Source organism: Castor canadensis, chromosome 6 (genome assembly GCF_047511655.1).
Source record: "Castor canadensis chromosome 6, mCasCan1.hap1v2, whole genome shotgun sequence".
NCBI classification, from domain to species: domain Eukaryota; kingdom Metazoa; phylum Chordata; class Mammalia; order Rodentia; family Castoridae; genus Castor; species Castor canadensis.
In genome coordinates this window covers 148,567,988-148,712,166 of record NC_133391.1, presented here as the reverse complement: position 1 = coordinate 148,712,166, position 144,179 = coordinate 148,567,988, and the positions used below count along the sequence as shown (strand labels likewise).

The window sequence follows — 144,179 nt, the reverse complement described above, 5'->3', positions numbered from 1 at the left end:
CAGCTGATAAAGTGTATAGTCACAGCTATCATTGGGGACTACTGACATCAATCCTGGAGGAGAAAACTGAGGGGATATGTTTTGGCTGAGTTCTCACCCAAGTGGAGTGGGTACTGGGGTGTTTATGTATCAACCTCTGTTAGTGCTAGGCTGTGGGCTACCCTGGGGTTGCATGTTGTATGCTCTTCTGGCTGCCATTAGCACAGGCAAGGCATCCCTCTGCTTTGAGGAAAGCCCCCATTTAGAGATGCAGATTCTGGCAGTTGACCCTGGATTGAGACACAGAAGTGGTAAGGCTCAGTTGGCATGGGTAGTATGGTGACATTGTCTTTTTATTTTTTGAATTAGTGTGTTACTGTGGGTACATTGTGACATTTATAAAAGTTCTTACAATATATCATAGTTGAATTCACCTCCTCCATTATTCTCCTTTATCTCCCTTCCCCCAATTCTTAGAATACTTTCAACAGGTCTCATTTTTCCATTTACATATACAAGTGCATAATATTCCACCATATTCACTTTCATGTCTTTTCTTATGTCCTCCCCGCTCCCACTGGTACCAACTGCCCAGACAGGACCTGTTTTGCCTTCCTGTTCTCTGTTTTGACAGCAACTTTTTTTGTGCCCAGAACCAGTTACAGTTGCTTGAGAGTCAGAACCAGGGTGAGGTATGTCATAGCAGAACTGCCATCAAGCCAGTCACTCCCAGGTCAGTGATGCTAACACCACACTACCTCCCTGATTATCTTCTCGATAGTCTCAGCCATGCAAGTGCTCCTCCTTCCAGATTACTGGTTCCCAGGTGCATTGTTCATTCAACTACAAATGCACTCACCCTTTACCCTAAGGAAGAATATCCAAACTCATACAGTTTATGGTAATTAGAATTTCTTGGTAGGGCCCATGATTTCTTTAATTCTGTGATGATTCTATCCCAGTATTCGACAACTGATGGACTATATTGCAAAGTTATCAACAAAACCCACCTTATATATAATAGTGGAATAAACACAGACATAATGGAAAATTAATTAAACTATATAAGTATATGTTGGATGAGGAAGGATGGAAACATGAATAGAAAATTGACTCTTCATATCTGTACCAAATCAGCAGGCCGTCATTGGGCTTAAGTGATGTTATCTTAACAGGTACTTAGAAACTGATTTTGCTAAAAGCATTGCATCCTCACTTGGACTTAAAAATATCCAAAAGGTAACTAAAAGCAGGAGAAAAGCTTGGTATCCCTGCCTCTATTTTGTGTCTGTGTTTTTTGCTCTAAGCTGTTCTCTTTGAAATTCTAACCTTGTAGCCCCTTGGAATCCAGGAAGGGCAAGACTGATTTTTATGATAAGGGATGGAGGAAACTGCCTCCAAAGAAAGCATCCAACCACCCAAAGGCCAGACCACCCACCAGGTAACAAGGACTTGCTTATCCTGAACAGATTGCTCCTCTCAAGTGATAATAGCAATAACAACTTCTTCAGAACCCCTTAATAATTTTCCAGCAGGCCATATTTTGAACAGGACTATTTAATAATTATGCATATTTTTTTCATCCCCTACCCCAGTTCTTTCTCTATTTAAACCAAAATCTCTATCTGTATCCTGGAAGATGGGCCAAAGTACTTACTTTGCGTCTTCCTGTGGTATGAGTGTGCTGCCACAACTCCTCTCTTTATTTGGTGTATTGGGGTGCATAGCTGCATCTGATATGTAGAACCCCTGGAATCTGGGTCTGGGGCCTCAAGCTCCAGTTACATTATCATTCCATGGCAGCTTTGTCTCTAACCAGAGTTTCAGCTTGCTTGTGGCCTAAAGCATTGATTTGTCACAAAACCTTTAATCCTTGGGAATATGAGCCCTTGGAGATACTGCTGTGTTTCAGACATTCTGGTAGTTTCCATTGTTTTCTCATTTCTGGTATTGTCATGTGAGAAGGATACTCATGGTAACCTCTGGACTCCACATTTCTTCTTGTTCCTGTTTCCTCTTGATAGTTAGGATCACCCTTCTTGACAAATTAGGACCGACTCCGATTCTGCTGCTTGTTAGACGTGATAGTAGCAGAGTTGCTCTATAGGAACTGCACTCGGCCAAAGAAAGTACCTTATCCCAAATCATGCCATTCCCAGGAGTCAGCCTTCAATGTGAAACTGTAAAGGTACGAACACTTTTTTTCTTTATTCATTTATTCATATGTGCATACATTGTTTGGGCCATTTCTTCCCCCTGCCCCTACCCTCTGCCTCCCACCCCCTTCTCTTCCAGGCAGAAACTGTTCTGACCTCTTCTCAAATTTTGTTGAAGAGAAGACATAAGCAATAATAAGAAAGACAGCATTTTTGCTAGTTGAAATAAGGATAGTTATACAGAGAGATTCCTAACATTGCTTCCATGCACAAGTGTATTACAACCTGAACTGATTCATCTTTACCTGACCTCTTCACTACTTCCTGGTCACCTTCCTATATTGACCACTGTCATTTTAAGGTTACTGTATTAGCTCCTCTGTGGTGGGGACATCAGACACTTTCAAGTTTTGGGTTTCCAACCTATCCCCATTCCTCCTGTATATGCTCTTCCCTTAGTGTGTGACCCAAGTCCAACAACATTGCTGCATTTGCCCTAGATCTAAAGTCTGCATATGGGGGAGAACATAAAATTTTGGGTCTTCTGAGCCTGGCTAATCTCACTCAGGATGATGTTCTCCAGTTCTGTCCATTTACTTGCGAATGATAAGATCTCATTCTTCTTCAGGACTGAGTAGAATTCCATTGTGTATAAATACCACATTTTCTTAATCCATTCCTCAGTAGTGGGGCATCTTGGCTATTTCCATAACTTGGCTATTATGAATAGTGCTGCAATAAACATGGGTGTGCAGGTGCCTATGGTATAACCTGAGTCGCATTCCTTTGGGTATATCCCCAGGAGTGGGATTGCTGGATCATATGGCAGATCTATGTTTAGATTTTTAAGTAGCCTCCATATTGTTTTCCAGAGTGGTTGTATTATCTTGCATTCCCACCAACAGTGTACAAGGGTTCCTTTTTCCCCACATCCTCACCAACACCTGTTGTTGGTGGTGTTTTTGATGATGGCTATTCTAGCAAGGGGGAGGTGGAATCTTAGTGTGGTTTTGATTTGCATTTCCTTTACGGCCAGAGATGGTGAGCATTTTTTCAGGTGTTTTTTGGTCATTTGAATTTCTTCTTTTGATAAAGCTCTGTTTAGTTCAGTTGCCCATTTATTTATTGGTTCATTGATTTTGGGAGAGTTTAGTTTCTTAAGTTCCTTGTATGTTTTGGTTATCAGTCCTTTGTCTGATGTATAGCTTGCAAATATTTTCTCCCACAATGTGGGTGGTCTGTTCAGTTTAGAGACCATTTCTTTTGTTGTGTAGAAGCTTTTAAATTTTATGTAATCCCATTTGTCCATCCTTTCTCTTAGTTGCTGGGCTGCTGGGGTTCTATTGAGGAAGTCCTTGCCTAACCTATTGCTTCTAGACTATTCCCTGTTGAACCACCCCTGCATCCCTGGGATGAAGCCTACTTGGTCATGGTGAATGATCTTTTTGATGTATTGTTGGATTTGGTTTGCCATTATTTTATAGAGGATTTTTGCATCAATGTTCATTTAGGAGATTGGCCTTTAGTTCTCCTTTTTGGAGGTGTCTTTGCCTGGTTTTAGGCTGAGTGTAATAGTGGCTTCATAAAATGAGTTAGGCAGTATTCCTTCCCTTTCTATTTTGTGGAACAGTTTAAGGAGGGTTGGTATTAGTTGTTCTTTAAAGGTCTGATAGAATTCAGCACAGAATCCATCAGGTCCTGGACTTTTCTTTTGTGGGAGACTCTTGATTGCTGCTGCAATTTCATTTTGTGCTATAGATCTACTCAGGTGATTATATTCTCTTGGTTCAGTTTTGGATGGTCATAAGTATCTAGAAGTCTGTCTATTTCTTCAAGTTTTTCAAATTTATTATAATATAGTTTCTCAAAGTAGTCTCTAATGATTTCCTGGATTTCCACGGTGTTTGTTATTATCTCCCCTTTTGTTTTTCTGATTTTACTGATTTAGGTTTTTTTCTCTCTTCATTTTAGTCAGGTTGCCAGGGGTCTGTCAATCATGTTTATTTTTTCAAAGAACCAGCTTTTGTCTAGTTGATTCTTTGTATTTTTTTTTTTGTTGTTTCTATTTCATTAATTTCAGCCCTTCTTTTTATTATTTCTCTCCTTTTGCTTGTTTTGGGATTTGCTTGTTCTTGTTTTTTTAGGAGTTTGAGATCTCATTGATTTGAGATCTTTCTGTCCTTTTAATATATGCATTCATGGCTATAAACTTTCCTCTTAAGACTGCCTTTGCTGTGTCCCATAGGTTCCAGTAGGTCATGTTTTCATTTTCATTAACTTCCAGGAAACTTTTAATTACCTATTTATTTCTTCAATGACACATTGATCATTGAGCAATGTGTTTTCATCTCTTGTTTTTGTTGTTAGTTCTAGTTTTAATGCATTGTGGTCATATAGAATACATGGGATTATTTCTATTTTCTTATATTTGCTGAGGCTTGCTTTGTGCCTTAAGATATGATCAGTTTTGGAGAAGGTTCCTTGGGCTGCTGAGAAGAATGTATATTGTGTAGAAGTTGGATGAAATATTCTGTAGACATCAGCTAGGTCCATCTGATCTATGGTGTGATTTAGTTCTAGAAATTCTTTATTGATTTTTTGTTTGGATGAACTATCTGTTGGTGATAGAGGGGTATTAAAGTCTCCAACTACCACTGTGTTGGAGTCTATATATGTTTTTAGGTCCTTCAGAGTATGTTTGATGAAATTGGGTGCACTGATGTTGGGTGCATATAGGTTGATAATTGTTATTTCATTTTGGTGTATTTCCCCTTTTATTAGTATGGAGTGTCCTTCTTTATCTCATTTTTCAATGTCTTTTTGAAGTCTTCTTTTGTCAAGATAAGTATTGCTACTCCTGCCTGTTTTGGGAGGCCATTGGCTTGGTAAATCTTCTTCCAGCCTTTTACCCTAAGTCAGTGTTTGTTTTTGTTGATGAGATGGGTCTCCTATAAACAACAGATTGTTGGATCTTCCTTCTTAATCCAGTTTGCTGATTGGTGTCTATTGATGGGGGAATTAAGTCTCCTAACATTCAGTGTTAGTATTGATAGGTATGTGGTGATTCCTGTCATTTAGATGTTTTTGTTGTTTAAGGATTTGATTGTGTGCACTGAATTAATGTTACTCTCTGATTCCTTGCCTTTTCTTCTCCTGTGGTTTGGTACTGGCTGTCCTTTCTTGGTTTTGTTTGCTTTCATTTTCTGTGTGCAGAATTCCTTGAAGAATCTTTTGTAGTGGTAGCTTGATGGTCATATGTTGTTTTATTTTTTAATGTATGCACTTTTATTTTTTTTTCTTTTATTATTCATATGTGCATACAAGGCTTGGGTCATTTCTCCCCCCTGCCCCCACCCCTTCCCTTACCACCCACTCCACCCCCTCCCTCTCGCCCCCACCCCCTCAATTCCCAGCAGAAACTATTTTGCCCTTATTTCTAATTTTGTTGTAGAAAGAGTATAAGCAATAATAGGAAGGAACAAGGGTTTTTGCTGGTTGAGATAAGGATAGCTATACATGGAGTTGACTCATTAATTTCCTGAGTGTGTGTGTTACCTTCTAGGTTAATTCTTTTTGATCTCACCTTTTCTCTAGTTCCTGGTCCCTTTCTCCTATTGGCCTCAGTTGCTTTTAAGGTATCTGCCTTAGTTTCTCTGCATTAAGGGCAACAAATGCTAGCTAATTTTTTAGGTGTCTTACCTATCCTCACCCCTCCCTTGTGTGCTCTCGCTTTTATCATGTGCTCAAAGTCTAATCCCATTGTGTGTTTGCCCTTGATCTAATGTCCACATATGAGGGAGAACATATGATTTTTGGTCTTTTGGGCCAGGCTAACCTCACTCAGAATGATGTTCTCCAATTCCATCCATTTACCAGCAAATGATAACATTTTGTTCTTCTTCATGGCTGCATAAAATTCCATTGTGTATAGATACCACATTTTCTTAATCCATTCGTCAGTAGTGGGGCATCTTGGCTGTTTCCATAACTTGGCTATTGTGAATAGTGCTACAATAAACATGGGTGTGCAGGTGCCTCTGGAGTAACCTGTGTCACAGTCTTTTGGGTATATCCCCAAGAGTGGTATTGCTGGATCAAATGGTAGATCAATGTCTAGCTTTTTAAGTAGCCTCCAAATATTTTTCTAGAGTGGTTGTACTAGTTTACAGTCCCACCAACAGTGTAAGAGGGTTCCTTTTTCCCCAAACCTCGCCAACACCTGTTGTTGTTGGTGTTGCTAATGATGGCTATTGTAACAGGGGTGAGGTGGAATCTTAGTGTGGTTTTAATTTGCATTTCCTTTATTGCTAGAGATGGGGAGCATTTTTTCATGTGTTTTTTGGCCATTTGAATTTCTTCTTTTTTGAAAGTTCTGTTTAGTTCACTTGCCCATTTCTTTATTGGTTCATTAGTTTTGGGAGAATTTAGTTTATTAAGTTCCCTATATATTCTGGTTATCAGTCCTTTGTCTGATGTGTAGCTGGCAAATATTTTCTCCCACTCTGTGGGTGTTCTCTTCAGTTTAGAGACCATTTCTTTTGATGAACAGAAGCTTTTTAGCTTTATGAAGTCCCATTTATCTATGCTATCTCTTAGTTGCTGTGCTGCTGGGGCTCCACTGAGAAAGTTCTTACCTATACCTACTAACTCCAGAGTATTTCCTACTCTTTCCTGTGTCAACTTTAGAGTTTGGGGTCCGATATTAAGATCGTTGATCCATTTTGAGTTAATATTGGTATAGGGTGATATACATGGATTTAGTTTCAGTTTTTTGCAGACTGCTAACCAGTTTTCCCAGCAGTTTTTGTTGAAGAGGCTGCTATTTCTCCATCGTATATTTTTAGCTCCTTTGTCAAAGATAAGTTGCTTATAGTTGTGTGGCTTCATATCTGGGTCCTCTATTCTGTTCCACTGGTCTTCACGTCTGTTTTTGTGCCAGTACCATGCTGTTTTTATTCTTATTGCTTTGTAATATAGTTTGAAGTCAGGTATTGTGATACCTCCTGCATTGTTCTTTTGACTGAGTATTGCCTTGGCTATTCATGGCCTCTTGTGTTTCCATATAAATTTCACGGTAGATTTTTCAATCTCTTTAATGAATGTCATTGGAATTTTGATGGGAATTGCATTAAACATGTAGATTACTTTTGGGAGTATCGACATTTTTACTATGTTGAGTCTACCAATCCATGAGCATGGGAGATCTCTCCACTTTCTATAGTCTTCCTCAATCTCTTTCTTCAGAAGTGTATAGTTTTCCTTGTAGAGGTCGTTCACATCTTTTGTTAGGTTTACACGTAGGTATTTGATTTTTTTTGAGGCTATTGTAAATGGAATTGTTTTCATACATTCTTTTTCAGTTTGCTCATTGTTAGTGTATAGAAATGCTAATGATTTTTCTATGTTGATTTTATATCCTGCTACCTTGCTATAGCTATTGATGATGTCTAGAAGCTTCTGAGTAGAGTTTTTTGGGTCTTTAAGGTATAGGATCATGTCATCTGCAAATAGGGATATTTTGACAGTTTCTTTACCTATTTGTATTCCTTTTATTCCTTCTTCTTGCCTAATTGCTCTGGCTAGGAATTTCAGTACTATGTTGAATAGGAGTGGAGATAGTGGGCATCCTTATCTGTTCCTGATTTTAGAGGGAATGGTTTCAGTTTTTCTCCATTAAGTATAATGCTGGCTGTAGGTTTGTCATAGATAGCTTTTATAATGTTGAGGAACTTTCCTTCTATTCCTAGTTTTCTTAGAGCTTTTATCATGAAATGATGTTGGATCTTATCAAAGGCTTTTTCTGCATCTATTGAGATGATCAAGTGGTTTTTGTCTTTGCTTTTGTTAATGTGGTTTATTAAGTTTATTGATTTTCATATGTTGAACCACCCCTGCATCCCTGGGATGAAGCCTACTTGGTCGTGGTGAATAATCTTTTTGATGTGTTGCTGAATTCGGTTTGCCATTATTTTGTTGAGGATTTTTGCATCAATGTTCATTAAGGAGATTGGCCTATAGTTCTCCTTTTTGGATGTGTCTTTGCCTGGTTTTGGGATAAGTGTAATACTGGCTTCATAAAATGTGTTTGGCAGTTTTCCTTCCCTTTCTATTTTGTGGAACAGTTTAAGGAGGGTTGGTATCAGTTCTTTTCATATGTTATTTTAGTTTCTGCTTATCATGGAAGGCTTTTGTTGCTCCATCTATTTTGAATGATAGTTTTGCTGGGTAGAGTATACTAGGGTTGAAGTTGTTTTCATTCAGTGCCCAGAATACCTCACTCCATGTCCTTTTTTCTTTTAATGTTTCCATTGAGAAATCTGCTGTGATTTTGATGGGTTTACCTTTATATGTTATTTGTTTTTTCTCTCTTATAGCCTTCAATATACTTTCTCTATTCTCTGTGCTTGTTGTTTTAATGATAATATGTCATGGGGAAGTTCTATTTTGGTCAAGTCTGTTTGGTGTCCTGGAGGCTTCCTGTACCTGAATGGGAATAGATTTCTCTAGATTTGGGAAATTCGCTGTTTTATTTTGTTGAATATATTATGAATCCCTTTTGTTTGGACTTCTCCTTCTTCAATGCCCCTGATTCTCAGGTTTGGTCTTTTGATGGAGTTGGTGAGTTCTTTCATATTCCTTTCATAGGTCTTGAGTTGTTTGACTAATAGCTCTTCAGTTTTTCCTTTTATTTCCATTTTATCTTCAGGTTTTGAGATTCTGCGTTCCACTTGTTCTAATCTGCTGGAGTGGCCTTCCATTGTGTTTTTTATTTCTGTTTCATTCTTTTTTCTGAGGCTGTCCATATTATAGGTTACTTCTTTTTTAATATTTTCATCTTTAATTCATTTATTTCTCTATTTATAGTGTTCTCTGTTTCAGTTTGGTGTTTATTTAGGGCTGCTATGAGTTCACTCATTTGTTTCTGTGTCTTTTCATATTCTTGATTCTTGGTGTCTTGGAATTTCTTGAGTGTCTCTTGCACATTTTGGTTGACCATGTCTAGTAACATCTCCATGAAATTCTCAGTGATTATTTGCAGGATTTCTTTTTTGAGGGTGTTCTTGTGGGTATCATTGGGTTCCTTGGTGTCATTTATCTTTGTTTTTTTGGAGTCTGGAACTGGGTGTCTATTTTCTTCATTTCCCTCTGAATACTGTATTAAATTATTTTTTTGGGGAGAATGATTTCCATCCCTCTGTCATCTTCCCATTGTTCCATTTGGTATTGTGTAACTATGTTCTTGATAGGCTATTTGTGGTTTCAGTCACCTGTTTTCCTTCCCTTGGTTTGATTTTGTTTTGTGGGTGTATTGGGTTTTTAACTTAATGTATGTATGCTATTTCTGTCCCTGGTCTGTGTGTAATTTAGTATTAACTAACTCACAATAGTAAAACTAACAAAACAAAACAAAAACCAAAGTAATCAACAGGAAGAGATGAACAAACAAACATAAACAAACAAACAAGAGAGAAAAGAAACCAACAAACACACAAAAAAACTTCAGTTTCAGGAACAATAGAATTTCAGTCTTAGTAGTTCTGGTGTTACTCCTTCAGCATCCAGTCCTGGTGTTGGTAATTTAGAAGAAGCCCTGTCTTAGTCTCACCAGGTGGTTGGGGAGTATAGCCAGTTTTTCTTCTGTCTTTCAGCAGCAGCTGCTTAGTCAGCTTCTCTCTCAGTGAGTTGTGGCAGTTTAAATTTGTATGTTGTCCTCAGGTTCTGGAGATCAGCTCTGTAGCCCAACAGCTGTCCTGCTTTGGAGTTGGGTTTTCACTGTGTTGGTTTACTGGAGGCTTGTTTCTTTTCCTTGCCACCTTTGCCTGGGGCAAGGTCAGTAATCTGTCAGCCGGCCCCCTACTGTCAGTATGTTGTGATTGTTTGCTGATTGTTTTTCAATGCAGGGTTTGACTTTGGATGTTGCTAACTGGCTCAGGAAATGAGCTTTGTGGACCGCTATCTGTCCTATTTCAGGCAGCAGCTTATCACTGGCTCGCTGTTGGCCCTTCTGCCTTTCCAGTCTTTGTTTACTGAAAGTTCACATGGAGATCAGCATCCCGCCCCCTCTGCTGTGTGTTAGTTTTCAGTTCCTTGTTTATTGTTCAGTTTTTTTTTTTGTGGGGTGGGAGGTCAGTCTGCCCAAGGGGCTATGCTGGTTTGTCCCAGGGGTGGCTGGGGGAATACTGTGTGACACTTGGCGCTCACCTGTTTGGTATGCCAGATGTCTACCAAGCAAGTTTGGAGCTGGTGTCTGGCAGCGTGGGAGGCCTCCTGTTTTCTCAATGTAATGTGGCATGGAGAAGCTTTGTACGGACTAGGAGTTCAGGGTGTCTAAGTTTTGATTCTTGGTGCTTTATTTCTGCCAAGTGTAGCTCCAGTGTCTCAGCAAGATTTTTGATTTACAGAGCTCATGCTGTCTGCTTCTGCACCCTAGTCACCATCTTGGATCCCTTTGGTATGAACACCTTGAAGCAAAGTTAGCATTCCAGCTTCAGAGCTCCTGGGGAAATTTCAGTCCATTTCAGTCTCTCCCTCTGCCCTCTGCTCAGTCCTCCTGTTTTCACTCTTCCATAGGTGGTGATCAGGAGAGGATTCACCAATAAACTTCCAGTGTGTAAGCCTCCGCTAAAATTGTGTTTCTTGGTATACCATATTTAAGAGCTAGGTGTGGTATAGGAACCAGAGCATACAATGAGATTTTAGAGTCAGGTACATGTCAGCTCACTGACATTGAGGACATCATCCCTGGTGGCAGGTGGAACATGATAGCCCCTGGAAAGCTCTAGTGGTGCATTTGATACAATTTTCACTTCTGGTGTGTGGAAAGGAATGTAAAGGTAGGAGTAATGTAATAGGTGCATGAGAAGTTTGGTGGAAGTAGTGATTATAAGTAGTATGGAATTAAATGACTATTCCTGGGGGCAATGAATGAAAAGCAGTAGGATAATGAAAAAGCAAGAGATATTAATCACTAATTAAAGGCTAAGTTTGAAAGAGAGAGGACCTCTTGGTGGCATATAAAGAGACTCCTCCTGAAGCTGGAGGGCAGAAAAATGTGAGGATCAGGCCCAGGGCATAATCATAAGAGCAACAATATCCCAGAGGAGGTTGAATTCCCAACATTAGAAAGACTGCGACACTAAGGTTAGGGCCCTGATTGGGAGAGTGATACCCTATGACATAGGATGAGGAAAGCTAGGTCAGTGCATTAGAAAATCTTAAATCTCCTGATCCCTCTTAACCCTTTAAACCTGCAGAAAGAGGCCAGTACTTCCTGTCAAAGGATGGTGCTTTCATCCTTTGAAGCCTCTGCCATGCAATACAACATTACAACCCTTCAGAATTGACACTCCCATCATATATCCTGGTCACCAGACCTTTAATTACAGTTAAATCATAACATAACTTGGCTGTGGAGGTGCTGGACCCTGTATGGAAGGACAGGGGCTCCATTTAGGAAAACTGCATGTCCTACATGCCTAGCAGAAGCTGGGAGAATGCACGTGGAACTGGACCATGAGTGTTTGCAGGTAAGGGAAGTTAGACTATAAGAAAGGAGCTTATCAACATGGTAGCATTCTTCTATGATGCATGATTTAACACCTTTAGCAATCACCTTGGACAATGATGAATCTTGAAATTTGAAGAAAATTAAGGCTTATACCAAGTGAAGTAGAACTCATGAGGCAGACAGTAGAAAAATAGATCAAAAGTCTGAGAGCAGAAGGGGAGCTAGAAAGAACATACAATCTAAGGACAGAAAATCTGCCAGTGACTATGTTCCTAGGACATGCCCTGAATACAGCCTATTTATCAACATATTAAAGAGTGCTCTGGTATAGCAATCTTCAAGAAAACAAACACCAATAAATGTTGAAGTGGATGCTGGGGAAAAATGAATCTTTATACATTGTTGTTGAGAATGTAAATTAGTGCAGCCACTATGGATATCAGTATGGAGGTTCCTCAAAAACTAAATAATGGAGCTACCATATGATCTTGCCATACCATTTTTGTGAAGGAATGTAAGTCAGTATACAATACCTGTATGCTCATGTTTTTAGCAGCACTATTCACTTTAGCTAAATTATGGAATCAGCCTAGATGTCCATCGATTGATGAATGGATAAAGAAAATGTAATACATACAATGGTGTATTAACAGCCAAAAAGATTGAAATGATGTCATTTGTAGGAAAATGGATGGGACTGGAAATCATGTTAAGTGAAAAAAAGCCAGACTGAGAAAGACAAATATTGCAGTGCTCTCTCATATTTGGAATCTAGACCTAAAAAAATGGTACAGTATAAAATGGAGGGGGGCATGTTTGGAGGTGAGAACCAGCAGGAATAGGAAAGGTGAATGGAAAGGACAAAGAGGGGTGAATATGATCAAAGTACTTCATATGCCTGTATGGAAATAGATTAACCCATTAAAATTATTTATAAAGAGAGGAAAGGGGGGATAAGAAAGAGAATTGCAGGAGGTGAATTCATTCAAAGTACATTGTATGCATGTATGGAAATATCACAAGGAGCTGTGATGTTTTAATTGATTATTAATTGTATAATTAATTTAAAAAGTGTTCTGGTGAGAAGGCACCAGATTTATTGAGATTCCCCTTGGTGGCTGTCCTGTAGGGCAAACATGGTGACAGCAGATGCTGATACAGAACTGGGCTTCCTGATAAGAAAGGGATAATGAGATTCCAGAATAACAAGGACCAGAAAGTGACACTTCACAATCAGAAGAAATGAAGCTATGGAATCAGAGTGGCTGTAGGTGAGAAGGGATGGGCCTGACCTGTAAGAAGGCTACCAAGTTGACTAACAGAAAATGTACTTCTTAGCAATAGGATAGATATGTAGGCAATAAGAATATTGCTTAATTTTTGCAATCCAGAGTAATCAGTAATAGAGAATAAAAAAGCTGAGTGTAACTAACCCAATAAATGGTCATGATCCCTTGGTAAACTTCCAGACCCCTAACTAGTGAATTGAGGAGAGACCATGCCTTCAGGAGGAAAGACCCTGCAACACCATGGCAAGTGTTCATTGTGATGGTTTCCCCATCCCTTTCCCACAGATTACTATGGCCATTTACTTAGATAACCAGTTCACTGGGGAAAGGGGAATATTTAAACATTTCAAGGACTGTTGGGCACAGAGTACAAATTGACATTGGAATCTGAGAGACCCAAAACATTTTTGTGACTTACTGTTATAGTGGGGAGAAATGGATAGCCAGGTAATAAATGGAGTCACAGTGGTTCTTCTGGGTCCATAGACCCACCAGTGATCATTTCCTTGGTTCCTAAATTGGTATGTGGAAGATCGTCCATATAGAATCCTTAACCGAGGGGCCAGAAACCTTAGTGGGACAGTTTCAGAAGCTCCACATCCCCTGCCCTCTGCTGCAGCCTAAACCATATTATGTCCTTGGAAATAGCATAGTTTAGCATCTTAAAGGCTGTAGGGGCAATAGTCCTCTTATTACTAGGTAATTCACCAATTTGGTCACTAAGCAAACTAGATCATATAGAGGATCACAGATGTCCAAAAGTCATCCAAGCAGCATCTCCGCATGCAAGTGCTGTGCTAGATATGAGTATCTTTCCTAGTGCAATCAAACATGGCCTTAAGTACGTGGACTGTCATCATTGACCTGATGAGTGCCTAGCTCCCATTCCTGCCAGGATGGAGGATCAGAAACAGTTTAAATTCACTCAGCAGAGGTGGACAACAGTATATATTCTTACCTTGAGCCACTTTGGTTTCTATATAAAGGGATGACCAGGTGTATGGTCCAAAGCTTGGCTCGTTATGAATATTTACCTCACTGTTGTGTTTCAGGACCATCTTGAAATATGCAGCAGGAGTATATTTTTAGCTTTGCACACCTCTGTATTAGCTGGTTATTTGGGACCTTACCACATGCAAGTATAGGTATGAGCTAAAGGAGAGGGAAGGATAAATTCATTTAGAGTGTATTCTGCATTATACCAATGGATTTCTGTCACCTCAATTTTGTTCAATGTTGATTACCACAGTTTCATAGTGGAGCAAACTATTAGGGCCACTCAGAGATGTGTGAGCTGCCACATTGAAGCAAGTCTCTTGGGGGAAGTGAGGATCTTGTATCAGTCAAATCTCAACTAGAGAAACAAAACCAGCAGGAGATACATATTGAGATTTATTGTATGGAATTGGCCGATGTGAATTGTGCAGGTTTGCAAGATAAGTCCAGAATTCATAGGGTCGGCCATCAAAATTGACAGATTAGTGTTCTTGGGTAAGAAACTTTGTTGCTAAACACAAGTGCAATTTCTTCTTCCTCAGGAAAGTCTCCTTCCTTCTTTTAAACCTTTTAACTGACTTAGATCCATCTCAATTACTCAGAATTATATAATCTAGGATAACGTCCCTTACTTAAAATCAACTGATTATGGACTTTAATCCACATCACAAGATAACATCATTCACAGCATCACTTAGATGGGTGTTTGAATGAATAATTTGGAATTTATATCCCAGCCAAGCTGACATATAAAATTAACCATCACAAAAAATGTGATATATATATGTAACATCATTAAACTATAAAGAATGAAATCCTATCATTTGTGGCAATATTGATGGATTTAGAAGACAGTATGTTAAGTGAAATAAGCCAGATACTGAAAGATGACTTCTGTTTGCTCTCACTGATATATGGAATCTAGAAATAAATTGAAGTAGACAGTAAATAGTGTTCACTAAAGGCTAAGAGGGCAAGGAGGAGATAGGGAGAAGTTAAAAAATGGGTACTGAAATATAGTTAGATAGGGGAAATAAATTCTGTTGTTCTATAGCACAGCAGAGTGGCTATAGTTTACAATTCATTATATACCCCAAAATGACTGGAAGAAAGGCGTTTGAAGGTTCCCAACACAAAGAAATGCACAATATATTGCATATATGTGAAGAATTCATTGCATTGCACTAGGCAGTTATTAGGTGTCAATTAACAGAACTGACCATCACTGTAACACATTATTTTACATTTGTAACATTAAATTCAACTTGAAAATGGAACCTAAATGTGTTCCTTACTTGACTGAAAATCTTCAGAATGAATACTCCTACATTCCCTATATTTTTTGCTAATATGAATTAGCAAGTTACCGTAATTCTTTTGTGTGTAAGTCATCATCTTCAAAATCTGGCTTTTTCATTGAGCCTTGTTAGAAATCCAGGACGTGTTTCTAAATATAGGAAGAAGAAGCCCTCAGTCCAGGAAGCTTAAGGGGGGTGGGGAATTTGAGGAGCTCCGGGCATTCCAAGGCCTTTCCTATATCCTTCTTCCTATTCTCAGAGTGCCACTCTCAGTTCATTTATTTTTCAGCTTTCAAATAAGAGTCCTAAAAAAGCTTTATGCTCAACTGAAGCTGAAAATCAGGAACCAGTGTGTCCAAGCTCTGTTTACTTTTTATCTTCTTTCTGTAGCCCAAAGAAAGAATACTCGGATTTCAATTCATGTTTCAAGTGAAGAAGACAAGGGTTTGAGCTTGTCATTCTATTTATTTTCTTTCTTTCTTTTTTTGGTGGGGTTGGTGTTTGAACCCAAGACTTTGCACTTGCAAAAATGGGCACTCTATCACTTGATCCACACCTCTAGTCTTTGCCATTCTAGTTTTGGAGAGATGCTTGGTGCTATTAGGAACAGCAGCCATATTCTGACATCTCTGAATTTCTCCAGTGTTTTATTTTTTTTTTCAGATTCTTTGCCCATTTTCTTCCTTTTTAAAAAATTTTATTTTATCATTTACTTACATGTGTATACATTATCTGGGCCACCTCCTCTTTTTTCCCCTCAAGTGTTTTATATTCTACTTTGGCTTATTTATCTTTTTGTTTTGTTTTGGTGGGACTGGGGTTTGAACTCAGGGCTTCAAGCTTACAAAGCAGGTGCTCTACTGGTTGAGCCACACCTCTATATTCTACTTTGGAAGCAACAAGGCAGTAACAAAAATTTTTCTTCCCATGAGCATGTTGTTCTAGGTGACCACAGGTAATAATTTATTAAGCTGCTTTGCTACTATATACCATGATTCCCATCCTTTGATATTAATGAGACTATGATTCATCTCACCCAGTTAATCTAGATTATCCCAGATTTCTCATATTTTCTTTAGTTTCTGTTGCCTATAACTCATCTACTGGTGCCAATTTCTTTTTTTGAAATTATTCCTAGTCAGGCAAGAAAAAAACAACTCAGGCTGTCTTAGGCAGAAAAGGAATATTGAGGACTCACAGAAAATACAAGGTATTAGAGAACAGAAATGGAAACATAAACCAAGGCAGCTTTGAAAAGTCAGGAGATAGGAAATGAAATTGTTTCTTAAAGGAGCAGTCTTCTCAGAATTCATCTGCTGGGGTTGTCACCACATAAATGACTCCCAACCTATGTCACTCAAATCAAAGATGAAAGTGGAAGGTATGCTTGGTCAAGCTCAGGTTGAGTGAGCTTGATGCTTCGCACTAAAAACAAAAAGAATGACTGTCTACGCAGAGAGAGACGGGGTGCAGTTCAAGAATAGCATGGTGATAGGAGATTAAGTGATACTCAGGGAAGCGGTGAAGGTCAAGGATTGGGAGAAACTCAGAGGACAGGTGAGTGTTTAAGAGTAGAGTGAATATGTGGTCAAGGAGAGGCAAGGGTCATAAATGGGGTGAGAGTCAGAAATAGGAAAAGGGGTAGAAACTGTATAAGGTCAACAATAGAGTAAGGGCCAGGGAAGAGGCAAATTATTTGTATCAATGGCATCCTATCATGGTGCATGTCAAAAGGTCCATAGCATCTGAAGAGCTTTATCAAATTGTGAAACACAAGCCAAGTGGCACCTACAATCCTAGCTACTCAGAAGGTAGAGATAAGAAGGATCAAGGTTCAAAGCTAGCCCAGGCAAATAGTTTGTGAGACCCTATCTCAAAATTACAAAAAAGGGCTAGTGGAGTGGCTCAAGCAGTAGAGCCCCTGTCTAGCAAGCATGAGGCCCTGAGTTTAAACTCCAGTACTGCCAAAAAGAAAAAAAAAAAACGAAATACAAAAACCCTAGCTGAGATCAATTCTATTTATTCAGTTTCCAAAACCTTTATTATTATTATTTTTTGACAGTACTGGAGTTTGAACTCAGGGCTTTGTGCTTGCCAGACAGGTACTCTACTACTTGAGCCCTTTTTGCTTTACTTATTTTTTTGAATTGTATCTTGCTTTTATGTCAGGGCCAGCCTGGACCACAATTCTCCTATTTATACCTCCTGAGAAGTTGGGATGACAGGTGTGTATCACAGCACCCAGTTTTTTTATTGGTTGAGATGGGAGTCTCGTGAACTTTTTGTGTGGGCGGGCCTTGAACCTCCAAATCTTCACTTCCTGAGTTGCTAGTGAGTCACTGTACCCAGTCCCAATAAATTTTTAGTTTATTTTAAACAGTATAATTATCCTTTAACATACATTTCTGTATCCTTAAACTGGTATGCATCTACAATTATAATTAGGTAAATTTAGTGCATAATGAGAACTACAACTAAAATTAAATTTGTTCTGTAGGGCTGGTACAATACCAGTCATAGACATTTGGCTTCTCTCTCTACCTGCAATAATTCTATCTCCTGGCACAATGCCTGATGCCAAACGGGCTCAACAAACAAACAGATAAACAAAATACTGAACAAAAAAATTACTGGTGGAGTTACAAACAGATTTCTACCAAAAGAATGTATAAAAGTGAACTTTCAAAAGAATAAGAGTGGTATAGGCATAGAGGGAGTTTTATATATGAATACAGAGCAACTTCCATAGTTTTATAAGCATCTAAATCTCTGTATTAAAGCCCTTTCTGTGTGACATACTTATAGTGTTACCATTTCCTGTAGTAAAATCTGACTGACACAGAGATGAAGAAAATTAATCTGAAGGAAGGAAAGATAGAAAGGAAGATACATTTATTAGGTTTTATGGCTTTTGATTTGTGAAGTCTGCTCAGCCCTCAAAAGGGCTGATCCAGGATATTACAACAGCTTTGATGTCTGCGTGGGTGGAAGGTGGGGCTTTCCATAAATACTGTTTTCCATTCAGGATAGGGTTGGCTATAGAACCTATGGACTTCTAGGCTTGATTTTCACATTGGAAGTGGGGGTGGGATGGGGGCCTTGGAAAAGAATTAGGAGATCAATTTGCAAATTCCTCATGGAAAGTGGATAAATTTAGCTTGAGTGTACAATAGAGCAAGCATGTTGGGTTGCTATAGGGACTGAACAGGGAGGAAAGTTAATGTCCAGCTGATGCTGAAGTCCTTACAGATATGAAGAGGGATTCCAGAAGAATATTTCCTATTGTTCCTTTTTGTTGCTTCTTGATGAATTGTTATTAATTGAAGGTGTTTTATAGAACCTAAGCCTAAAGACTATAGGGAGAAGAAATGGGATGATTTAAACTTGCCTTGAAAGACTATACTGTTTGTTTTTAATTTTTCATAATTACGTGAGCCTTCAGTCACATTTCTTGTACCCTCAGTCACATTCCTGAAGAAAACTTCTGTCTCATTTAACTCTTTACATGGTTTTTGAATTAGATTAATGATCAGCTGTAGGTGTCCCCAGGTAAACATTTATAAGCAATCAGCTTTCTGATCTGTGGGGGCATTGCCACTGTTTATCCTTGGTTTGTCTGATGGTTGATGTCAGTCAAAATACACATTTTCTTAGGTTCTGCTAAAAGATGGTGGAGCACCCTTCCTTTAGAGTAACAGGTATGAAATCAGGAAAGGGAAAAAACATCATTTTATCTCTTGATGAATTTAAATCAGTTGGAATAGAAAACTTAATCTTGCTAAATTAAAGTGACATGGTTGTTTCCAAATTTTGTGACACAGTTTTTCTAGGATTTAAATTCAGCAGTTAATGACTCTGTCCCTTCCTGTTGTTTTCTTCCTTTTTCCAAAGGATGGCTGTCCTTTGTGGAGGGAGCACCATAGTGGGGCGTGTTGTCTATGGGATTTGACATTGAGCAGGGGCAACCCAGCCTTCCCTGGTCTGCTCCCTTGCTGGTCTCTGCTCCACAGAATCCTGTACTCATGCAACCTCTCACAGTCCTAGTATCGTCTCTCACTTATGCAGTTCTTTCTCAGTTGCTGCCAGTCCTTCCAGGTGTTTCCACTTTTCTCTATGAGCAGAGAACACTTACTTTTAGCATCAGCCACAACTCACAGTGCTGGGTCGGCGCCCTTGTGCCTATATTCACGAACCCCTTCCTTGTCATTATCGCTCTGCTCCTTAGACAACCGTGTGGCCATTAAGGCTTCTCTTTAAGTGTGTAGTCTCTGTGAATATAACTCAGGAAGCAATGACCATGTGATCTTTGGGTTTTCCAAAACCTGTATGTAGTTTTCATGTGAGCCATCTTCTGATCCCAGGACTCAGGCTCAGGAAGCATCTACATAAATGCTCATGTTCCCTCTTACTCTTTTTTTTTTTTTTGGCAGTGCTGGGGTTTGAGTTCAGGGCCTTGCACTTGCTAGGTAGGTATTGTATGACTTGAGCCATGCCCCCCGTCCTTTTATTCCCTTTGGATGTAAACATACTCTAAGATCTTCAGCATTCTTTCCCCAATTTGTTTGTGGATAAACTTCTTCCTTCCAGCATTTTCCCTTGACATGGAAATCCAGAAATGTAGAATAAAAACATTTTTTCTCTGTTAGGATTCTGGTGTTCAGAAATTAAAAGCATTTTGGTTTTCAGATTATTGACTGCAAAGGATCTACAAATGTCTACTTAGATTCTCAAAAGCCAAGGACATGGCACTGTTTTCTTGGTTTCAGTTTCAGAGCAGAAAATTGTTGTTATTAGATCATTTTGAAGAGTAGAATAGAGCTTAATATGAAAATATTATTCTGTTATATGAGGTGACCCTTCTTACTTTGAGGTATTGTCCTTTATTTTAGAGAATGATAGAGAAAAATGACAACTGAGGTACATTTAATGCTTGTTTAGGGGCAGGGGGTGAGTGGAAAGCAGTCAACCATTTGTCATCTTCCTTCTTTTCTTCCTTCCTTCCTTCCTTCCTTCATGTTTTACTGGTCCTTGGATTCCAAATGACTGGCAATCTGTAGTATAATGGAGTAAAATAGAGCACTAATGATCTGGATATCAGGATTTCTGTCCCTATTCTGCCACTAACAATGACATCCTATGACTTTGGGAAGGTCATGTCTTTCCCTGCTCTTCAGTTTCCTAGTATGAAATGGGTGTTACAGGATGACCCTGTTTTTTTTTTTCCTATACTAGAATGCAAACAGATAATAATAATAATAATAACAATAATAATAATAATAATAATAAGTGATGTTTATTATATATTTGCTCTTTGGCAGTTCCTGGGTTAAGTCTTTTTCATGGTGTATAAGTTTACTTATTAAGGAACAGGATGAGTCATGGCTTCCCCTGCGGGGCTCACTCTTCAATCAAATGGGAAAAAGAAGACTGAACGCTCTTACTTGAAGATGTCTTCATCTGAAGCAGTTAGGTCTGGCACTTAGCCTCATTTTCCCTTTTTCAAATCTCCTAAATCCTCTCATAAACATCAAGTTCAGCTAGAAGATTTGTAAGGATGCTTTGTGGCATCTCAGTGTGTCTTCTGAGCAGCATGGTTCCTCTTCAACATTCCAGATCAGCTCTCTATGTCCAGCAGTATATAACCCTGAAAAAAGAATTTTCTGGTTTGCAGCATGAGATAAGTAGTCAAAACCAGTTCCACTGGATTTTTCAGCAGATGTTCTGCCACCAGTTGCAAAGATAGGTTTCCCAAAGTGGAAAGCCTGTCTCCCTTAGAGTTTATGATGAAAAAAGCTAGGCTTTTATGACTGTTCAAGGCAACTTCCTGGCCCCAGTGGTGACATGTAATCCCACCAGAGATGTTGACTGAACTCCAAATTTGTTGCTTAAACTCTCAGGAAAATTTCTATTTTATCAACATTTTCTTGGCTTCCTGTGCCATGGAAGACTGCCAACTCATGAGATAATTTGCAATGAGGGGTTAACAAAGGATTAATTTGTTACTGTTCCAGAGAGTTTCATTTTCAAGGGAGAAGTTAGAGAATTTTGGGTTTTAGGCCTTCTCACCAGGCCTAAACATTTTCAGCAATGAAATATTCTTACTTCAGACCCTACCTAGACCAGAAGTTCCTGAAGTCTCCTTAATTGTGTGTCTCTAGCCAGTTGTTGACTTCAGAGAAGATCACTTGACTTGATGTGTGTGTTTTAGGAAATTTTAGGATTGTAGCTTTTCTGACTTGGAGAGAAATTCAAAGGTCATCCAACACAAATTTTGCCAAAGTAGATGTGTCCTCTGGGGCACTATGTGACAGTGTCTCTGTGAATCATATACATGGCTCTACCTCTAGCTGTTACTGAGGGTAACCTCCTTCAATTGATCAGGGACTTTAACTACATCTGTTGACTTACTCCATAGCAGAGAAAACACAATAAGTTTACCATGGAGAAACCTGTCAAACATGGATTAGCTGGGTGTTCAGGTTAACATTATCAGTGATAAGTCACATTAATTGAATATACCTTTGATAGGATACGATGAGGGCCTGCCTCCCTTAAACACACAACTCCAACCTAGTTCTGGGAAAGGCATCAGAAAACCTTAAATCAGGAGATTCCAAGATGGTGGCTAGAGGTAGGAAGCAGAAAGCGACCCTCCTATAGTGAAATCTTGGAGAGACGCTGGAGACACACTTTGCAGGCATAATCACTGAGAAAAGGTATAACTTTGACCCCTCTACATCTCCAGCCGGTGCAGAGAATCTCCACTTCACGTTAAACGGAGAACCGAGGAGGGCCCCCGGGGCCGCCAGTGGCCGGCGCCCATACTGCTTGGGAAGACGCGGACCAGGTGAGCTTCGGTACTGCGGTACCCCCTCAGACAAGCCTGGGCCAGAGCAGCATAGCCCCCTGGACAGACTGACCTCCACCTGGGAAAAAAAGAGAAACTGAGTAATAAGCAATAAGAACAGTTAAGACACGCTGGAAAGAGGGTGGGGCACCCTGAGCACTGAAGATTGGAGGAAAGGAATCCTTCCTGGGACTGTAAATAAACAAGCCGGGCGGGCCGGAGAGCCTCTGGCGGGAGCGGGCGCGCCCAGCAACCAGGAGCAGGGAAGCTTGTGAGAGGAGAAAAGACCCACTTCCCAAGTGAACTGTAAACAAACATGGTGGCCGGCAGCACCGCCCAGTAAGCAGGAGCAGGAAAGCTTCTGAAAGTGGCAGTGGGAGGAAAACTTCAGAGGAGAGGCTTCTGAAAGTGGCAGTGGGAGGAAAACTTCAGAGGAGAGGGGGGAAGACCCACCTCCCACATGAACTGTAAATAAACACGCAGGCCTGACAACGCGGGGGCAGTGTCACCTTTCCCAGTGCTTGGAAAGGGGAAAGCCTGTAGCAGAGGCTCCCGCACAGGAGAACTCTGAGCAAACAAAGCCTGTGGGACCAGGTGAGTGCTAGCTCACCCCAGAGACCTGCATAAATAATGCCGCCAGCTACAGGCTGAGAGCAGCAGGCAGGCAAGCCACAGTTGCAGATACCACTCTCAGAACTGTCTCCAGACGCCTTTTTTTCTTTTTCTCCCTACCTTTGATGAGAGAACAACCGAATTACACCTGCAAGCTGAAAAACTTACTGAAACTGTATTGCATTTGAACTTGGGACACTTGGTGGGGCTTTGTGTGTGTGTGTGTGTGTGTGTGTGTGTGTGAGAGAGAGAGAGAGAGAGAGAGTGTAGTTTTGTTCTGCTTTATGCATCCCCTTTGATGAGACAACTACAGAACAACATGTGAGGCACCAACTCCAGGACTGGAGATTGAGACGGACACTCAAATTATTAAGACTGAAACTGCATTGCATATAAACTTGGAAGTTTTTTGGTTTTTTTTTTTTTTTAATTCTCTATTTTCCATTTTATTTTAATTCAATTTTATATATAGATATTTCTTTCATTTACTTATTTTTTATTTTTTTATCTTTGATTTTCAATCCTCTCTCTGTTTCTCTAATGTCTGTTCAGCTTACTGTCGATTAGTACACTAACACTCCCTGTTTATACCTTTGAAACTCTCTTGTCTGATACCTTGTTCTGCTTTCTCCCTCTTGTCTGTATATTTGTTTTCCCCTTTTCTTTAACTTCTTGCTTTCCATCTCAGCTCACCCTTCCATTCTAAATATTACCATTGTTATTATTACAAGCTAGAAAATACTTAATTACACACAGTACAGGGACAGTAACAACACCAAGGACAATGACGGGAAGACAGAAAAAACAGGGAAACCAGTTTCCCCACAGCAAAAAATTAGTACAGGAACCAGAGGGGAATGAAGAGAACAGAAACTCAGATCCAGACTCCAACAAAATGAAGATAAACTATGCCAAAGGACCCAATGAAGCCCACAAGAATAATTTAAAAGAAGACATACTACAAGTACTCGATGAGAATTTTATAGAGATGATACCGGGTAGGGTCAATCAAAATGTACAGGAGACACTCAAGAAATTCCAAGACAATAAAAATAGAGAATTTGAAAAAGCAAAAGAAGAAATAAAGGAAACCATAGAAGCACTGTATAAACACCAAAGTGAAAGAGAGAACACAATGAATAAACGGATAAATGAACTCAGGACAAAAATAGACAACATTAAAGAAGAAAACTGCCAGGATATGGAAAACCTCAGAAAAAAGAACGAAACAGAACTGCAAAACAAAACGGAAGGCCAATCCAGCAGAATAGAACAAACAGAAGACAGAATCTCAGAACTTGAAGATGAAATGGTAATTAAAGGAAAAACCGAAGAACTATTAATTAAACAACTCAAGACCTGTGAAAAGAAAATGCAAGAACTCACTGACTCCATCAAAAGAGCAAACTTGAGAATCATGGGCATCGAAGAAGGAGAAGAGGTGCAAGCGAAGGGAATGCGTAATCTATTCAACAAAATAATAACGGAAAATTTCCCAAATCTAGAGAAAGATATTCCCATACAAATGCAAGAGGCCTCCAGGACACCAAACAGACCAGATCAAAATAGAACTACTCCACGACATATCATCATTAAAACAACAAGTTCAGAAACTAAGGAAAGAATATTGAAGGCTGTAAGAGAGAAAAAACAAGTAACATACAAAGGTAAACCCATCAAAATCACAGCAGACTTCTCAACAGAAACATTAAAAGCAAGAAGAGCGTGGGGTGAGATCTTCTGGGCACTGAATGAAAATAACTTCAACCCCAGGATACTCTACCCAGCAAAACTATCATTCAAAATAGATGGAGCAATAAAAGTCTTCCATGATAAGCAGAAACTAAAACAATATGTGAACACAAAGCCACCACTACAAAAGATTCTGCAAGGGATCCTGCACACAGAAAGTGACACCCAACTTAACCATGAAAAGACAGGCAGCACCAAACCACAGGATAAGAAAAAGCAAGACAGTAGAGAGTAACATCAAGTTAGGTACACACAATCAAACCTTCAAACAACTAAGACAACTAAATGACAGGAATCACCACATACCTATCAGTACTAATGCTTAATGTTAATGGACTTAATTCACCCATCAAAAGACACCATTTGACAAAATGGATTAAAAAAGAAGATCCAACAATTTGTTGCTTACAGGAGACCCATCTCACCAACAGAAATAAGCATATACTTAGGATGAAAGGCTGGAAGAAGATTTACCAAGCCAATGGCCCCCGAAAACAGGCAGGAGTAGCAATACTTATCTCTGACAAAGTAGACTTCAAACCTACATTGATCAAACGAGATAAAGAAGGACATTCCATACTAATAAAAGGGGAAATAGACCAAAAGGAAATAATAATCATCAATCTGTATGCACCCAATGTCAACGCACCCAATTTCATCAAACATACCCTGAAAGAACTAAAAGCATATATGAATGCCAACACAGTGGTTGTGGGAGACTTTAACACCCCATTATCATCAATAGACAGGTCATCCAAACAAAAACTCAATAAAGAAATCCAAGATCTAAAATATACAATAGATCAAGTGGACCTAGTGGATGTCTACAGAACATTTCATCCAACCTCTAAACAATATACATTCTTCTCAGCAGCCCATGGAACCTTCTCCAAAATAGATCATATCCTAGGGCACAAAGCAAGTCTCAGCAAATATAAGAAAATAGAAATAATACCGTGCATACTATCTGATCACAATGCAGTAAGAGTAGAACTCAACAACAAAAGTAAAGACAAAAAACATGCAAACAGCTGGAAACTAAATAACTCATTACTTAATGAAGAGTGGATCATCGATGCAATAAAAGAGGAAATTAAAAAGTTCCTGGAATTCAATGAAAATGAAAACACAATCTACCGGAACCTATTGGACACAGCTAAGGCAGTCTTGAGAGGAAAGTTTATAGCCATGAGTGCATATATTAAAAAGACTGAAAGATCCCAAATCAATGACCTAATGATACATCTCAAACTCCTAGAAACACAAGAACAAGCAAATCCCAAAACAAATAGAAGGAGAGAAATAATAAAAATAAGAGTTGAAATCAACGAAATAGAAACCAAAAAAACCATACAAAGAATTAATGCAACAAAAAGTTGGTTCTTTGAAAAACTAAACAAGATCGATAGACCCCTGGCAAACCTGACTAAAATGAGGAGAGAAATAACCTAAATTAGTAGAATTAGGAATGCAAAAGGGGAGATAACAACAAACACCATGGAAGTCCAGGAAATCATCAGAGACTACTTTGAGAACCTATATTCAAATAAATTTGAAAACCTTAAGGAAATGGACAGATTTCTAGATACATATGATCATCCAAACTGAACCAAGAGGAAATTAATCACCTGAATAGACCTATAACACAAAATGAAATTGAAGCAGCAATCAAGAGTTTCCCCAAAAAGAAAAGTCCAGGACCTGATGGATTCTCTGCTGAATTCTATCAGACCTTTAAAGAAGAACTGATATCAACCCTCCTTAAACTGTTCCACAAAATAGAAAGGGAAGGAAAACTGCCAAACACATTTTATGAAGCCAGTATTACACTTATCCCAAAACCAGGCAAAGACACATCCAAAAAGGAGAACTATAGGCCAATCTCCTTAATGAACATTGATGCAAAAATCCTCAACAAAATAATGGCAAACCGAATTCAGCAACACATCAAAAAGATTATTCACCACGACCACGTAGGCTTCATCCCAGGGATGCAGGGGTGGTTCAACATATGAAAATCAATAAACATAATAAACCACATTAACAGAAGCAAAGACAAAAACCACTTGATCATCTCAATAGATGCAGAAAAAGCCTTTGATAAGATCCAACATCATTTCATGATAAAAGCTCTAAGAAAACTAGGAATAGAAGGAAAGTTCCTCAACATTATAAAAGCTATCTATGACAAACCTACAGCCAGCATTATACTTAATGGAGAAAAACTGAAACCATTCCCTCTAAAATCAGGAACCAGACAAGGATGCCCACTATCTCCACTCCTATTCAACATAGTACTGGAATTCCTAGCCAGAGCAATTAGGCAAGAAGAAGGAATAAAAGGAATACAAATAGGTAAAGAAACTGTCAAAATATCCCTATTTACAGATGACATGATCCTATACCTTAAAGACCCAAAAAACTCTACTCAGAAGCTTCTAGACATCATCAATAGCTATAGCAAGGTAGCAGGATATAAAATCAACATAGAAAAATCATTAGCATTTCTATACACTAACAATGAGCAAACTGAAAAAGAATGTATGAAAACAATTCCATTTACAATAGCCTCAAAAAAAATCAAATACCTACGTGTAAACCTAACAAAAGATGTGAACGACCTCTACAAGGAAAACTATACACTTCTGAAGAAAGAGATTGAGGAAGACTATAGAAAGTGGAGAGATCTCCCATGCTCATGGATTGGTAGACTCAACATAGTAAAAATGTCGATACTCCCAAAAGTAATCTACATGTTTAATGCAATTCCCATCAAAATTCCAATGACATTCATTAAAGAGATTGAAAAATCTACCGTGAAATTTATATGGAAACACAAGAGGCCATGAATAGCCAAGGCAATACTCAGTCAAAAGAACAATGCAGGAGGTATCACAATACCTGACTTCAAACTATATTACAAAGCAATAAGAATAAAAACAGCATGGTACTGGCACAAAAACAGATGTGAAGACCAGTGGAACAGAATAGAGGACCCAGATATGAAGCCACACAACTATAAGCAACTTATCTTTGACAAAGGAGCTAAAAATATATGATGGAGAAATAGCAGCCTCTTCAACAAAAACTGCTGGGAAAACTGGTTAGCAGCCTGCAAAAAACTGAAACTAGATCCATGTATATCACCCTACACCAAGATTAACTCAAAATGGATCAAGGATCTTAATATTAGACCCCAAACTCTTAAGTTGATACAAGAAAGAGTAGGAAATACTCTGGAGTTAGTAGGTATAGGTAAGAACTTTCTCAATGAAACCCCAGCAGCACAGCAACTAAGAGATAGCATAGATAAATGGGACTTCATAAAACTAAAAAGCTTCTGTTCATCAAAAGAAATGGTCTCTAAACTGAAGAGAACACCCACAGAGTGGGAGAAAATATTTGCCAGCTACACATCAGACAAAGGACTGATAACCAGAATATACAGGGAACTTAATAAACTAAATTCTCCCAAAACTAATGAACCAATAAAGAAATGGGCACGTGAACTAAACAGAACTTTCTCAAAAGAAGAAATTCAAATGGCCAGAAAACACATGAAAAAATGCTCCCCATCTCTAGCAATAAAGGAAATGGAAATTAAAATCACGCTAAGATTCCACCTCACCCCTGTTAGAATAGCCATCATCAGCAACACCACCAACAACAGGCGTTGGGGAGAATGTGGGGAAAAAGGAACCCTCTTACACTGTTGGTGGGAATGTAAACTAGTACAACCACTCTGGAAAAAATTTGGAGGCTACTTAAAAAGCTGGACATCGATCTACCATTTGATCCAGCAATACCACTCTTGGGGATATACCCAAAAGACTGTTACTCCAGAGGCACCTGCACATCCATGTTTATTGCGGCACTATTCACAATAGCCAAGTTATGGAAACAGCCAAGATGCCCCAGCACCAACGAATGGATTAAGAAAATGTGGTATCTATATACAATGGAATTTTATGCAGCCATGAAGAAGAACGAAATGTTATCATTCGCTGGTAAATGGATGGAATTGGAGAACATCATTCTGAGTGAGGTTAGCCTGGCCCAAAAGATCAAAAATTGTATGTTCTCCCTCATATGTGGACATTAGATCAAGGGCAAACACAACAATGGTATTGGACTATGAGCACATGATAAAAGCGAGAGCACACAAGGGAGATATGAGGATAGGTAAGACACCTAAAAAACTAGCTAGCATTTGTTGCCCTTAACGCAGAGAAACTAAAGCAGATACCTTAAAGCAACTGAGGCCAATAGGAAAAGGGGACCAGGAACTAGAGAAAAGATTAGATCAAAAAGAATTAACCTAGAAGGTAACACCCACGCACAGGAAATCAATGTGAGTCAATGCCCTGTATAGCTATCCTTATCTCAACCAGCAAAACCCCTTGTTCCTTCCTATTATTGCTTATACTCTCTCTACAACAAAATTAGAAATAAGGGCAAAATAGTTTCTGCTGGGTATTGGTGGGGGGAGAGGGAGGGAGGGAGTGTGTGGTAAGGGAGGGGGTGGGGGCAGGGGGGAGAAATGACCCAAGCCTTGTATGCACATATGAATAATAAAAAAAAAATGAAAAAAAAAAAAAGAAAACCTCAAATCAAGGAGCATTCTACAAAATACATGACCACCACTCCTTAAAACTATTGAGGTTATCAAAAACAAGGAAGTCTGAGAAACTGTCACAACCAAGGAGACATGAGGACTAAATGTAATATGTTAACCTGGATGAATTCTTGGAACAGGAAAAGGACATTAGGTAACAAATAAGAAAATCTACATAAATATGGACTTTGGTAAATAATAATGTATCAATATTGATTATATTAACTTGTACTGTAGCAATGAAAAATGTTATTTACAGAGGATGTAGGCTCTACAAAATCTCTCTGTAATATCCTTGCAATTTGTAAATCTACAAATATGCTAAAATTTAAGAAGTTTATTTAAAAAATAAGTGTGTTCACTTAGACAACAGACTGAATCATATTTCAAACTAACTGAATCCTCCTGATATATTCAAGTTGCTATCTATGAATCATTTTTTGACTAGGACATGTTTAGGTCTTTCTATTAACTTGTAAGTTACTTGAGAACTCTTTTGAATAAAAAAGTTCACTAACATCACAAGAAACAAAGCTGTGTCACTGAGTGTTTCTTGGTACCAGGGAAAGCACTGGATACTTTCTCTATATCATCTTATGCAATGGCAGCACTCATTGTTTATTTTTGGGGAATGTGAGGCTTTGAACAAACCCAAAGTTCATTTCCCTGAAGTTCAATCTAGATTTAATTGACTTCAAGGCGTATTATTTTAAAAAATGATTTTTAATTTTGCTGGCCTAGAACTCACTATCTACATAGCCCAGGCTGGCCTCAAACTCAATATCTTCCTGCCTCTGCTTCCTGAGTGCTGGAATTGCAGGCATGCACCTGTGTGGCAGGCCTCAGAACAGTTTTGGATATGTAGAAAAGCTGCCAAGATAATACAGATAGTTCTTGTACATTTGTTTTCCCCTAATGTAGTATTCTATTAGAATTGGACAAATCTAAACATTTGTCAAAATTATTAGACTAGCATTGGTACATTACTACTAACTACTCTCTGCACTTTATTCAGACTTCATGAGTTTTCCCTACTAATGTCCTTTTTGTATCTCAGGACCCAGTCTAAGCCAACTGGATTTATCAAAGCTTATGTTTTGTAACCATTTTACTTGGTTTGCTCTAGAGAGCACCTTATAAATCTGTAAAATGCGATAAAATACTATGATTGTTCTATGAGTCTGGGTGACATTTGATAATAATAGGATTGCTCTAGTTGAAAAACTCTTTTTTTTCTTAGAATAACTATTGGATATATTTGATTGTGGCGTCTGTCCTAAGCACTCAGAAACTTTTCCTTAAAATTTTTGTAAAGCTTTCCATAGTACTTTTTTTCAAAACTCCCAAGAAGTCAGCCTCTTCTTGTCCAAGTTACTCGATGCCCATTCTCCATTCCTTAGCCATCTTGTCTTGATAGTTTCCTTCAGTATGTCTTTAGCGCCCCTCTCTTTCTTTGAGCCATTCCTGTTGCTGCCACCACCTTAGACTATCCAGGAAATGATTATTTCATAAAAACTCTCCTTCCTTTTAGATTCCTTCAGCTTCAACTCCGTCAATCTCAGAGCGATCTTTAAAAATTACTAGTTTCATCACATTATCCTCTCACTCAAAAATTCTCTGGCTCTTCTCAGTGGTTTCAGAAGAAAGAGTCAAGCTCCAAAATGCTCTTAAATGTTTTCCCTTTTCTCCTCCCATTCTATCTATCCAAACCAACTTCTTGAAACTCTCTAACATGAATCGTTTCTCCCAGGGAGTCCTGTTTCTCAGGGTCCAGCCATCACAGCACACTGATGCAAAGCTCATGCTTATGCTAAAACTCCTATTTGGAAATTCTTTGTCCTCTCCTTTCTGTGTCCAAGGGTTTTCCACCTTGTAAAGAATGGTTCAAGGCTTGTCTCATGGCTCCCCAAGATCTATAAAGAGAACTTATTTTTTAGTAATGAAGAACACCTAATGTTGAAGTCTGACAGTGTGTCCAACTGAAAAGGGGAGGCCACTTTGTGGTCCTAACTATGTTCCCTCATGCGTCTTCTCATTTTGTTATTATTACCACCACCATCCCCCCCACCCTGGTGACCCCTTGGCAAGCCACATTCAGTCTGTGTCTAGGCAAAATCCTCTCTCCTTGCATTCTCTGGGTCTAGCTGAAACAATGACAGAACTTCAAAAGACTTTTCTATATAACAGGAAAGAACAAAAGAAAATAAATACCAAGTTCCCAGAAGCCACAACAACTCTATTTGTACAATACAAGTAACTCAACTTATCTTGATTATTAGTTAAGATTCAGAAGATTACTCCAAGAATGGCATAAAGACATATGGGTTTATTCATTCTTATAAAAGAAGCAGGTTTATCACCAGGAACACACACTCTGATTCTTCTAAAGGCTCTGCCCTTAGTATGAGGGCTACATGTTCAAGGTCATTTCAGGATATAACATGACTGTTGGAGTTCCAGCATTATGTACATATTCAAGGAAGGAAGAAGAGAAAGAGTCAAAGGGATGTGTTACTTTAAAGTGCCCTCTTAACCACTCTTAGATTCAAAGGAGGCAAGTCAGTATTTTGGAGCAGATTATTATCTTGAAAAAGTAGGGTTTTGAAGGGCTTCTGGAGTGGTTCAAGCAGTTGAGTGCCTGCCTAGCAAGTGTGAGCCTCTGAGTTCAAACCCCAGTGCTGCCAAAAAGAAAAAAAAAAAAAAGAGAAAAAGTAAGGTTTTGTTAACAAGGACAAAAAGAAGAGTGAATATTGGATAAACAAGTAGCCATTTCTGCTATAGATAAATCACTTTCATGGCTCAGAAGCCCTATTCCAGCTCCATAAACTGTCCTAAGCTCAAAGCCCCATTGCCTTTTAATCTGTGCTTTTGAACTTCACTCTCTATCTTAGAACCCATTACTTTGGTATTCCATCTTTATACTGAAACAATTTTCTGGCTGACTAAAAGGTAGATATTTCTCTGGGCTTGTCATACTTGGTTTCAGTTATTGGCCTAATAGCCATACCTCTTTGCAGGTGACTTTTAGTGGAACTCACCATTTCTATGTCAGAGGCTGTGGAACGGTCACCTAGCATGATAGGTCGTTATTTTAATGGTCTCCAGTGTATCACATTCCTGGGACTCATTTCCCCTAGTCTTAGTGATGTGACATGCTGTGGCAATGGGACTTCAACCAGTGCCATGCTAGAGGTTTGAGCAGTGCTTATGCACTGAAACTTGACTTCCTGGAACCCTGCAACTGCTCTGCAAGAAACCCAGGGTGTTCTGTTGGAGAAGCTGTATGGCAGAGAACTGAGCCTGTCCAATTGAGAGCCCGGCTAGTGTCCAAGCATGTGACTGGGGCTCTCTTGCACCTACTTGCTCCGATGGCTGTAGCCATTTGGACAATCTTAGGCAAGATATCAGAAGAACTGACCAGCTGAACTAACCTGCAGAATCATAAATAAATGGTTGCTGTTTTAAGACACTAAATCTTGGGGTGGTTTATTATAAAGAAATAAAAAACTGAGACATCTTGGATATTGTTCAGAGAAGTTATGGCTTGGGTTAGGTTATGAGTTGGTCTTACTCCTAACCACAAGGTTGTGTTTTTAAAAATACACAGTCAGTTCTCCACATCTGTCTATTACAACAACTACAGATCAAAATATTGAGGAAAGAATCACATCTGTACCAACCATGTACAGCTCTTTTTTCCTTTGTCTTATTTCCTAAACAGTATGCTATAAAACATTTATATCTTTATGGATTGAGTAATCTAGAGATGGTTTAAAGTAGAGGGATGTCTGTAGGTTCTATGCAAATATTACAATACTATATGTAAAGGACTTGAACAACACAGAAGTGGGTTTTAGTATCTGTAGGGAGTCCTAGAACCAATACTCCATGGATATGAGGGACACTTGTACTCTCTAATAAGCGTTTACTTTCAGTCATTCATCATCAGTTTCTCCCTTCTTTGGTAAAAACACTAGGATTTTACTAATTACACTAATTATAATCAATTATATAATGATCCTTTGGGCCACTTGCAATTCCTTTGACCGCAGTGTTTGAATGGAAAGAGGTAAGTGACGTAATTTACCAGGATAAACAAAGGGCAGATCCAGGACTTGTGCACAAATTCTCTTTTCATCTAGAATACAGACTCTGAAGTTAGGAAGGTTCTCAGGAAATCATTTCAATCTTCCTCTTTGGTAGGAAAACAATGAATTTGTACTGAAGAAAACCCTCATGTAGAGCTGATGGAGTGTACTCTGTCATTCTGCAGAGTAATTTAGCTACACTAAGTAAAATAAAATCATATCCATCTATCCTTGAGCCAGAGACATGAGCACAGGGAAATGTTCTTATAAATATCTCAGGGAACACAGATGAGGCTCTTTATCAGGCAATTTCTGAGCAGTGAGTTACATGTGTGTTGAGAGTTGGGGGAATGAATAAGTAAAATATGGCAGAGTATTATACAACATGCAAAAGTCTTTAAGTACATTTTATACTTAATATTATCATGAAGATCTGTCCACATGACTCTCTGCAAAAATACGAAATAACACAGTATGACTGTTATATAATAATGCATGCACAAGAAACACTCCTTTTCAAAAATATAGATTTATTTTTGGCATATATTAAGCTCATTTAAAAGGACCTTAAGTGAAAGGAATGTGAAGAAAGCAAATGAAGGGGAGAAATAAAAAGGCAAGAAACTTGCAGACTGATAATGATGGACTAAGAATTGAGGACTGGAGGGGATGAACCAATTTGGGATATAATACATATTACATGGAAATGTCGTAATGAAACTCTTAAACAAGCAAAAATGTCTTTTTTTTCCCCTTAAAAATGGAGGACAAGAATGCAAATCAGGTTCTGTCTGGGGATTGGTACCATTGGGAGGAGGGAGGATATATGGAAAGGGTGTAGGAGATCTGTACTATTCCAGGAATGGGGGGAAGTAGAGATAAAGGAGAATGACGGAGGAGGTGAATTCAACTATGATATATTGTAAGAACTTTTGCAAATGTCACAATGAACCTCCAGTACAACAATATAATAAAAAAAAGAAAAGAGAAACAACAGAAAACAAGGAAATAACAGCAAAAAAAAGAATTAAGAATATGGAAGTTCACAGAGAACCCAAAGGATTCACTAGAAACATGAACAATTTACAATTTGAGATGTGTTGTACACTTACATACACTTAAATATCAGAAATCGCCAAAGTAGAAAGTCATTTCCATGTCAGATATCGAGGCAACCAGGAATCTGCAGTGCAGTAGGATTCAGGTTAAAATAGTGCTTACTACATGCATGCAGAAGGCAAAGGGAAAGAGAACAACAACAACAACCAAAAAACTGAAAGGAGAAATTTTTTGTAGGTTGGATATAGAGAAAAGAATGTTTAATGTTACAGAGGTAGTTACCAACAACTGACTCGAAACAATGTAAATTTGATAAATCAATTTTTTCCATTAATGTGAAGCCAAAATTTGATGTCACAACATAATTACTGAAAATATGAGACAGCAAATGTCAAGAATTTTCCTGATGTTTTCCTCATGGCATTCTGTTCTATTTTAGTCTCATGCATCAGCTATCCAAGATTTAATACCAAGTGGAATGTACTTGCTGAAAGAAATAAAAAACTGTATCTCACAACATTGCACATGATGCTAATAGAAAATTTCCTCATCACCTTCGATTCCTGTGCAGAGCATGGTAAAAGAAAATGCACTGATTTCCTTTTTCAGAATATGTGTACTGCATTTTCATCATTAGCAAGAAAGGTGCTGGTGAATCAGTATGCTAAGATTACTTAAGATTGGCATTTGGGATCTTTGGCCTCTTACATATTTTGCCTAATCAGAAATCCAACATGATCCTATGTGAATGTTCTGAAAAATATGATTTAAAAACTTTATATATATATATATATATATATATACACATATGAATTTATAGATATGAGTTAATTTCTTTTTGAATTAACTCTTTTCCTTTTTTATTCCTTCCTTATTTTCTTCTGAATTGTGGCCTAGTAATCTCTGCACTCTTTGGATTTATCATTGATAAAGTAAAAATTTGAATGCCTACCTACAGTTCTTGAAGAAGGAAGTGCAGGATTGAAGAAAAGAAATTTCATCTCTTATCAAGATTATTGTAATGGTTAATGTTGATTAGAGTACAAAATCTTCAATATTATGATTAATCAGATCAGAAAAGTTATTTTTATAAGATGTTTTTGGAATTTGGTGTTTTTGTCTTGATAATGTGCTCTTGAATTTAGCACTTGTCACTGTTCTAACATAATTGGCTATCACACAGATTTAAATATAACCTGGGTCAAATCATACAACCATCTTTATAGCCTGGGTATTTAGTACATTGAGATACATTTAGACATTTGTTCTCTTTCTTTTTTTTTTTTTCCTTTTTGTTTTTGGCGGTACTGGGGTTTGAACTCAGGGCCTCACATTTGCTAAGACAGGTGCTCTGCCACTTGAGCCACTCTGCCTTTTCTCATTATTTAAAGTAACATCCATGATCTATGAATTAAACCTATTCTCAATCCAGTGTTTTGTGTTTTCATACAATCTGTTTCTGCTCTTATGTTCATTGCTCCTTGATTGTTCTGGCCCCCCTTGTTATGTTTGGTTCCTTCAGCCTGAATTTCTAGAGGAGCCTCATAGGATTATGGGCAGAGGTAGCATACAAAAGGGTTGGGGGGGAGCATGGGCTCCTTCTCTCTTTGTCCCGTATGGAGGACAAAGACTATTGGATGAATTCCTGTCTCAGGCTTCCCAGGAACTATCTGGGGTTGGGAGCTCAGGGCTAATATCAAGGTGATTGCAAAAGGTTTCACCCAGGGAAGCCACTGCTAATGAGTGAATATTATAAAACAAAGCCTGCTGTAATCAAGCAGTACATGATTCCAACAAGTTATACAAAACCCACACTTTTTTTTAGTTTTGAATTCATTTTTTCCATTCATTCCATGAATATTGATTGAAAGCTTACTGGGTGTAATTCTTTATCAGGTGGGCACTGAAGAGAGTGTCATAACAAGTGTTACCATTGATTGATTTCCTATTGTATATCAGACATTTAACTTCTGCTTTTTCTCAACCTTACTTTCATAACACTTGGATAATATCTCCATTTTAAAAATAGGAAAATTGAGAAATGTGAGAAAACTGAAGGTCAAATAGATCAGATGACAAGCTTTTTTTGGTGAGGTTTCTAAATGTGAAACTGTGCACCACCCTGGAGACTGGATCTGAATCCAGACAGGCCTCTATGTATGAAATTGAGGCACGTGCACCTTGTTTTTGATGTTTTGTTTTGCTATGTAATCATCTACACTTGTCTACAAACTAATGATACCATGTGACTTGCAGGCCAAGTCGAAAACTAGAGTGCATTTTTCAGAAGTCTTTCTACGGTCTCTTTGTCTCAGAACATCTTCAAAGACATGAAAAAAAGGTTGGAGTTGATGGATATGTAATAGGATTGTAATCTAAAAACTATATTTTCAAAAGAAACCCTTTCAAGGTCACATTCAACTATGTGATAAAATTGAAATATAAATTTAAGTAGGAAAATATGTAATTACTACTATTTATACTGCTGGAAAAAAATCATAGATTGTGTAATAGAAGATAAGGGGTCAATGACTAGAGTCCCTGTAAGAAAAAAGAACTAGAGGAAAACTTTTAATTTATTTTCTTGGTATCTCCTGATTTTTCTCCCACTTTTTGAATGGTGTCTTCTAAACCATCAACTCTATGTTAAAAATGAAAATCTCAACACTCATTACATTACAGAAATGTTCGTGAGTTATGTGTCATGTCCTTTCATCTTTTCTGCCTCTAGGGGGAGGTATGTTTTCAACAATTCTGTCTCCAGAAGGTATTTTCTTGTGGGCTCCAGGCTTCACTGGGGTGTTCTTTAGTGTGACCTCAGGGCTGACTGGACAAGGGCGAAGAGGTTTTTTGAAACTCTGGATAGGTGTTTACTTTAGAGGTTACGTCAGGATTTGGAGGGAGGTTTAAAGATTTACAAATGGTGGAGAGAAACATCCCTCCAGTAGCATTTCTACTACATTTCAAAGAATCATATGTTAGGGCCCCCATTTGGTACCACCTCTCTTAGTAGTAGCAGAAAAACATGGACACACATTTTATTTTCCAGAGCTGGAAACAAAACAGTAGAATACATTATAGAAAACTTGCCTTCTTATGTTAATAGTTTAAAGTTTAAAAAAAAATCATGGTTTGTGAACATTGATGAATACATTTCTACATCCTATAAATAGTCTATTAATCTCTGTAATATCACATTTAGGACTAACATTGTCTTTAGGCTTTCAATTGGCTAATTTTATTTTATTTTGTAACATTTCCCCATTATTTTCCTTTGTTTTCATTCAACAATTCAAGCCAGAAAGGATACACAGAGTACAAAGGTTAGTGTTCTTTTGAATGTGAAAAAACCAGTTCTTTTATTCCCATTTCAGTATTTTACAGAATTGAAAGAAACAATATTTAAAAACTGACTATGAGGGATGAGATGAGTTTTTGCTATTTGTTTTCACTCTGCTTATTTTCTTGTTTTGCTTATTTCTTACAATTAAAATGTTACAAAAGTTCTATTCTAAAATGATGTTATTTTCAGCTTTACTGTGCTGGATAGCCTGAAAACTTAGCTAAATGTATTTTTTGTCTTTTTGAGACAGGGTTTTGTTATGTAGGCCAGGCTGGCCTGGCACTTGTGATCCCTCTGCCTTGGCCTCTCCAAATGGTAGGACTATAGACGTGCATCACCACTCCTGATACAAGGCAAAATTTCGGTAAAAAGAATGTTGCTACTTAAAGTGGGAGCCAGCTTTCTCCTCAAGTCTCTTTAACATGGTTTAATAGGAGATAACAGTTTATTTCTATTCCAATCCTATTAAAATAGTCTCAGGGGATGTGGGAATAAGTGTACCATACACACTCTTTGGGCCTCAATTCTTGAACTAGAGAATGAGACATCAGGCAGGGGGACTTCTTCAGTCTTTTGGGCCCTCAGAGTGCAGAACTCCACTTTCAGCTAACTGCAAAAAGTCTCGTTTGATGTAAAGTACACAAACCCATGCCATTAAAACGCATATGCTTATATCATTTGGTGAGCCCCCCCCATAATCTTGTGCCTGTTTGCATTTGAAAAGCTTTCTTTAAAAACCGAATTTCTGCTCATTGTTATTTTAAAGGGGTGTTTTGAGCTCGGTGAGGACAGCAGCACTGGCTCTCTCCTTCTGCTCTCTAGTTCGGGTGGTCTTCTCTTCCACAGTCTCTCTTCCATGCTCTTTAGCAGCAAGCTGGAAGTTGAGCGCTCCTGTCCAAAGGCCACCGGCAGTGTCTGGTAGTCGCCCTAACGTAATCGCACTGCCCTGTTGCTGACCCTCGGGCGAGGCTGGGCAGCGACTAGGATGGATAGGCGTTCACATCCAGAGCCACTGAAACCCCAGACTCGCCGAGTAAGCCCACATCACACACTACAGAATCACATAACCGTTGGCTGGTGTTCCCCAGACACAGGGCATACCGGGGAGTAACAGGAAACCTCCGTCCTTCACGTCTCCTGGCAACCAGCTGAAATCCACTAAGACCCTTGGAATTCGGAGTTTAGCTGTTGTCCCGTTGTCTTCTCCCCGCCCCCCACCCCCTTAAACAACTATGATACTATAAACAAATGCTTGCTCTCCCAGAAGTTCAGGAAGGATGTAATTGCTGGGAAGTACTAAATCTGTTTCCAGTGTGTAGATTACTCTCTAGAGTTTAATTTTATGTAGATGCCTCTTTTGCTCCTGGTTAGCTCTAATTAAATAAATCAAAGTTCTCTCAGAAGTTAGACTCTCCTACTTACACTGAGGATTTAGGGATTACAGTGCCTAAGTTTAAATTTAAATGACCCCAGAGGATGAAAATTTACCCATAATTACATTTACCAAGCCAGAAAGGGCGATAAGGAAAGTGCTGTTAACGGCCAATGAGGCTGATGCCTGAAGTTGCTACATTCCAGCAAACCTCCATTTGCCTTTTCTTAGTCACAAATGGGAGCAAAGGCGTTTTAGGGCTTCAGAGCGGGAAAAAGAAAGAAAGAAAGAAAGAAAAAGAAAGGAAGTAAAGAAAGAAAAGAAAAGAAAGAAAAGGAAAAAGCGCCAGGGATGGTGGCACCGGGTTGAGTCGGGGACAGGTTTCTGCCGACAGAGGGCGTAGATTTAAGACTAATAGAAATTGTGGACATGGACTCCCAGTCAATGATACTTTAAAACATTTTCAATTAATTTTAATTTGTGGGCTTTAGGTGTCAGAATTCTCTCGTGCGCTGAAGCAGGGTCACATTTGCAAGTGACTTTGGTGTACCACCACATACGGAGGGGCAAGTTCCTTCCGGACCTGCCCAGCTGCGCGGCGGACTTCTGCGACTCGCCTCTGGTCGGGGTCTTCTCCACGGCCGTCTCCGCACTGCTGTGGCTGTGACCGGTGGGAGGACTGCGTCTCCGAGGCTGGACCTTTGTTGGCATCGCAGAATCTCCCGCGCAGTGCCTGGCGCACCTCGGAGAAGAAGCGGTTGGATCTCAGAGCGCTCGGGTTGCCGCGGAGCATTTGTGCGTACCCCGAAGACTCTCTGGGAGGTTTTGGGGAGACAGTCCCTTTATTTAATTACCCGTTAGCAAACCAAACCCCGAGGACACTTTGGGGATGCTTTTCAAGCTTTGTGACACTTCCAGAAGCAAAACCCTTCGCTCACTGTTGGAAGCAACAAGTTTCGCTTTCCTAGTCTGTGCGCGGGGACAGCAAGACGCCGCCACCGCAGTGACTTTAGCGAGGACCCGCTCGGCTCAGGAGAAGGGGGCCCACGCAGGGCTGGGGAATGAAGGGTGCGGGTAACACCCGGGCCGGTTGGGCAAACCAGGTCCGCGAATGAGTCTTCTGCTCTGGGACCTTGGTCCCTGTCCCGTGACCTTGCGCTGTCCGGGTGGGGGTGGGGGAGTCAGGAAGGTCAGGTGCCCGACTGGAGTCTTCGCGTCTGGAGGGAACGTGACCCGAGCAAGACGAGGTGAGCGCGAGCGAGACCTACGGATTTTTGCGCCGAAACCAGCAGTTTCAAGAACCACTCTTCTCCCAATCCTTGTGTGTGTGTGTAAAAATTTCTTTACTTTTAAACACATTGCCTTTTTAAAAGCTCAAGCCGCAGAGATCGTGGCGGGGGAGAGGCGGGGATCTCAGAGGCGCGCAGCGCTGTGCGGGCTCCCACTGGTGCAAACGTGGGCGGTTGCGGCTTTAGGAAAAGGCCGGGTGCCTGAGGGAGTGGGGGGTTATGGACAGGGGATCGCTGGGCAGGGAAGGGGTGCGGGGAGGAGCCCTGATGTAAGAATGTTAATGAGAGGCTCCCCCAGCCCAGCCCCCACCTCTCCTCACCCCCACCCACCCCACCCGCTGGAAATACAAGCCCGGCCTCGGCGCGCCATGTGTGGTAACACGCTCTGTCGCTGCCACGCTATTTAAACACCGGCTATGGATCCAGGAACCCGCGCGAATCAATGAGATCAAACGCGAAGGAGATGCACCGTCAATTACAAGCACTTGGACAAGTCTAACTTTTTTTTTTCCTTTTACAAATATGCTTTCAAAAGCAACCTTAGCAACGCCCAAATAAGAAGCCACCTCTAAGCAAAATAGCATATGTATAAAGGGAGGGCGAATATATATATATATATTTATAATAAGTATATATATGCATAGTACAGTCGCACAGGTTTACACTCGGCGAACTTTTTTCTTTTTCTTTTCTTTTTTTTCTTTTTAAAAACTTGTGACATTGAGAGAAGGACTCTTCCTCTCTGTGTTTGGGCGCGTTAGCGAAGGGGGTATTCTATTTTCTTAGAGCGCCCAAGGGGGCGCAGGGACCTCGGAAAGAAGAGTGGGGAGGAAAGAGGAAGGGTGGGTGGGGGGCAGAGGGCGAGTCGGTGGCGAGGGCGAGCGCTTTCTCGAGGCACGATGCAGTCCCTGCTGGTGCTCACTTTCTCCGCGTGCGTCCTGCTCGGCTGGGCGTTGCTGGCTGGCGGCTCGGGTGGCGGTGGCGGCGGCGGGGGCACGGGCCCAGGCGGAGGGCGCCGGGAGAGAGAGGCGCTGCCGCCTCAGAAGATCGAGGTGCTGGTGCTGTTGCCCCGGGATGACTCGTATTTGTTCTCCCTGGCCCGGGTGCGGCCGGCCATCGAGTATGCGCTGCGCAGCGTGGAGGGCAACGGCACCGGGAGGCGGCTTCTGCCGCCCGGCACTCGCTTTCAGGTTGCCTACGAGGACTCGGACTGCGGCAACCGCGCGCTCTTTAGCCTGGTGGACCGCGTGGCGGCGGCGCGGGGCGCCAAGCCCGACCTTATCCTAGGACCGGTGTGCGAGTACGCTGCGGCGCCGGTGGCCCGGCTTGCGTCGCACTGGGATCTGCCCATGCTGTCTGCAGGAGCACTGGCCGCCGGCTTTCAACACAAGGACACTGAGTACTCGCACCTCACGCGCGTAGCGCCTGCCTACGCCAAGATGGGCGAGATGATGCTCGCCCTGTTCCGCCACCACCACTGGAGCCGCGCTGCGCTGGTCTACAGCGATGACAAATTGGAGCGGAACTGCTACTTTACCCTCGAGGGGGTCCACGAGGTGTTCCAGGAGGAGGGCTTGCACACGTCTGCCTACAATTTCGACGAGACCAAAGACTTGGACCTGGACGACATCATGCGCTACATCCAGGCCAGCGAGAGAGGTGAGCGGTAGTATATCCCAGGCCCCAGGCCCTAAGCCAGTCACTGTCCGCGCCTCTCTCTACACACCGGTTCGGTCCTTTGCAGACCGCACCGCCTCCTGAGGCGATGAGGCGCCGCTGCGGGTGCGCGCGGGGACTGGTTCAGGTGTACGCTGTCTGACCGCGACGACGGTGGAGGATAGCCCATCGCGGTAGAAAGGTGTACCTAGAGGGTCCTGGGGAGGTGGAGGGGCCTGTGCGGGGGTGGGGGGGCGTCTGAGCCAAATGCCCCCAGATACCCAGGTATGACAGGTGTCAAGCTACAGAGGGTTTCTTCCTCGATCCCTCTTCACCAGCTCCAGGCTGGCGATCAGGGGCGCACTACCAGTAGCTCCAGTGGCCGAAGCGTTCCAAGGCCAAAGAACTTGTTACCCAGTCCATTGCTGGAGTGCGCCCCCTGTTAGTGCCTAAGCGTCTGCAGACGCTCTGCTGTGGCGCGCAGCCTCTTGGCTAGCGCAGGTCACGTAGTTTCCCTGGCTGCTCTTTTCACAGACCCCAGCTTTCTTTTAAAGGCTCATTGTATCACTCTTCTCATTCCTTCCGTGACCCCTCTCGTTCCTTATAAACAAGCTTCTGTGGTTTCCATCAAAAATGCCTCGCTGTGTCTGGACTCAGGCGACACTCATTTCCCCTGGCGCGTTCGGCTTTACAGTCTCTAAAAGCGTCCAGAACTTGGCTTTGCAGAACTTGCACTCGTGAATCGGGCGTTGAACCTCTTTTCCACTGGCCGTCCAGCCCCAGTCTTCTCCGCAAATCCCTGGGGATTTCACTAATACCCCAACTGGTCAAAGAGCTCAAGGAGGGGGACAGGGGGGCAATGGCCACAAGGAGCGGGTGGTCGCCGAGAGGTAGCAGTGGAAGCCCCAGAGCGGCCCATTTTACTGTAGGGTAGCCTGCGGTCCCAGCATAGTGCACCCTCCTGCGTGGTGTCGCCTGTGGTCCCAGCATAGTGCATTCCCTACTCCGTGGTGTCGCTGTCGGGGTGCACAGTGCTCGGGGAATACTGCTTCTGCTTCTCCTTGGCGCGCACGCGCCTGGGATGTCAGAGGTGCAACCGGGACACAGCTCCCCGCGACTCCAGTGCCACCCGGGTGAGGTCCAAAGGGAGAGGGGCTAAGCCTGGAGCAAGGCTTGTCCACGACTTGTCATGGTCAGGGACGTGGGCGCTGATCGTGGAGAGGACAGTGTAACCGACGCTAGGAGCCTCAGGAACAGGTGAGAGTGGGCAGAGAAGCCATCGAGGGTGGCGCCGCAGTCACCCTCCTCTTCTAACTTGGATACCTCGGACGCGAGTGAACACACCTTTTGGAGTTAAGAGAGGAGGTGTCGACAGTGGGGGCGCTTGGCAAATTTTGACTACGTGAACAGCAGGTTGAGGGCGCCGAATCCCTGCCAGCTAAGCAGGGCGCCCGCTTTGCCATGAAAAAGGAAGTTCTTGTCTAATGGCTCGCCTGGACGAGACGCCACATCGATTTCTTTCGCATACTTTAGCAGATCTCGGGTTGTTTTGGCCGCAGTGCTACGTTTCAGCCTTCGGCTTCGAGGGCCCCGAGACACAAGTTGGAAACTTCCTTCCGCAGGCTGGGGATAGAGGCGTGTCCCCCACCGTGCAAATCCTGTCACAGCTGCCATGGCCTTGTCGGTCCCAGTGTCCGGAGGGGGGCGGGGAAACCCCAGAGCTGTGGCCTGGGATACAAGGCCAAGGGGATCAGTGTCTCAGAAAGGACATCACTACTGCGGGTCTCCTTAGCCTCACAAGGGTTGCAGAGGCCTTGGTGCTGGGAGGGCAGCAGAGTCTTAGTGGGCCCGCCCGGGGGCTGGCTCGTCCGGGCTGTGAGGACTGGGCGGGGGGGGGGCTTCTGCCGCACATATGTATTTAAATTCGCAAAGCCTCGTTCTCAAGTTTGCTTTTTTTTTTTTCCCTCCAAGTTTCAATTGCGTAGTGAAAGTTTGCTGGGCCGATGTGTTTATTTTACAGGTGATAAGGTTCATATTTTATGATTCTTAACTCTGAAACCTATCTCCAACCTGGCAGGTATTCAGAGACCTGAAATAGTTTCTCTGCTTGCTGCTCCACAGTCCCCAGGGTCCTCACTCCCTGGAGAGAAAGTTGCTTGATAACAAAGTTCTGTCAGGGCATCTCCTACAGACACACTGAGTCCCTAATTCACTGCTAGCAGTTAATGTGGGGTTCGTGTATGGTTTCAATGGAGTTTGTGGCTCTTTACTCACTTACTGGCAGATCTTGGGAGGCTGTTCAACTGTACCTTGGGCTCTTCAGGTGAAGTGGGGGTACTGGAGCACCCACATCTTTGGGAACGGGAGTGTTTAACTAGCTAAGCTCCAGAATGAGCTGAAACTATGCCAGACCCATACTAAGGGTTCGATCAGTGTGTGGTTTTATTATAATGGGTGTTTTATATGCGATAATAATCACCTTAATCAAGCAGGGGAAGTTATGTCATGGGGAGGAACCTGGACTGAGAAACAGATGTTTCTGGATCTGATGCCTTCAGCCATCAGTTTTATGGCCTGTGCCAGACACTGAACTCTGAGCCTGATTTCTTCTCTGTGAAACAAGGAATCAATGAGAATTTGACTTACTGATAGACTGCAGATTCTGAACATAATGTCATTTTGGACTTAAATTCAACTTTAAAACCAAATTATGATTATTTGAATCTGTTAACTGGTAAAAACTGACACTGCATCTGTCTCAAATAATAGTATGATTAAGTTTCCATGTGGCTATGTGCTGTACTGTAGAAAGAAAAACCAAGGGGAATTAATTATTCTCGCGTCTTCAGGATTTACCATTTAAGTCAATAATTTAAAAACATTTCTCTCTCATGTCTTTAGCTAATGTTACTAAAATACACACTTGAGCATATGTTATTTTTTAAAACATAATGACCTCAGCTGGGTGTGGTGGTACATGCTTGTAATCCCGGCATCCAGGAAGCTGAAGCAAGAGAATCTCAAATTGAAGTCATAAAGGAAAATTGAGGGCTATAGAATGAGACCCTGTCTCAAAAAACAAACAAACAAAATATTGTTATAAATAAATAACAATCTTCATTTAAAATGGATTCACTTATATAGCTAACTACTGGATCTCCATATTTCATACTTAAATATAAATTTATTTTAAAAAAGACAGACTTGGAATTTTTTTCAGGCATTGAAAGTTGGCCAGTTTGTTCATATGACTTATAAGATGCAGAACTAGAAGTATTCACACACATTTTTCTATGAAGAACTGTAGTTTTATCCTTTTAGTGATTACTATGTCATTGATCTGGGCCTGTAGAGATAAAAAGTGGCTTAATCAATACGGGGTAGTGTATTTTCAGTAGTCTGATGTAAACAACTGTGTAAGTGACCTAATGTGTGATCAGTAGAATTTTTAAGCAAGGAACCCCTGGTAAATGTGAAATGACTAACACACACAGCTCAGGAGAAGAGCCGTAGCACAGGAGCACCATGGCAATTACAAGGTGTTTGAAATAGATAGAGCTTTGTGAATAAGGAAATGGATGTGTAATCTGAATTTTGCAAATGATATTTATTGCTGATAGCCAGAGAAAACTTAAAAAAAAAAGATTTTATTTTTTCTAACGTTATAGAGCTATGTAGTTTAAAGGAGACAATTACATGTCTTACTAGGAAAAATTTCTTGCCTCCATCTCTGCAGAGGCAATCATTTTCAAGCCTTCTTATAGCTCTTCCAAGGCTATTTGCCTGCATGGCTCTCAACAAAATGCTACTTTTGATTTTTTTTTTTTTCAGTTTTAAGTCTTAGCTTTTGGTACTCCTCTGGAGAATGACTGAGTTCTCTTCTACTGTCTGTTAACCATTACTCTAATATGGTCATGTCAAAATGTTTGGCTAGCTCAGTATTCAACATCAATATTATTATTGCCTTCTAAGTAGTGTTTGTGGTTGAACCATATAGGCTACTACGCTGATGCTCCCTTCCTTGCCCTGCTTTTATCCTGGAGGTTTTTTTTTTCTTTAAAGCCTTTTTGTTGTTTGCTTAGTTTCCTATGGACTTACAGCATATTCGTCTTCTAATTCTCTATTTTAAACCCCCGAGCTGCTTCAGCGTAATTATTTTCTGCACAGCTGTTACGCTGGTTCTTTCTTCAATATCAACACAGTTGTTATTTTGGTTCTTTCTTCAGTATCTTTCTGGGACTTGTGCCACCTCTCTCTTGAGCTAGAACTCTTGTTTTCCTCTTTCTTGGCTTATGTCCTGGTTTTGATGGAATGCATTCTCCAGGAGGATTCTGAGAAAGAATGAATGAGAGATAAATTGTAAGACCTTTCATGACTGGAAATTTCTTTATCTGCCTGACATATAATTATAAAATTCTAGGTTGCAAATCATTTTTCCCCAAAATTTGACATCATTGTTCCATTGTCTTGTAAATTCTGATGCTATTAGTTTGAATTGATTTGGTTTCTGGACTTAATGTTTGTTTTTTTTCCCCTCTCTCTGTAAGTTTTAGAATTTTATCTTTGTTCCTAATGTCCTAACATTTACGTTATAATGTATACTGGTGTCAGTATTTTGTCTTGTGCTTGTGGTAGGCCCAATTTTCTGACAAACTCATATCCTTTAATTCCAGGAAAATTTCTTAAGTTGTTTCTTTGATGTCATTCCCTTTATTTTCTTTGTATTCTTTTTTCAGATTTTCTTTTCTTTTTTTTTTTTTGATGGGACTGGGGTTTGAACTCAGGGCTTTGGGCAGGCACTGTACTGTCTGAGTCACACATCCAGTCCATTTTGCTCTGGTTATTTGGAGATGGGGGGAGCTCATGAACTATTTGTCTGGACCAGCCTCAAATCACAATCTCCCAATTTCAGCCTCTCATGTAGCTAGGATTGCAGGCATAAATTAATAGTGCCACCTTGAATATTTGCTTATTTGGATGTTATAACTCCTGGATTGATCTTCTACTTTTCTTATCTACTGCCTGCATTTCTTTAAGATTTTGCGTGGGGAGTTCTTTACCCATTTCCAAAATTACTATTGAGTACTGATTTTTTACATTCTGTCATCACATTTTCAGTTTGTAGGATGTGGCATTTCTTGCTTTGCCTCCATGGAGTAACATCCTTTTTCTTCTTCTAAGTTTAAATTTAGATGGAATATGAGTATACCAGGTGGACAGTATGAAAATATAATTATTTGTGCTGAAACTGATTTGAGAACATATATAGTGAGATCCTGCTACTATCACTTCCTCCAGAATTAGGCAGAGATAATCACAAATCACAGATAGTGTCTTTCAGCTGCAGGTCCCCCATGTAGGAGCAGTCCCTTTACTATGTGTCAAAAGTAGCCCAGGAAATGTGCTTTCTGCAAGTGGACAGGTCTCAAAAAGGAAGAAAGAGGAAAGAGCCCAGCATCCCCTGTTTTTTCTTCCCCACTCACCCATCAGACAATTCATTGCTTTTCCTTTTGTTGGGTGTAGGTGAAAACTCCTTGAGAGACAAGGAATGTTAACCCATGAAAAGTTGCTCTAAATGGACCTAAGAGTGGGGAAAGAAACTCCTCCTAACTCAGCTCTTCAGCCTGGAATGTTTTCAGCTCTCTGAATTGACATGTAGAGTCACCCCTTCTTCTTTTCTTTTCATCAGTACTGAGGTTTGAACTCAGGACTTCATGCTTGCTAGGCAGGCACTCTAGCACTTGGGCCACTCTGCCAGCCCTGTTTTTGTGTGTGTGTGTTTTTTTTTTTTTTTTTCAAGATAGGGTCTCCAGAACTATTTGCCAGGGCTGGCTTTGAACTGCGATCCTCCTGATCACTGCCTCCTGAGTAGCTAGGATTATAGGTGTGAGCCCCTGGTACCCAGCATCCTTTTGCTGTTCTTACTGGGATTGCAAGAACATGCTGCAATAGTGAGAAGCCATTTCTAGAGGGCAGTGGAAGGAGTCATTTACAGAGCAACCACGTGGGAAGGAGGACATGGAACATCATAGGTTAAAATAGAGCAGGATGAAGAAAAGGCTATCTAGAAATACTTATCATGACACCATCATCTTCTCTTTCAGAAGTCTTGTACTTTGACCATGAATTAATACTTATGTATTTAAGTACATTTGGATCCAACAGGAATGGTCTTAACTGACTTCCCCTTATGCAATTGGCAGGATTAGCTGATGTTCTGTTTCTCTGTAAATCTTACCAACTGTTGGTAGGTGCTGGCAGCTATGTATTTTCCAGAGTATGCCCCATATTTCTCATGCATTTCCACACGCTTTCTAAGAGATGGATTCATATCTTTGCATGCATCTTGTGCTTCCTATTGTGAGTATGCAATGTAATTATTGTATACATTGATGAAACATGAGTAGGAACAGAAAGCTATCTCAAATGAGAATCATTTCAAACCTTTCGATAGATTGTATAAAAGTACATTGCCCAGAATAGTTGCTGTTCAATTAGGTATGAATGAAATAACCAAAAGAGATTGAGGGAACGTCACAAAAATTTAGGATTCTGAACTCTAGTAGTTTTGCCAATATCATAAAATGTTTGTTTCAAGTTGAACCAAAACTAGATGATAATGTGCACTGTGATTTATTCCAGAAAGACAATGTCCATGAACTTGGCAATTAGGATTTCCTTTTGAGAGTAAACCACATGGTCAACACAAAATGGGTAAGATAAAGAATAATCAGTGTCTGCTCAGATAGACAAATGATGCTCTGTGACACTCTTGGTCAGGCTAAGTAGATACTAACATTTGAAGAGAGAAAGTGTCTGTTAGAAGGACTTGGTGGTGGTAGGTGATGGGGAGAGAGAAGGAGATGGGCCAGGAAAAAAAAAATAGATGGGCCACAGAAGGCAGTCTTGAAGGGATCTTGTTCAGGACTTAGGGAAGCTTGTGTTCTGGTCCTGGGGTACAGTCTGTTCAGATATGGGCCAGGTGTATCTTTCAGATGGGTGCTTAGGGTTATCATTGCCTGGTGTCTTTGAACACTTAAATCCTCCATCTGACTCCTCTGATTCTGATTTCACCCTCAGCAAAATTCTACTGCTTATAATTTGGCTCCCCAGTTAGCATACCCAAGTACAGGGCATGTAGCACAAATACATTCATGGCCATTCTGGTCCCCATGGAATTTCATTAATCTATTAATGAATAGACTCACATTGTCTGTCTACCTACCTATCTATCTGTCTGTCTATCAATCAATATCTGATGCAGGTTATTGAGAACCTACCCCTAAGCAATGGCTGTACTCTCCCTGTGCTGACAGAATCAGATTCTGAATGTGGAATTGAGAAGTAGACCCTGGACTAATGGTAATGGATGCTTGGTGGACAGCTAGCCAGAGCTTCTGGGATCTTTCCAGGGATACCCACTCTTGGAATTGACACTCTTCAAATTTGTTCCCTTGGCCATTTGGTGGGATACCTTGGCTGTTTTTTTTTTCCCCACTGGAGGGAATAGAATTGAATCAGAGGTAAAATAAGAGTCTAGGTCATAATGAGTAATTAGGAGTTTCTTTGATGGCTTCTTTCCTGAGGCATCTTGGGATGTGATTATTTGTCACAAATATATAACTATGTTTTCTACAGAAGCAACATCCACTCTCATAATTATGGTCTTTTGGAGTTTAGAAATCTTGTTCTCTAGGGCTATTACCCTGTACTTGGAGCACCCCCCTCCCCCAATTTTTGTTTTTTGAGCCAGGGTTTCAGTACATAACCCAGGTTACCTGTGAAGTCATGGTCCTTTTACCTCAACCTCTCTAGTGCTGGGATTACAGGCGTGTGCCACCCCTGGCTACACTGAGCCCTTCTATAGTAAGAAATGTTAGGGTTATGACCTGACACTCTGAGTTAATGTGTGCAATAAATGAAGTACCAACAGAAGTCCAGCCGGAGTGCACCCTCCAGCATTAAGGGTGCCATGTCACTTGGGCATAGTCTACAGTGGGTTTTATGTCTTTCAGCACCTATGCTTTTACAAATAGCATACTCATCGTGTAGGGCTGGCATGCATCATGATAAGGTGATTTGCAACACAAGGTCTCTGCTGGTCTGTCTTCCCAATGCTGTGTATGCAGCAAATACAGTGGCCTGGGTCATGGAGCCTGCGAGCCAACTTCCATGAGACTGAGTGGACAATGGCCAAGTCCACACCTCATCCCAGCCTGTGTCATTCTTAGATCACAGACCACAACCTCCTGGTGCTGCTTAAAGCCTCTCAAATCAGATGGTAGGGCTGTGAACTGAGAGATGATTTTGTGTGTGTGTGTGTGTGTGTGTGCTGGGATCTTGTGTTTCGAGGCAACCTGGGATCAATGTTTTCAAGTGCAGACAGCAGAGAGCTGACTTAAAGAGGAATATTTCCTCTAAACTCATTGAGTGTGCTTTTTCAGGAAGATGTATTTACATGCTATTAAGTAGGAAAAGAAGTTGACCCTCTTCCTTGTTTTATATTGGGAAAATCTAGCAATTTATTTGATCCATTTTTAAAAAGACTGTATTTTGAAATAGTTTTACATTTTTGGAAAAGATGTAAGAAAATCTAAAGAACCTCTGTATAGCTTTCACCCAGATTTTCACCAATTGGTAATGTTTTCTTGTTTCCCTGAACATTTTAAATCTCTCCACTGTCTTTTTCTCTGTTCTCTTCTGTTTTTCTTTCTATCTCTCTATCGCTTTGTTTTTTTGAGTCTTCCTATGTAGCTCAAGCTGCATTGAACTCATCATCCCCCTGCTGGGATTACAGGCATGCACCACCATGCCTGACTCTATCTATTGGTATGTATATGTATATGTATAAAGGGAAAATGGCATGTATAAGGCTTATGAATCCACTGGAGTCCAGGACTGTATGTCCCATGAGTAAGTGGAGTCTACTACCATAGGTAGTTGGTGAGGAGATGCTTCAGGACGATATAAATTCCCTGTTCTGTGTCTGTTGTCCCGTGTCTGCTGTCTGCTGTGCTGGGTGTCTCATGTGCGCTGTTCATTCCTCTCCCCAGTGGTGATCATGTGTGCCAGTGGCGACACCATCCGGAGCATCATGCTGGCGGCGCACAGACGCGGCATGACCAGCGGAGACTACGCCTTCTTCAACATTGAACTCTTCAACAGTTCTTCCTATGGTAACTGCCCCCAGCTTCCCCTCCTGCTCCCAAGGTGTCAGAGTGGGGGGTGAGGAAGAGAGAAAAACCTGAGTTACGTTCACAGATGTGATTTTCATAATACGATCTTGGAAATCAGTGATTCCGAATGCTTCTGGAAAATCTCATGATTTCTCCAGCTCTCTTATCTGAGAACTCAGTGGGAGCAAAAAAGACCCCATGTACCATGGTACTTGCTAGGGGTCAGCATAGCTCACTTTTTCACTCCAGAGGACGCTAAATGCAGCCCCAAAGACCTCTTGCCATTGCTTTCCAACTGCAGGTTGCTATGGTTATGGTGGACGGTGAGAAAGATTTTAGTGAGATTTGGGTAGAACTTTAAATAGAATGGAGAGACCGGAACACAGTGTAGCAGAATAGAATAGGACATGTCAAGATGTACACCATAGGTGTTGTTTCCTAAGATTTTTTACTTTAGTAATATAATTATAACTGTGTGTATATTTATTCACATTACACATATGTTTGCAATGGGTTGCAATGTGAGATTAAAAAAAACCTATTACTGTAAATTGAGGTTAAAAACCATTTGAAAATCATTGTTCACAGCTCCTCTTCCTTCCAGATTATTACTTTCTTAAGACTCTCCTAGGTAGAATTTTGGAATTCACTAATACATAGGGTTAAAATCTCCTTCAATTCCTTATAATGGATCTGGGGAATTTCCCAGAGTCCCTGTGATGGTGGGTGTTTAACTGTCTCAGCAAAACATTTCCCCCTAAATGTGTTGGGACTCTCTCTGAAGTAGACACTTTAGGACTGCAGAACATTTGCTCAAACTTGCATGCTGGCTGCTCCAAGCTGAGCAGTTCTAGCGGAACTGTAAGTGTGCAGAACAAATGGCATGTTTATATTGAGCTCCACTTCCGAGTTCTTGCTGACGATATATCGTTAGACAGGATCCAAACCTTAAAACATTCGCCCCGGTTTCCTGTGCTGATATCCTGGCTTACTTAAGCAGTAGATCATTGTGTATACACAAAAAATATAACACACTTGTTATGGGGATAAAGAAAGTCTGATGAAACAAAGTAGCTACTGCTTCCTATAGTGGATAAAACTGGAGATTCGAGACTTATAGGATAAACACCATATTCTGCCCTCATGCTCCCAGGACAGTCTTTCCCTACTCCTTTCTGAACTGGAGTGTTGGTTTCACTTCTCCTCTTCCTCTTCTTTTTGTTTTCTTTTTTTTGGCAGTGGGTTTTGAAACAGGACCTTACTATGTAGACCAGGCTGGCCTTGAACTCCTGATTCTCCTGCTCAGCCTTCTGAGTGCTGGGATTATAGACGTGCACCACCATATCCATCTAGTTTCACTTCTTGCCCTAAGATCAAATGCCATTGCACTAGTGGTTGTAGCACTGAATTATTTGACAGAGGGGTGGAGCCTGGTGAAAATGACAAGCATTTATTCTGAGTTTTGCACGGTAGCAAGTGAAAATTTAGAATTTAGAAGGGATGCATATGAATGCACATTGTACTGGGGCAAGTGTATTTGTAATGTGCTTTCTTAGGCATTGTGCATCTAGTCTGGAATTCCTTTTATTCTCTTGTATTACTCTTCCCTGTTATTCATAATGCATGAGTATTGTAGAAAATTTGGGAAACATCGAAAAGCATGAGAAAGAGAAGAAATTATAATTCTGCTATCCAGATAAAAGAACATTGATAATTTTCAGAAGTATATACATCCTAGTATAGATACATAGTCTACAAAAACAATTTCAATAAAATGGTAATATTATTTATAGTATGACTGCAATTATGCTGACATGCTATCTTAAATCAGTCTCTTGTTTTTAGAGCTTGTTTTGTTCCCAGGATTTTGCTGTTAAGAGCAAAAAGCTATATTGAGTAGCTTTACATGCATGTACGGGAGTGTTGTAGAAGCGTGCAGGCACTCACATATTTCTGCATATATAACATTATGCAAGATAAATTTCTGGAAATGGAACTGCTCACTCAAAGATAATGTGCATTTTTTTTCTTTTGCAGTACTGGGAGTTGAACCCAGGTCTCACCCTTGCAGGGCATGCACTCTACCATTTGAGTCGTGTCCCGCCCCTTGCTTTCTTATTTTGCTTTTGAGATAGAATCTGGCCTTGATCAAAATTCTCTAGCCTCCACCAGCTGCGATTGCAGAGCAGTTAAGTTTTGATAGAAATTGCCAAATTGCCCTATAAAGAGGTTTACCAATTTATAATTTTGTGACAATGTATGAGATTGTCTGTTTTCCTACATTCTTACCAATCCTGCAAAATCTAACCTTATTTTATTTATTTTTCTTTTTATGTCCATAAGCAGAGTACTGAAGTTTTCCTTTTTTAACACACACACTTTAAAATTATTTAAAAAATTTAATAATATAAGATAAATTACTTTAATGTAAACAATTCTGTGGTCCTTAGTACATTCATAGTGTTAGGTAGTTACCACATTTAAATTTATATTATTTTAAATTGAAAAATCATAATTATGTTTTGCTTTATGAAATCTAGTGCGATGTTTTGACATATGTACACACTGTGCAGTGACCAAATCAGGTGAATTCACATACCCATCATCTTAGTTACTTGACATTTTTTTTGTGGTGATACATTTGAGCAGACTTTTTTTTTTTTTTGATGGTACTGGGATTTGAACTCAGGACTTCATGCTTGCAAAGCAGGCACTTTACCGCTTAAGCCACATCTCCAGTCCTGTGGTGATACATTTGAAATTTACTCTTTAAGTTATTTTGAAACATATGTTTACTCTGTACCATCTCTGTTGAATTTACTCTCAGGGAGGCGTTTTATGATTTTGGTTGTTCTTAGGATTCATGATGTTCTCCTGTGACATATTGTAATTGCAGTTATAAGGAAAATATATGAGTTTTGTTTATTTATTTTGCAAGATTTCCACATACTGAGTCCTCTGTTCAAATAATTTTAGCATTATTTTCACACAACAAAAGTTTTCTTCCATTTTGATAGCTGAATTTTAAAATTTCTTATTCTTATTGCATTGGCAAGAGCCTCAAGAATATTATGTAACTGGTGATAATTTCATTTCTAACTACTTGTCTTGGGGAAGATTTTAAAGTATACATTTATTCCTAGAATACTCAGCATGAATTTAAAAATCAGGAATGAATTTTGTGTTTTAATCCCATGTATTTGACCCATTCTTTAAAAAAATTTCCTAATATTGAGCTATCATAATATTCTTAGAATTAAGCGTACTTTATCAGAGTGATTTTTTTAGATATACTTGTTAACTTCAGTTCTTAGTATTTTATTTAGAATTTTGAATCTATATGCATGAGTGAGTTTGGACAGGAATTTTCTTGCCTTGAGATGACCTAGCCAGATTTTAAAGTCAGGTTTACATTAGCTTTATAGAATTAGTGGGGTCACTTTGCACTGTTTCCCAAGCTCTAGAGCAGTTCCTATAACCATGGGAATATTCCTTGAACTATATATTTGTACTTCACTTATTTTAATTGTTGGGAAACTTTTAAAAACCTTTTTATTTTGGAGTAATTTTGAATTTATAGAAAACTTGCAAAAATCATTTAGAGTTCATGTATATGATTTACTAAACCTCTTCCAATGTTGACAACTTAAATAACCACAGTAAAGTCATCAAAACAACAAAATTAACACTGCTACAATACTACTAACTAAAGCACAGGCCTTATTTGACATTTATGACCCTTTCTCCTCCCTCTTGTTTTGTTCCAGGATCCAATTGCTGGATCCACACTGCACTGGATTGTTGTGTCTCATTACTGTCCTCCATTCTGTAATAGTTCCTCAGGCTCCCCTTGACATCTGACCTTGACACTTTTGACGAGCCTATTATTTTGTAGAACATCTCTCAATATCTTGTATTTACTGATAAGACTGAGTTTGTGCATATTTTTTTCAAAAATATAATAAAAGTGATGTGTTCTTCTTAGTGTATAATACTAGCATATAAGAAATTATAACCATGTAACATTGCTGATAATATTTGGACAACTTTTTAAAACTTACTTTCCCATAAGTTGTTTTTCTGTCTCTTGAAAATTTAATTGTACATAGTTATGTAGAGTGGTCTTACACAACTTACAAAGAATACTTGATGTTTGATTAAAACCCCTTTACTTTAGTTGTTAAACTATGTTGGGCTCTGATGTCAGTCTGCCAGAAAGGGTGATCCATGTGCTAACTCTTGACTCTAAGGGCTAAAGGTTAATAGTTTAACCCTTTACCCTGGCAAAGTGACCTAGCCCTGCCTTCCCCTGTGAGTCCTAGTTTCTTCTAATGGTAATAATAGTACTTGCTTTTTGACTTCAGGCTGAGTTATAGATGAGGTGATATATGTAAAATACTTAGCAAACTGTTTAATAAATGTTAGCCATATTTAGTATTGGTCTAAATTTACTTTGACCATTACACATTGCACTTTAAAAATTATAAGTGAAGTTTGCAAACTTTTCTCTGGTGGTAGTTTTATAGATAGATTTAGGACTATACATTCTGTTACTACCTTAAGCAACTTTTAGCTAATATATCCTAAGGTCTGGGTGCATTAGGAATTATACCTGGATGCATATAACCAAGACATACAGCATAGTGACTGAAACAAATGCAGAGGTTTATTCTCTCACCTGAAATAATTCTAGAGGTGGGAAGTCCAAGATAGGGACAGGGCTCCATAATGTCATCAGGGATATAAGCTTTTTTTGTTTCTGTTCTCAGGATCCATTCATTCTCAAGATCAAAGATGGTGGCCAGGGCTCTGGGGATCATGCTTCAATTCTAGGCAAGTTAGGGGAAAGACAGCAGGTGAAAAGAGATCCTTCCAGTTGACTTGGCTCTTTTCAAAGGGCTCTCCTGGAAGGCCCACTCATCAACTTCTGTTTATATAAGATTGCCTGTCCCTGGCCCAGTGGAGGCCAGGATGCTTTTATCTGGATTCACTGATACCCTAAATGAATTTGGGAATCTGGTAGTAAAGAATGTCTTCCATAGTCTCTGAATCACTTTCTTCTATGTAGAAGGAGCAGTAAATAGAATCATATGGTGAGCAAAGTCACCTAAACCAATGTTATGGTGTCTGTCATTAATAATGACCTTCTTTGAGATTTTATGTCTTTGTATATGTTCATGAAGAGTTCTTCAACATCCACCTTTCCCTATGCCTCCTCACAGAAAACCTCATACCTGTTCTAGAGACAGGAGTCTATTTTAATCAATACTTGCTTGATGTTGGATTTTTAGAAAACATGTTGATAATGTACCTATTTTTATTGAATATGAGATTGATCAGATTTGCCCAAATTATATAGTTATAGGATTTTAGTGCATAATGTATCATGAGGGAATTCAAGTGATTGAAAATAAGATTTAAAAGAAAGGTTTAAAAAATGGAGAGGGGGTATGAAAGAATAATAGAGGGAGCGAATTTGATCAAAATTCATTATATGCATGTATGGAGAAATTATCATGAGACTCCTTTGTAAAATTAATATATGCAAATAAAAAAGAAACAATCTAGAGAGAAGACGATACTTCTTGTCCTGTAGAGTTTTAGTAGTCTCTATCAGCATTTTCATTATCTTCTTAGAATGTAAGTTAGTGGACATCCCACCAAAGATGATGTGTCTAATTGAATTTTAGAAATCCTGTCCTCCTTTCTATTGATATATTTAAAGGGGGCACATTCAGATATAGCCAATGTGGTGTGATGTGCTAGGAAAGTTGCCTCACTGTGCAGAGCGTTATCATTTCTAGATGTGATCTTTTGTATTGACTTAAGACGAGACCAACACTGAGCTTAGGAAATAGTGAATCAGCATGGGAAAATGCAGACACTCTGGATTTTACATCACTGAGCCATGGGATTCAGCATCTCTATAGTTTCTCCTCTCGCTAGAGTTTGTATTATGTAAGGCAATTAATTTCTGCTAATATCTTGACTAGAGTCAAAATAAATGTTTGTCTTAAAACAAAAACCAAAAAGAATTTGCAGCCTGGTTTGGTAGTTCACAGCTGTAATCCCAGCTATGTGGAAAGTAAAGGTAGGAGGATCAAGGAGAAAGTTCAAGTCCCTGTGCAAAAATGGGCTGGATCTCTAGTGGTAAGAGCACCTGCCCAGCAGCCCAGCAAGCACAAAGCCCTGAATTCAAACTCCAATACCACCAATAAGAAAAAGAATATAAGTCAGTGGAAATTGATTTGGACAATCCCATCTTGGGCTGTTAAAATTACTCTACAGCTTTTCTTGTCTTCCTGAGAACTCATAAAGCACTAATTAAGGTGAGGCTAAAGTATAGTAGAGGTGGTGCATACAAATTAAATTATTTGGCTGGCTAAAAATGAAAAGGTAACAACAACAACAACAAAAAAAAACAACCTGAGAAGGGGTTGGCTTTGTAATGTTTTGCTATACAACTGAAATGTGCACATTAAAGTCAATTTAGAACAAAGAGAAAGGACAAAGAAGTCTCAAAACCCTTCAGCTGTAACAGTTGCTAAACAGTATTTTGTTTCCTTCCCTTCTGATTTTTTCCTCTGCTGCTTTTTAAAAGCATTTTTGTCATCCACTGCATATGCAGTGTTAATCTTGGAATGCCTCAAACTCTGATGAAGTGGATTTAGACCAAACAGGACACTAGCATTTGGAGTCTGGCTTGCACTTGAAGCCTGCTTCTTCTGTTTATTAGGAAAATGATTTCAAGTGTGGAACTGAGGCTCTGTTTTTTATTTGTAAGGTAGGGATTGTACTTGAATCTTTTTCGCAGAGTTGTCATGAGAAGTAAAATCCAAATGCTACAGGCAAAGCAGCTATTAGAGCAGCACGCAGTGGTATCTCCCAGTAGGTGGCGCTGTTATGGCTGACAGGTGTAACCGGCCAGCCTGTCCCATGGCACCGTCTGACACTCGGGCCATTTGGAGTGGACAAGCTAGCACAAGGCCAGTGCTCTCTGTTGCTTAAATAGCACGAGAGCTGAAGAGCCACAGTGTCACACAGCCAGCCCAGCGTTCATTTCTTGGGCAGATTTCGTGATGTCCCCGTTACTCCAAGCCACATCTCCCGAAGGGCTGCTATGCGCGAGTCTCTGGTAAGCGTGGGAGCCGTGGCGTGCCACCGTTATCCCAGCATGGACAGCGCTCACCGGCCCTGGTTTCCTGGCCACAGAGTCGCTGTGCACAGGTGATAAGCAGACTGTTTCCCCTTTCATAAGAATTCTGTTCCTGCCTCACTCTCAGAGAAAGTTTGGGTCTCTGAGATATTTAATCAAAATAAAACAAAAGCAAAGCAAACTTGCTTTCCCTTATCCTTGAAACAAATCTGTCAGACTTCTCTCTGTTCTTAGGCTGCCTCTGGGGACTGTTGAAGAACATGACATGAGGGCTCATTACATCTCATTACAGTGAGAAGGTTGACAGTGGCCTTCTCACTGACAAACCCTTTCCCCTTAGCCAGGACCGTGCCTCTGTGCTCTCAGACAGTGTTGACTAGTGGAACTTTCTGTGATGATGGCTATATTCTATAATAATAATAATAATAATTACTATTAATTTTGGAGACAGTTTTGCCACATAGTCCCTGCTGGCCTCAGACTCGCTATCCTTGTACTAACCTTTGGAGTGCTAGGATTACAGGTGTGTATCACTCTGCCTGGTTGGCTATGTAGTATTCCATGTTGCTTGATACTGGACACACTAGCTACAAGTGAGACTATTAATATAAATTATTAAATTTTAATAAAATTAACATAAAATTTTATTAAATTAATATAAATTATTATAGTTATTAATATAAAATAATTTTAAAAATTCAGTTCCTTGGTCACAATTTCAAGCGCTCAGTAGCCACTTGTGGCTAGTGACTACTACATTAGATGGTGTCGCTCTAGAGCCGAGGATTGTTTTTATCCACCCTTTGCTGGAAACCCTATGCTCCTAACTTTGATGACACAACATTCTTCTGGTTGTCTGTTAGCTCCTCTCTGTCTCCTCTTACTCCTCCTGCCCACTAAAAATAGTGTCTGTGCTCAGCCCTTCTCCTTCTCTTCCTGCACACTCTTTTTCTATCTGGGGCAGACAGACCTGGGGTTCTAACAGTGAGCTGTGTGGAAATGGCACCCAATATCCCCTCTAGCCCTCACTTCTCTTGGTGGCTTCAGAACATCTGTTTCCAGCTCTAGCCTGATAGTGCCACTTGGGCATTCTGCAGCCATCTTAAATTTATCATCATGCTAACTAAAACCATCATTTTCAGGTCTACCTAATCCCTCTACCTCTGCTTGATTCTGTTGTTTCTTCCTGTTCTCCTTGGTGTCACCTGTGATACACCTCGCTCTCTAGACCCTCCTTCCTTAACTGTTGTAGTCTTGGGATTCCTCATGCACGGTCCTCTGCTTTGCTTCTTAAGGGTGCTAACTCTTATGATTATGAAAGCAGAAAATATTGTTAAAATTTGCTGTAGCCATGAAAATGAAACAAAAAAAAAAAAAGAAAAAAAAAGGAAAATTGAAATCTCACCACCCAAAGAACCATTTTTGATCCTTCTGGATTGTGGCTTCCCACATCTGACCTCTCATAGCCTCTTGCCTGGATTACTCGGGCTGTGATTGCTCAGTGTCTCCCCACTCTAATCCACTGCTATTTCCCAAGGCAGTATTCTTACCATGTCACTCTTCTGTTCTGCTCGTAAATCTCCAGACGCACCCAGTTGTCTACTGAATTAAATTTGTACCCACTGATGGGATGGCATGTTACATCAACCTTTTCTTTCCTAGTGTCAAACATTCACCACACGGGAGATGTCACCAACATATCAGTAAGAATTGCTTACAAGGGCAGGAAGTCATGGTTGTGAACAGACAGCTTATTTAGCTTGGCTTAAATTTATTAAGCACTATTGTTTCCATTCTTTCTTCTGGAAAACAAAACTCAAAAATTATTACCTGTTGGACTGTGGTAAACAGATTTATTGGACTAGAGTTCACTTCTCTCCAAAAACCAGATGTTTTCCCCATTTCAATAACTGTTGCTATTTGCAGTTTCTAATTATGCAGTGTAAAACCCTACAGAGTTAAGTATTTGCCTGCATAAGCCCCTGGAGAGAGCTCTTTCCAAGTGCCGAGAAACTTACTCTTTTTGCCTAAGAAGCATCACTTCTGATGAATATTTTTTTTTTTCAATGCTGGTGATCAAATCCAGGTCCTCAGGCATGCTGAACTGAGGTGTCAAGGAGTCTTGATACCTTGAGTCAATCAAAAGACATGTATTTGTTACGTCTATCGGAATTGAGTTCCTCCATGGGATGAAACTGTTCTGGACATTCTTAGAACTTGTGGGTCTTTCTGAGCAATGGATTCAGCCTCTTAACAAATGCCATGCTATCTGTGTGTTGGGACGGAGCACCTGGTAAGCTTGCCCTGCCCGACAGTGGTGAGCGTAATTCACTGGCTCCCTGAGCACAGGCACAGCTTTCATCAGGCTGTGGATTTCTCAGGGTTTGGGAGGATTCACAGGAGAGGAGAAAGTCTTTGTCAAGTTTTGTTTGGTGGCTTGAAATATAATCTTGTGCTCATTGGCCACGGATCTAGTTCTTAATGAATTCTGTCCTCAGTTCTGCCTTATTTATCTGTGGCTCTCTGGCACACAATAAGCAATTAATAAATGTTTACTATTATTAGGATTATGATGATACAGATGCCTCCACAAACACATTCTTTGACTCTGCCTTTTCTCATGCTCCAGACTGAGGCATCCAGCTGCCCCTGGATGTCGTACACATTTACACCTTTGCCTGTGCTGTGGGCTCTGCCAAGCATGCATTTCCACCTTCCTCCCTTCCTATTAAAGTTCTATTTACACATTTAAGACCAGACTATAGCCTTGTCTTCACATGGGGCTCATTGCTTCTTCCTCTATATTCTGCATTTTTCTCTGTCGCCTATCCCCATATTATCTTCTTAGTTCCACCCTATAGTAACTTCAGTTATTTATAAGTTTGACTCTGAATCTCTGGAATTTGATGGTAACTATTCAAGGCATTTATGATGCCTGTCATAGGTATCACGGAACCTTCCTGGTAACATGTTCACAGTTCAAAAATCTCTGGCTGATTCAGCCATGATAAAGGCTTCAGAGCCATTGGTCTTTATTAAACTTCTGGATGAGTAGAGTGAGTGTTACAGATTGAGCTGCATGAAACAGAGACATCCTTATGGCTTAGCTGTTGGGCTCCAGGCATTGACTGTGGCCTGGAAGTTCAAGGTACACAAATGACTTGTGTTGGACCCTAGCAGGGTGCACTCCTTGTCATGTTTTTGGAGAGCTCTAAGACTCATAATGAAAATTCATAGCTTATTGTCAAAAACAAGAGTTCCACCTTGATTTTTGGAGTTCTGCAGGCCACATTTTCTTAAAATGAAATAAAAGGAAGAATGATAAGTCTGTCCATGTAGTTTGTCTTTGCTTTTGTGAAAGGAGGAAGCTGTGAGCCAGCAGGCTGCCCAGTGTCTGTGCTTTGGTTTCCTCAGAAAGGATAATCATAGCCTCATTACAGGATGTCATGAAGATTCAGTGTGTTTCTACATGTAAAGTGTTTGACATATGGCACTTTTTTATCATTATATATGTATATATATATATGTTCAGTACCTTTATTTATTATCTTCAATTACTGACAAACGTTGTCCAGTAAATATTTCTGATGATGTTGCCAGTACTAGAGAGATACAAACTACTTTTCACCCTGGAGAGAAGCAAGACATATCAAACTTTTGTCTTTTAACAGTGCCAACCTTAAAATGTACGTGTGTATGTATTGTTGGGCATAGCTGTAACCTTTCCTTCCATTTCCACATAACATCAGGTTTATAATAGCACACTAACAACTTGATTCACCTCTATAGTTGTTTGTAGGTATTAAAAAATAAGTGTGATTGGAGAGGAACAAAAATTTACTTCTTACTCTTGCAGAGCTGCATGTCTGGGGGGCAGAAAATTGCAGTTGCATGGTTATTATAAGGCAATTACATCAACAGAGCTTTTCTTTCTTTCTCACATTTCAAAGGAACATGTGTCCAAAGAGCCTTCTTCTCCTTTAACGATCTTGACATTGTCACATTACACCCAAGTACGAAACTATGACAATACCTCTTGCCCTTGCTGCCAAAAGTACCATGTAGGGCTACTTTGCAGTTGAAAAGAGAGAATGGCTTCTTTATGGTGACCGGCTTGGAATTATAAATATTTTTACTTCTCCCGTAGGAGATGGCTCGTGGAAGAGAGGAGACAAACACGACTTTGAAGCTAAGCAAGCGTACTCATCCCTCCAAACAGTCACTCTACTGAGGACCGTGAAACCTGAGTTTGAGAAGTTTTCCATGGAGGTGAAAAGTTCTGTTGAGAAACAAGGGCTCAATGAGGAGGATTACGTAAGTGCTTGATAATGAGCCCAGCGCTTCAGCGTCCTGAAAACAGTCTTCTAATTAAATCAGAGGTGACAAAGTGTCCCATTCTGAACCATTCAAAAATTCCAAGTTCAGGTCTGAATGTCACTGTTGCCTTCTGTGTGTTTTTTTCCTGGCCGCTTTTCCTTGTTCCCTCCCCCACCATCCCTCCATCATCCCTGCCCCTCACTTACCCTTTTTCATCGGCTGCAGGAAGGAAAATTGCCTTTTTGTGGGGACCTGTAATGCTGAGCAGAATGTCTGTAGACATCTATCACCTATTCAGCAAGGAAGGTGTTGGGGAAGAAGGTGGTTGAAAAAGTGCCCACATTTTGCATGCCTAATTTCTCCAAAGCTTGGTGGCAGAAGATATTTTGGATTTTTGAAGGTTCTTTCTTTGGTCTTCTGTCTCTGCTTCATGGCCAGTCTGCCTCTCTCTCTTGCAGGCACTCTTGTTGCCCTTTTACTGCAAGCTACTTCTTGTTCAGGTGTTAATGGAGTTTCCTGCTGCAGTAGTGCTGTTGTTCCTAGTACAGTTCTAAGAGTGGACTGGAGTCAGAAGCTTAGTCTAGGCTAAGGATTAGCTGGGACCTCATCTCTGAGATGGCACTCAAGGAACCAATTGCACTTCGGGTACCATTGTTTGGCCAGCTCTGGCACACGTTGCTGTGTGTCTCTGATGTCCAAGTAGTCACGTAAGGAAACCCTGTCTCAAAGCAGTATAAGCAGGCAAGCAGTATGAGCAGTGGGACCCTGGGGCTGGGTGGCATAGGTGTTCTGTTTTCCAAAACGTCTCTCTTTACACTGTCCAAAACAGAAAAGGAGCCTCCTTAATGATAGGTCTTGGGTGTATCTGCCAAGTGTATGGCTTGGGTAGTACCTGCCCAAGTTGGATAATGGCAAACTTCACAAGAGATGGTCACTCCATTGCCTAGTGTCTTTACCACAGTGTGCTGGCATTGGCCTCACACACACCTGCCTTCGGAGACTGAATCTAACACTTTTTCTTTTTTGTTTTTTTTGATATTGGAGTTTGAACTCAGGGCCTTGTGGTTGTCAGGCAGGTGCTTTACCACTTAAGCCATGCCTGCAAGCTTTTCTTGCCTCATGTATTTTATTAATGGGGTCTAGCATTTATGCCCGGTCAGTCTGAATTGTGATCCTCTTATTTACACTTCCTGTGTAGCTTGGATGACAGGCATAAACCCAGCTTTTACTGGTAGAGATGGGTTCTTGCTAACTTTGCTCAGTAAGGTCTTGAACTGCAATCCTCTTGATCTTTGACCCTGAGTAGGTAGGATTAACCACCACGCCTGGCTTGGATCTAGCAGTTTTGAGCTGTGTAACCTAGGAAAATTTACTCAGTTTCCCTGATCTAAGTGACTTCTCTCTGGGAAGGATTATAGATAATTTAATCTATAAATCTACTAAAAAGCTTTTAGTACTATTCCTGTCAAAAAGTTGGAACTCAATATGTAGTACTTCTATTGTATTATGGTTATAAAATTTTATATGTCCTCATAAGAATTTGCTGTTAAATAACCTACAAAGGGGCTTATAAACATATTTTTCATCTTTAAATGCGACAGATATGGAATTACACACATCATTTAAATACCTTGTGAATTTTTAAGTCAATGCTGCCCAGTAAGTGCAAACCACAAGTGCATACCACATATGTAGTTAAAAATTTTTCAGTAGACATTTAAACACTGAAAGGAAAAAATTAATTTTAATTAAATATTTTAAAGTAAACTATTATTCCAGCATTTAATCAATGTAAAAATTAATAATGAGACTTGATACTCCTTTTGTTGTACAAATGTAGTTTGAAATCCAAAATGTATTTGACACTTTCAGCACACTGAGTTCTTGTTCAAATGCTTAGAAGCCACCTGTGATGAATTGTTATCATATTGGACAGAGTGTTCTGAATTATGAAAGAAGTACGATTTCTGTCCCAGATCCTGGGTTTAAGGACATCTGTGACAATGCTGTGACCTATGCCCTAGTCTCAGGAATGTGATGAGCACAGAGGGTACTGAGCTTCCAGCAGTAGTGCTGCCGAAAGTGGGCAGTGCCAATATGGAAACTCAAAATCTTCTACATATGCCTCTCTAAATCACTTTCACTTACTAAGTTCATATTAATTTTATGATTTGCAAGCTCACCAGTGGTGTTGTTTACCCTAGCTTCTTCTCTGAGGCTGTTGAAGCTTAGTTATCTTAGCAGACGTTGCCCAGCACAGTGACACTCAATGGGCAAAAGTTGGCATCCCAACACACTACAGGGTCAGTCTTCTCGCTCATTAGTTATCCTGTGTTCAAAATATTAAGTCTTATTTTAATGGTGGTGTAAGCAAAATCTTATTGGGAAGATATACCTACTACAAAGATCCACAATACATCCCAAACCAAATATTAGTGCTTAGAGATTATTAGCACCTGTAGATTATAACACTGCTTCTTTTGCTAGTGGGGCCATTAAAACTGGTTTTATAAATAAGTAAATAAATAAAACTTACAATTTTAAGCAGAAACTGGACATCACTGTAATAACTTATTGCAGAACTGTAACTGAAGTTGTAGCCTTTTGAGTTGCATTAGTTTGGATGGTGGTTGCTATGAGTGGTGAGTGGTGTGACAGGTAGTGATGGGAACCAAAGAGTCAGGAGCCTGGTGTGGCTCCCCAGTCAGGAGTCTAGGCCCACGTGGATGCTGGACCTTGGTGCAGTGGAAGATGCTTCTCAGGAGTTGTCCACATGCTTGATGTGAGGCTCAGCTCTTTCCCAAGTCTTCTTTCTTCTCTTATTTGCCTCATCTGCTCACTTAGAACTTTAGTTCACAGCACCCAGCGTGGATGCTACAGCCTCTGCCTCTGGCTCACACCCAGCGAGTCTGGTAGACTCTCTTACTGACTGTACAATGCACCGCACATTTTCTGAAAAGTCACATGACCTGTGAGTAGTGATTGTTTTGTTTCTTTTTAATGCTTCCACTTTTAGGTATTCTTAATTAAATGTATTCTTAGCTAAATTTAAGTAAATTAAGTATATTGAATTAAAATTTTAAAAAGTTAAGATGAAAACTTTTAATGGTGCTGGCTAGGATCCCGATATGAATAGGAATGCAAGCAGTGATAGTGGTCATCTTATCTTTAAATTCAAGAACATACAACCAATTTCATATTTTTTATATCACAACGTAAGCATGATGATTGCTGTGGGGTTTTTGAGACTGTGGAAATTTTCTTTTATTTTTTGTTGGTGAAGTGTTTTATTTTTGTGCAAAATAGCATTTTTGTTAGGATAACTCAAACAAAAATAGCACAGCAAGCATTAAGGATTGTGTAACGTAGGTAAGACTTTGAGTATACTTTTTGTTTTAGTATTACAAATTGTATACTATATCTGGCTTTGTTTCATGTATGTTAGTGTCATAGTCTTATTAGCATGTTCTCAATATACTTGGAAAAGTTACGAACTTCTTAAAATGCACAAAATTTGAAATTCAATTTTTTAAGGCTATCCTGAAGCATTGGAATGATGGCAGGACAATATTTTCTTTTTAGTAAAATTAATATTCTGTATTTTGCCTACTAAATTTTGGTGGGTTAATGCAATTTTGTTTCTGTAAAATTGAGCTCTTCTCTTTCTCTCCATCCCTTGCCCTGTCCTTTTAAAAAATTTGAATTTTTATTGAGATATTTGAAGATTTACATGCAGCTTTAAGACACAAAACACAGAGATCCTAGTGTATATAACCTGGTTCTCCCCCATGGTAGTATTTTGGAAAATAAGATCAGAGCTGGGATATTCAGATCCCATGTTTTATTCATAAGTGTGTGTGTACAAGCGCATATGAGTATTAAATTCTGTATAATTTTTTCATCTGTGTAGATTTGAGTGTTTGAATTTTACTAAATGTCTTTTCTATGTCTGTTGTGACAATCAGATTTATTCTGTTATAAATGTGGTGATTTGCACTACTAGATTTTTTCTAATTTGAACATCTGTGCACGCTTAGAATGACTCTGCTCTGTCTCTCTACTGCAAAACTTTTTCCCAGTTAATATTTTGGAGAATGTAATTATGGTAAAGCTGTACCTGTTTATGTAGGTGGAGCTTTTTGGCCTGGGTTATCCCAAAGGCTACTGGCAGCTTGTAAATTAGCTTCTCTCAACTAAGGTGGGGGTTGCTTTACTAAATGATCATGAGGGGTTGGATGGTGCTTGTGTGATGTGATAGACAATAGCATTGCTGAGGATTGGGCAATATTAGGGCTGTGAGTGCTGTATGTACTATAATTGGTTATTATACACGGATCTAATAAAAGTGTCTCTCCAATGCGTATTCCTTTGGGCAATATAATATTTAAAAATTACATTAGTGCTCTTACTTGTGAACCTGGTGGAAGCCTATTCTATGCCAATACATCATGCTTTCATGGGGCCCAGTGTCTACCATTGGAAGCAGTATGGTCAAGTGGTTGAATATTCAGATTTGAGTTGGGTATGGTGGCGCATGCCTGTAATCCCAGCACTTAGGAGGCTGAGGCAGGAGGACTGTGAGTTCAACACCAGCATGGGCTATATAGAGAGGCCTCGTCTCAAAATGCAAAGAAACAAAACAAAACATGCTTGGAGTTTCACAGACCAGGCTCTGCCTCTTCTTAAGTAGTTCTTAACTTGGATATGTTTTTGAAACTGCCTAACTTTACTGACTGTAAAATGGGAATAATAAATTTTAACTTATACAGTTATTAAAAGAACTTAATAATATCTAACACAGTGCCAAACTCTTAGTAAGTATTCAGTAGGTGGCAGCCATAATTTTTCTTATTTTTGCTCCTTTCATTCGAGGCCAGTGTATCTGATGCTATCTGCGTCATCTCTCTTGTATCCCCTTCCGGTGTGCCTGGCAATAAAAGTAGCTATTATTACAAAAATCTGAAATCCGAAATGCTTTAAGATCCAAAATTTTTTGAGTCCGATGTGATGCCACAAGTGGAAATTTCCACACCTGACCTCATGTAGTAGGCTGAAGTCAAAGTTCAGGTGCACTTAAAATATTGTATGAAATTACCTTCAGACCATAGTGAATTTTGTGTTTAGACTTGGGTCCCTAAGATATCTCACTGTGGATATACCAAAATCCAAAAATAAGTGAAATTTGAAATACTTTTGGTCTCAAGCATTTCAGATATGGAATGTCTCTATTATGCTTATTATTTTTGTTATTACTGAATTGGGAAGGCATCAAATCCAACTTCTTTCTTATCCAGTGGTGGAAGAGAGAGCGTCCTCAGGGACTTTCCAAATGTAACTAGTATATTGCAGTCAGTACAATAAGTCTGGATGACAGTGGGTCTTGTGCTTAGAGCTTCTTAGGTACTTAGAGCCAGGTGTTCGATTCCACTTATACTGTGGGGATGGTGTTGGGGTAGTAAATGGTTCTGCAATGGGGGTTCTGAAGACTATTTGGGGTCATCAGAAATCTAAGAGAAGTCAAGTCCCACTGAGAGGGCTTCAGGTAACAATGAGGCTTCAGGCGGTGCTCAAACAAGGTTTCATCAAGTGCCTGCCTGGCTTTGGGTGGTTTGTATTGGGTCACCTACATGTGTAGTGGCTCTCACTCAAGGGCGTCTTAATGGAGCTGCTTGGCCTCTGCCACACAAGTGGTTCCAATTCCAGAGCGCTGGTATTTGGTTTTAGAATGTGCTGTATGGTGGCCAAGCTGAGATTAGTTGCATCCCCTAACTCCTGGGCCACTGACTTTCTTTTTCCACTACATCAGTCTGACCCGTTTAACAACAATGTACGCAAGAAGGAGGCAAACCCATGACCTGAAGATTAAGTGTCTCAGGCACTATGAGTGAGCCCAGCTGGGTCCATAGGCTGAAGTATTTCCTTTTTTTTTTCCTGCACTTACTTGCCAGAACTTTTAAGATATCAATTTCTTTTTACTCTTTCACACACCTAAGAAAGTCTGGCTAAGACTTTGTGTTTTCTTCATCTGCAGTGACCAGTTGCTACTCCCCTTGCCTTTTGAAGTATAAACTATCATTTCCTTGATCATCAGATGCTGTTTATTAAGTGCTCCAGGGAGCATGGCTGTGAACTTGAACACTGAGTGGTCCACTGAGGATGGAATCCTAATTCCACAAAAATTCTTAGGAGGGCATGTAAATCTTCAACCCATGAGTCCTGGGGGTTCACAAGAGCTGCATTCCTGTGCCAGAACACACATAAAGCATTGTGCATCTTAGTGTGAAGAACTCAGACATGTTGAGGGCACCCACAGGAGCTGGACAGTCTGTCTTTGCAGCAGGCCAGTTGTGGGACATGTGTGAAAATATCCAGGTTCCAGGGGAGAGGGTTCACTGGGTTCTTTTTTTCATAGCAGTCTCTTTTCACATTAATCCAGGTTTCCATGACCTCTTAAAGTGGATAAAGGTCTCTTGACCTAAACATTTTATAATTATGTTCCAAGTTTTGCATATAAGTGCACATGTGTGTACGTTTGGAGAGAGGAGTCAGTACTCTTTATTGGATCCTCAATAGGATTGATGTAGCAAAAAACTGAGAACCATTGAGTGGGATGGTGGCCAGGTGGCATGCCATTTGCCCAGTCGTCGTCTTGAGCTCTGTTTACTCACATTGCTGGCAACATTGTGCATGAGGATTGCATTGCAAAAAATCACCTGGAAGAAAATGAAGGAATACCTAAATACTCAAGTGCTTCATAGTCCTAAAAAGTCATTAGTTTTATCTCTGAGATGAAGGGGATATCTATTCATTTGTTTATCCATTCATTCTGATCTAAGGAGTCAGTTCAGTCTTTCTAATCCTTAGTGTTCTTGCACTATATCTTTAAAAGATGGACTTTAATTTGTCCCTGTTATTATTTCTCAGATTAGGTGAAGCCAACACTGGAGACACTATTTCTCACTGGCTTCTCCTCCCTGCAAATCCCAGTCCTGGCCTTGACTTATTCTCCCTATTGTGTTTGGCACTTTAGAGACCCATTCACTGGCTGGCCTTTTAACTGTTGGCTCTGTCTTCAGGTGAAGCTCGCCTTCTTTCCTTGATGTTGTTATTTAAATAAAAAATAACATATGATTTTCCAGACTGAAAGGGACCAATACAATGAGTGAAAAAGTCCCACATGGAATTAAAAATAAATTCACAGTATCATGAATCATAGACAAACATGAATCTGCTCCTCATTAGCTCTTCTGTACTTCTCTGTGTCCATAGATACAATAATCATTAATATTTTTCTGCTATTCCACTCCATATCTCTAAAATAGCTTATTTATATTGCTGTTCTTTTTTTTTTTTGATTTTTGATGGTTTGAACTCAGGGCCTCATGCTTGCTAGGTAGACACACTGCCACTTGAGCCACTTCACCAGCCCTATTTTTGTTTTTGTTTTTTTGTGTTGGGTATTTTTGAGATAGATCTCATGAACTGTCTGCCTGGGCTGGCTTTGAACTGTGGCCCTCCTGATCTCTGCTTCCTGAGTAGCTAGGATTACAGGCTGGAGCCACTGGCACCTGGTTTATATTGTTCTTGGTATTGAAAATTTCCAGTATTATCTTTTGATTTCCTAAAATGGAGAAAGATTTAGCTCTTTTATACATTCTTTCTCTGCCAATACTTCCTTTTCTTCCTACCCTCTCAATATTTAGTAATACAGTTTCTGGTTAAAGAGCTAGCCACAAAATAAGATGTGAAGAAAAGTTAAAAATATCATACTCAGAGCCTTTTTCATTGCAACTGTATAAATCTATATAGCAGAATCAGGTATTGTTCTATGATTGTTCTATAACTTTGTTTTCTTTGGAGTTAACAATTGTCTTGATTTTTTAAAATTTGCTTCCTTGTAGCCCTCAGGATTTCATTCTTATTACCTCAGCCAAAGATTTTAGATAATGAATTTATTTTTTGAACTTAGGTTTTCCTGCTCTACTGTTGAGAATGGTCTCTTTCTTCTGTAACAAGAGTCTGTACTTTAGTTCTCTTCTGCATTGCAAACTGTTTTCCTTGGATATCATATCTCCTTTCTTGAATTTCACCTTGGTTTTGAAGGAGGAAAAGAGTGTTAGTGGAAAAATCTTTTGAGACTTTACATATCAGTAAACATTTTGTTTTATTCTATGTTATATTGAATCGATAATTTAGCTGGGTATAAAATTATAATTCAAAGATTATTTTCCCTTAAAATGTTGTCATTGCTCTAGTGTTTTGTATCTATTATTATCATTTTTATTCTTTATCTTTTTCATACTACTTTATATATTTTTTTTACTATCTTTAAAAGCTTTTAGTATTTTCTTCATATTATTGATTGAGTCAGTCAGGGTCTAGTCAGGAACAGAGATGCCATGTAATTCAACAGAAGGAATTTAACAGGAGGAACTAAGCTTAAGGTGTGGGAAGAGCTGAGATGCCCAATGGAAGAGTAAGACAAGCCAGAGATGCACAACATCAAAAAGCCATTAGCATTTCTAGAGCTGGAAGGACCAGGAAAGAAAGAATTTTACTAGGATTTAAAAATTAGGGCTGCCCACGGAAGTTAGAAGAATGGAGTAAATGTATTCTCTGCCAGAGATGCTACCAATGCTAAGAGTATATGAGAGAAATATCTGGACTTTCCCTTCCTTCTTGTCCTATTCTCTTAGCAGTGCTTCTTGTTGATTGCACTAACTAGGAGTCAGATGATAGGAGCCTGGAGGAATCAGTCTTCTATAATATAGAGCAGAGCAAAGCAGATCAAAGGAGGGGAATAAATTGGAGACCAAACAAGCAGTGGGTTGGGCTGATTGTGATTCACAATGATGTGAATATTTCTTAATATTTGTGCTGAGCACTTAGTTCACTCTTTCTGGAAGTTTTAAAATTGCATATTAGTCCTCCTTAGTTGATCTCATTATATTCTGTCTTATCTTCTGGTATATGTATTACCAAAGTGAGAATTCTATTATTTATTTTCTAATTCTGACTTTTTTTTTTTAACTTTCTGAGAGATTGACTGAACCTACTTATTGGATTTTTAATTCCTGTTACTATATTTTTAACTTTCAAGATTTCTCTCTTGTTCTCTGAGTGCCTGCCTTGACTTTGTTTCTTGGATACAAAAGTTTATCTGACTATACCCTTTTATTAGTTCTTGAATATATTTTTTTCACATTTCAACTTATCTAAAGTTGGAACTTATTTCATAATGGGTGGGCTGTTGTTTATTTATTTATTTAATTTTGGCAGTACTAGGGTTTGAACTCAGGGCCTCATGCTTGCTAAGTAGACACTGTACCACTTGAGTCATGCTGCTAGTCCATGAGCTGTCATATTTTAATAAGCACAATCAAAGTGGAATTTTTTTCCATTTAAGGGCATCTAAAATGAAGGTGCTTCTTACAGTTGCTGGTGTTTTACATTTGTTGAGATAAAATTCCTCTTTTGTCCCATTTTCTTTTACTTCCTATGTTGCCCATTTCTTTCAGGTCCATTTTTTCTATTAATTTTTAGCTCTTTTTCAAATTAGAATTTTTCCTTAAATGTTTTACAGTCTGTGTGTTCAGTTAAGGGTGAGCCATTACAGAGCGCTCCAGAGCGCTTTGCATGTGCTGGAACCTGAATAGTGGTGGACTTTATCGTAGGGTGATAAGGTGTTGAGTCAGCTTTTTTCAAAGGGTTATCTCAAATGAGACTATGTGGAAGTTGTTTCTCTTAGACTGTTCAGTCCCACCAAAGAATTCTTCTCTGAATGCTTCTTGAAGAAGCCCAGGGAAGGTCAGGATTACAGATTTATCACTTACACCTCATTCTCAGTTTTGTGTTTCATCCCATCTCCATCTGTGGTAGGTTTCCTCCCATTTAGATCTCTGCTTCTACATTTTCAGTATGGATGGAGAGGGACAATTTGTTCTCTATGTAAGGATGGGAAGGGACATGACTTTTCAAATGTTTCTTATGCAGACTTTCTACAAATCCTGGTATTTTCAGCCCATTGCCTTTCTACCTCCAGTTGCAGAGCCTCTGACTGCACTGACCTTGCTTCTTATTGGAGTCCCCTCCACCCTCCTGTGCACACTTCACTCTTGCTTTCTCAGGCTTATTGAATCAGTTTCCTCTTTCCCCACTTCCACTTTTGTGATGTTTCTCATCTACAACTTTTTTCCTGTACTCTAGACTTGTAGGCTTATACCTTAAAAAAACGAATTTATCATTTAAGTGGGGATTTTGGAAAGAATGTGTGTTCAAATGGCTGTGATTTACCAGAAGTCTCTTCTGGACTGTTGAATCTCAATACAGTGCAAGTGTCCACAGATGGTGGTGTCAAGTTTTGTGGGAAGTAGAAGAAGGGGAATAATCTTGCTATATTCAAAGAAAGGGAGGGAGAGAAAAAGAGAGAGAGAGAGTATGTGTTTGAGAGGAATTCTAGCTGTCCTTTAGAACTTTTCATTTGATTATGGTATCCTTCTAACCACTATGTTTTCTAGATTTAGTAGTTCAATCTTTTTTTTTTAACTATCCCCTGCCTTCTCTGTTTCTCTAAAAGCAAGACTGTACATAAGCAACAAGTAACATATGTGAACAATAATTCATATGAAAGGTGTTATTCTCTTTATAGGTTCTACATTCTGATTTTATTTTATGAAGAATAAAATTCATTTAATGTCTCTTATGCTGGCTTCATTTTAAAAACTATTGCTGGGGGCTAGGGTTGTAGCTCAGTGGTTCAGAGTTTGCCTGGCATGCACGAGACCCTGGGTTTGATCCATAGTACTGCAAAACAACAGCAGCAACAACAAATCCATCCCTTTGTACATACGTAGGGATATCATCTAGGAATTCTGGTTCTTGTGCAAGTAGAATTTTAGGTTTTAAAGTAGATTTTTTAAATTGGGGATTGAACTCAGGGCCTCATGCTTGCTAGGCAGATACTCTTCCTCTTGAACCATGCTCTGGTTCTTTTGCTTTTGATTTGTTTGTCAGATAGGGTCTCATGCTAATTATCCCTGGGCTGGTCTTGGCTGCGATCCTCTACCTCCCAAGTAGCTGAGATTACAGGTGTGTACTACCACACCTGATTTAAAGTATATTTTAAAAAGATAAGCTGACTCAATTATAAGGTTAAAAAAGGAATATTTACATAAAATTGTTGGAGATATTTGTGGCCTGGAAGGTTATTTGTAACTTAACATAAAGTGACGGCAGCATTTTTACAGCCTTTTCTAGATTCTGTTAGGACTCCTTTAAATTGCAAAATAAAATACTTTAGAAAAAAAGTTGAAAAACACTGGAGGATATACATTTGTTAGGAGGGCTTCAGTATGGGCCCAGTTTCCTTCCCAGTGTAACTACGGAACGCAGAGTCCCCTCCTCCCTGTGACCTCCGGTGTTGGAGGCATCATCACAAAGCAAAGGTGAGAAGGTGGTGCTCCAGGCTGACCAGTTTGCTGAGTCTGCACCAAGCAAGCCTCCTTCAGGTCCCTTGACTTCCTAGGGCTTTCTCAGATGTACAGCCAGAGATTTCTATCAATATCTCAAGGAGCCTTCCCATCCCAGACTCCTACTACAGGCCCAAAGTGGTTTTCTAACTTCAGTCTAAGTTTAGAGCTGAGTTTCATTGTCACTATCTGGGTATGGAAATTGTTTTTCCTTTTTTGAAAAATCACAGTGTCATAGTCAACACACCCACACCCACCCACCCACCTACCCACACACATTCTCACACACTCTTTTAGGGAAATTTTCTTATAAAGAGTATTCTTCTGTTTATGTTGTCACATCAGAAAAGCCTCTTGGAAGTTTTCATTGCACCAGCTTTAAAGTATAGAGGTCCAGCTTTTCTTCAGCTGCAAACTGGTCACCATGCTATGGCAGGGAGCTGAATAGCCAACTCCGATATAGTATATGCAAATTAAGTAAGTGCAGTGCTTTGTGTCCAACTTGTATTTGCAAAGCCACAACTGCAAGTTTAGGTTTGCAAACATAGAATTAGAGACTGGTTTTAAAGAGTAGATCAGGTTTTCCCCAATTAATTTTAGAGATGACTTGTTTTTGTTTTGTTTTGTAGGAAGAGTGTTTTAATTATAAAGAATGTGTAGTGTGTACAGAGTCCACTTTTGTGAAATAATGCTGCATCCTTAGTACTTTGGCTTTCAAATTCACTTTCATATTTCTTAATGTGACCTTTGTTTTTGACTTGGGGTGGAATTTGGTAAATGCTGTTTTTATTTCTAACCAGGTATCCTGAGCAGGGGGTGATTTTATAACTGTGGATATTTGCTTTTTTGAGGTTAGCAGGCCACCCATAGCTTGTTTTTTCTCCTTATTTAAAAGTTGAAAATTTAACTAATTAAACAAATATCCCAGCAGTGACTGATGCACAGCAGTATTATCAGGGAGGTGGGATATGCATTTGGGCATGCCTTTGATCCCAGGCCTCCTCCAATACTCAAAAATGAATGTGAAGCTGAGGAGTGGGTCATTTATTTAGCCAAGACATTTGAACAGAGATGGGGTTTAATAAATAATTGTTTAAGGAGGCCAGACATTACATTTTGGAAAGTACAAGGTGTTTAAAAACACTCTAATTTCCTTAAAGGAGGGGAAGGCCCAGCCACAATGCTGTTTGAACTAACTTGAATTTTGATACTAATTTTGTACAGAAGCTGTGTGGGAGGTGACATTAGTCGCAAAGTTATCAGATTATCAGTAAAGTCTTGGGCAGACATTTCACCCCCTCTTGTCATACATTAATATCACTTACAACTGCATACTCATCCTGAAGATTTTAAAACATGGCTATTCAGTCAAGTTAAGGAAAGGAAAAAAAAAGGAGCCGATATAAGATGTGTCTGTCTCATTCCTGGTGACACCAGCTTTTGTGCTAGAGCTTCAGCAGAACAGGAAGGGGCTGCCCCCTCCGCTCCTTGCCCTCATCCCCTTTCATTAAGGTCAGCCAGGGAATAATTTGTCCAAATGAAAAGGCCCTTTCAGGCACAGGAGGGCTTTGCTAATTGTATTTCAGAGAATAAAAGCAAACCATAAGTTTGCTATTAACAATAGAAGAACCATGAGTTCACATGCCAGCAGATTAATGAGATGTATTAGGAGAATGTAATCAGGCAGACAGAGGCACTGCGGGAGGTTTCTCTAGCTAAAGAAATTATGGTTGGCTTTCCAAACATTTAAATAAAGATGTGTTGAAATCTTTAAAAAAATCACTTTCATTTTCTTAAACTAAAGGGGAGTATTGGTTTAAATTGCTTATCCCTGGAACTTTTAAGTAGCCTTAGTTGTGCTAGCATAGAGTGTTTGAAGAACTTGGGAATATCCTGATTAAAAATGTTTTCTGTTTGATTATAAATGAGTATCTATTTACTTGTGATCGCAACATAGTGGCAGGGGTGGATTTATTAGTGCAAAATGCTTTTGAATTAGCATAATCTGAAAATACTCAGCAAAGAATCACAGTACTTATGGGAAACACTTCCAAGCAATACACTTCACTTTGTCCTTTTGCAAGGCAAATGCTAGTTTTTGGTTAGTATGTGTGGTGATGTAATTAATTTGCGTTAGAAAGATGTTTTGCAACAATGGTGACAGTATACTCAACTATGCATGACTAAAATAGCAATTCAGTGTGAAAATATGTTTCACAATTCACAGGCTAAGCCATTTTCTTTCTTTTTCTTCTCATTTTATTGTCACTGTGTGGAGTAGAAGGGCATTTCAGCTCCTTTGGCTAACTTCTTCATAGCTGAAATACAGTTCCATTCTTTTCAGAATAATCAGATTGCTTGAAATATGGACTGTAGACACATGACCACAAGGGCTTGCAGATAGAACATGTGTAAGTTCTAACAATTACATGTGTTAGTGTACGTGAAGGAGCCTGGAGCAAAATGGTGGAAAATGAGGCTCAGATTCTTTGTCCCTACCTTTCTCACCACTTCTAATGCCTCTGTGCCTCCAGAGATTCAGTGTCCTTCTTTCTTTAGTTGGTGAGGAACTCGTTTATACAAAGATATTAGGGGTGTAACAGATTAGCCTCACCAGGATATTTGCATTTAAAGGGAACCTTGAAAAGGAAGGCTTACTCTGAATGAGTCTACAGGTGGTATTGTGCCATCTAACAGAGGAGGCAGAGGACAACCTCTGTGCCAGGATTTCCCCTTCTGCAAGAGTCCTGCTGATGAAACCTATTTTCAGTGTGATCACCCAATGAATGGGCAGAGCAGTGTGTTACTTTCAGAACTTAAACTCCTTTATATGAAAGCTTGCTTTTAACTTATAGAGCAGCAACAAAATAAGTGCATTTCAAACTATTTGACAGGAATCCAAAAGGAATGCACATGTGTTCCAGCTTGGAAGTAGGGAGGCTGACAGGCCACTGGCAGCTTCCTTGGCCACTGTGCTAACAGAGGACTCCGGTGTTTGATGCTGACAGCAGCCACAGTTTTTTAAAGTCTTAGGACAGAGTTCTGGTTCATAAGGCCTGGATACTGAGCCTGCTCCCTGTGTGGGTAGATGTGATGGAGGAGCCCAAGGTAGTGGTTCAATAAGTATTAATTGATGGGCATTACAACAGTGGACCTCAGGGCATGCCACCTGTGTGCTAGAGACTTTAATCTGTTAAACAGAGAAAACCACACTTAGCTGCTCTTGGAAGTTATGAAAAAATGATTGTAAAGGAGTTTTATAAGCTTAAGGGTGTTGAGTGATAGTGTCCAAACTGAACAGCTCCAGCAGCTGAGAGGGGAGCATCCTGGTGGCCCTGTAAGTGGGGTGAAGGAGCAGTTTTAAATAACATCCTCTGGAGGCTGGCCAATTGTTAAGAGAGAGCTAGAATATTATATTGTTGGACATTTGACCCTCTTACTGGTATGAAATTTGAAAGTAGCATTTTAGGAAATTATTTTGAATTAGTCTTTATCTTCTAATTTTTACCCCCTGGAACAAGCTTGCTTTATTTTATAAAGATCTACAAATCTTGCCCTACAGGCTGCAATTTGGAGGTAGGGGTTTTTATTTTTGGTATAATAAACAATTTAACTTGTGACCTTCATTTGAGACCTTTATTGTTTTTCTACCCAGTTATCTCTATGTGGGATGATTACTAAGTTATGGAAATTGGACAGTTACATGTCCATCCTATCCTAAAGATCTAAAGAGATTTAATTTCTTTATCAGTAAGCATTAGATTGGCATAGTAATTTGCCCGCCATAGCCATACAGATTAGATTTATTTTAATCTTAGTGTTTTTTTTCTTTTCTGTATAACCAGTGGTGACATATATTTATGGAAACCATGTGCCCATTTCCTGATTGAACAGATTTTGTATTTGGTTTATTTATTTGGTGTCCTCTGGGTACCACTGTGCTGGCTACTTGACCCATGTGTCACTAGGCATATGCAGTTAAGCTTGAAGATGGCTGTTGATTGGACCTCTGCACATCATCAAGCACTTACTGAGCTCATCCTGTGGGTTGTACTGGATGCTATGAAGACAACTCTGCCTATGTAGGTGGCCTCTGATGGGTAAGAATAGATGGGAACAGATGAACCACTTAAGTGAAGCAAATGCAAGATTAGAAGTAGGAATGCATTAGTCACATTTAGGGAGCAGTGAAAAAAATCAAACTTGAATGGAGGGATTCCTTAGGGAGTCATTTGGAAAGATTTCCCTCTTTTTTGAAACTTTCTCTTCCTTTGGTTCCCAAAGCACCACCATCTCCAAATTCTCTACCTATATTGCTGTGTCCTTCTTAGTCTTCTTTGTGACTCCTCTTTGTTGCTTGCTCCACAAATATTGGTGTTTCCTAAGGTTCCTTCCTTGACCTTCTTCTCTCTAAACATAATTTCTGAGAAGCAGTTGTACTCTTCTGGGCAGGATGATCACCTCTACATGGATACCACCGAAATTTGTATCTATGACTCCAAACTCTCCTGAGTGGCAGGCCCCACTTTTAGTTTTCCCTTGGCACTTTGGTCTGAATGACATTGGGTCTACAAACCTTATCTCCTGACTGGGGACTGCCCCATTCAGAGCACCAAGACCAAGTGTAGAGAAGGAATTGAGGAGGATGAAGTCTGAGAACAAAGAGCTTGTTCTGCACGCAGAAGTCTATAGGAAGGAGAGGGAATTGTAGTAAAAGACATGACTTCCAAGGATTTTGAAAATGGAGCAGTTCCAGGTGACGATAAGGTCCAGGACCTTGCTACTCAAAGGGTGGTCTAAGGACCAGTGGCAGTAGCATCACCAGGGAGGTTGTGGAAGTGGAGACTGTTAACCTGCTGATTCAGAATCTGCACTTGAACAAGGTCCCCAGGTGAACTGTATGCGTTAAAACCTGAGAAGCTGGTCCAGAGTACGTGCCTGGGCGTGAGTTGATGAGGTGCATGGTAACACTGGTGATCAAGGAACCAGGAGGCTATGGTGTTGAATGAATGGGTAACACATGGGGACACTGAAGTGGCCCACTGTGAATGCAGTAATGTGGAACAGAGTGTGAGCTGAGGCCACACTCACTCATTATGCGCCAGGCATGAGAGGGGCAGCCTTTACGTCAGATGGTAGTGGTATTGAACACAGGCTTTCTGATGTTTCTGTTCTTTGAGAACCGAATGTCCTTTACATTTTGTGTCATGACTCACAAACCATTTCAGCAGGGCTTTAAACAATGAGAGCTATCAGTGGTAGATTTAATGAGATTAAGCCTTGGTCCCTGGCATTATATCAATTTACATTTTTTAGTGACCCTAAAGCTGACTTTCACAATGTAATATCCAATATTACCTTTTCTTTTTCTTTGGTCCTATTTTCTTGCTGTTAAAAAGTTGTGTTTTCTAGGGAAAACATCCTCCTCTAGAGAAGTCAAATTAAATATTTTAAAGAAGAGGCTGCCGTCCTTGGTGCTTGTTCTGGGTGTGAGTTAGGAGTTTAGGGAAGTGCTTTGCTTGGGATATCAGTTTACAGATAATTAAGGTGTTTGTTTGGAGCCAGGCAACTTCAGCTCTAGTGCATTCTGTCCTTCCCCCTGCATGATTTGGTGAATCTGTCCCCTGTTGTGGAGTTCAGCTTTTCAAGTGAAAAGCTGCCTTTGGCTTGACCTTGGCCTTACCCCTTTCTTTAAAGTTAGTCAGGGAGATAGAAGCTCTAAATTCTCTTCAAGCTATGCACTTTCATGATTCTGTAATTCTTTTAGGCTGTTAAAAATGCATTTGAGGTTAAGATAATATATCTTCATAGACACGTACACAGCACTCTCTTTTGCACTATGGCCAGTGTATCTGCTAACCTCAGGTCACACTAAAATAGTGAGAATAGTTCATGATTCAAAATCATGATGCATTTGTACCTGGAACACTCTGCCTGCTTTTGGTGTCTTTTCTTAAGAGAAACAAGTCACCTCATATTAATAAAGTATTAAAAGTCAGCCCAAGAGCTTTTTAAAAAAAATAAACACTGTCTTTCAATTGCCTAAGAGAGTAGAACAATTTTAAAATAAGCTAAAAAGATCAGTGTCTTCAAAATATATGACAAAATAGGGCATGATCCAGCCTTGTGAAGGGTACAGTGTCATTTCTTAAAATTTGAAGACTTAACTGAATTCTCAATCTGTAAACTTGAAGTGATACTTTAAAGATAATTACATGGAATTACTATTTTTCCTGACAATTAGTATGTATGTAAAACTCATTATTCTCATAGTGTCCTAGAACTATTTTAAAATTGTGTACACATGATTTAGATTAGTTCATTGTGATGCATCCCAAATATGATTGAAGGACCATTTGGTTTGTTGTCTTATTCTTTTAGATTGATATTTGAGATCTGCCGATGTCTTTTTTCAAAATACTATTTCAGTGTACTGGTGAAGAAACACAGTATTGAACTGAACAAAACACAAATGTTGACCATATTATTTTGTATTTCCAAATGTTCTGAATACGCTTACTGACTGTTGAAAAGTTTTCACAATTTTCTAGGCTTTGGTTGTTCATTTAGTGACTTGATTAATAATGAAACCTTTTTAAATGGAAAATTTCAAGTACATTTGCAAATAGAGAGCCCAGTGAAACTCCTCCTCATCACTCAGCTCCTACAGTGATCAGATCAGTCTAATTTCTTCTGTAATGTTTTCCCCACCCTCACCTTGCCCTGATAGCTATGAAACAAATCTAAGATATCACTGCCATTTCATCTGTAACTATTTTAGTATTTGTCTAAAGGACAGGCTTTTCATCATTTTGGTACAATAAGACTTTATATAGAGTTAAATTCATAGACCTTAGTTGCATAATTTGATCAGCTCTGCAGATGTTATAAAAGTTGATAAATTATAATCCACATAACCACCACTTCATTCAAGATGTAGTACATTTACATGGGCACATATACATATATTCCCTTCACGTCCCTTTCCAATCACTTCCCTCCCCCTTCAGCAACCACTTTTCTTATTTGTATTCCATACTCTAACTTCGCTAGCTCTAGAATTTGTATAGAATTTGTACAGACTGTGTAAGTGAAATCCTATATTACATACTTTTTTGTCGATCTTCTTTCAATGCAGGTGCCACTTTTGAGATCCTGCATGGTGTTGCACTTATTTGTATTTTATTCTTCTTCTTTTTAAAAGTAACTGAGTCATATTCCTTGTATAAATATGCCATGGTTTGTTTATTCTTCTGTTGATGGTTTGAAATATATATATATATATATATATATATATATATATATATATTTCAAATTTGAGACAATTGTGACTGAAGCTGCAATGAGCATTCTTGTTTAAGTCTTGTGGACATATGTTTAATTTCTACTGACTAAATATCTAGGAATGGAATTTTTTGGGTCATAGCATAGATGCATGTTGAATTTTATGTTTCTACCAGCAACGTGTGAGAGTTAGTCATTCCACAGCCCCATCCACATTTAGTGCTATCTGCTTTTTAATTTTAGCTATTCTGATGGATGTCATGGTGTCTTGTGGTTGTAAGTTGAAGTCCTCTGATGGCTTGTGATGCACAGTACAGCCTCCCTCCATATGCTTGCTGGCTACCTCACTTTTATGACCTGTGTGCTTAAGTATTTTGCCTGTTTTAAAATTGGGTTGTCTTTTTATTATTGATTTAAAAAGTTCTTTTAAAAATATTCTGAATATGAGTCAGATATAGGTATAATAAATATTTTCTCTGAGTCTTTCACTTGCTTGTTAATACTTTTAATGGTGCTTCCTGATGAGTTTTTTTAATCTAGGTCAAGTCATTTTAAAAATGTTCAGTGCTATTTTTGCATCCTTTTTAATAAAAAAATTGCCATCACCAGAATCACAGTGATATTTTCCTGTTTTCTTTCAGAATTTTATAAAATTTTGCTTCTGTGTTTAGGTCTATGATTCACCTCAAATGAATTTTTGTATCTGCTATGAGTTAAGAATCAACTTTTAGTTTTTGCCAATCTTTTTTTGTTCTACCACCATGTGCTGAAAAATCTATTTTTCCTGCTGAATTGCTCAGGCACATCAGTCAGACTCAAATGACTACATAAGTGTGCTTTTTAGACTCTTTTTTCTGTTCTGTTGGCCTACTTGGCTATCTTCATGCCAGTCTGAAATATTGTAACTATGTAGTGTTACTGTTAACATACTCCAAAGTTGCCAGTAATTCTTTAATGTCAACCATAAACAATATCCAAATACAGGAAATTAAGTTACTTGGGAGGGAGTTGACAGTTTAGTTTGGTAGCAAACTTGATAGAGAAGATTTCTCAAATTGAGATTTCTCTGACTGAGACTGTTAGCTTCAGTATGAGCTTCCCTGCACTGGCCTGGTAGTCTTTCCCTTGGCAGTAGAGGCTGAACCAATTTTATGGCAGTCTCAGCTAAGTGAATAACAACAGAGGCCACTGAACAACAAAAATAGACATACCACTTATTAATTTTATTATGAGAGAGTCTCTCAAATCCTTACTTAGAACTTATTTGCTCCCTGCTCTCACCTTTTTTTTTGAGATGGGAGTCTCACTATGTTGCCTTTGAACTTGTGGGCTCAAGTGATCTTCCTGACTCAGCCCCTTGAGTAGCTGGGATTACAGGTGCTTGTTTTACATGTAACTATAGTAAGCCTTGCGATTTCCTCCTCCAGTTTACAGAACATTAGTATTAGCAAGTGAGAAGAAAGGTGGAATACTAGCGGTAACACAGTGTGAGCTGTGAATCAACTCAAGTTAGTGCAGTCTCTGTGTTGGATGCGTCAAGGAGCTTGTGGAGTGTCAGGGGACACAGGAATGCAAAAGTGCAAAATAGATTAACAAGTGAGGTAGTACACAGTTTGCACTAAGTGCTTTTTCAAAAGAAAGGAGAAAATGGGTGGTCAGAATGAGTAAGTTTGAGTGGCTCAGAGAAGAAAGATGTACCTGGGGGGAGATAGATGCACTTAAAGAAAATGAAAGAGAACCTAATAAAAGTAGTATTTGCAAAGGTGTGTGTAGGATTGAGGAAAACCAATAGAGGATAACAAAAATGCCAGGGCTTGTGAAAGTAGGAAGCTGTCACCACCCTAGAATGGAAAGACAAGAGGAGGCAGAGGTTACCAAGCTGCAAGTACTGTGGCCATTGGGAAATGGCCTCTGTAACATCTGTGGAAGAGAGTAGGTCCAGATGCCTTGGCCTTGATCTCCTTCTGCCCTTTCATCTCCTTCTGGCCTGGTCTCCCCTTCATCCTCCCTTGCATCTTCATCACAGCCTAGCAGAGCTTTGCTAGGGTACCTGCTGCCTGCACCTACCCTTCTCTTGGATTTTGGTTTATGCTTTGCTCACCTCAACATCTTCCTCCCTTGACAGTGATACAGGGTATTGGGAAGAGAAGCCAGCATGTGTCCTACACAGTTTTATGAGGAATCAAGTCACTAGTTTTTTAGAGACATACCTGGCTGGATGCTGGCGAATGTCAAGGCCAAAGACAGATATCATTCATTAGCTCATCTGAAAGCCAGGGACTCTTATTAGGTCATTATATGTGTACCTTCAAGCCTTTGAGTATGATGAGTGTTGAGAAGCATCCAAAAATGACGTGTTTGTTTGTGTGTTCAAGGGACAAATATATCAGATGAATGAATTTCCTGCATTGGCAGAATTCAAAAAAGTTGTTCTCATTTACTGGTGCTCCATAGCCACCAGTTCCCAAAGTGAAGCCCATGGAGTCCTCCTCCTTGCTTCTCTTGAGCAGACCCTGGGTGGCTTTCCTTGGTGGGATTTGCTTGTGTTGATGGATTCCATGTGTCAGCTCCATCCCCGCACTGAGTCACTCTGTGCTCAGCCCCCACTGCCATTCCAGCCATTATTGGAGATGATCTTCCAAAGATAGCTTTTGTTTAATAAGCTATTCTGTTCTAGGTGATGAGAGAGAAAAATTTCCTCTTATTTGCAGGAATCTAGGCTATAAGATTTAAGTTATTTGCTAGTCCAGGGCATTGATACAGGATGGAGCTGAGTGCAGGACGGAGATAATTGTTTGGGAGATGTAGGGCAAACTCCCACCACAAGGAATTCATGAGTTGAATTTGGGAAGAAAGAGATCTGCCAGATGGGACAGTGATGCTTTGGCCAAGCACAGAGCCATAGGTGGAGATGGTGGTTCTTCTGTTGATGTGCTGCCTGACTATCACAAAGCGACTTGATTTTGCATTTTCTTAAATAAGGATGGGATGTTCTGTTTAATTTCCCAGAAGGCTAAAATAAGTCAACAGGTGACCAAGTATGAATTCCACTAAGTAGGCTCAGCACAGAAGAGCGGAATTTGGGGTGTCTGTCAGTAAGAGTGCAGCCTCCTCCCCATATGTTTGGTGTTGAAGAGACTGTGATGCCACTAGGTACAGGCAGTTGCTGCCGTTACCCTAGACTGTTAATTTTATGACTTAAAAGGAAATCGAACAAAACCAGATCCTATATATTTTTTAAGTTTAAAAGTTGCTTGTAAAGTGCTTACCAAATGCATAATATTCTTTGACCTTTTGGCTACTCACACACTATCTGCTGAATGCTACCTCCAGTGGTCTAGGCGGGCCCGGGCAAGGTTCATTTGCAAGATCTTGTTAGTGATTGGACAAGATGCTGCTGCCATTGTTAGCCATGAAGAGGGAAGAGCAAGGCATGGACTCATCTCTTCTCTTATCTGCTCCATTTCCATGGGGGAAACTCACTTCCCTCATGTGCCCTTCAACTAAGTAGGAGGTAAAAAGGCATGTCTTTTTTAAAGGACTCTTGGGAAATTCTGCCCAACACCCCTAGCTTCTCTCATTTGCATTGGGAACCATTGGTTTGTGGTAAGGAAGATACAACGCTTGAGTTCATGTGAATACCACAAGTAAAACCCTGGCACAGCCTTGCCTTGCATCTCACTTTACACAATGTCTGAGGCACACAACACTGCTTGCGTACTTGTTTGGAACATAAGCATTGAGGAATTCATCTAAACATGAATTTGCCTCCCCAGAGAGAAACAAGAAAGATGCTGTCCACTGTCACAGATAGGAGCTATGTCATGAATGTCAACTTTATGCTCAGTTAAAAAATAAAAAATAAGAAATTTATTTAGCTTTCCCTATGATACAGGATTTTTAAAAAAGCTAGTAAGGAAATGTGACTGGTAGGTGCCATCAGAGAGGAGGGGCCCTCAAGACTTGATGTAGTGGAGCACATCAGGACTTCACTTGCACAGCCCATCTGTGTTCATATGGAGCAGTGGTAGTGGCACTTTGTGGTGGAGATTGTAAACTGTATTATTCTCTTAATCCAGTTTGGTCAGCATCTAGCTGGGGAATGGCTGAGTTTAGGAATTTAATTAAGACTAGAGCATTATAATATCTAGATGGAAATTTCACAACCAAATCTCCTTACTTTGTACAATTAATATATGCTAATATAAAAAAGACTTATGCCAAGTGATGACGAGGCAGAACTTTCTGGCTAGAAAAGATGCTAAATACTAGAATGAGTTGCTTAGGTGAGAGAAGCCTGTTTTCTGCAATCAGTAGCAACAGCAGGATCCAAGTCCACCAGGACTTTGAGTTTCAAGTGTTGTTCTGTCCAGTGGCAGAAGGATAGATCAAATGACCTGGTTCCTTTCAGCCTGGAGGCTCAGTGGAAAGTGTTCCTAACACATCTTAGTACTTTTTTTTCTCCCTCATTTCCCCCCCTTAATTTGCACTTCCAATTTTCACTGTCTATAATGTGTTAACGGGCTTTCCTCCCATTAAAAACACATGTAGAGGTGAGAATGTTCTCCTCGAAAAAAGAGGTCTCTTGGGGTTTTGCTTCGGCTGGAGGGCCAATGAGGTAGGTGTTATGAAACCTCCTTTGCAGCAGGCTCTGGTGCCAGCAAACCTCGGTGGGGTCAGCAGCTCTCCTGCTAATTTTGGCAAGAGAGGGAAACACTAGTCACTTTGAGAGGAAAGAAGGTAAATGTTGTGATCCATTTGCAAATCAAGACAGAATGAGTTTTTGAACTTGAGTATACATTCAGAGCCTGTCTGTCCTCTCTTATCATCAAACCTGACAAAAGAAATCCAAGTTCACTCTTCTGGACAAGATAATCGTTCTTCACATCCTGGATTGTAGAGGACATATCAAGAAGGAAGGAAGGGGAAAGGGAAAGGAGGTAGCCCAGGGATGTTGCTCTGGGTGGCCAACATCAATGTGGTAGCCCTGGGCTAGGATTTTGAGCAAGGGGCAGAAGGAGGATGAAGAGAGGTAGGCAGGGGAAGCCCAGCAACCTCTCCTTCACAATTCAAGCAGGAATTTCCTAGGCGCCTGGGAACAAGGAGCTTACAGAATACAAGACTTGAGTACAGGATGCAGGAAACTGAGAGTGATGCTCTTTAGGTCTTCAGAGTAAGGAAGGGGATTAAGATAGAGCTTTTCAAAGGCACTCATTTTACAACTGTGATTCTGTGACTTCTGTAGCAAGGTAGTTTCCATATAGTCATCAAAGAGAAGAGAGACTTTTGAAAAATTATTGTGGCTTGAATTAAATTTATCCAGCTAAAGTCTACTTATTAAAATTCAAAAAGCATGCCTGCTTCCTCAAGCCACAATGACTTCATGGCCTAAGTGAAAATTTCATATTCCTTTAGAAAACTGAATTAGCATAGCCAAAGAAGCAGAAAATTATCTTTGACTAGTAGATGTTATTTCTACATCATTCTTTGCCCAAGAAAATAATGACTCTGAGACTTAAATTTGACAGCTAAGAGTAAGAGCCAACATCTGCCCATTGCTTTCATGGTCCCAGGAACTATCTTAGGTGTTTTATGCACACTGGTTTGTCTAATCTCCAGAAAAGGCCTATGAGATGAGTTGGTGCTAAATCCCTACTTAACAGACCGGGAAATTGAAGATTGAAGAGATTAAGTCATGTGTCAGGCCTACAACTGGACTGTGGGTCCTGCCAGCTAACTCATGGCTCTTTTATGAACCGCCATCTGTCCTGGACTCCACCTCCATAAGGGTGAGCAGGATGACTAGCTTGGGCTGGGCCTGTCATACTGGGTAGAATTAACATCATGGTGTCATGGAGGTAAGAGATTCATTTGGTCACTGAAATGAATGAGGATCCTTATTTTCCATTAAATGTAAAATGAGTCAATAAGACATGTCTTACTGTCCTTTTCTTTCTGAATACTGCCATTAAGACTTAGAAGCCAAGCAAGATCCCTCGGTTTATAATTCTCCATCTTTAGACTATTACAACAGCAGAAGCTAACAGTAATTCTGTCAGTCACCGTTCAAAGCCTTTTATATTTATTAATTCATGTAAACCTAACAGGAACCTCATGACCTAGGTATTGTTATTCTTCTCATTTTCTGGATGGGAAAATGAGGGCCAGGATGGTGCAAACAACAGTAAGGAAGCGGCAGAGCTGCACAGGGAGCCCAGGCTCTTTAAATGTTAATTTAACTTGCTTTTCAGAACTTGGGATATGGCAAATCTGAAATATTTGCTTCTGTGACACAAATAGGACTCACCATCTTAAGGGTGGGACAAGGTCAAGTGGAACTGGGTGTGAGGGTGCACTTGAACAAGGTGATGCACCAGGTGACTCGTACCTCTCTTTGTGAGCTTTTCTAGAGAGGGGTGGGTAGTGCCTCACAAAAGAGCCTCCTGGTGGTCCTCTGAGGAATGCCCAATTCATTCTACTGCCTTGGCATTCTGTCATTGACATTGTCTGTTGAAATCATAAGGCTTGGAGATTTTTTAGCTCATTGTAGAGTTTGTTTGTAAATTACTCAGTGTTTTAAGATTGTACTTGCTAATTTCTTGTCCAGTAAATGTTGTAATGGGTTTGAATGTGGTATTAGAATTTCCCAAAGAACAGTTATTATCTATATGAGTGGAACAAAGCAAAACAACATGATCAAATGGCTGCTGGCAACAGCCAGGTTCCTCAATGTGGCCTTCCGATCCGTGGATATTTGACTCCTTAGCTCTTCGTCGGGTATCTTGGTATGACCCTGCTCCTCCTGGTCCTGGCCAGCTGGAACATTCTCATTTCTTAAAACACAGCCTGTTGGGAAGTGCCTTTGCTCACATCATTCACTTCCCTCACTCACACCCCATGAGACATCTCTTCATTTTCAAAACTCAGTTCAACTTTTGCCACTATGGTCAACCTTCCCTTGTCTGTCTTTCCTGTGACCATAACCCTAATTATAGTCTTTTCTTATGCTTTTACTGTATCCTGGACAGACCTCGAACACAGGGCCTATAACACTTTAGAGATCATAAAACAGTCATAGCATTGGCTCATATTCATTGAATACTTGATGTGTGTTGGGCTCACATCATATGGCATATGGCATATGCTTATGTCATATTACTCTTGCACCTGCCTCTTGAAGCAGGTTCTAGTCTCAATGAAAGAAGCAGCTCAGTGTAATTAAATGATTTCTTACAGTACAATAGCCAGTGTTTATGTTTAGGAAACTGTAAGTTTCTGGAGGCAAAGCTTAAGTGGGATATACCAACAACCAAGCCTGTTTTCCACTCCTGTTGGCGGAACTTGGCAGAGGGTAGAAATAGAGACTGAGGTGTTACTGCTAATCCAGAAGAGGACACACATCACAGGCAGGCAGTAAGCACAATGTCTCTTCTTTTTTACATCTTAAGTACTGGAATGCCAGGAAACAGTCAACATTAGTTGACTACGAATGAATGGATGGATTTGTACTTTTTTTTTGTTGTTGTTTGTTTGTTTGAGATGGGATCTCACTCTGTTGCCCAGGCTGGCTTCAAACTCCTGGTCTGCTTACCTTAGCCTCCTGCATAGCAGGGATTAACGGTATGAACCACCATACCTGGGTCCTACTATTTTTTTAGTGTGCTCCATATTCAAAGCATGGAGAAAGTGTGGGGGTTGTCAAAAGTGGAGACCTTAAGGGGAACATTGGACTCATGTTGGCTTGAGGTAGAGAGCAGATGTGACGCAGCGGGGCACCTGTGCTGAGAGAACTATCAACAAAGGCCATTTCATCAGGAATGATCAACCTGGTTAACTGGTATGGTTTCTTCGCCTTCTGGGATATCTTTTCTGCTCACTATATTGCCAAACTGAAGGATTTGCCTCACTTAGCCAGTGTCAGGACAACCATGACCTGACTTGTTAGCTGCCCTTCTGTGTACTTCTGCCAGTGTGCACAGTCCTCCAGTCTCACTTTGAACCATCTTGCTTACTTATGTCACTGGTGAACGTGGGTCCTTTGGTGCTTGGACTCACTCAACTGTGATTTCTCCTGCAGGTTAACATGTTTGTTGAAGGGTTCCACGATGCAATCCTCCTCTATGTTCTGGCTTTACACGAAGTACTCAGAGCCGGTTATAGCAAGAAGGACGGAGGGAAAATTATCCAGCAAACTTGGAACAGGACATTTGAAGGTAGGGATTCAGTTGCTATGGCGACAACACTGTAACCCACTGAGCTGCCGTGTCTGTGTCTGTGGCTCTCTTCTTCCTGCTGCTCCCAGGGGCCTTTCGGTATCTTGCATCTCTCAGTAAATCAAGAACAACCTACACACTAGTTTGTTGTGAAAAATTAAATGAGATACTACTTGTGGCTGTGCTTTGAAAAAAAAGTCCTTGAAATCTTGAAATGTCTTGTTTTCTGCTTCTTTATATGAAAATTCTGTGCTTTTTAAATTACATTTAACACACAACAGAACAACTGGTTTGTGAGAAGAACTGTGATCAGTTATAAGAGAAGAGTTAATCCCAGACATACAGTTCTTTCTTTAGACTATGTTGGTTTGGGGAAAACACAGAAGACATTAACGGTCATGGGTAAATCTGGTGGTTTGAGATAGTTAGCAGGACAGTTGGACCCTTTGCTTTATTTGAATTTTATTTATTTATTTATTTTTGTTTTTTGAGAGTTTCTGACTATGTAGCCCAGGCTGGCCTCGAACTAACCATCCTCCTGCCTCAGCCTCCTGTGTGCTGGGATTACAGATGTCAGCCACCATGCCTGAGGTCAGATGCTTTTATTTGAATTTTCACTATTTATTTTTTGGTGCTCCTGGGGTTTGAACTCAGGGCCTTGCACTTGCTAGGTAAGCACGCTAATACTTGAGCCACATCCTCACCCCATTTGAATTTTTAATTGATGTAGCTGTTGCTTTAAGAACAGAGAAGTATTTGAACAATAACAACAAAAGACCTATAATCTCATCACTCAGGCAACCTCTGTTGACATTTAAAAATTATACAAGAATGAGACTAAAAAATTTCAACAGTTAAAAAATGTACGAAACGAAAACTTTCCTTCCCACCCTAATGTAATCACTATTAACACTTTCCTCTGTGATTTTTGTCTGAAAATACTATGCATTCTGCAGGACATATGCATCGCTTTGGTGGTACTGGAGTGTAGCCTTACTCATAGTAGGCAAGCACTGTACCATCTGAGCTCCATCCCTGGCACTTGGGGTTTTGAAACAGGGTCTCACTATGTAGCCCAGGCTCACTTTGAACTCACAACCCTCTTGCCTGTGCCCCCCAAATGATGGGATTATGGGCATGCACCACTATGGCTGGCTAAAAGTGGATTTTGTATGTTGTCTAAAACTTTTTACATAAAAAAGGTCACACTAGGAATTCCATTTTTCTCGCTTGTATGTCAAGTAAAATAATTTTCTGTATGAGTATTCATAGAGCCAACACATCTTAAAATGAGAGGTAGTTATTCTTCCACCTTATGGTTGTACAGAATTTCTTAAACCCATCTTTTATTGGTGGACACTTCACATTTTTTACTGTTTTGCAGTATGCTGTCACTGTCTCTTGTACATCTTGATAAATTTCATGAATATTTCCAAAGGGAACATTCCTAGGTGTGGGAATTCTGGGTCCAAAAGTATGTTGGCACTTTTAAAAGTGCATTAGATATCACCAAATATCTTCTAGAAAGGTCTGCTAGTCTATGTTTTTGCCAATAATGGTTATAAGAATGCTGGTTTCCTTTTACCTCACCAACACTCAAAACTAACACGAGACTCAATATAGAAATGAGCTAGTTCCTGGAGCCTCGCAGATACCAACTTTCTGTTTATTCACACATCATTCAACAAATATTCATGGAGAACCTACCAGGTGCCAGCACTGTTCAAGGAGCTGAGAGTTTAGCAATGAACTAAAGATGTTCCCTGTGGGCAGTTGGGCTTATATGCAAGTATGTGTGTGTGAAATTGGAAATAAATGCACAGACACACCACTTCAGGGGCTATAAAATAAATCAGAGAAGAGAGATAGAAAGTGGTAGAGGGGAAGTCTTTCTGGGAATGGCAGCTGAGCAGAGATCTGAGGGAAGCAGGAGAAGTTATGGGAAGTTTAGGAATGAACACTTCAGAGGGAGCAGCAAATATAGACAGCCAGAATACATCTGGTGCAAGGAACAGAGAGGTCTGTGTAGCTGACCCCCAAGGACGAGGGGCACTGTGATAGGAGCTGGAGAGGCAATGGGGATCAGATCTTGTGGACCTGGAAGTCTTGCTAAGGCATTGGGCTCCACCTGAGAGAGACAGAAAGCTATCCAAGAGTTTCGAGTAACATGACCTGCCTTATGACTGCTCTGTGGAAAATACTCATAATGAGCGTCTTTTGAGGACCATCCACACAGAGTGAGGATGGCAGGAACAAGGACTGGACACTTGCATCCTAGCCAGGAATTAGTAACCTCAGTCATTTAAGCTTCTCCTTCTTTACCTGCTCTGTAAGGAGGCTGGGCTGCTTGACGCCAAACAAGGGTCTTTTCAGTTCTGCATTGGGTCAACTCTTCCTTTGAGCCCTTTCATGGATTGGGGTATGCCTGCATGTACTTGTAATCACACTAGTGACAGTCTTTCACCAATGATAAAAACAAGTACTGCCAAGTCTAGATTTTGGGAGCATATTTATTTTAGGAGATTCTTCTCATCACTGCACTGCCTCAGCTTGTCCTCAGTTACTAGAAACAGCAGGACAATAGTGGGGAGGTGAGCTCCAGCTCGGCTGTCTGTAGTAGCTATGGTTGCCATGGGTGGATTTCATTTCAATGGATGCCATGTCTTACTCCAAACCAGAGTGCCATCTCTTTTCACTATAAACAGAGAGTAGGATGTGGGTGAGTAAGCCTCTAGGGTAATCCTGCTTCACCTATGACTACTTCAGCTTGGGGATGTGGAACCAAGTGGGGTAATTCAGGGGGCATGTTAGGACAAAGTCAGATTTCCCAGAAGTTGTGCACAATACACTGAGAAACTGGTGTGTGGGGACACAACCTTGGTTGGCCGCATCCCATTCTCGCTATTACTCACTATGTGGTGTGGTCATTTGTTCTTGGTCTTCTGACAGAGGGATAGGAGCCAGAGTTGGGGATGCTGGAGGGTACCCCTGAGGGAGGTTCTTAAGGGAAGGGCAGGTGCCCACAATGGCTGGCATGTACTTTTGCTTAGAGACAAGGCATGGGCTAAATTTTTCCCATACGCCATCTTGATGTTTCCATTCTGGGGCCAAATGTACATAGTCAATGTGAAATGAGTTCAGAAGCAATCAACTGTATAATTCAGTCCAAAATTAGAATAATTTGTTTAATTGATAATTGAAGCCAAGGTAAGTTTTGGGTTTGAATGGTTAGTGTCCATTTTATTTGCTAAACCATGATCCACTTGAGGGTAGCCCCCAAAAGAACTCTAAGGTATCTGTGTGAGGAAAAACTCTAAACTTCCTAAAATTAAAAACAATTTTAATTTTAGTGGTCACTTACAGTGATCATTAAGTTGTCAAGGGAAAAACACTCTGTATGTTATTTGACAAATTTGGATTTTATTGCCATGAAACCTGTGATCAACTCTTAAGACTTTCAATAAATGGCCTGGGAAGAAGCTGAATTTCCTGTGTGGGAGAGGCCAGAGGAACCAGGTAAAGAGGACTGAAGCTTAAGCTCTAGCTCCACTACAGGCAAATAGGAACGGGGTGGAAAAGTCTGCTGTCAGTTTGACAAAAGCACACCTTCTGCAGATACTCTCAGGTAAAGTCTCACTTTGCTAATTGGCAAGTGAGGGTTCTCACCCCATTTCTTGGCAGAATGTAATAACTTAAAGGTGTAATGAGGTCTTGGATTACTAGGGCCACCTCACTTTAAAAAATACGCTGCAAAAACACTTAGCAGGACACATCATCACAAATACCTCTGAACAGAATGACAAGAGACTTTGAATAGCCAATATGTTTAGGAAATATATATATATATATATATACACATGTGATTTTATAGATATATAATTTTTACTTAAAAGTTTTACAGGTATATAAGTTTAAGATACATGTCTCCTTTGTAACCACTCTATATTAAAAAGACAAAAAAATCAAGATGAATGGTGACTCCATTCTGTTTCCTGCAAAGTAGACCAAAGTCTGGAAAAATCAGTGGACCTTCAAACCACAGCCCAAAGAACAGTAAACCCAAATACCTGCCCTCTCCAAACCACACTAGAGGATGGAACTTTCCCTTGGGATGGGATGCTTCTCTCCAGACACTCATTTTATTGGAGGAGCTGGTACTTCTGGAGAGAACCAGATCAGAAGAGGCACCAGTTAAGAATTACACTGCACTCTCCCTCAAAGGAATCAAATTTCTTTAGTTAGAGGGTGGCTAATGCATGCATTCACTTACTTAGTGAATGAAAATGGAAATATAGTCATATTTAATACCAGCCAATGTGCATGGTTGCTTTACTGATGGGCTGCTTTAAGTCACCATTGCTGGCCAAAGCAAGGGGAACTCAGGCCCCCCCACCATGCTCTGGCCACCTTGTTCCAGCCTTATACACACGGGCCTTCATACACACGGGCCATCACCCCAGACACCTCTCAGTTCCTCTGATTCTTTTTGGCCTCCATTCCTTTGTAAATACAATTAGCCTAGCCTTTCTGTCTAGATACTCATGCTTTTGATTGCTGCTTGTCTAAGTCACTGATGTCCTCCAATTTGCCTATAGAATCCCTGCTGTTTTTACTGAGGTGCCCTGTTTCTCCAATTTGATGTTCTTACTCCTCCTCTGAATGGTTGAGCATGGTCAGGTGTTCTCTACCAGACTTCAAATGCACAAATAATAATAGTAATAGAATAGTAGTAATTATAAAATAAATACAGGTTGAGCATTAACTCTAGACATGAAAACTCCAAAACTTGAAACACTCCAAAATCTGAAACTCTTCGAGTGTCAAAATGATACCACAAGTGGAAAATTCCTTACCATAAAAGTCTGTGTCGTGCACAGAATTATTTAAAATATTGTATAAAATTGCCTTCAGGCCATATGTATAAGAAACATAAATGAATTTTGTGTTTAGACTTGAGTCCTATCCCACGTTGTATTGTGTGTATGTACATATTTGAAAATATGAAAAAATATGGAGTCTAAAGCACTTCTGGTCCTATTTTGTATAGCTGTCTCTTAGAAGTAATAGTAATAGTAAAATAACTAGAATAGCTCTAATAATAGAAGAAAACAATCAAATTCTCTAAAATGTATGTGAGAAGTGCTTTACTGTTTTATCTCATGTAATTATTTCTATAGCTTCCTGATAGGATGTATTATGCCTGCTTTAGAATTGTGGACTAGAGCAGTGGCTCAAGCAATAGAACACCTGCTTTGTAAATGGAAAGTTCTGAGTTCAAACCCCAGTCTTGCCGCCCCCAAGTCCCCCAAGAAAGGAGGACCTTAGAGTTGGGAGTCTGGCTCAAGTGGTAGAGCGCCAGCCTAGCAAGTGTGAGGCCCTAAGTTCAAATTCCAGTGCTGCCAAAAAATAAACAAAACCAAAACAACAACAACAGAAAGAGTTGTGGAGACTGAGGCTCAGAGGACTAAATTCCTTGCCCCAAGGTCACAGAGGCAGGAAATGTCAAAGTTGGGAATCAGAGCAAGCAGTCAGATTCCGTTGTGAACAAGTGAAATTCCTAGTCGAGGCTGCTGCTCTCTTGAGCAGAGAATGTGTTCAATTCATCTTTACTTTAGCCACAGCATCGATTCAGCAGCCAGTAATCTTCCAGGTAACATGTGGATAAACAATGATGGAAACCTCTGGGATACAGGTGAAAAGCTCTTCTGTAGCTCTTGGCTCTAGTGACCCACGAAGCAGGCCCTCTGCTTTTCTGGGTATTAAACAGCTTTATGAAGCACCCTCCCTGAATCCTGGGCCTGGACTGATTTTCCTCGTACAGTATTTGCTAGGTGATAATGTGAACCTCCACTTCTCTGTGCCATTTTTTTTTTCAGAAAAAATTAATTCAAAACTGTGGATTAAGTATACTACTTGCAGGAGTAGCCTTAATCTTTGAAAAAACACATACTCCAAAGAAGATCATTTATTTCTTTTTCTTTTCATTTTTAAGTGCAGAAATGTTAAGAATTTAGGAATGTAGACACAGATGAAATTACAATGTCTTTCCAAACGCCAACAAAAATGCCCCAGGTCTGATGTGATTCCCTGTGGCATGAGCTTATTTTTAAAAATCCTGTCAATTCCTTTTCTTGTTTTTCTTGGCAGACAGAGGTATTTTAAGTGACTGACTTGGATTTCTTCACCTTGCATCCATAGGTATTGCTGGGCAGGTGTCCATAGATGCCAATGGAGACCGTTATGGTGACTTCTCTGTGATTGCCATGACCGACACTGAAGCAGGCACCCAGGAGGTGAGTAAACAAGACTCCAGCACCTGTGGATCCTGGGACTGGAGACTCGGAGAATTCATTTGTCCTTGTGTACAAGGACTATGTCCAAAGCAACCTTCAAAGGAAAATGAATTTGAAAACCTGGGAGTTTTCAAGTAGTAAGAGCTCGCTCACTGTTGTTGAGGGTGTTGAGGAGACTGTCAGGAAATGGCTCTTTGTGGTTGCTCTGTGGGGAACTCCTACCTTCCAAATGGTCAAGAATCACATCTCAGTCCTATGCATTGGGGCATCAGATGAAAGGGAAAAAAAGTGAAACTATTTCCCCCTTAAGTTTTGGGATTTTAAATTTTGGTTGATTGCAGACTCTACATGTGTTACATTTCAAAAGACAGTGTAGGCCAGGCATGGTGGTATATGCTTATAATCCCAGTACTCAGAAGGCAGGAGGACTTAGGTCAGCCTGGGCTACACAGCAAGACTGTCTCAAAAAAACAAAACAAGACAAAAAAACCAAACATGATATAGTTTCAGGATAGCATCATGAAGACAAAAAAAGTTTCTGGACACAATGATGAGTCTCTCATGCTTACTAAGGGTGTGAGCTCTATTGCCTCAGTTTCCTCAGCCCTATCATGGAAATGATAATGTCTTTCTTGCTGGTCTCACATCACTATGGTGAAGACCAGATAAAATGAAATCTAGAAAAGTACTATACAAACTCTCAATTACAAGTTAGACAATACGCAGTGTTTCTGTGGAAAAGTATTGCAGTAGATAATACCACTTCTTCTTTGTCTTTTGATGGCTCTAGTCCAGGGTCATTGCCCTTGTCACCCTTTATGGGTCCTGGCATATGGGATTTCCTCTTTTCCTCCCTGTGCTGGAATGTCTAGCCTTTGTGGGAGAGGCCAAAGCACCCTGTTTACTGAATGCTTTTTTTTTTTTACCCTTTCTGTGCTGTGGGTCTCATCTGTAGTCCCATCTCCACTCTGAAGAAGGAGGGAAATGATAACCCATCATAGCCCATCCTGAGGTTGGAGGTATGAAGGTGTAGAGAGTAGTATATGTTACAGATGGTCATATTTTGGTAAGACCTAGCATTCTATGACCAGACATCACCTGTAAGAGCCTGGTGGGCCTTGGTCAGGAGAGAGAGGGGATGTCATAAATCATCTGGGAGCCATGTGCTTGTGCCCAGACAAAATAAAAATGAATCCTGACCACCTGGGTGGGAAGGTACTCCCAGATCCAGACTTAGGTAGCTGATTCAGCAGTTCTCTTTACTAGAAACTGATGGGCAACCCTAGAACTACACCATGAAAGAATTTTTTGTTTAGGCCTAAGAAGCCAGTTGAAATGGCCCAGATGGGGAGTGAGGAAGCAAAACGGATGGACTCATTAGAAAACAGTACATCCCCTGAAGAAACAGTCAATTAACTGGAAGAGGGCCAAATGGGAAGTTCATAAAAGTGTTCTCCAGAGCTTTTATATGTCCCACCAACTAAGGAGTGTGATGCTGTGTGCCTGTCATGTGCTTGACCTGGTATTCAGCAGCCCTGGTCCACTCTCCACATCCCTGAGAGTGACTGGGGTACTGGAATTGGCTGACAATATGGGGTGCTCTGTGGAGAAGGCCAGGGCAGGGCTCTATCTGATGAGCAAAAGGAAAGCCATGAACTCCATGACTGTTTTCACAGAGAAATAAGAAATCTTCCCTTCCCACTAGCTAGTAGTCATTGAAGATAGCCAGTGACAACACTGATGAGGCTGGAACTCTAGTATGGACAGGACCCAGGTGGCACTCATTGCCTTCGCCACATCCACACCTTCTTAGGCTGTGTGACCATTTCCCTGACGTGGGGAGTTCTTGTTCTCTTCCCTCACCACGCCTAACTAGAGAACCACATCGGTGACTTTGAATCTTGCCTTACCAAGTTCTCAGGGACACCCTGCTGCTGTCAGTGTGCACAACAGGGGAGCCTCCCCACCCCCATGCTCCCAACTCTTCTGAAGCACTTGCTGTCACTGCCTGGAGTAGGTGATCTGATGAAGGGTGGTTGGATGTCTGGCTTTCTCAGTGCCTTACATGGCTCATTTAGATAAGGGAATAGTCTCACAAGGCTGTGAACTTTGTGCCTCCTTTGGAAACAGATACCTTTGGCCTTTCCTTTAGTAAATCTGGTTTTTGCCTTCCTGTAGGTCATTGGCGATTACTTTGGAAAAGAAGGTCGTTTTGAAATGCGGCCGAATGTCAAATATCCTTGGGGCCCTTTGAAACTGCGAATAGATGAAACCAGACTTGTGGAGCACACCAACAGCTCTCCTTGCAAATCATGTAAGTTCAGAGACTTAATTTGCTGTATGTCTCCTCATCTCCCTTGTCAGGGTCATGTGACTTTACTGCACAGGTGTTCTTCCAAAAGTTCGTGTTCTCCAAGTTCCCGTTTCTTTTTCTGACATGGTAAAACACATGGAACAGTTCACAAACTGGCATCTGCCTTTGTCAAAGGCTCTCTTTCCTTCTATTCTCTCTTCCAAAATGGTAGAAGCTTCTCTCTAGAACACTTCTTACTGTAATCTCTTTGTTACTTGAGGTTCCCACTTTTAGAGAAAATCAAAATATCAATTGTTAAATGTCACTCACTTGTCATCTCTTGTAGCAGGTCTTATTTGATTTTCAAAGTTTCTAGTTATCCTTCAAATCCTCAGAATCGAACAGATAATGGTCTCTCCCTTCCCCACCCTGGTGTGGTGCTAGGGATCAAACTCAAAACCTTGTGAATGCTGGGGCCTAGAGTGGGTAAACACTCTACCACTTTTTTTTTTTTTCTTGCTGTGCAGCTCAGGATGGCCTCAAACTCACTATGTAGCCTAGCAATTCTCTATCCTTTTGCCTCCACTGAAGTGCTGGAATTACTGATATGCACCACCATACCCAGCAATAATGTCCTTTAAACCTGAAAATTTTACAACTTGGCAAACAAATATAAAATATATTATTTATGTACATAAATAGAAAAGGAAGTGGATGCTTTTATAACTAGCTTATGAATAGGAAAATTGTTAAAGATAATTGTTTTAGAGAGAGCCTTTTATAAGCTGGTGAGGAAGAACAAAGTGAGTATCTATCTTTCAGGCGAAAATAGCAAATTATCATTATGCTTTTAGATCACCTTTGAAACTATGAGCAATTTGTGTTATGGGAAAAAACTAAGGAGGAAGTGTAATTGAGAATATAGTCTCTGGAGTTATTGGGGCTGGATTTGAAATCCACTATTGGCATTTGCTGGTTTTGTGACCTTAGGGGTGTTCCTTCAACTCCTTAAGTCTCAGTTTTCCCAAGTATAAAATGAAAGAAATGTACTCAATTCTTAAATCCTCTGTATTGAGTAGTAAATGAGATAATTCATAGGCCACATGCTAAACTATATATAAGCTAGCTAGTCATCATTTTTATATAACCAGTTCACTGCTGGCCATGATTGTTTCAACTTGTTATTCATGTTTTCACAAAGCTACACAGGACATTTGGACATGGCTTTGGTGAGAGAACACCTAAAAACATTGACTCAGTGAATTTTCCACCAAATGTTCTAGCACTTTGAAGTGCCACCATCCATCTGTGAAAATAAGAAGTGTTGGGTCAAATGCCATGGTCCATACAGGTGTCTTCTTTGACTGTAAACTCAAAAGCACATGGCCACATGTGAAATCTTCAGATCCCAATTTGAATCTGTTTCTATTTCCATTCTGCTCACTCCCTTGTAGCAGAGTGTTTATCTGGTATTTTTTCCAAAGCTTTTCTTAAGCTTTGCACCATACAAGAAAAAACAACAAAAAACTCCACAATCTCTTTTCTCTTAAAAAAACAGAAAATTTGCTTCAAGTGAGAGATTGAGACACCTTCCAATGAATGCAACCTGAGATATTCCCATTTATTTCCCAAAACAAACCCTGATGATCCATGTTTCTTTTTCAAGCAGGTGGCCTAGAAGAATCGGCAGTGACAGGAATTGTTGTGGGGGCCTTACTAGGTGCTGGTTTGCTAATGGCTTTCTACTTTTTCAGGTGGGGACCATTTATAAAGTTAAAATGCATTCTCCTTTACTGCCTTTGTTACTTGTCTTTGCATGATGCTCCTTGTGATTTGTCTATATCCTTCTTTTATTCAGGAAGCATGGTGGTTAACAGATCTAAGCCATGCTTTTGGTGTGACTTCAGGTTTGGTGGTCAGTGGATTAGCATAGAGGGTAGTGGAGTCATGGGTTTCTATTATATTCCACCTTCCTACCCCCTGTGGTCCAGAGAGCTGCTACAATCCTTTGAACACAGATATTCTGCCAAGAATGCCTACTGTCTCCAAAATGAATAAATGGAGAGGTAATCTGGATAAGGGGTGAAATGAATTTTCCCATCCTTGCCCTATTTCCAGTAGAGAAATAGAAGACTGTGTCCACCTTCTTAAGGAAGAGGAAGGAGCACCCAGCAATTCATGTTCTGAGGCTGATTTGTGCTGAGTAATTGGAGAACTCAGATGCCTGGTTATCACTGTGGCTAAGCCTCCAGGCTTGTACAACTGTCATGTAGGTGTGTTCAGGACCTGATTATTCTCCACTGCCAGGGCAATCCATTCCTTTGTAATCTTTGGTGGTTGAATTTGTGGCTTATTTGTAAGTCATCAGACTCAAGGTTTCTTCATTTCTGCATGGAAATGTAACTCTGGGTGTATATGACCCTTTGTTGGGACAATTGTATTGCTGTTCCTTTGGTCCCAGTAGACTAAATCTGATCTGTATCTGGGGCATATCCTGGGAGTTAGGCAGAGCTTCTGGGGCAGAATAGACAAGACTTAACCCATGAGGCTCCCAGGGAAAAAGGGCAAGGCTTGTTCTATGCCATTTTGGAACTCATGCCAATTTTCCTCCTTGAATAAGGACCTAATGCCTTGGGGCACACTACTTTAATCTCTGACCAGGGTTTCATATTCTGTCACTTCTCATTTATCAAATCAAACCCAGATGTCCCTTGAGGGCATTCTTTGTAAGAGAAACTGTAGTATTTTGTAGCCAAGTGAGGTTTTATTACTACACTTGCTTTTCCTTTATCCAGGAAGAAATACAGAATAACCATTGAGAGGAGAAACCAGCGAGAAGAAAGTAATGTTGGAAAACATCGAGAGTTACGGGAAGATTCCATCAGATCCCATTTTTCAGTAGCTTAAAAGAAGCCTTTTTTTTTTTTTTTTTTTTTTCCTTTTTTTGCTTGAGATTCCTCAAGAAGATAGATGGGATGAAAGACATCAATGGAGCTGAAGGGGAGCTCTTAAAGAATTCATTCTTTTAAGCAGTTAGCATTTCATTTTAAAATTTCTTTAGAAGCTCAGGAACTATTATTAATCACCATCTGCCTCCCAGGCTTTCATCTCGTCACAAACAAATTTAAGGATACAAAGTCACTGTGTTAAATATTTCTACTGTGTGGAAGGGCATATGATTTTTTAAAATCCCATGTCTTCATATCTTGGACATTCACACAAGGATAGAGAAGTGTGGTTTTCTTAAGTAAAATGTTTTGTAGCTAGAATAAAGTCATTTTTACAAGTAGAATATTCTTGGAAAGAATTTAATACCCAATAAGAGGAAAATGTAATGAAAAATCCCAAGGTTGGAAATATAGCATTATTCTCTCTGGAGCTGGTGGACAGTGGTTGAGGAGTGTTCTGTCCAACGGCTACATTCAGGTCTGACTTTATATCTCAAGAAAGGATCTTCCCCGTCTCTTCCAGGATCTCATAAAAGCTTCTTGGAATGTTGTAAATATTAGTGAGGTAGGAGGATATACATAAGAAAAGCAACTCTAAAATGTTTCTTTTTGATGTAAAAAAAAGCCCTATTTCACACTAACATTTTATTTTAAGTATTTAACCTTATATTTTGGTATTAGAAAATGTGTCTATTTTTTCATTTTGAAGATTAAAGTTCACTTCTATTTTAAAAGCATGGGTGAAGTGTACAACAAACTAGTAATGATGAAAGATGCTTCTCTTTCTCTTCCTTTCCTTGAGACTGTAGCCAAACACTAATTGCTGCTTTAACTATAGAGATCAAGAAATGTGTTCAGATTACAAACTCTACAGGGAGTACATTGAGTTTTAAACCATTTTGGAGTTTTAAGTGCAAATTGTTTTAGGGTTACATCCACTCTAATTCTGACCTAATGATGAATTTCAAGATCAAGAGCAAAAAGTCATTAGAATTAAGTAGAGTTTATAAACCCATGTTAATAGTGGGTTTGGGCAAGGTTGGTGAAGTATTTACTGGATATTTACTCTGCACCTAGTACTGTGCACAGAGGTTTAAACTCAGGTTGCCACTTTTACTTATCACTTGTGGAGAAAATAGAGGAGAGGATAGGAAACCTGTCTTATGAGTGCACCATTTTGTAATTATGTCACTAAAGTCCTCAATAACATTTTGAGCATTTTCAGCAGTTTTTAAAATCATCTAAAAGGCCATGACTAGAGAGGAAACCAGGGAGCTTGTGCAATTCCTTGGAGTGATGGAGATCACAGTTCACACAGGTAACTGTGGAGGCCAAGCAATTGAACACAGCATGCTCTCGATGTTGTGCTGTGCTTGTGTCCCTGGAGGGTCCTGCAGCTTTTTCTCTCACTTCAGGCAAAACGAGTGGGTTAATTCTGCATGGGCATATTCCCCTCTATTGTTTAGAGCATGGGATGAAGGCTGTGTGGTAAACGAATTGCTTGTGAACAGAGGAAACAACTACCTAGATTCCTACGCTGAATGCATAGGAAAAAGTGCTGAATTAAAAACAAAAGGTGGAAAAAGAAGACAAGGATGGCACATTCCAGAAATTCTAATGTAGGAATAGAGTGTGAGAATAAAACTCATGAAAGCAAATGTTTGATGACTGGGGATTCCCTAAAGTGAAAACACAATGAAGAATGATGTTCATCTTAGTTACATGAACCAGATAACTTATTTTTTCCCTCATTTTTATTTTTCAATGATGTTTTCTATATATTTAGGACACTCATTTTCTATTATCTTACACTTGTGAAAAATTATATTTCAAACCTCTGTGCTTATTACAGGGTAAAAAACTGTCTGATTGCAGTCTTTGGGTACAAACATTTCTAACCTTCATGGCATTTATGGAGTGACCCATCAGCACCAACATTGTTACTACAATTTATTTCTATATAAAATAGTGAAATAATTCTGAATTTACTATCATATCCCAAGATAAGATCTGAAAGATAAGTGGGAATTTAGTCTTTTAAAGATGACAGGACAAATTGAGACTTCTCACCAGAAGATGAGAAGATGGCTATCATTCTCCCTCAATTTTAAAGCAATTCTAGTGTTCTTAAGATTGATTGCTATTGTCTACTTTCTGTTTTTCTTCCCCTGAAATCTTCATATGAGTCACTGAAACTCCATTAAGTTTTGAAAACTCCAGTAAGTAGGGAAACTTTGGCTGCAAGTATAGATGTCTGGCCTAAGGTGACCCTGGATTAAGACCTCTTGAGATTACATTTTGGGACTTAAATTCCTAATTGCTAAGCAACACCTTTGACAATTAGTCATTCATGATCTTCCAGTAGTCACATATTATATGGTAAAATAGAGATTTAGTTCTTAAAGAATTCTATAAAAGTTTCCCTAAAATGCAGTGTGTGCAGATTTCAAAAGGGGTATTTTCTAACCTGGTCAAACATAAGCTCACATTAATGCAGGTCAAAATGAGTGTTTACTTTTTGGTGTTGGAAATAGCTACAGGTTTTATAGTCATTATTATTGTCATAGATTTTGGGGAATTCAGAAATAAAAACCTTCAGTAGACAGTCTGTATCTCCTCCCAGCCTGACCACAGGTTTTATGAGGAAGCCCCTATAAACATTACATTTCTCTGAAGAATCATCAGCTTGTCTTTTCCTGCACTACAGACATGATTTCATAGGCCTTATAATGGTCCTTTAGATTTCAGAAGCCACATTTAACAGAGGGAGAGGAGAAATGTATGGAAAGAGAACAAATGCCTCATTTTCTCCTTTCTCTTAAATTCAAAGACTTTTACTTTGGAATGCCAAGTCAGATCTCCTTATTCACAGGCTTCTAGGACATTAATTTACTCAAGGCATAGGTGCCTTCCTTACTCCTAACTTAGTACTTTTCTTCATTTGAGACTGATTTTAGAGGCCCTAGGATACGCAGTGGGGGTAAAGATCAAGGCCATGTAGACCTCACAGACAGTTAGTGATGGATTAACAAGCAGATTCCATTGGACACCTTCTATTTGTGGAAGTTTCCTTAGGAGACCAAATAGCATATTATGCTATCAGTATTAAAGCCTCAGTTTGTAAACTGGAAGGAATAAGTGCCTTTGTTTCTTAGGACACAAAGAATTCAGATACCACATGGATGCAGTTTAAAAGGCAAATGCCAATTGACATTTGGTGCCTCCATCTACATGTTATGGATTTAATTGTGCCCTGTGGTTCATAACTTCATAAGGTAGTGAGCTGAATTTCTTCTGCAGTGGAAAAGAAACTGAAACTGTATAAAAACACAGGATGTTTTAGAGACAGCATGGAAGCAGAGAAATGAGCTGGTGGCATTCATGGGGGCAGTTTCTTCTTCAGTTGGTCTTTAGAAATGAAAGATAAGGAATAACTCAAGTCCTTCTCCAATAGCCAATTCAGCAAGAAGCTTGGGACATGTCTAGGAAGAGGAATCAGGAGCTTGATCCTCCAAAAGAAATGGAAGAGGATAACTTTGTAGGCTTCCACTGTCTTTACAACCTTTTCCTCCCCTAACCCCATCCACCATCTATCATGGCTTCAAAGATAGGTCAGCATTTTGCCCAAGCAAGTGGGAACTTGTGAGCAGGCCTCCGTAATTCCTCAAAGGAGAAAAAGGCAAAATAGTGCTGGTGGTAGGACAGTAGATGGCTTTTAATCAGAACACTTAATAGTATCCTGATGCTCTTGGGGCAGTTCAACACTGTGGTGTGTAGTGACTCCAACAGGCCAGGTCTGGCTTTGGTTCTTAGCATGCAGATTTCACAGATGTTTCTTGTAGGCATACCCCACCTAGACTGCAGGATTTAAATAACTTGCAAAAGGTGCTGGGTTGGAGTTTGTTCAAATTTCTCATTAACCACTAATGCTGATTCATACCAAAGGCAAATTGTTCTAAACCAACCGATAGTGCTGATAGAGTGGCTCAAGTGGTTGAGTGCCTGTGTAGCAAGTGTGAGGCCCTGAGTTCAAACCCCAGTAACAAGATAAATAAGTAAATAAATAAAAAATTAAAAATCCAGCTGACATTGCTGATGTTCATGTTTTAAGCTACTTCAAACACAAAGAAAGGATTTCAGCGGGAGTCAAGTCTCAGAAGTAAAAATCTATTTGTTGTAACTACCCTTTGATGTGCCAGGTATGGGATGATTCCTGGTGGAGAGAGTTGAATGAGTTATGACTTAGCAAAAATGCTGCATTGCTTTGATTCATATGTTTAAAGACCTAAATTTCTATGCACAAGGAGTAAAGGACCCACTTACCAAGTATAAATCTTAATAGAGGCTACCAATTATTTTTATTTGCTAGGAGAATAAAGCTATCATAGCATATAATTATTATTGGGTGGAGAAGACTGAGAAAGGGGAAAATTTGAGATGTGGTGTCTTATTTATTATTCAGTGCCAAGATCTGAAAATTTTCCAGGTGTTACATCTTACAAGATAGCAATGAAGCACCATTAACAGCACAAAGATCCTGTGAATTTGCAGACCTTTCAGTTGGGTCCTTACCCCAGGACCCAACCTGGGATAAGCTTTGTTCCCTGTGCATAATTGAAACCAAGAGGACATGGGATAGACACCATGGAGGATCACCTCTGCAGCCTTTGTCTTCTGGAACATACTGTTCATTGTTAATTTAAATATAGGACTACCAAACAATACAAATCTACCGTGAGTCTGGTAGAAAAGTAAAAGTAAGAACTGCACAAGCTACGTACATTATTATTCTAATGTAAGTAGAACTATCTGCATATAATGTGATTTAATTTATTGTTTTGTGTAGAAAATGAAAATTAATGTCTGTGGATATAGCCCCTGTTTTGTATAATATATTTTATTTCTGGTGCAAACTGTTCACTTAAAATATTTACTTAATTTGTTGTTTGGATATAAATGTATTATGTGTTCTTGTATATGTTTCTATTAAGCAAGAATGCCACACACTCCAAGCATAACAATGTGTTCTCATTAAAAAGTACATCCCAAAGAAACGTTTTCCTGTTTATAATTCAACTATCATACACCACCTATATCCATACTCTCTGAGGACTTTCTGTTTTCCTAGGATTAGTTTTAAGTAAAAGATCAATTAGTGACTATGATGGATTATAATGTTTGAATGATACCCATGAAAAGACTTGTGGATTTCTGTCCTACAAATGGAAATTTGCTGAAACAAACTTTGAATTGATTGGTAAAGGAAGAAATTTTCATGAATAATAACTGCTCTGTTGAGTCTTGACAGCTTGAGACACTATATGGTTCCATTTGACCCCACTGACTCATGTCTTTACCCCTGTTAAAGGGCTCGTAAGCCCACTTTGCCATTCTAAAGAACTCCCCAGGCTCCAGGGTACTGGGTAAGTGATCAACCTCCAGTATTTCTAGTTTCCTCTGCAAAAGGTGGCTTCTCTCTCTGGGAGGCTACTCATACTTCTTCAAAGCTTAAGAGAACCATAGCAATTTGCATAGTTGCAGCAAGGGTTCCCTGATCTAGCTCTATAACCAGTGAGTCCATCAGTGAAGATAATACACTGGGTGCCTTTGTTTGAGGAGACTCTGCAGCAATATGCTGATTGGGGGTGAGGTAATATGTGGGAAGGTGTGGCAGGAGCGAAGGGTAGAGCTGGGAAACCTCCTCCAGGGAGGTATTCATTCCTTCTGCTTTCCTGTTTCGCCTTCTGGACCATATCCTCCTTGAATCTTTCCCCCATCCCTGCTTCCCCAGTCTCCTCTGAACATTATCAGTAGCCATCATGGTAGGCCAAGGATGCCTCATAACTGTGGGACTTCGGACTGTCTTATGAAGGAGCCCTAGGGAGCTCAAAACACCATTGATTTAGGGCTGTGCTCACAGCTTTTGGTGTTGACTTAAGTAGCAATATTAAAAATAGCAATCACACTTGAGACAAGAAAGAGTTCCGCTTGTGGGTCTTATGCAACCCTCATCATCTCAGCTGTTGGAGCTCCTGAGGAGAGAAGAAGCTGTCTGCAAATGGGCTTGGACAAGGACAAGGACAAAGAGGGGACTGAAATGGTCACAAGCTCTCAGAGGACCAGAGTAGTTTCATTCAAATCTGTGTTGTTTCCTTCAGAGTGGAGGGGCCACCAGAGGGTCATGCCTGCCATTCCTACATTTTACTTCCTGCTGGCTGAGATGGCCCTACTGACCAGTCCCCAGAATTCATCCCTGGGCAGTGATCATTTAGAGCAGAACAGACTTCCCATGATGTAGAGAGACCCTTATGTGGCCTAAAGAACAGCCTTTCCCATCAGTGGCTGTTCTCAGCCCAAGGTCTTCCCTGAGAATGCCCACACTTTCACCTAAATGCAATAGTACCACCTCGCTAAGGCTGTGGATTTCCGGTGTAGACAAAAGGGCATTTTATTCCACTGCCCTGGACCAAGAGAGGCCAGGTGTCATGCAGCTGGAGGAGAATGCCATACAAAGTGGCCTGTCTGAATCAGAGGCCACATAGTCCCTAGTGCTCATAGGGGCCTTCTCCTCTAGGCCCAGCAGCCCCAAGACCAGGAAAGAGACATCTGCTTTTCCAGAAGGGCCCCAGAGAGTTCACAAGGCTGCACTCCAGGCCATTGCACCCTCTCCACCCCTGAGTGCAGGGGTCAGTGCCAGGCACTCTCTGGTGGTGCACAGACCAGCTTCGTGGAATGCTTGAGAAGGACCAACTGTGCAGGAAGAGATCCAACGCCCCCCTCCCCTCCTCTCAGTAGGAATGTCTTGGGCAGTATCAAAAGTATTTAATGCTTTCAGGCAAACATCCAGCAAAAGACTATCTAAATGGAACTTGCCACCTAGTATAAAACATACACTGCTTTAGGCTATTCTTAGCATTTTATTGAAAGTGAAGAAGGAGTGGAGTGCATGCCATTCCCAACTGGATGATGTTAACTGTTTAGTGAGAAGCATCTATGTACGGCCAAGATTAAGCTATGTACCTTAAATGTGTTTCACTCATAAACTTTCTCAGCACTCTTATGAGAGGACACTAGAGATGTGTTAACTGAGGCACAGAGAGGGTAAGTAACCTTTCCAAGGTCGCAGAGCTAAATGGCAGAGCTAAGATCTGGAGTCTGGCTGCTGGCTCTAGATAGTGGCTACCCCAATCTGCTCAGTCCAAAAAATTGTGGTAATTTTTCACTTTCTGTAAGTAGACCTTTTTAATCCTTTTTATCAGCTTCCATTCATTTTCCCCCCTCCCCTTTCAACTGCTGTTAAATAAGGCCTTCATTGCCTGACTCCAAATGAGCAGGAAACAGCCTTCTCTTCTTATTTCTAGGCTCTCTTTTTTCTCATTTCTCACAACTGCCACATCAGCCTTCCTAAAATATTCAGCATACCTCGACAACTGTGACTGTCTAGCTCAGTAAGTTTAATGACTCCCTTTAATGACTCCCATCCCCCACAGGTCAGATTCCATCCACTGTGCCTGGTGTTCCCAGGCCTACACACTGAGCTTGCTATACTGACTTCTTAGTCACTATTCCTTGGATTCAGTCAAATTGTGCTGAATTTCACTGACTTGAATGGATGTATTTCTTGCCCACAAAACATCCTCTGCACACTCCTGCCTGAAAATTTCATTCCTACTCTTCCTCCTGCCTGGAAACCCCTTTGTCTTCTAGAATCCTATTTCTTCTGTCACCTTCCCTGCACATCTTTACTGCCTTATTCAGAGCATTTTTCATCTTAAGGGTTGGTGGGTAGTCTGCAGATGGATTTTGTTTGGGCAGCCAGTGTTTAGAAAAAAAAAATGGAATTATAGCACCTTTGAATGGAGCAAATGCTCTCAAATTTGCCACCTCCCTTGCACTCCCAATATTCTTACACCCAGTTTTCTTCATTAATTTGTATTATGATTTTGGGGCTTACACACCCTCAAGTTCTTTGGTTCCTGGCATCAAGACTAGATCATAACTGGGGTCCTGGAAGTGTGTGGCTTCAGAGCAGGTACAAATCCTTCTCAGTCCTTATCCTCATTCCAGAGCTAGAGACACTAGGCACACTCAATATTGTGGGCCTGGGGCCCTGGCTTAGAGCTTAGGTTATGGCTGGGATTTTCCATCACATTTTGATCTAAGCCTTGCCTCTCATTCAGTCTGTACCACATCCAGCAAGGCAGGTACTAAGGTCATCTCTGAGACACAGAGCGGTTAGACAACTCACCCTGGTCACCCAGCTAGGAAATGACAAAGCTAGGATGTGATAGTGGGGTATCTGGCTCTAGAGTCAAGGCACTCATCCACTGTGAAATAAGCACCTTACCCCTTATTTGGTATCTCAGTGACTAGAGGTATCTGGTAGATAAATTCTTGCTCCTTGGTTCTTTTAACTGCCACACAAAACCTGTGTCAGTCCAGTTGCCTAATAGTTAAACTTTGTCCTCCTTTGAGAAATCTTTCACATTCTGACTAGTGAGATGATTAACCAGTCCCCTCAGACCAAAGCCATTGGCAAAACAAACATCTCAGACCACTTCTCTTTCCTTAGAAGGTTTTCATAGCAGTTTCTCAAAAAGTTGAACCCTTTTTTTTTTTTTGGCAGTATTCAGGTTTTGAACTCAGGGCCTTGCTCTTGCTATCCAAGTGCTGTCACTTGAGCCGCACTCCCTTTTTAAGTTTATTTTTCAGATAGAGTCTTGCTCTTTTGCCATATCTTTAGACATGATCCTCCTATCTCTGCCTCCTGAGGAGCTGGGATTATAGATGTGCACCACCATGCCTGGCCCTAAAATGTTGATCTTTAACTATAATTCTAAGCAGCTTCTATATTGAGACAGATCATGACGTCAGCTTATCCTATATATTCTCATTCAAGCACGCCTTGGTTCAAGGTTATTCTTAGATTTTAAGATTAAATTCGCATTCTTTGGGGTTTTTCTCTATCATATAAAAGAAACCAACCTACAGGCAGTGTTCTGGAGCTGGCTCATTCTTGTTTGTGAGAACAAAAACTTAAATTTTCAGGAATTTTGTGAGCTGATTGGTTAAAGATAACCATTCTTTAAAAATGAAATTATATAAACTTAAAATTAAACAAGTTTTTAGGTAAAACGAAGGTTAAAAAATCTCAAAACACATCACTTGCTAATAATTTGAGTGCATTTTCCTATTGGCTAGGTTGTTGAAACTGCATCCTCTCTGTTTATACAGTGGAAACACTAAGTAATGGGGAGGGGAAGTGCTGTGTATCTCTTCCCAGCTCTCTTTCCAGTGACTTCACATGGTATGGCCATGGTATGGAATCACAAATACTACGAATCATGGCACGGTCTCCTCAGACCTAGTTGTTAGGGGTTGAACAGAACACTGCTGCTCTCCCATTCTTTTCTTACTAGATAGACCAGAACTCCACCCATCAATCAATCTTGTCTTCACAGATAAGGAATGGATGTTCTGGGAAGTGAAATGATCTGTTCCAAGTCTCTCATCTGATAAACTCCAGGGCTTCAAAAGCTTATCTAGTGCTCTTGCAGCACTGGGGTTTGAACTCAGGGTCTACATCTTGAGCCACTCCAACAGCTTTTTTTGTTGGGTTTTTCGAGATAGGATCTTGTGAACTAATTGCCCGAGCTAGCTTTGAACCATGATCCTCCTGATCTCTGCCCCCTGAGTAGCTAGGATTGTGGGCATGAGCTACAGGTGCCTGGCTATCTTAGTGCTCTTTATGCAGGAAAAGGAAGGATGATACTTCAAGCCCCAAAAAGAACCTTGGATTTTAGGAGGAACTTCTAGTTTATGATGGCCTGAAGAAAGTTTTGTTCTGAGGGGCTGCCAAGAGATCAAAGATTTTGATTTTTGTAACAGACATCCTTAAAATACCAGAATGTTTTGTTGGCTTCAATGGACAGTCCCACAGTGTTGTATCACAAGACGCCCCTAAGAATTCAAATGAGGTTTGTGTGCGAATTGCAAGTTGGAAGATGGGAAGCAGAGGGTGACGGAAAATCTGATAATTGGAGGCTTTGCTATTGAGTCTTCCAGGCCTGCTGCCTCTTCCTAAATTTACAGCCTGCATCCCACACAACACACCCACACAGGGCACATATGGAAAAGTTATAAACATGATAAAAATATAGAGAATAAAAATTCAAAATGATTGAAACATAGTAGGCCTTCCAAGTAAGACTTTAGCTCATCTATTTGCCTAATATTATCTCTGTGACATTTAAAATATATTTACAACATGGAACTAATCTAAGCACTTTCATATTAAAGCATTTTACATGCTTCCATAAGATTAAGGAATATAATTTCTTAAAAAGAATGAAGAATTCAGCATCAGTTTCCATTTTGAAAGCTTTTATATGAATTATATAACCTCCTGGACTGTAGGTGTGGATCAAATGGTGGAGTGCCTGCTTTGCAGGTGCAAAGCCCTGAGTTTAAACCCTACTCCTACCAAAACCAAACATTTCATATATGTAATTATACAATCTCTCAGACATCAGTCCCTATCTTTTGAAATCTTTTATAGAGTGAAAAATGATTTTAATATTTTAGTAATTTTGTTTCTATAAAAGTAATAAAGTGAATGTAAATAATTGATAATAAATTAATGACTTACCTCATTTTCAGGATGTTATTTGCATGGCCCATCTATGTCTTCAAATGACTGCTGTTTTTCTCTCTCTCCTCACTGGTCATGCATTATCAGTGTCTCCAGAGGCATTTTATCTAAGCTTCCATAGTGGTATTTCTCACTTGATACATTCTTTTACACCCAACTTCACACTGCTCAAACTTTTATCTTTTTTTATCTTAGGAACTCAGGTATATTGTGAATGTTACCCTAAATAACCATAATATAGTGTTTGTCTAGATGCTATAATAAAGAAAAAAGGGCAAAGACTGTTTTTCATGCCAAGCTCATAGACTTGGGAATTCAAATTTCAATGGTCCCCGATCTAAAGCATGAATTATGCTTTCTTATATACACACAAAGGGCCAAGATAGGCAAGAAAGGGAAAATGAGTCCATCTGGGACTTCCATGGCCACCTGGAGAGGGGGGGTCATTCAGACTTCACACAATTCTTCTCTTCACCATCATCCAAATCAATACTGGGCAGGGTAGGAAGCTTACCCTGTTTTGTTTAGTGAAGAACTTGCAATGAAGAGACAGTCTATCCTTACAATCCAGGTAGATTTTTGTATTACCGTGCTCATCTGTCATAGAGAAGGCATGTCCAGGCATGTTCTATCTCACCGAAAGCCATTCCCTAATCTCACTACATTTGGTGAGGAGGATTCCTCATGTAACCTGGACTTCTCACCTTTTGCTTGAAAAGCCTGTGGTAATTCAGCTGTACTGGTAAGTCCCCAAAGGCTTCATTCTTCAAATCCCTTTCGAACATGTACAGAAGACATTCCTGCAGCCTGCTTAGGAAACTATTTCTTGAGGAACAGTCATCACATTTCTGAAAAATTATGGTGGCAGCTGATCCAAAATCTTGGCCTTGACCTTTAGCCAATGTTTTCTTGACTCCAAAGTGTCCTGCCAAAACAAAGTAATTGCACAGCTGACAGAACTCTCTTGTTACCTCTTAGGAATGACCATAATTTATAGCTGCCAATGCCAACGGGGGTCTCCTAGTGAGCATACAGCTACTCTGGGTGCACTACAGTGAGTCATCTCAGCACTAACTGACCTTCTTATATTTACCTTCCCTGGGAAACACGGAATTCCTTGTTTGAGGAAAATGAATGCCACCGATAAGGAATTCTGTTTTTACAGTTACCGTGGGCTCCTTTTCTATTCCAGGTGTCTACTAGTTCCCTGATTTAACAGTTTGATGCCATTTTCTGAGACCTCCAATTCTCCCAGCTGCTGGTCTCAGACTTGAGGTGACCATGACCAAAATTGTCATTATGGAGATTCTGCAAAAAAAAAAAAAGACCTCATATTGGCTTCAACAACCAAACTTCTTCCTTTTAAATGGAAGAATTGCTTAAGTCTTCTGAAAGAACATGCAAAGCTTGACTGTTCTTTTTAAGACAAAGTAGATTCTGGACTCAGTCTTCCGGGCTATAGATTCTAGAATCTAAAAGCCTTGAAATGGGCAGGCAAGGAGAGTGGAAGATGTATTTCTAAACTTTGTGAGCCTAGGTGAGTATATAAAAGCTGAACTCTCTTAGGTCACCAAATACTGCCAAAACTTGAGGGGCCCCAAGGTTCTCCAGGATCTGTTGTTGTAGCTAAGTGACTTAAATATCCTTTGCTTTCTGAAAGAGATAAACATGTCCAGAAGAAGCACAGAGGTAAGTTTATTGTATTCTTCCTCAGAGCCAGCCAATAGGAAGAAAGCTCTGGGGTTGGTTTCTACCAGGAAGCTAGAAGTCCTCTGGGGTCACACAAGAGAGATTCCTTACCGTGACAACTTTTCTCTTTAATGTCCATTTTCTGTTTCTGCATGACTGTTAAACTCAAGTACCAATTCCTGTTAACTGGCAATTCTTCTCCCCTTATGTACCCTCTGTCTTATGTTCCTATTGCTTCTGTTCATTTGGTTCTTTCTGCATTTGGGGCATCTAGGGCTTCCCTCAATTTTTTGGTGAGCTTAGCTACACATAAAAAAGAATGTTGTTATGTTTATCTAATGTTTCTAGTTCTGTAGTGGGCAGTTTCCAGGAAATCATATCCTTCACACTGGCGGAAATGAAGACTTTGCCATTTGATGTAAACTGAACAAGGTCAACAATTGATGCCCTTTCTGACCATTTGCAGGAAGGGTCAGGCACTGGCTAAAAGGTGTGATGGGTTTTCGTATGGGCTGTCTGGGGTTTTATGATAGGTGTATCAGGTTACATTTTTGCAGGGCTCTGGGTGTGCTGCCTGGACCACTTGACTGAGTCTTGAAACTTTTGTTGGTCATACTTCCTACCTGGACCCTTCTATTCACACCTACAGTCCAGACCACTGGTCTGTTTCTTAGGCTCTGACCCACAGACTTAATGCGTGCTCAGTTCTTTGTTATCATATAGTTCCCCACTGCTTGATGGTTTTGAGCCATTGCCTTGTTCTGACCTGATGAACCATGCATATCTACTTTTAGGTGACTTACCTGCTCCCTAAGTTCCTCCCACTCTTGTGTTTTAGCTCCTGGATGTAGTACTTTCTTGTTTTCATCTCCCCAGTACTGACAGAAGTAAACCATATGAAGTCAAATGAAGATTCTGCCTTGAAAGTTCAGGTAGTGTATGGTAACAAGAGATGAAGATATGCCAAGACATTCAGAAGTCAAGAGACCTAAAGTTGGCAGAAAGGAGGTCTCATGTGAGCCTATTCAATTCCTCTTATAGTCCAAGGTTTTAATCTCAATAATATCTTCATTTACACTTCTATCCCTGATAGTTCCCTAATTACTGGGAAGGACAGGCAATCTAGAACTTTAAAAATTTTGTATTTCCTTCTGTTTCTTTTGTTGTATGTCAGGAAATCTCCTATCCAATCTCTTTTGAAGTTAGTTGCCAGCAAAGACATGCCTTTTTATCCTGCCTCTTTTTTGCAATGTTAAAAATAACATAAAGTTTACCATTTTAAGTGTTCAGGTTAGCAGTGTTAGTGTCTTCACATTATTTGCTTTACTTTTCCATCTTGCAAATCTGAAACTCTATTTTCTTTAAACAAGTCCCCCTTTCCTTTCTCTCCAGCCCCTGGCAACCTTGATTCTTATTTTTATGAAATTTACTACTTCAGATGCCTTATATAAATGGAATCATATACTTTTGGTTCTTTTGTTCCTGACCTATTTCATTTATCATACTGTCTTCAAGATTCACCCCTGTTGCAACATGGAATCCAATTTTTCTCCCTTTCAAGACTGATTAATTGTTTGTATACATAACATTTTATCCACTCATCCATTGAGGACATTTGGGTTACTCCTACCTCTTGGGTATGGTGAATAATGCTACTATGAGTGTAGATGTACACCTAATTCTTGGGCTCTCTGTTTATAATTCTTCTGGATATATCCTCAGAAGTAGGATTGTCAGGTCATATAATTCTACTTTTAATTTTCTGAGGAGACTCCATACTATTTTGCATAGTAATTGTACCCTTTTATAATCCCTCAACAGCATACAAGAGTTCCAGTTTCTCTACATTCTTGCAAGCACTACTTCTTCTCCTACCCCTCCCCTTGCCTCTCCCCCTACCTCCCCTTCCCTTCCTCCTCCTGCTCTTCTTCCTTTCTCCTTTTCCTCTTCCTCCTTCTCCCTCTTCTTCTTCATTATTATTACTATTATTTTTTGAAGTTTTAACAAGGATTTATTTTAGTATTATAGGATAAAGTATGTACAAGGTGAGGGGGGCAGGAAATGAAAGAAAAAAATTTCTTCTTCCTCACACAGGAAATGGGAGCAAAAACTCCTATTATTATTTTGATAGTAGCTTTCTTGATTTGTGTGGCAGCAAAGTCTATCTTATACTTTTTTTGCACAATTCCTGGAATTATGGTTATTTTGAAGATAATTCAATGAATCAACTTTGGGTAGCTCAGTTCAACTTTTAAGAGAAGATAGGAATTCAAATAAGGTTCAGGTTGCAAAGATGTTTTGACAAATTAAGAACTTTCTGAACAATAATGAAAAGTCCAAAATATTCATGTTTGGTTTTATCTAAATTTTTTCTTCAGTTGACATTCATCACCAAATTCCACCTGGTTTCATTACATGAACTTGCAGAGCTCTCCTTAAAAGCCTTTTGTGCATTTTCTTAGTGGTGGAAAGACTGCTTTGTCTTGGCTTCAGATTTTCTCCTGTGATGTCATCAGAGGGTCATGTGTGACACCTTTCATATTCTCTTTTGAAGGTACAAAGACCACTTTGGTTACCATTAAGGAAAGAACAAGCAATCTATCACTTTCACCTTAAAAGACTTTCTTGTCCATCACATTTTATTTGCAGTTGATAATGAATCATAACCTTTGTATTTAGCTTGACCAGCTTGTGTTCCAGTTAGGATCATACCATTCCCAAGCAGGGAAAGAGGGACATACCTTTGGGTATCTCATGTTGCCTCTTTTCTCCTCTAATGTGTGGCTCTAAAATAAGAAATCATGCTTCTTATATTCCCTGTTGTTTCCTTACTATCTCTTGAACAACACAACAAAGTACATAGTAAGGGGAGAATGTATGACTCATGATTGGTGAATGTTTTATTTTATTGGGAGATAGCCCAATGGTAACACAGTGTGCCAATATATGCTTGACCAAAAGCAATTAAATAAATCAGTCAAATATAACTGACTTCTGGTGTATGCAAATAAAATGGGATAGGATTTTAACCCTTTTGGCTGTGTGAGCAGAGAAGAAATTCTGAAAATTGTGCACCATGGTGAGGCAGCAGATCTCATGAACATTATGTTCTCACACTTAGATTCCTTTAAAAAAAATACCCTCACTATAATTACAGGACAGATGAAGGACTTTAGATAACAGTTTGATGAAGTATTGATATAGGAAGAAAATTTTTCTTCATAATCATAATAACTATGGTGAGTGTAAAACAGAAGTCTTTAAAGAAAATTCAATGGCAGAATGGGAAGGTAGGTCCTTGAAGATGTTGATGCCACCATTTTCAAGCATTTCTTGTTTAGTGACATCACTATTATTTAGGCTAATCGAGTGTGTGTGTGGACACTGTTATTTGCAGGCCAAGATATACAAAACTATGTAGCCATGTATGAGGTTTAGTCTTAACTAATGAACAATGGGATGCCTGTAAAGGGTTTTACAAAAATATGACTTGGCAGATGTGGATTAAAAAAAATGCTCTAGCTTCAGAAGAAAGAGGGAGCTGACCAACAGAGCTACTCACTCTTTTTGCATCTTGGCTGCCATGAGGTGAGCGATTTTGCTCTTTTATCCCTCTGCTATGCTTTACCATTGCCCAGGAACAACAGAGCCATCTGACCATGGACTGAAACCTCTGACTATGAGCCCAAATAAGTATTTGCTCCTTTTAAGTTATTTTCTCAGGTATTGTGTCACAGTGACCAAAAACTAATACACAACCTATTACTTCAATGACTATATATTCACGGTCATTATGGATATTTTGAAATTAATGTGACCAGTCAACATTGGGTAGCTCAGTTCAAACTTCAAGGGCAGATGCAGATTTAAATACTCTCTAAGATGCAAAGAAGTTTTGACAAATTAAGAATCTTCTGATAGAGATTGGAAAACATTTAGCGTTTTTAACCCAAATTGTCACTCAGCTAGTATTCACCACAAATCCACTTTATTTCATGACCAGATCACAAGAGTGAATGCATGTGGATGGACGGGCCTGGGATTAACCTTTGAGGAACTTTGGCATTTAGTGGCTGGTTATAAGAGGGTGAGTCTCCAAAGAAGACAGAGCAGAAGAGGCAATGTACAGTCTCTGAACACCCTAAAGCCAGTCTGGATTTATGGCTTGGAACTCAAAGGACAGGGAATTGGACTTGATTTCTCAGAATCCGCCCCATTCTGAGGTCCTTGATTCTAAGATAATTCCGATTGCTTCGTATTGTGATACTGAGGAGACATACCATTGATTTTTTTTTTTGTGGTATTGATGTTTGAACTCAGGGCCTTGTGCTTTCTAGGCAAGTACTCTATACTTGAGTAACACCCCCCAGACCTCATTAAAATTTTTGAGTCCTGTTAATTACAAATAATCCCTTCTGTGTTTGACTGACTAAAGTAAAATGTATTTACAGGTAAAATACCAAGGCAAAACCTCACTGTACAATGAACAGACAGTAAAATAGTGAAGGTCAGGAATGTAAAACAGGTCATGTTAAGGGGAGGGTACTAGTGGGGGAGGGTAAGTGAAGAGGGTAAAGGAGGGTGAATATGGTTGAAGGGCTTTCTATACATTTATGAATATAAACATTGAAACCTGTCAAAGTCATTTCAAGAAGGGGAGGGGAGTAAGAGACGAGGGGATTAATGCAGGGAATGAACCAAACCAGGGTACAATATATGCATATTTGGAAAACCCTTGTGTAACTATTATATACTAATAAAAACTTTAAAAAAAAACAGGTAACCTTTCTACTTTTGAACTTTCATTGCATATTATCTGTACTTCTGGTACATTCTACCTCGTGTTATGGCTATCACTAGATTAGGTGTCTTAGAGGTCAGGAATTTGTCTTACTTTTACTTCTCTAACTCTCTTCCTAAAGTATTCTCCCTGATTGGCAAAGAACATTCTTTGGTGAATGAGTGCTCGCTAAGTTATTGAAAATACTCGGTGATTGTGAGAACTTTTGTAAATGTCACAATGTACTCATAGTGCAACAATAATATAATTAAAAAATACTGAGTGAAATTGTTAAAAAATTTTTTTAATTCTTAAATGTGATATAGTACTTACCTCAAAGGTAAATTAAAAATCCATAGATCTATGAATCACAGAACATACCTCTGACATCCTCTTCTTGAGAGCATCTAAGAAGTTGAATGACCAATCACAGAATCCCAGATTTCTGATTCAATCTAATGATCAGAGCAGTCTTTATCTTGACCAGGAATTTTTATGCCCCCAGATTTGATCATTTTCTTACTTCCTGTAGAACTCCAAAATTGTATCCTTCTTCTGATGAGGAAGAAAGGAATGTTCTAACTGGCTAAAGCAAATGTTAAATGAATTTAACATCAATGCTTGGCAAAATTTTCAAGATAGCCAATTATCAGCTTGGTTCTACTCTATTTCAGTTTTGTGATTATGTTTTTAACTGATATTTTTACAAAACAATGCATTTAACATTCAGCTGAATTAATTCAAAGTCCAAGAGTTAGCAAAGAATTGGCCCACTATTCCTGAGCCGATTGAATAAAGTATAATAAAGATGAAATGAAATCTTCATTTATTAAAACTTTCCATTTGCTGGGCTCTTTAACCTTGTTATTTTTTTTGGTAAGAGGAATAAAGATATTTTTGGTTTTACTCATATTTCTAAGTATTTAAGAATTTGATTATTAGATGATTTACAATTTTGAATTTAAGATTAAGAAAAATTAAGTGATTTCAAGTCCTAAATTTTAAGAACTCTAGATTGACTTTTCTGTTTTCACATATCCAACAGTCCCTCAAAATTCCCTTTTCTTGAGCCAGCAGCCATTAAGTTACTCTTAAACCCACACTAAGTACTATTTAACACAGGAGACAGAAAGCCAGATAGGTCTGGTTTTTAGTATCAGTAGTGTCTTTGTTGTGGAAAGATGTCAGTTCCCAAATTCTCACTACACTGTACAGACCTGTGTACCTCAGGCAACTTTATAGCTCAAACCCTACTCCTTGGGGACTTATAGCGACTTGTAAATCTATGAGGAATTTTTCAGCGAAGTTCCATTTCTTCGTTTATTCATGGATTAGGTTTGTAAGAGTAGATTCATTCTAAGGCTCTAATGAGCAGGTTTTTTAAAAATTTTTTTCATACTGCAAAGAACACTTTCTTCTTTTTTTCCAACATTCAGCTTATGATGGTTTTTGAATTTATGTTCTCAGGACTATCCCCCATTGACTTTGAAAACTTAGAAAATACTTACCATGGTTCTTCCCAGAATCCAGCACTGTTCAAAGCCTTTCTTTATGTAGCATCGGAACATGGAGACCCACAAAACTGTTTCACTTGAGTTTGTTGCTCTGGTTTACTTCTAAGAACATTGGCTCTGCTCTTCCAACTGACCAGAAGTCAAGTCAGTGGTCTAATAACGAAGCAGTGTCTGTTATTAGGGTTGGAGAACCTGAAGAGGATTTCCATGCTAAGTTTCTCAGCATTGGGATGAGGGTAAATTCTTCTTTCTTTCCCTAGAAAAAACGTGAGTTGTATATATTTTTTAAACAAAAGATGTTATCAGAATAATGTCAGCAAAAAGAACCTGGGAAGTGCTAAGGCATGTATTGCCTCTTTGGCTGATAGGCTATGTAATTTCATTGACTTCTCTGGGACACTCCATGTATGGCTGTCATACTGTATCCTCAGAGCTGAATTTCATGTTAGTCTTCAGCACTTGCTCATTTCTGTTCCTTTATTTCCAAACTTCATTTCTTTCTTTTCATCAGATTTCAAATAAGTTTTGAGAATATCTTTCTCTTTTTGGACCATGGGACATAAAAATTCTCTTACCTGAAAAATCCTTTGGAGTTTCCCAAGTACAATGTTTTCGTTTTACAGATGAGAAAACTTAGGCAGAGAGAAGGAAGGAAATTTCTGGTCATGAAAGTACTTAATGGGATTTGCCTAGTTCCTGGGTTTTCCCAAGTATTCACTCAGTCACCTGACAAAAGAGGCAATATAATCTGAAACTGAGGTCAGAACCAAGGTACATTTCTGAATATTATTTCCCTAGCTACGTGACTTGGTATTCGTATTCTATGCTATGCAACAATTGTCACAAACATGGCATCTTAAAACAATCATATGTCACATAACTCTGAGAGTCAAAAGTCTGAATGAGGCTTAGCTGGAGTCTCTGGATTCAGGCTGTAACAATCAAACTATCAGCCAGGCTATGTTTTCAATATGGAGGCTTCACAGAAGTATCCACTTCCAGGCCCACTCAGGTTGTTGGCAGAATTTGCTTCCTTGTGGCTATAAAGTAGAGGGCCTGGCTTCCTTTTGACTGTTGACTAGAGACTGTCCTCAGCAAGGAGTCATCCTCCCCTCCTTGGCATCTGTATCTCCTAACATGTCTACTTCCTTCTTCAATGCCAGCCAGGGGTAGAGTCACTAGCAAGGAGTCTTGAATGACTTAACGGGATCATAGGAGGAACATTGCATCACTTTGGCCATATTTTATCAGTTAGAAGCAAGTCACAAGTAGCCCCCAAACTCAATGGGAGAAGATTTTATGAGGACACAGATACCAGAACATGAGGACCATCTGGGATCACCTTAGGCTCTGTCCACTGCAACTCCAAACAAGGAATTTACTTGAGTTAACACAGAAATAAACTTCAGGCAAGCAGTAGTTTCACGGCGGATCACTGTTAATTTGAAGATGGTTTTAGTGCTTTGTCTCACAGCTCTATCTTCTATGTCATTCAACAGCTTTATCCTTTTTATCAAGGATTCATCAAGATACCAAAGGCAAGTATTTCAGATTTATAGGTGGATGAGATCAGAGAATTAGCAAATCAATTGGATGACACAATTAGGTTCCAGTTTCATTTCCCTGCTAATGTAATGGGAACAGTATTTTGATATATAGTAATTTTTGTATTTGGACTTCTCTGTATTTGATCTTTTTCCGTTTAGTCAGAGACATCCATTTGCCTTAGAGGAAATTACAACTAATGCAGTAGAAATGCAAAGACAAAGGCATTTTTCTAAAATGAAAAATTTGAGTTTATAAACAGACTATTTTGAAAGACAGGGTTTGGTGAGAGAACATAGGTTTTCTAAACTTCTTTAACTCCCAATTCCATTTTTGATCACTGAGTTTTCATATAAGTAACAAGGAAGAGAGAACTTGAGTATGATGCCAGAGAAGTCTCTGTCATGAAGAACAGAAGGACCAGCTTACTTTTTGAACCCCAGCAAATTGTGGGAAGGAGACAGGAAAGTCACAGTGAGGTATGGAGATCTGATGCTAGAGTCCTTAGGGGCCTCCTTCAAGGTCAAAAGTTCAAGGACTATAGAAATATCCAGATAGGTTTATGGTTGGAAATTCAGTCATACTGGGGCTAATTGACCAGTTTCCTTATGTGTAGCCCAAGGAAACCTGTGAGCTTCAGGGATTAGCCTCACAACTGGCTGTACATACATAATTTCCAATGTGGTGTATCACACACAGAGAGGCAAATTGAGAGATGGATCCAAGGTACCACTCCAAGCCTCCTATGATCTGTTGGTGACATACTCGCAACCCAGGGAGGGCACAGGAGATGTTGAGGGAGCTTGGAGCCACAACAAAGATTCACAGTGACAATGCTGAACCTTATCCAAGCCCTACCATCCTGGAAAACAATTGATGGTTAAGAAATCATCCCAGTGTATTCTGAGAAGGGCCATCCTTCCTCTTATGACTTAGATAAGACTCATGGATGCCTTCTGTTTACTTATGACAAGGACACACACAGATCCTCCAAATTCCTATTCTTTTTCATAAATGATTAGCCAAACTGCGTGGGTTCACTGATCAATGAAACACTTGTTAATGACACTTTGGTTAGGGATTCTTGCTTCCCCCAGGTCTTTGAACTTTGGCTTCCCTCAGCCTCATGCAGCACACAACCCTTCCTAAGAATCAGGATAAATATTCTCTGATCTGTTCCATCCCACTTCCTGGCTCTTTTCAGCCTTGTCTACTCATCTATAAAAGAAACTCTCTTGCCTAACTCTGAGCCTTGCAGACACATGGTCTTGGGGTTTTCCTTATTGCCATCATTCCTTTGCCCCTCTGCTTACCAAGTCTGGATTTGTTTTTATTTGACAGCGTCATATGGTGAGTTTGTGACCAGAGGCAAATGGTCAGAACCACTGACTCCCACTGTAATGACAGTTCAGATGAGACCATGTACAAGGTTCAGATGAGACCATGTACACCCAGGGGTAGCACCAGAGATGTTGCCACATTGAATAGGCCAGTGGGAACAGTGGGACTTTGATTTGGAGACCCCATTCCATCCTGAGGTCTCATCAGTCCCTGCTTTAGCTAGTTGACATTTCAGAGAACAGAGGCTGACTTGCTCCAAAGGACTGATAATTTACCCAAAAGAAACTGAGTCAGTTTCTTCTAGTTTAAAAATGTTTTTTTGAATGAGATACTGCTACTGGATTTTTTCTTTGCTACTCAGAAACTACTTTTGTTACCAAAAATTAACAAAAGTTATGTTTTCTTAGCACAACTGACAGTGGTGTGTGCAAATTTGTGACCAGACATACCAGAATTACACTCAAATAAAACAAGATGATATTCCACAGCAGTAAATGTAAGATCCTGTCTTTAAATTCAAAAACATGTAAGTACAGGATGCGAATATTTTGTTTAGTAACAAGACAGCAGCACTCAGGAAGAAAAAATTAAGAGTTGCATTAGTCAGGAATTTTTGGGTTGCAACTTACAGAAACCCAGCTGGGAATAGGCAAAAGGGCAAAAGGGAATTTATTGGTTCTCAGAATCCAAGAACAACCAGACTGAAGGAAGGAAAGGGAGGCTGCTGGGTTTCAGGGATAAATGGGACAAGGGACACAAAAGCCCTGGGGCTCTCTCCATTCCTGGTCTTGGCTGCCCTCTCTTTGGATAGCATTCTCTCTTTTGGGTTTATTCTCTCTCACTACATACCATCCTCTGCACAAGGCAGGATTTGGGCCTGTAAATGTTTCTGAGTCTCACCTCTTCTGATTTTTGCTGCTGGAATTGAGAGAGGTTGACTATTTCAGATACAACAACAATAAAACATTCTGCGGGGGAGTTCTGATAGGAAACCTGGGAGGGCTTTTCTATAACTAGAAAGAACCTGTCAAAAATGGCAGTTCTCAAAACAGCCATTTAAATGTAAAAGCTTATGGGAAGGAAGGAGAGGAAGGGCTATTTCCATTTTTTAAGAAGGAAAAGGGGTAAGGGTTTCTGGACAAATGACTCCATCAAGTCTATGCATAAATAAGTGGTTATTGTTGATATTAAACCAGTGACAGAGTGTTTTTCAGAGATGCTGATAGGGTGAGAATCCCCAGCTATGGATGTGATGAGTTTAGGGTACAACAGTTACTGTATCTGGAGGCTGGGTTTTCATTTTAGGGGTTATCCTTAGAGGAGACTATAGGCCAATGAAGAAAGGAACTAGACTGGAGGGCCAGTTCAAACCGTTTCATATTATTGCTGATGTTGGTGACTCGAGTGACCTGAAAAAACTGGAGATGTTTTATACTGGAGAGAAGGCCCAGGACATAGTAGCTTTCGGCAGCTGTTTCTCATCCTTATGAATTAATACATAGAAGCTCTGGGAAACAGACTTTAATTCAACATAAGGACTTTCTCACAATTAAAGCCATCCTGGGATGGACAAGCCTGTATGATGATGAAGCAGAAAGATACTAATATATGACAGAATAGGACTCATTTATCTACTCTTTTGTCCCTTCATCCAGAAAATATTTACTCCTTAATAAACAGACAACACTAACCCAAAGAACACCCGAATCCTATTCTCCCTCTACTCAGCACTACGTTAAACATTTGCTGAATGATACAGGAAAGCTTGTATGGATGAGTGAGTTGATGTGGTCATGGTGCTGGGTATTGGTGGTGATTACAGGGCTCTGAAGGAACTAACATCCTAATAACCAAGGCAGTTGCTGGAACAGCGTTGAGTCTGCAGCACTCTGATGGACATCTGTGTAGGTGCTCCAGAAAGATGGAGATACAGTATTGGCCAGAAGTGCTGCTGGCATATAGAGAAGGGGTGGCAGAGTTGGGAACTTCCTATTGGAAAAGGTGGCCAAGGTGAGAGGAATGGGAAGAGCATTCCAGAAGGAGAAAGAAGGCACCAAAGAGAAGAAGGGACCTCCCACTCCTGGCAGCACCCCTGCAGGCTTCCACTTTGACAAAGGGATTGCTCCTGCCCCAGGTATGAGCAGGAATGGAAGAAGCCAGCCAGGGAACCCTGCATGGGCTGGGGAGGCCTTCAGCCTGGGTGCTCTTCACCCTGGGACAAAGGCCTGGAACACTGAGGCCCCTAAACTCAAAGAAGCCCTGGGTGACTCCTTCCTCAAAGCTTTCATGAGTTCACTTCCATCCTCATCCAACCTGGCCCCCTTTCCTTCTGTGGTGTAATGCATGGCGATGTAGAAGCAGCAAAACACTGAGCAGTAGACTTGAGCTCATAAAGGTCTGAATGATGGATTAGGCTCAATCTGTTACCCATACAAGGTTCATTTACATTTTTACAAGAGAGAACATTTTTGACAAAACAATGACATCCTCAATGGTAAATTTTGGGCATTTTCAGTAGAAGTGAGAAAATTTGGAGGATTTGTGATAAATCTACCCCCTGTCCCTAATAGTGCAGGTCTTGGATTGGGAAATCAATTTTGGGACTCATAACTAGTGTTTTTTTTTTTTTCCTCAGAATTGAGGATTGAACCCAGGACTTTGAACATGCTAGGCAAGTGCTCTACCACTGAGCTACATCCCCAGCTCTCAAGTGGTTTTGGTTTTTCTTGAGTCAGGATTTCACTCTATAACCTAGTCTGGCCTTGTACTTACAATTCTCCTGCCTTTGTCTCTTGAGTGCTGGGATTCTATAGGGTTGTACCAACGTGCCCAGCTCACAACTGGTGTTTTTTAGAGAATAAAATATAATTGAATAGAATGGAATGGAACAGATCATATATTGTATAGTAAGGGTAAGTTATGTTTCATATAGAATATTTTAGGTAAATATTGGTGAGCGTGTCTGGGTCATATATATAAATATACATATATATTTATGTTATATATTTTGCTGTGGGTTTTGTCAAAATAAACATTTGAAAAACAGTATCTTAAATTTATCCTGCAGAGAGTGAAGATAGCATAATGAAACCTACCAAATAATGTTTGAAAAAGGGTGGTAGAGGGAGGAGGGTTAAAATAGAGTAAATTTGTCCAAGGTACACTGTACACAACTGTGGAATTACCACAGTGAAGCCCCCTTGTACAATTGATGTATGTAATTAAAAAATAAAACAGAAGTCTACCCTCCAGTAAAGTACAATTTGGATTCGACCTGAATCAGTTGACTTTCTCTTAGAATCACAGCAATCTTGGGTAGTCTTGCTAGGGTTTTAAGGAGAATACTTTTATTATTTTCTATACCCTGTGTCAGAGGGGAGAAGTCACTCATATTTTCCAAGTCCTCTCAGGAAGTAAAACAAAATGAAGTACTAACAATTGCTTCCTATTTACCTAAGCAAATGATTTTTACTTGAGATTTCCTTAGTGACTATCAGAGGAGATGAAAAGTTGACTTGAGTTTCTAAGCACCTTTGAGGATTAGTCATTAATACAGCATATCTACCATGCACAACAACAAATGTGGATTTCCTACTGGACTTTTCCCTTTGCTGAAGGAAGAAGGCTTGTTTAAATTAAATAAGGTCACTGTTTGAAGACCTAATCTTGTGGAAGGGAAGCAGGAGATGCTAATAGCATGACCCTGGTTCCCCAAGGTCAGTTGAACCTTTGAGTCCAGGGCACCAGGTGTTGGAGCAGAAGAATGCACAGAAGTGTGCTTGATGGTGATTCTGATTTGGGGCAAAGGCATCTGAAAATGGTGAGAAAGAGTTGTTTTCCAGAATAGCTTCCTGGGCTCTGCAGAGAGGCACGGAGAATTCTCTTTCATCAAATCAAGTGTATGATTGAAAAGTGTATCAGGTTCAAGTTGAAACAGATTCCATAGGAAGTTCAGATGGACAGGTTTGAGAATTTCTGCTCCAGGGAAGCCACCCAGGATTGTAAATTTCCTGCTCATGTGATGAAATTTGCCCCAAGACTGTGCCACCCAGATGCAAACAAAACAAAACAAAATGAAAGGAAACAAAAACACCCCCAAACCCACAACCAGTTCTTTGGCCAAACTGACAATGAGTAATGATTAACAGAATGTTCCTTTCCTTGGCTAGATGCCTAGGAGAACGACTGTTTCTCCTAGGTGGTTTAAAGAGACTTTGTGTGTTCTCTTCCTTCCAAAAGAGGGGAAAACAAAGCTATTTCCTTTCCACTGGTGAAGTCCCCTGTCTTAGGTGGCCTTATCAGTCAGGCTACCTCTTAATTACATCCTAATCATTTTAAAAGTGAAACTCTAGGAAGCAGTGGGCCAGTGAGCAGTTCTTCCCATTTAAGAGCCCTCAGGTCCCCAGTAGTCACTGGCAATCATAGTGTAATGTTCCATGCACTTTAGAACAAATCCTGGATGCTCCCTCCATGAAATTCCGATTGCTTTAGCCTCAGCTAAAAGACAATATACTGGAAGAAGTCACTGCTAAGCCTTATCTATTATCTATGTTTTAATATGAAAGATTTTTTTACTTGCAAAAGAATGTGTAGAGAAGGCCCTAGGTAATTCAAGCTGACTTATCCATGGTTTAATAAATAAATCAGGGTTTATAAAGAAGCAATGAAACTAAAAAGCAACCAAAAGGGTCCCAGTGTTTTTTTTTAGGAAGACAGAGACTACTGTGATTATCAATGGGAGGAACGGTGCTGTGGTTGACACTGACAGAGACATGACAAACATAGTCTTTATAAATACAGAGCTTTGCTTAAAATTGAATGGCCAAGCTCAGATTCTTACAAAGTTACAGGAATCACCCAAATAGGATCCAAGTTTGCTGAAACAGCTTATGGACCACAGAAGTATGTTTGGAGACACAGTTGAAGAAAATTTTAGTAAAAGCTATGAAATGTAAACGAAGCTTAAGAGGCTGGAGCCTTCCATGAATGCGTGTAAGGAGTCGTTTCCAAGTGCAATTCTTTTGGGAATGTAATTTTGGACTGTAGTTTCCACCATTTGCAGCCCAATATGTGCATCTCTCTTTTGTATATGTAATGCTTTCCCTGGTCCTCAATACTGCTTAGAAGAATACAGAAGATAAACATTTGGAGGAAAGAAAGAAAAAATAAAGAGAAGGAAAAGGAAAGAATGCACGGGAAAAATGAAAGGAAGGAAAAAATAACAGGAAGGAAAAGAAGGAAGAAACAAAGGAAGGAGGGAAGGAGGGATGGAGGGAAGGAGAGAAGGAAGGTGGGAGGGAGAAAGGAAAAACAGTTTCAACTGGAGTCTAGAAAATAAAATGTAGACAGAAATAGAGGCAGGCGTCATCCTATGCCAGTCTAGCTGCGAATGGGACTGGCATCGGCTTCCTTATTCTAGGAGCAGGGCAGATCTTCTCTATCTGTGCAGGAGTGATATTCTTAGAATGATCAGTGCCCAGAGACCCTGTTGGAGGACTGGCCAGTCAGAATGAATCTTAGTGAGGTAAGAGAAAGAGCAAGTGAGGAGAGGAAGGAACTATGTGGGGAAAGATGGGGGCAAGTGAGTTATTTCTGATATGCATGGCAAGTGCTCTGCAGATTGTGGGAAGGATAGATACACAGGTTGGTCTTGGCACAGAGTAGGGACTCAGTGAATAGTTGTTGAGTGTGGTCTGATTGCAGAGCCTGGGGATGGTAGAGAAGTAGGTGCTGGCAGATTTAGGAGAATAAGTGATTTTTAAGTAATCAGAGGCATCTGGACTTCAAAAGAATGTGCCAATTCCAAATCATTTTGTGTGTTTTGTGAAGCTAGTCACCTAAGGATCTTGTTGGCTGCATGTTTTTTTTTTTTCTTTTGTTCCACTGTATCATGTGAACCACTTGCTAATCCAGGACTCTCAAGTATTTTCTTCTTGTGACTTAGGGGTGGAGCCAGTGGCTTACTCTCTGCTGGCATCACTGTTTCTCTCCTCCTGTCTCCTCACTCCTGTTCACTGTTGTCACCTAGCAGGGACTAGAACCACCATGTAAAACGTGGACACCTGACACTACTTGCCTGTGTTCTCTGAACACCTGATTTTCTGTCACAGCATCACCCAATATCTTCCCCAAGAATCTTGACTCTGTTTTCTGAGCTCCCTGTCTCAATGTTGGGAATCCTATTAACCAGCTGAGGGAAGGAAAGGGAGCCCCTGTCACCACACCCCAAAGCTCTGAGCTGACACTTGGGTTGTTGGATTCCCAAAGCAGAGTTGAAAGTGGTGATGAGATTGCATGGTACTTTTAACATAGTACTATATAATTCAGGCACAAAATGAGTCCAGGAGACATCTGAGGCTTGGCTCAGATTCTGACCACAATATTTCTATGGCAAATTGGTTGCTAATTTGCCAATAATCAACTGAGAAAGGAGTATTAGAATCAAGACATATTCACTTAGATCTAATGGAATAGAATATGTTCTAACAATTTCATATTTTGCCCAAAACTTAGATGGCTCTATCTTGTCTAAATGAGGGCCTTCACAGAAAGTCTATTGAACACATCCTATTCTGGTAGCCTCCTCCCAGGAAGGCTTGCCCATAGAGAAAGAGGCAATAATGTCTAATGCCCTGGTGGTATCAACACCTTCATGATGTTTGTAGAAGGAGCGACCTTGGAACAAGTGAACAAGAAAAGAGGAAGTTCTCGAACCACTTCCAAAGCATTGAGGCTGAAGAGAAGATGTCTACCAGCTGCCCAAATGTCTACCACATGGGCCAGCAGTGCTACCACGGCTGAAACCCCAAGTCTACAACTCAGGGTGGTCTGGAAGGGAAGAATTGTTTTCCTGAGAGTGGTTTCAAGAATGTAGCTCCTCACCTAATAAAAGGAATGTGCAGTGATTAACTGGGTCTAATATTAGTTCTGCAAAATAAAGAGCAATTGGGCCTGGAATGAGAGAACAAACCTTGCACGCAACCTCTGCCAGGTAAAGTCTGTTCTTTTTCAGTCATAAATCTTTCTTGGACGCCACAGAAGAATTTCACTTCCGTCAGAAACACTGAATGAACCAAAGAGAAAGAACATGTTGTTTTGGAGATGAAAGCTTTAGAGAGTTTAAAGTTCTTGGTGTCTTTTCTGCCTGCTTTGCTGGCTTCTCACAGGGCCCGCAACTAGGCTGTCCCTTGCATTGTGTTGCATGCAGAAGGCAGCAGTGAGGAAAGGTGGGTCATTTGCTTCAGGCTTTTGCTTTAGTCAGAGAACTTGCATTTGACATTGGGCTTCACTGTTCTCCAGGTGGACCCTTGGTTCAGCATCTTTGAACACCAAACCCTGGATCATTATGAAGAATACACGAATAGACTAGGGTATTCCTAAACTCAAAGGTACTACTACTAAATTGATACAGAAGTTGTATCGACTTGTTCACCAAATAAGGGTATCCCTCTTGCCGAACTGAGATTCTCATCTCTAGCGGCCATTTGACCTGTATTGTCTAATTTGCCTTTGTGACTCCCTTTGATGTAGGTCAGTGTTTCTCAAAGTATGGTCCTTACTCTACCAGCACCACATAAAAACTTGCTAGAAATATACATCCTTACATCCCACTCCAGACTTACTAGGCCTCCAAGTGGATTTAAAAAGCTAGAGGTCCAGGGTCAGGTCTACCATTATTACCTCATAAAAGGGGCTAAGTGAATCCATGAGGAAGAGGACAAGGCTGGTGGCAGCACAGCTCTGGAGACCATTTTCAGTCTGGTGGGGATAACTTTGTCCTAGTGTAGGGGTAGGGAATACTTCACCTTACCTTAAGTCAAATGGGGGAGAGGACTTTGAGAAAATCACGCAGAGAATGCTGGCGTTTGGGGTGCAGTGCTTTCATTTCATTCATCCATAAAGCTGACTGATATCACTTGCAGGGCAGTGGAGAGAGAAGATGAGACAAAAGTTATAGTTAGATTTGACTTGGTTTCCCTTTGCCTACCAACTGTTTCCAATTTGGAATAACGGCCAAACAGAATTACCTGGGCCGAAGGCATTTACTGTGGAAATCTTCCTCCCCATGCAGTACTGGTCTCTCCTCTAAACTCACCACCTTTCTTTCATGCTCTTCCCAGTCATTGCTCCTTCTTGCTTTGTCTGTACAACCAACTCAGCACAGCACCAGTGGGGCCATTATTGTGTGAAGGGATTTTATAAGATGGGCTTCTTGTACAATGATTATGTGATGTGTCCACAGATGAGTGTCTTCACAGTAATTTCCAGGTCTACGTCCCAGCTAACATCAGAACTCCTAGAACCAGAGTTCTTTCTCTGGACTCTATCTACCTTTTCATCCTGTGTTTCCTCACACCTAAATGAACTAACTCCACTGTATAAAGCTCTTGAGTTCTGCCAATGAAAGAATCTGCCAATGCTCCACACTGAGCCCCCTCCTTGAATGTTTAATCCCTAGATTCTACTTCCTTATAAATATTGTAATACCATTGTAAACATTGTAACAACCATTTATTAACTCTAGGTGAGTTTTTTTTTTTCTTTTATTATTCATATGTGCATACAAGGCTTGGTTCATTTCTCCCCCCTGCCCCCACCCCCTCCCTTACCACCCACTCCACCCCCTCCCGCTCCCCCCCCCTCAATACCCAGCAGAAACTATTTTCCCCTTATCTCTAATTTTGTTGTAGAGACAGTATAAGCATTAATAGGAAGGAACAAGGGGTTTTGCTGGTTGAGATAAGGATAGCTATACAGGGCATTGACTCACATTGATTTACTGTGCGTGGGTGTTACCTTCTAGGTTAATTCTTTTTGATCTAACCTTTTCTCTAGTACCTGTTCCCCTTTTCCTATTGGCCTCAGTTGCTTTTAAGGTATCTGCTTTAGTTTCTCTGCATTAAGGGCAACAAATGCTAGCTAGTTTTTTAGGTGTCTTACCTATCCTCACCCCTCCCTTGTGTGCTCTCGCGTTTATCATGTGCTCATAGTCCAATCCACTTGTTGTGTTTGCCCTTGATCTAATGTCCACATATGAGGGAGAACATACGATTTTTGGTCTTTTGGGCCAGGCTAACCTCACTCAGATGATGTAACAACCATTTATTAACTCTAGGTGAGTTTTTTTTTTTAACACCATCTCATTTACTCCTTACAATCTTTCTGTGAGCTATTACTGTCTCCATTTTGAAGGTGGGGAACTGGAAAGCTCAGAGGGATTGTATGATTTGCTCAGTGTCATACAGCAAGTTAGTAGTGAAGCCAGGGCAGGAATTCAGATTTTCCTGGCATATGTTTTGTTATTGTCCTTATACCCCAAGTCCTCAGCTGCCTGCTCTCTAAAGCCACAGGATTTCATTTAGTTCCACCAGCTCCAATGATTTCTCTCTGTCCCATATAGTCATCATTTCCCTTCAAACTCCCTAAATTTTTCTTCAGACTCTTTCAGAAATTTCTAGCAGTAGAGTTGTATTTCAAGCATTGTGACCCTGGTCAGACTGAGGGCTACCAGTCATCAAATGAATTTATGAGTCTACATTTCTTTGGCTGATCGACTGAACTTGAATACTTGACATTTCTTTTCCTTAGAGATGATTTCTTTTCTTTCTCTTCCTTCCTTCCTTCCTTCCTTTCTTTTTCTTTATTTCTGTCTTCACTCATTCTGCCCTCTCTCTTTCCCTCCCTCCTTCTCTCTCTCTCTCTTTCTTTCTTGATTCCCTCTCAACAGAAATGAATCTGAAATTCCCATTTGTGGTATGTGTAAAGTTTCTAAAAAACAGGAAAATAAAACAAAAACAAAAAAGGCTCTTTCTCCAAAGAACTCAAGGAAACAATAGCAGAAACACGGTACATTATAGCAACTTCAAGTTACTGTTTTATTGTCATCTGTATGTCTGTAATTTATTTACTTTTCTTATTCCCATATTATTCTTAGCTACTCTCTGCTGTGATATAATCTTTGTTCCATCTAATTATTTTTTGATATTATTTCAGTTTAAAAGAGGATGTCTAATAATATTACTTCTTTTGATAAATCCACATCATTTTTAAGAGTTGACATCACGTAATAATGGAAATAAAGAGTCATGTAAACATAACATAAAGAGCTCTCTTTCTTTGCATGTGAGTGCCTGAACAGAGGCAAAGTGACTTTCACTGCTGATTTCAAAATTTAAATCATTCTTTAAAAAAATACACTTTCAAGTATATTCGTTTTAAGTCTTAATCTGTTTAAATATTAGACTTCCTGGTTTATATGTTCACTGGAAGTAGCTTGGATTAACAACATTTATTTTTGGTTCTTTAGAAAAAAATGACATGTCTTCTTAATTTCATATGTCCAAAACCACAATAATAACAACATTTACAGTAAACATTTACATCCATAACCTTGTTTGACCTTTAAAACAAGCCAGAGAAATGTAATCATTGTTTGCAAGGTGAGAAGCTACAGGTCAGAAGGCCCTCATTCTGCAAATATTGATGAAGGTTTACAGGGCCTGGGAGAGGAGGGGCCAGGAGGCCATTTGGTCCAAACAGCAAGCTTAAGAGGCCTGTTCATGCTGGCAGCTATTAAGTGGAGATTTCATCTATGGAAACAGGGCCTGTCCTTGTTTTTGAAGCCAGCTTCAACCCAGAATTATTCTTCTATCTTTCTCAGAAAGCCACATTACTGTCATTTCAGAAACTGTGATGGTCACTTAGAGTTACACTCAAAGTTACAAAGAGATGGCAAGCCCAATAGGGTTGCCAGATAAAACAGGGGACACTTAAAATTTAAGTGAAGACTTTTTACTGTAAGTATGTCCCATGTATTGTTGGGATATACTTATATTAAAAATTTTATTAATTGCTTCTCTGAAATTACATTTGAACTGGGTATCCTGTATTTTTATTTGCTAAATCTGGCAGCCCTAGTTGCTGGCTTCCTAGGCAAGAAGCAGTTCGTGAGCTGGCCAAACTTTAAGGAGAGTGACTCCACTAATAACACTTTGGGAGGAAGAAAAGTGAGAGGCTGAAGCTGGATTTCACTTCTTAGGGCTCAAATCTGGTGCTTGTCACTTCCTTTACCCTCCTGAACCTCAGTTTCCTCCTCTATAAACCACTGGACACACATTTCCTTCATCCTTAGGATTGTGTGGGGATTAAGTAAAGTCATCCAGAATATCCACCTCATGGTAAATGCTTTATAAACTGTTTTTGTGCATTTCTATATAATGCCTCCCTTTCCAGAGATCATAGTAACAATAATCTTTTGCATTATCTATATACTATATATTTCTATACACTATCTGTATTACTCTGTGCATATAGGTTTATATGATCTATCTATATGATATATGACTATATAATGAAATATATCAAGAATTATTTAACTAGGTAGGATATGTGCATCTAGTAATTGTACTGAATCTTTTAAGAATGTGTTTCCCCATTTGGAGAACGTTTTGGGTTAAGTTGTCTATACTTGTTATTATCAGTTTCAACTCTGGTTCATGAAAAAGGAAGTGTATTGCATTCAATTGAAAAACCTTGAGGTAGGCTAAGAGTGTGACTCAAGTGACAGAGCGAGTTTAAGAGCCTAGGAAGCACAAGTGTCTGAGTTCAAACTGTTCTGCCAAAGCATTTCAGTGTAGATGTTTCAATTTCAATTTTTTATTAGATAGTTCATAATATTTGTAAATGTTTAATGTATAACACATCACATACACACATGTATTTTTGAGGTACTGGGGTTTGAACTCAGGGCTTTGAGCTTGCTAGGCAGGCGCTCTACTCCTTGAGCCATACCTCCAGCTCTTTTTACTTTGGTTCTTTTGGAGCTAGGGTCTTGCTTTCCCCCAGACCAGCCTAGATTGTAATCTTCTGCTCAGCCTCCTGCCTAGCTTAGGATGACTGGTGTATACTACTGTGCCCACCTACTGGTGGAGATGGAGTCTCATGAGCTTTTTAAAAGCCTGGGCTTTCTTGGAACCACTATCCTTATGATCTTAGCCTCCTATGTAGCTTGGGATGACAGGCACACACCACTGTGCCCAACTTTTGGTTGAGATGGGCTCTGGCTAAATTTGTTTTGGTCCAGGCAGGCCTCAAACTGTATCTTCTTGGTCTCAGGCTCCCAAGTAGCTAGGATGATAGGCATGAGCCATCCATTCCTGGTTGTATACTTACATTGATGAGTTAAAAACTAATATTCTATTGCACCCTTAATTTCCTGAAGTTTTGTTAATTAGAGAATAATTTAGTAAAAGATATAACTACTGAGTACTCTGAGTTGTGCAGATATTGCAGTTTTACCAAATATCAACATGTGTGTCTCTGTCTGCCTGTCTATCTAATTTTATGTTTATGTCGTCTAGACAATACAAACTTCTGGATTTGCCCTATCTTTTAAACCAAGGTTACTGCTATGGCTTGGATAAGTATCGTTCAAAGGTTCTTGTCTTTTAAATGGTTGGTCTCCAACCATTGGTGCTCTTTGGAGGTGGTGGCACCCATAAGAGGTGGGACCTTGTGGGAGGTCTCAGGTCATTGAGACTGTGCCAATAAAGGAGACAGTGGGATTCCAGTCCTCCCTCTCTTCTTTAATCTCCTGGACATGAGGTAAACGGTTTTGCCATGCACTCCTACCATGAGATGCTACCCCCAACTCTACTCAGAGGCTTCAGAACGGGTCTGCTTGGTCATGGACTGAAACTCCCAAAATTGTGAGCCAAAATAAACCTTTTTTCTCTCTCTTTGTTTAAAATCCTTTTTGTCTTGTACTTCTGGCTATTTAAAATGTTTTATTAGAGTACATTACTTATAAAAATAATGGGTTCATTATGGCATTTTCATACCTGTATGCAATGTAATTTCATCATACTCCCCATTACTTTGAGAAGATGATGGACTTCAACGTGTAACAACTGTTTGAATTTTCCTGATGGGTCTAGAAAGTCTACTGGTGACTACAATCAATACCACGCACACCAGCTGAATGAAACCTAAGGGACTGACAGTTCAGTTGAGGGTGGAGGGGTGGAGAATGAAACACCTTCTTAGGTAACCGTGGTACAAAGCAGCAAATGATGAAGGCCAGTGATGAAAACTGATAACACGCACTAAGGAAGCAGATGTGTTTGTTCAGTTACAGTGACGTTCTAGATCTAATTGCCACATTCAGGAATAGTATCTTTAAGGTAAGAAACTTTTCTGTTGGAGTTTAATTTTTCTTTTCCTTTTCTTTTTCTCTTCGCTCATTCCTTTTCTCTTAGGTATAGACCTTTCCATTAAGATCAGCTTTACCTGCACACCCATGTTTATTGTGGCACTATTCACAATAGCCAAGTTATGGAAACAGCCAAGATCCCCGCCACTGACGAATGGATTAAGAAAATGTGGTATCTATACACAATGGAATTTTATGCAGCCATGAAGAAGAACAAAATGTTATCATTCGCTGGTAAATGGATGGAATTGGAGAACATCATTCTGGGTGAGGTTAGCCTGGCCCAAAAGACCAAAAATCGTATGTTCTCCCTCATATGTGGACATTAGATCAAGGGCAAACACAACAAGGGGATTGGACTATGAGCACATGATAAAAGCAAGAGCACACAAGGGAGGAGTGAGGATAGGTAAGACACCTAAAAAATTAGCTAGCATTTGTTGCCCTTAACGCAGAGAAACTAAAGCAGATACCTTAAATGCAACTGAGGCCAATAGGAAAAGGGGAACAGGTACTAGAGAAAAGGTTAGATCAAAAAGAATTAACCTAGAAGATAACACCCACGCACAGGAAATCAATGTGAGTCAATACCCTGTATAGCTATCCTTATCTCAACCAGCAAAAACCCTTGTCCCTTCCTGTTATTTCTTCTACTCTCTCTACAACAAAATTAGAAATAAGGGCAAAATAGTTTCTGCTGGGTATTGAGTGGGTGGTGAGGGAGGGGGTGGGGGCAGGGGGGAGAAATGACCCAAGCCTTGTATGCACATATGAATAATAAAAGAAAAAAAAAAAAGATCAGCTTTGATCTTAATGGGCTTCCTAGGCTGGCATGCTATTCCTTGAGCCACACCTCCAGCCCTTTTTGTCACAAAAAATGGCATTTTAAAATAGTGTCCCCCATATTACTAAACAGCATGCTTAATGATGGATTTATAACTTGAAAAATATTTCAGACATATAAGAGTGTATAAAAATTAATATTTTAGCTTAAATGAAAATGAATATTTTTATATTGGCTTTTTTCATACTAAATGATCAAAATTATTTACTGTGCACAGCTCCATGTAGAGCCTAGGAGATGCAGCAGATCCCAACCTGTCCTGTAGGGATTTGCTGGTGGCACTGGAAGTGGCAGGGTAGTCTATTAAATCGTACCAAGGATGTTTACACACTTGTCTTAGTAATACTGTATCTGAACAACCAGTCTAAGAAAACAAGAGCCAGTAACACACAAGCAAATTCATGTGTACATGTATTCATCTGTTCATGTAAATCTATATGTTTTGGGGAAACCCTTATAATTTTTATGCTCATATAATATTTCCAGCCTTAGAAGACGCAAGATTGGCTTCATAACTCCCACCAGTGTAATTGTACAGGGTCTCATACTCAAAAAGGAATTCCATTGTTGGGATCTAATGTTCAGTGGTTGCCATCTTGACGTTATCAATAGTTGCTACTTTCAGTTTGGAGCCTTAAGTCATTTGTGTTCCTGTCTCCATTGGATGGGTTCTCTGCCTCCCTCTCTCATGAGGCTGTGTAGTTACTGCTGCTGTCTTCTGCCCCTGATGGGGGCGGGGGTGTGGGTGGAGGGAGGTTTGCGGTTAAGTGCACGTGCCCCAGACACCTTTTGAGGGTCTTCATTTCCTATAATGTTCTCTGTTTTACCCAAGAAAGTGCAATATCAAATAACAATAACAAACAAGAAACCACACCTTGATAGGCCAAAAAAAGACCACAGAAGAAAGAAAACAAATTTCCCTGCTTTGTTTGGACATGGGCCCACAATTTCATTTTGTACAGGGCCCCATAAATTATGTAGTTGACCCTGGAAGAAAAATGTTAGTAGATAAAATTCAGGGGCCTTGAGGGTCCCTATACAGCTTTATCAAGAAGTTATTTTAAATAAACTAGGACAAAGGCAAATTTATCTGTTTCATTTTAAGCCCAAATTGCAGCAATCCAGCCAGGAAGGGAGAATGTATACAAACTCAGGGCTTTTCCCACACTGGTAAGAGAGTGGTTTCAACTGTTAGTACTGAGAATTGTTGCTCTTCTTGAGTGGGAAGGTGGTGGGAGGAGAGAGTGGGAGGGGGTGGGGGAGGGAGACAGAGAGAGGGAGAAAGGGAAAGGGAGGGAGAGAGAGAGAGAAAGAGAGAGAGAGAGAGAGAGAGAGAGAGAGAGAGAGAGAGAGAATAGGAGGGTGTGGAAGCCAGAGATTCTTGAGTTTGTGTAGAAGTTCTTGTGACTTTCCTCATTGTTTCCTTTTAAACTCCATTTAAAGAAACCTTTCATTGATTGTATCAGAGTTGCTTGTGTGTAAAACAATTTTTTTTAAGAAAAGATAAGAAAAAAAACAAAGCCCCTGAAGGTAGACTCAGCACCCCAGTCAGACCCATCAATCTTGCCTATAATTGGGTCTGCCATTGGTGAGTAGCCACTTGGGAGGAAATCGCTCACCCATGTGGAATGAATGAGACTTTTCAGGGCACCGGGCCTCCATGGAGGGCTGGGCGATGGCTTCTTGCCAGGGTCCTCCTGGTGCCCAGCTCAGCAGCAGGCTCACATTCAGGCCAGAGAGCAGTTTGTTCCTCTGGTCATGCAGATAAGCATCTGTTTGCTCTCCCTCTTCCTGGTTATCAGGGCTGGGGTCCGGTCAGAGAGGCAGTGACATCTAAATGTTGGAGGGTTTTTGGTGACAAGGATAGGGAAATGGATGCCTTTGTTTGACAGAGGGAAGAGCGAGCAAAAGGAGTTTGTGAACTGGTGGGGCCATTCCTCCTTCCAGTCCGGTTATCTCTTTGCCTTTTGAAGCCAACTGTTTATAAAGAAATGCCAGCTCTGTTGGCATTGCTCCAGAATTGTTCTAGAGAATTGGCATTACTTTTCTTTCCCCTAGATATTCCAAATAATGCCTTGCTGTCCATCCACATCAACCATGTGAGAGCACTTCTTTTATCCATCAGAGGCGTTAGACATAAATAAATTGGTAAGGAAGTGGGATTCCTGTGTTTATGCTTTCAGATGGTTTAACTAAAAGAACATTTAGCCGACAGTCCTTCCTGTTTTTCAAGAACCCTCTGTTTAGGAGGCCAATGACTGAGTTCCCATCTTCAGTACTGTGTGTAAAAATCTCCAAGAAGAAAGCTTCTTCCTCTTAAGTGAATCCCGTGGCACAAACACTCACGTGCCTCTTGGCTATGTTTGAAATGGCTGTGTACAACTGATGAAGTCTCCTACATAACTTTTCTGAATGGGCACTATGACACAACTCTAACAGAATAAAGAATTAATAGCATTATGTAAAGCAGATTTAGACTTTCTGAGCCCATCGATTATCAAGGATAGGGAGTAATGCCCTCCCTGGAAAAGACTGGTATTTGCTTAGTGAGTAGTCTAGAAGGCAAACCACTGAGATGAGCCCATAATTTAATTGAGGACAAGATTGCTGAAAAATATTCCAAAAGCACTTTGCTGTAAATCTCTTAGTAACAATCACCTTGGATTATGGTTTTGTGTTGACTTGTTAGTCTCTTCCATTTGCCTAAACTCTCTAAGCTTAAAATCTAGAACAAACACAATCCTTAAAGGCTCAGTTCATGGAAGAGCAAGTGAAAGACCTATTGCTGTATATTGTGAGGTAGAGAATGAAGACAGGCAGTCAGGGTGTGGTGACATCCTGAGCAAAGCACTTGCTGTATTTTTAAGACCTCTGCCTCAAATAGCCAAAATGAAAACAGTCAAGGGAAAAAACACTCTCTGAAGGAAAGGGTGCCTTGGCAACACTTGAAGTGTCATAATCAACCTTAAATGACTTACACTTCTTGATAGATGAGCTAGGAATTTGGAGCATATAAATATACCCTTGGGAAATCAGTCCAAAACACTGCATGGCTATATATTTTAAATCTATAGCAACAGTTTAGAAAAATTGAGATTTTCTCAACTCTGACCCTCAACTCCTCCCTGGCCAAAGCTGCTTTCCTTTCCCCCTTGGTGTTCTCATTTTACCCCCTGGAAGAGAGCAAAATGTTCCACATGGAATTTCATCTTTAACCTTGTATGGCCACTGAGGGATCCCACTGGCACATCTCAGGAAAGTGGAAGGGTCCAGGCGTGCAGTGGCTTCCTTTTCATAGCACCGTGTACTTGAAAGTTTAATAGTGAAAATTGAGCAAACTGAACTTGGAGCCTATGTCTAACTTGGGGAAAAATCATGTTCCCAAGAACTCATTCTGTATAGTTCAGCTTTATTCAAGCTGTTCACAGAATCAAAGGTCACAGCCAAATGACTTAATAGTTTTCAAGTATTGTTTAAATGGACTCTTGAGAAGACACAACTGTCTAGAGTAATGATCTTCCACAGCTAACCTGGCAGGGACAAGAACATTTATCAAGGAATGAAATTCATGTCAGGCATGAATATGTTTGGCTGTCTCCTGCATTGCTGTGATTAATTTTGTCATAGTCCAGGACTGGGCTTTTACACCTGGTTTGCCAGTTTGCCAGTTGCTACTGTAGGATTGCTTCCTCAGAGGCAGATTCAGCTGTCTTACTCTAGTTTGTGTCTCCTATAGAGAACCTAATTTGCTGGGCTTGGCTAGTGCTGTGGAGGAGCAAAAGAATGAGAATCAGGACCTTTCCTTTCGGGTATCTTCAGTGGGACTGATTTATAATCAAGAAGCTGAACAGAGCAAATCGTTGGTTTCCTGAACAACCAGTCCTTACTGGCTTCCAAGAGTTTAAGCAGAATGGAAAAAGCTAAAGGGATAGCGGCATCAACATGGTCCAAGCCAAGGAGGTATGCAATCCCTTAGCCTTCTCTCTCCTGCAGTCCCTCTCCAGGAAAGCCAGGTCCTGGAAAGGATATTCTGACTCCCCACAGTGGCTTCCCTTGCCTCAATTCTAAAGCCCCAGTTCTTTTTCTTTCTTTTTGGTGGCACTGGAGTTTGAACTCAAGGCTTCAAGCTTGCCAGGTAGGTGTTCTTACCGCTTGAGCCGCTCCACCAGCCCAAACCCCAATTCTTTGGCACAACATTCAAAGTCTCTCTGCAATAGTCTTACTCATTTTCCAGCTTTATTTTTTGCCTTTCTACCTGTCAACTCTATGTAGTAGTAACTCTTCTTTTTCTTTTTCTTCTTTCATTCATTTGTTCATTCAATAAGAGTTTGATCAAGGCCCTCCATATTTCATGAATCCCAGGAATTCAGAAATGGCTAAGACATGGTAAGAGGCTCTTGGCAATCTTTGTAAGTGTATGCTGTGTCAAACCCATGCTTAAAGTTAAGTTCTTGGGAATTCCAAGAGAGGGCTCTACCTTGACAGTGAGTGAAAGAGTTGCAGAAAAAACACTTCTTGAGACAAAGGTTCATCTGGATGGAACTCTAAAGGTGGCAAATGAATCAGCTAAGTGAAGCAGGGAAAGGGAAGGGCTGGATGCGGAAGTAGCAGCATGTGGATCTCCCTGTCTTATACTGGCATTTCAAACTGTAAAGCTTAAGGGATGAGACAGCCCGGAGTGCCCCCTGGTGCTCCGCTCTCTCTCCTGAGGAGGGTGCTGGTTCAGAGATACAGAGAGTGAACTCTTTTTTTTTTTATTGTTGTGCTGGGCTGGGGTACATTGTGGGATTTACAAAAGTTCTTATAATGTATAAAATATATCATAGTTGACTTCACCCCTCCACTGTTCTCCTTTTTCCTCCCTACTCCCTCCATTCCTGGAATAGTTTCAACAGGTATCATTTTTACATTTACATACATGAACTCTTCAACTTCTTGATCAGAGGAATTGGCAGTCCTTCTTTTCTCAGACACGTCAAGTCGTACTTTGTCTGTCTTTGCTCACATGGCTCACAGTGCACTTGAACATTGCAGTTTCTTTGCCTGGCTAATGTCTTCTTTAGCCTTTAGGATTCCAGTCAAGCATCACTTTGTCCAGGAATTTTTTCCAAGACGCCCAAGTCTGGATTAGGTTCCCTTTCTGGGCCCCCACACACCTTCTGCTTATCTGCTTGTCTGACCTGAGAAGATTTTTTGTGTAATTATCTGATTCTCTCTTTTCCCTCCTGTGTAAGGATAAAGAACATATTCCCTCTGCTGTTGAAAGTGTCACTGGGGACAGCACTCAGCTGTCAACCCCCTTCTAGGATTCACTTTGTCGGTAAGGTATGTCCCCTTTGGGACAGGTTCAGCATCCAGTAACTCATCAACATAGAGGTGGAAAGTTGCAGCCCGTAAACCTAAATAGTTCAAGTCTGAAAGCTTACTTGAGCTTCAGAGCTCTCTGAGGGTCAAATGAGGCTTCCTCTGAGATGATGTCACTGTTCAGCTTCCTCTTGTGGCCAATTCCCGCCTCCTCTCTCCCTTTCCGTGAGTGTTGGGTCCAAGATCTCCCTGACCAATCTGCATGTTGATCTCCATCTCAGAATCAGTGGCCAGGTCCCGGTGTGAGACGTCTGCCTTCTTCTTATCTGAATAACTTGATGATGGAGACTGGGCCTTACTCATCTTTGTGTTTTTAGCATCCAACGAAGTACCCAGCATGACTCTGTGTGAGAAAAGCATTTAGTATTGTTAAAAAACACAGGAGGTTGACTTGGGTTGGTGGTTCATGCTGTAATCCCAACTATTTGGGAGGCAGAGATAGGAAGACTGCAGTTTGGGGGTAGTCCAGGCAAAAAGTTAGCAAGACCCTATCTCAAAGAACAAGCTGTCATAGTAGCTGTGTACATTATGATCTGAGGTCTGCAAAAGCATGAGACTATTTGAAAAATAATGAGTCACACTTAAGGTGTGATTTAAGTGGTAAAGCACTTAATTAGCAAGCATGAGGCCGTTAGTTCAAACCCCAGTACTGCCAACAAACAAACAACTGAAAGAGGCAACTGGGTTTTCTCTAGGAGGTATAACCTGACAGTGGCAGCTGTTAAACAGGAGAGGGGTCCTGGTCTTGGAGTTAGCAGGAGTGGATTCGAATCCCATTCTTCCCCTTCCTTGGAAGTGTGTACCTTGCTGGATCCTAACAGGAAAAAGATGGCATACTTAGACCAGGAGATTTGAAAAAGAGTTTAATAAAGGGGCCACAATGTTTTGTCCCCTCAAAGTTCACATGATGGAAACTTAGTTCCCAGTGTAACAGTGTTGAGAGGTAGGATGTTTAAGAGGTAATTAGTCCATAAAGGCTATCCCTTATCAATGGATTTATGCTGTTGTCATGGGAGTGGGTTCATTTTCTCAGGAGCAGGCTCCTGATAAAAAAGGATTGGTTTGGTCCCCCTCCCCATCTCTCTCTCTCTCTCTCTCTCTCTCTCATGATCTTTTACCCTTCTATCTCTTTTCCTGGAATGATGTAGCAATAAGACTATCATCAGATGGGCATTTTCTCAGATTCCTAGAATTGTAACAAAATAAATCCCCATTCTTTGTAAATTACCCAGCTTTGCATATTCTGTTAAAGCCTCAAATAGCCCAATAAGATATGAGTTATTTACAAAGTGAAGGCTGGGTTCAGGGAAACCCCAAGTGGGGTGGGGTGGGGTGACAAAGAGAAGGAGGCTGAGTATGGAACCCTGAAAGACTGCCAGAGAGGAACTGTGGCCTGCTTAGAGGGATGCAGCCTGTGCTCTGAGACCTGGTGCAAACAGAGCAGGGAAATAAATGCCTGGACTTTACTGTCTACTGCCTTCCATTCTCCCTCTTCTCACTGAGCATCTACAAGTCCAGTGAGAAGTCAGAGATCTAGGGAAACCTTGCTATGGGCCAATGGGATTAGCCTTCTAGGGCCAGTGAAAGATAAAGGAAGAAGAGAGGAGAGTGGGTCTGGAGTGGCTCATCCCAGAGACCATGAAAGTCTCAAGATTTTAAGTGATTCACCTCATGCTTGGGGAAGGGAGCTCCACCTAGCCCTGCTGGATATGCCAAATACCTAAAATAGGCATTTTAAATTGCAAACTGAAATACATGCATTGCATGTAGCTTAATTGTTCCTGTATTTTGGACTGGCCTAGATCACATCTCCGTGTTTCAGAATAATAAACAGCAGTCATCTTAGCCACCCAGCACCATTGTCTAATGATTAGAGACTGTTACACCTTGACCTGGTGATGCATATTTTACCTGCTCAGAGCATATGGAACTTACAAAAGGACCACCATTTCTGAGTTTGTCTCTCACCTTTGTACTTCTACCAGGAGGTGCTTCTCTCCATTAAAAAAACTTTCTCCTTACTTTTATTTTGTTACACTGAAATAAATCCTTGCTAAAACTTTCACCTTGCAAGAATCTCCTTTTTGTGAGATGCCTTGAAATTCTTTTCATGTGTGGATCTCAAGTACCTGTGATTTTGCATGGAAACTGGAAAGCTGAGGGAATTGCTTCATATCTCATCTGGTGACACCCTCATAGCATTTCTCCTATCATGTGTTTCTCAACTAAAGTGA

General features: G+C 40.1%; 1 protein-coding gene across 7 annotated transcripts; it reads left to right on the top strand.

The window, feature by feature from the left end:
- Positions 1–39,201: 39,201 nt before the first annotated feature.
- On the top strand, positions 39,202–103,489 carry Npr3 (natriuretic peptide receptor 3). Of its 7 annotated transcripts, none has more exons than XM_074077653.1 (8): positions 39,202–39,709; positions 50,913–51,035; positions 62,339–62,505; positions 89,338–89,473; positions 95,672–95,766; positions 97,945–98,080; positions 99,726–99,813; positions 100,855–103,489. In XM_074077653.1, the coding sequence occupies exons 2-8, from the start codon at positions 50,921–50,923 to the stop codon at positions 100,964–100,966; spliced, it is 849 nt and encodes a 282-aa protein (XP_073933754.1). In that variant the 5' UTR covers positions 39,202–39,709; positions 50,913–50,920; the 3' UTR covers positions 100,967–103,489. The 7 variants fall into 7 exon arrangements, with proteins under 7 accessions (XP_073933754.1, XP_073933752.1, XP_020042462.1 ...); XM_074077651.1 differs by lacking the exon at positions 39,202–39,709 and adding an exon at positions 39,761–40,161; XM_020186873.2 differs by lacking the exon at positions 39,202–39,709 and adding an exon at positions 40,561–41,862 and having other exon boundaries at positions 99,729–99,813.
- Positions 103,490–144,179: the final 40,690 nt, after the last annotated feature.

Excerpts from the sequence above, each read along its gene's own strand:
- Npr3 (XM_020186872.2), top strand. The coding sequence starts at position 41,103 with ATGCAGTCCCTGCTGGTGCTCACTTTCTCCGCGTGCGTCCTGCTCGGC. Across the intron at positions 62,506-89,337 it reads GGCTCAATGAGGAGGATTAC|GTTAACATGTTTGTTGAAGG; the intron begins GTAAGTGCTTGA and ends TTTCTCCTGCAG. Across the intron at positions 99,814-100,854 it reads ATGGCTTTCTACTTTTTCAG|GAAGAAATACAGAATAACCA; the intron begins GTGGGGACCATT and ends TCCTTTATCCAG.